Source organism: Microcaecilia unicolor, chromosome 5, assembly GCF_901765095.1.
Source record: "Microcaecilia unicolor chromosome 5, aMicUni1.1, whole genome shotgun sequence".
NCBI classification, from domain to species: Eukaryota; Metazoa; Chordata; class Amphibia; order Gymnophiona; family Siphonopidae; genus Microcaecilia; species Microcaecilia unicolor.
The window spans coordinates 326,206,851-326,351,029 of record NC_044035.1 but is presented as its reverse complement, the minus strand read 5'-3'; the positions used below and the strand labels follow the sequence as shown (position 1 = coordinate 326,351,029).

Sequence of the window (144,179 nt, the reverse complement as noted above, 5' to 3'; positions counted from 1 at the left end):
AATGTTGAGCACCTGATTCTCAAAGTGGACATATTCCAAACACTATAATGAAAATAAAAATGATCTTTTCTACCTTTGTTGTCTAGTTGTCCGATTCTGCTGCTATCTGTTCTCAGTGCAGGTCAGGAAGTCATCCTCCTTAAATATCTCCCTGGCAACCCAGCCACCCCCCCCCCCCCCCCCCAATGCTCTCCCAGCAGTAAGGTAAACAAATTAAACCATAAACCAATTTCTACAATTGGTTACACAAGGCTAGAGGTCTTTCACTGCAGCTCCTGCTGTGAGGATGGAGGTAAATCAACAATTTAAACCTCTCAGAGCACAGAAGGGGAGGCTTAGCCTGTCCAAGCCTCTTATACCGGGCGCCTATGATGGGAAGCTTTCAAATAAATTAAAAAGCTGTTCAATAAGTTTTAAAAAAATCTTTTGCCCTGCATCTTTTAAGGCACTGCCTATCCAACTGGAACAGCTTTTGACTTTTTACAGATGAACCACGGAGACCGGCCCCACCTGCTCTTTTTTGGTTGTCGCGCTATTTTCAGTGCTCGCTCAAAAAAACATTTGCACACAACAGGTCGCTCCTTAGAGAGAACACTGGTCTGAACCCACACAGGTGGTTTAATACAGAGGAGTACAACCTTTGGAAATAAAGTCTACAGGATAGGCATATCCAGGAGCCTTATATATATGTACATAGCCTGAAGCTCAAGAAAAATTTTCTCCGATTCGTTTTAAGTTGACTACATTGTAGCTTCATCGCATGCCCCCTAGTCCTAGTATTTTTGGAAAGCGTAAACAGACGCTTCATATCTACCTGTTCCACTCCACTCATTATTTTATAGACCTCTATCATATCTCCCCTCAGCCGCCTTTTCTCCAAGTTGAAGAACCCAAGCCACTTTAGCCTTTCCTCATAGGGAAGTCGTCCCATCCCCCTTATCATTTTCATCGCCCTTCTCTGCAAATTTTCTAATTCCACAATATCTTTTTTGAGATACGGCGACCAGAATTGAACACAATATTCGAAGTGCGGTCGCACCAAGGTGCGATACAAAGGCATTATAACATCCTCATTTTTGTTTTCCATTCCTTTCCTAATAATACTTAACATTCTATTTGCTTTCTTAGCCGCAGCAGCACACTGAGCAGAAGGTTTGAACATATCATCAACGACAACACCTAGATCCCTTTCTTGGTCTGTGACTCCTAACGTGGAACCTTGCATGACATAGCTATAATTCGGGTTCCTCTTTCCCACATGCATCACTTTGCACTTGCTCACATTAAACGTCATCTGCCATTTAGACGCCCAGTCTCCGAGTCTCATAAGGTCCTCTTGTAATTTTTCACAATCCTCCCGTGATTTAATGACTTTGAATAACTTTCCAGCTTATTTTCGAAGGAGATCGCTGGCCATCTTCCGACACAAATGGGGAGATGGCCGGCCATCTCCTGAAGCCGGCCAAATCGGTATAATCGAAAGCCGATTTTGGCTGGCTTCAACTGCGTTCTGTCATGGAGCCAGCAAAAGTTCAAGGGGGCATGTCAGCACGATAGCGAAGGCAGGACGGGGGCGTGCATTGAGATGACTGGCTTCGCCCGATAATGGAAAAAAGAATACCGGCCTTGACGAGCATTTCGCTGGCTTTACTTGGTCCCTTTTTTTTCAGGTCCAAGTCCCAAAAAAGTGCCCCAACTGACCAGATGACCACCGGAGGGAATCAGGGATCACCTCCCCTGACTCCCCCAGTGGTCACTAACCCCCTCCCACCCTCAAAAAAAGAACTTTAAAAACTTTTTTTGCCAGCCTCTATGCCAGCCTCAAATGTCATACTCAGGTCTATCGCAGCAATATACAGATCCCTGGAGCAGTTTTAGTGGGTGCAGTGGACTTCAAGCAGGCGGACCCAGGCCCATCCCCCCCTACCTGTTACACTTGTGGTGGAAAATGGGAGCCCTTCAAAATGCACCCGAAACCCACTGTACCCACATGTAGGTGCCCCCTTCACCCCTTAGGGCTATGATAGTGGTGTATAGTTGTGGGGAGTGGGTTTTGGGGGGCTCAGCACCCAAGGTAAGGGAGCTATGCACCTGGGAGCTATTTTAATTTTTTTTTTACTTTTTAGAAGTGCCCCCTAGGGTGCCCGGTTGGTGTCCTGGCATGTGAGGGGGACCAGTGTACTAGGAATCCTGGCCCTCCCACGACCAAATGCCTTGGATTTGGCCGGGTTTGAGATGGCCGGCTTCGGTTTCCATTAGGGGCAAAAACCGAGGCCGGCCATCTCAAACCCAGCCATCTCTGACATTTGGACGGTCCCAACCGTATTATCGAGAAAAAAGATAGCTGGCCATCTTTTTCGAAAATACAGTTGGCTCCGCCCCTTCGCGGTGCCATCCTCGGAGATGGCCGGCCATGGAGATGGCTGGCAACGTTCGAAAATGCCCCTCTTTGTGTCATCAGCAAATTTAATTACCTCACTAGTTACTCCCATCTCTAGGTCATTTATAAATATGTTAAAAAGTAGCAGTCCTAGCACAGACCCCTGGGGAACCCCACTATGAGTTTGGTAAGAGTAGCCTGAAAGAAAGAAACTGCATGTATGTTTTGTTTGTGGCCCGGGACTGGAGCTAGTAGATGGGTAAGACTGGGGTTACACTTACTTTGCCCACTGGCTGCTTCCTCAGATGAATTTACAATAGGTCTTATTCCTTGTGGTTGGCTCCACCAATGTTAACTTAGCCCCTCCCAATTTTTCCAGGTGTTCTGTCTGTGTTTCTTGTCTGTTTCATATAATAGATTTCAAGAAGCATACATTGTCTGTAAACTGTATTTACCTGATAAGTACATTAGCTACTGGGCGGTAGTTTGCTGGCAGGGTGGTGTCTAAGCCCATGCCCTTCAACAAAGGTGTTAGGACAATTTCACCCATATCTAGGGGAAAAGTGCCTAACTAAGAACTTATTCAGCCTGGCTATCAGTCATTGGACCACATTAAAGGTGCTTCCCTCCTTCTAGACCAGGGGGTCTCAACCCAGTCCTCTGGACACACTAAACCTGTGGAGTTTTCAGGATGCTTCCCCAGCTGCAGAGGCACCGAATTGATGATGAAGAGTTTGGTGATATATCTTTGTATTCTAATAAATGTCTGTATTCCTTTAGTACCTTTGTTTGTGTGCGTGTGGCTTCTTGCTTTTCCTCATTGGGACACAAATGGACCTAGTACATTCATTTACCTCTTCTCTAGCTGCTGATATCTAAGCGGATTTTGAAAAATGCATACGTAATTAATAGACCTTTGGTTGGACTCTCTTTGATCATTCTCATATCCTCAGAAGCCAGCCACTAGAAACTATTTCAGTCATATACATATTTATAACCCTTTGATTTTGACGCCCATCTCCTGGAAGATCTGTTGTCTCATTCAGACCATACTGGACTCCACCTTACATGGGTGGATGGGTGGTTTTTCTCATACCAACAAGGGTTCCTCTGGGCAAAGATAATGCAGGTCCTTAATTGATTACCATGCTCTGTTGCACAAGATGGTCTGCTGTCCTAGTCGATGCCCACCCAGAAACACAGCTCCCTTCAGTGACCCTTAGTGAACCACCAGGCTTGCTTACCTACTTGGTGGTGGTTTTCAACAAAGCACAAGGATGTCCTGACTTCCTTTACGCACCCCCCAACCGCCGGGAAAAAAAAATAATTTCCATCAGAGGGATGGCACCTATGGTCACACACACATGTATAAATATTTACTATTGCACAGTCACAATCACTCACAGGTGTGGTAATCTGCACCCAGATGCAGTAAAGATAATCCCCACACAGTACAAAATCTCCCTCCCCCCACTCTGCTCCTTAGACAGGCCCATAATACCAGTGATGTGGGATTTTTCAACATTTTCGGATCTCATCACCCAAACATAGAAAACTTCATTGCAAGTCCAAGTATCTTCAACTGACAGAAGCGAGCCCTTCTCACCAAAGGGGAAAGATGCCCTTAACCCCTTGGCCTATGCCTCTCACCCACCCACTTCTCCCCAAATGAATCTCCCAGTGACCATGATCACGCAGTGACAATATGGTCAGGACAAAACTTCCAGGTCATAGCCATTGCTCCTCTCTGCTCTGCATGCAGAAAAGCAGCAAGCAAATTGAATATTCTTAGAACCCACATGCTATATACTTAACAGACCCCTATTCAGGTTTATTGTGCTTCACTATAGCTATGACAAATCATACCAGCAGGCCCTGTGGTTCAATCAGTTGCAAAGATGTCAAGTTTCACTCATTAGGAGTGTGTCACACTCATTTGAAAGGTTTCTCACACTCTTTAAGCCCTATTTCTCACTCATCAGAGCTTCATAAGAGGCAAGCCTTAGAGAAGTAAACCAAGTGGTCCAACCATTAAGAAGAAATCTGAGCACACCTTCCTGCAAGCACATGTGCTCTGAAAACAATGTACATACTTTTAAGTACTAGGTGGAAGAAAATTTTCTGCTCAAAGAAATTACCCAAACTGCTCCCCACATTCAGAGGCTCAAAAGAAAAGTCTGTATCATTTAATGCTGCCTTGATTCATTTGCAAAGCAAAAGTGCACTTAAATAATTCTAGATTTATACCCTGGATGTACCATCTGAAAAATCTCACTCTTTGGCCTTTGTTCTGCTTTCTCTTCTGATAGGTTCAATCTACTCAGGAGATTAGCATGCACTTAACCAGAGTATAGAACATCACTGTGAAGACTCAGAACTCTTGAACCAAACTCTTCTTTAATGCAAAATCAAACAAAAGAAAATAACTTACAGTTGTAGATGTGCTGGACAAGAGTCTCTGCTTTGCAGAACTGAGAGTCTCTTCCTTACCAGCTCACCCTGTCTCTTACTGCAGAGATAAGCTGGGGTGGCTTTCAGCACTGAAGAGTGACTGCTGTAAATACTTTTAAATGGGTAAAAACCTGGTCATTTACAGTAGCTTGAAAGAGGGGGAGTATGCAACAGGGACAGCAAAGTCAGCTTACAGTCCTTAGAAAACCCTGCTGTAGTCATACTCTCAAAACCCCAAAAGGAGAGAAGAAAGGCAGGCTCCAGCCCATCCGTCCTCCTTTTTCTGGAGCCATATGGTAACCCTATACAGGGGCAAGACCAGCCAATAAGAAACATTCCACAAAGCACAGAGAACTGGAACATGTGCTCAGGAAACCCTATTACAGAGCACTGCAGGAAAACCAACATTTGTAGGGCTGAAAAGGGGCAGGGGCTGAAACTGTGGGGACTGGGGGCTGAAAAGGGAACAGGGAGAAGTGGCTGGGGCTGAAGCTTGGGACTAGTGGAAGAAAAGGACTGGGGCTGAAACTGAGGACTGGGGGTTGAAAAGGGGACAGGGAGAAGTGGCTGGGGGCTGAAGCTCAGGACTGGTGGGAGAAAAGGGCTGGGGCTGAAACTGGGGGCTGAAAAGGGGGGGGCATGTGGGAGATGTGGGCTGGTGCTAGAACTAGGGGCAGGTGGGATAATGGGGCTGGAACTGGGGTCCAAAAAGAGGGGGGCAGAAAGAGAGAGAGGGGACAGATCCTGGATGGAAGGGGGAGCGAGAGGGAGGGCAAACCCTGGATGGATGGATGGGAGAGGGAGGGCAAATGGTGGATTGAAGGGGCAGAGAGAAAGGGCAGACAGTGGATGGAAGGGATAGAAAGGGCAGACAGTGGATGGAAAGGGGAGAGAGAGAGAGGGCAGATGGTGGATGGAAGAGGCAGAGATAGAGGGCAGATGTGGACAGAAGGGGGAGAGAGAGAGGGGCGGCAGATGGTGGATGGAAGAGGCAGAGATAGAGGGCAGATGTGGATGGAAGGGACAGAGAGGATAGACAGTGGATGGACTGGGCAGGGAGAGAGGGCAGACATTGGATGGAGGGAACAGCAGAGAGGACAGACACTGGATGGCAGAGAGAGAGAGTGAAGACAGATGCTGGATGGAAGGAAGACAGTGAAAAGAAGATGAGGAAAGCAGAAACCAGAGATAACAAACTGTAAATAAAATATATATTTTATTTTTTTGCTTTAGGATAAAGTAGTATTGTAGCTGTGTTAATAAATGTTTATAAATAGAACATGTAAATAAGGTAATCTTTTTATTGGACTAATTTTGATACATTTTGACTAACTTTCAGAGAGCAAAACCCCCTTCCTCAGGTCAGGATAGGATACCGTAACAGCACTATACTGTATTGACCTGAGGAAGGAGGTTTGGCCTCTGAAAGCTAAATATATTGGTCCAATAAATGGTATTATTTTATTTTCTATATTTGTTTTATTTCTATTTGTTAATTTGTAAAGTGGTGATTGGTATTTCTTAGTTTTTTCAAATTTACTACTACTACTACTTATCACTTCTATAGCGCTACAAGGCATTCGCAGCACTGTACACCATACATGAAAAGACAGTCCCTGCTCAAAGAGCTCACAATCTAAATAGGACAAACAGACAGAACAACTAAGAGGTAAGGGAATTAAAGAGGAGGGGATAAAAGGGGTACAGGGCAAGTACCCCTTTTATCATCCAAATTTACATCTGCTGTCTTTATATTTTGCACAGTACTAGGGGACATTTTCTGTTTCTGTGGTGTTGCATTGTATGCAGTCTAGCATTTTGGGGGTTCAATTTAATTTTTGTCTAAATAGAAAGTTTATGATTACTTATTCTATAGTGGATTAGGGTGTATCTGTGTTTGTGAAAAAAAAAACATGGCTTTCAGTTGGCATTGACTATACAGAATTGATGATCTGCACTATTCTGTCTGGTTTAATTTCACAATAGGTGAATTGATGTTCTAGTGCTCACTGTAGTGTTTAAGATGCTTTCCTTTTCCTTGTGTGACTCGTAGAAATTACTGCTTATGGTATGGTAGAATTGCTTTATACGTCCTGAGTATTTTGAATTCTCGGTATGCCTAGTACTGGATTTTGGAGGAGGGTATTAAAAAATGACCAGCCTTGGGTGTCAGCTGCCCTAGGTACGCCACTGGCCCCCAGCCCCACACACATGCTTCACCACCTAACTACGAATCTCACTATCTTGACACAGTTTTACTTCATTCTCAGGTGCAGTGAGACACTGCCTTACCCTTTCCTTCTTATCCACAGTGGAGTTTTGCTTGGTCTTCCTTCATAGGCTGTCATCTCTTTGATGGGCATTGTTGGCCATTCTTTGCCAGGGCCTTGATCTCCTCCATGCAGCTTCATCCTACCACAGCACATTACACGGACTGAGAAGGGTTGAAGAACTCACTCCTCAACATAACTCCCCTTCACAACCCTCTCATCCTTCTTGTACATGGAGAAAGTGAGGTTACTTATCTGTAACAGGGGTTCTCCATGGACAGCAGGATAAGTCAGTCACACAAATCCACCCACCTCCCCTCTCAGAAGAACCTACCTATAGCTGGAGAATGGACTGGAGAGGAAATGGGAGGGAACAGGATTGGGAAGTGGTCTGCAAATGCTCAGAAGAACCTAGAAAAACGTTCTTCTGAGCTGTAGGAGAGCAAATCCATCCAGGGTGACATCAGATGACATCACCCCTCCCCCATGTATGGCTGACTTATCTTGCTGTCCATGGAGAACTCCTGTTACAAGTAAGTAACCTCACTTTCTCTATTCTATTCCAGGCTCATCCCTTCTGTTCCTCTTCCCTGGAGATTACCTGAAAGGAAGGAGCTGCAGCAAAACAACCAAATGGCTCAGGAGTCTGAAAAGAAATGGTGGAACTGAGTTCCAGGCTGTTCCCCCACAAATTAAGTCCTGAACTGTAAGCATTGCACAGAGCAAAGGAAACAGACTTCCACTTGGCTTCTCTAGCAGGATCAACAGACTGCCCGGACATGCCCAGTTTGCAATGTTAAGAGGTCTTAAAGGGACCACACCCAGTTTGTAGCCCTGCATAACCTTAGAATCTCTTATTAAGGGAGGTTACACAAAGCTAAAACCAGGACTTGCCAAAAAGTCTGCTTGCGTAACTTGGCAGCTCTGCTTTGGCCTCTTTCTCATGTCTGCTTTTGACTGGATTGTTGTGCTTTGAACCGCACAGTTCAACGTGTACGAGTTTAGACAGAAGTGAAGGGAGAGGATGCAGCCTGAGGTACTATTCTGCAGTGGCGTAGCCAGACCTGAGATTTTGGGTGGGCCCAGAGCTAATATGGGTGGGCACGCACTGTCAATATAAGTATGAGTAGTGTCTCTTGGGATCCTACAAAATAATGCCTTAGAATTCACTTGATGATGGATTTCTAAGTAGTCTGCCCAACAGCTGCCCTGCATCAGTATAACCACATACATAATGGAAAAATTGATATTTTTAAATATGATTACATTATCCCATTATCTTAAAATTGATAATACGTATGTCTACTACAACGGCAAACCTCTCAACACACATGGCAGGATCCTACAATATAATTACATAGGAAAAATATAATCAAATTCTGGTGGCACCTCAATAATAGCAATACAAAATTCCTTCACTGCCAGGTGCTTTGTGAAGTAACACTAAAGCCTTTCCGATGTTTTGGTGCCACCTCAGTAAGGCCAACACACAATCTCTCCACTGCAAAATGCTATACACAAACTTGTGCAAAAACACACTCATATCCTTACTAAACCATAACAGTGCTAATTCCAAGGACAGGATGACCTACAACCTTATGCTTGAAAAGGCAGAACTGTAATTACACTAGGCTCTAAAACACCAATACACTACCTCGTGAAAAACACATGACACAACAGACATGACACAAGGAACTAGAAATAAAAAAATAAGAAGGCAAAATACTGAACTGGAAAGTTAACTCAAGAAGTCAGACTCAGCATGCAGCAATACCAGAAAAATTGAAACTTACATGCAAAATATCACAGATGCACATTTCCAAAAGCTGACATATTCCAATTAATAAATTCTGAATAAAATACTTTTTTCTACCTTTGTTGTCTGATCATTTAGTTTTTCTATTCGCTTTGGTCCCAGTGTCTTCTGTTTTATGCAGTGTCTTCTTTCCATTTGATATTTTTCTCTCACCATGTCCACCATCCTCCTGTGTCCTTATGCGTCCTGTCTACCATCTGTAGCCCTGTCCCTATCCTTCCTCGAGCTTCAGTATCTGCCCTCAACGTGTTCCAAACCAGCCCTTAAACTCAGCAGTTTCCCTCCATCCATATCCAGCATTTCTCCTCACTCCCCTCCATCCATGTGCATCTACTTCCTCTGTCTTCCCTTCCTTCCATCCATGTCCATTATTTCTCCTCTCTCCCTTCCCCTCCATCCATGTGCATCTCCTTCCTTTGTCTTTCCTTCCCTCCATCCTTGTCCAACATTTCTCCTCTCTTCCCTGCCCTCCACTCCATCCATGTCCAGCATTTCTCCTCTCTTCCCTCCCCTCCATCCATGTGCACCTCCTTCCTGACTTCTCTCCCCTCCCTCCATCCATTCGTCCAGCAACTCTCCATTCTCCTCTGCCCTCTCCTCCATCCACCCATATCCAGCAAATGTCCTCTGTCCCCTGCCCCCTCCATTCATCCATCCATGTTCAGAAATTCTCCTCTCTTCCCTGACCTCCCCTCCATCCATCCATGCTCAGCAACTCTCCATTCTCCCCTGCCCTCTCCTCCATCCATCCATCTCCAACAAATTTCCTCTCTCCCCAGTGGCGTACCAAGGGGGGGGGCAGTGGGGGCGGTCCGCCCCGGGTGCATGCCGCTGGGGGGTGGTGCCGCGCGCCTGTCGGCTCGTCGTTTTCATGCTCCCTTTGCCCCGGAACAGGTTACTTCCTGTTCCGGGGCAGAGGGAGCATGAAAACGAAGAGCTGGCAGGTGTGCGGCACCCCCCCCCCCCCAGCGGCGTGCACCCGGGGGGGTTCTTTCGCTGGGGGGGGCGTCGCGCTGTTCCGGGGGGGCGCTGTACCCGGGGGGCGGGGCGCATCGGCGATCCGCCCCAGGTGTCAGCCCCCCTAGGAACGTCACTGTCTCTCCCCTTTCCGCTCCATCCATCCATGTCCAGCAATTCTCCTCCTTCCCCTGCCCCCCGCTCCATGCCCAGCAACTCTCCATTCTCCCCTGCCCTCTTCTCCATCCATCCATCTCCAGCAAATTTCCTCTCTCCCCTTTCCCCTCCATACATCCATGTCCAGCAATTCTCCTTCCCCTGCCCATCCTGTTTCTGTCCATCCCCTTCCCCCTTCTATCCAGTGTTCTATCCAGCATCTCTCGCCCTTCGCAGCATCTCCCAGCCATCTGTAAAGAACGGCAACGTGGATGCAGCAGCTCACAGGTTTGCTTGCTGTGTTTTAAGTGAACGGCAACGGCTGCATGGGAGAGTGGAAACAGTGATTTCAAATGTCTTCCTTACTTACAGTGCACGAGATAGGCTGGCTCACTTCCATTCCACTCCCGAAGTAGCAGCGACGAACGGGCGGGCAGGCGGCGGTAGTAAAAGCAACAAGGAGGCAGGTTCAACTCCGTCCTTCACTTCCCTGCTCTCTCAGCGTCCCGCCTGCCTGAAAGGAAATGACATCAGAGGAAGGCGGGACGCAGAGGGCAGGGAAGCGAAGGACAGAGTTGAACCTGCCTCCTTGTTGCTTTTACTACCGCAGTGCTGCCCACCCGTTCGTCGCTGCAACTTTGGGTAAAAGTCGCCATTTCAGTCGTCATTGTTTGGGGAGGCAATGCCCCCCTCGCCCCCCCAGTCTACACCCATGACGAGCTGCTGTGTTTGCTGGCAGCCAGCTGCCTGAATGCACGTGGCTGAGACGCCGCTAAACTAAAAGGCTGTGCGCTGCAGGCTAACCGGCGCTTAGAAGACTGGCTATGATTGGAGGATCAGGACAAACTGGGTGGGCCTGAGCCGAGATTGGGTGGGCCTGGACCCATCCAGGCCCACCCGTAGCTACGCCCCTGCTACTCTGCTGATGGTGTCCTCTTCCTCCTGGAGGCAAGAGGATGATTGAGGGGTAGAGGGTATGGGAGAGCTTGAGGTGAAGAGCTTATCTGGGAATGGGGAGAAATAAGGGAGAAATTGTCTAGAGATGGGGAAAGTAAGAAAGACATAGCCTGGCAAGGGCCATTTTGAATATCCTGTATTTGAGGAGGAGCATGTTGTAAGTGTGGTAAGAACCAGTACGTCTGGAACTAGTTGGTAAAATCAGTTAGCTCTGAGATAAAGAGTACCTAATGTATTTGATCCTGTGATTTTTAGATTCTTAGCGAGTCCAAAGAAACACAGCTGGAATATATAGTACCCGTCGAAGAAGCCGTTGGTGAAACGGAGATCTCCGTTGAGAGTCAGATAAGTGCTGGAGTTTCTTTGCATAATGGATCGCTGAAGTGAAAGTCAAACAGCTCATTGAAAAGAGAGTTGTTGATGTGACCACAGGAGTAACATTATAGTTAAAGGCAGTGTGTTAGTAGTACATGAATAATATTTCAAAATATGTATAAAAATATTTTGTGCATGTGTTGTAAGGGGAGTTTTTGAGGACCATGATTATAAGGGGGCCTATAAGCAAACTAACTCAATGGTATTTTAGCATTTAAAGTCATTGTGCTTGGCCATCTGAGGTCCTTTTCTCCCATACAGAATTGGGTTTTCAACTTGTTCCATACAAAGTGTGTGGTATTTGTATTATAGGGATGGAGCCATAGATTGTGACCCCGCCCTAAAGGTTGGCCCTGTATGAGTACCGGTACTTTTTTTTTTTCCTACAAAAAAAGCACTGGTTATTGTTCATTGCATGTTACTGAAGGATGTCATGTGTTAATTCCATTCAGAACTTTAAAAAGAAAAAAAAAAAAGACTATCATAGCAACAAACTGAAATTGAATAAATATTACTGTATTTATTTCCTATAAGTTGTGTCTCCAGCATATGAGTGGTTTTGCTCATGTATCTTTGCCCATCTTCTGTTGTGACCTTGCAAACACTGACCCCCTGATATTCAGCTGGCGGAGGTCAGTGGTTTTTTTTTTAACTCTGATCATCGCTGGCTAAATTATCATCCAATATTCAGTGCCGGGCCATGTCTGGGCACCAGCATTGATTGTTGGGGGATAATTTGGGGTGGACAGGTTGCCGAAACTTATGCAGGCCTGGCCGATATTCAGCCAGAGCCGCATAAGAGAGTCAACCTGGACACCTGGGGGCGGCAGGGGGGGGGGCTGCCCAGGGGGGCTGCCCAGGGGGTTGGGCCTACCTGGATGGCTGGAGGAGGGGGAAGGAAAAAGAGGGCCATTGTCAGGATGTGAGAGGGGGCTCGTTTTTTTTTTTTTTTAAACAAAGCAAAACCAAAGTAATGTGGGCCCTGGCCCAATATTCAGTGCCGGGACCCACATAGCTAGGTCGGGCAAAGTTAGGACAGCTTTTGAGTTGTCCTAAATTTGGCTGCTTAGCTATGCGGGTGCTGGCCCTGAATATTACCAGCACCCACATAACCTCAGGCTCTTCCCTAACACTGTACCGCCCCTGACCTGCCCCTTTTTAGACGGTAGTCAGAAGCGATATTTAGCGGCACTGCCCACTTTAGTGCCATTGAATATTGGGGGGGGGGGGGGGGGGGGTAGGTGGCAACAAGTGATTTAAGCAGACAGGTTTCTCCTACCTGCTTAAATCGCTTTGAATATCAGCCCCTGAGTCTCCAGGTGTGATATATAAAACTGGTGAGAAGCCATTAATAGGAAGGACTGAATTTACTTGTTGCTGCATATCACTTTCATTTACATGAGATTAGATTACATTATTTATTTATTTGTTACATTTGTATCCCACATTTTCCTACCTATTTGCAGGCTCAATGTGGCTTACATAGTACCGTGAAGGCAATTGCCTAGACCGGTAGAAACAAATACAGGTGATATAGTGGTTGAATAATGGTACAAGTGTTTTAGGTACAATGGGGATCGAGGGGAGGAAGGTAACATATTGTCCATTATGAGCTTTGGTTTTGCTGTGTTGCAGGCTTATTATGGCTTATTACCGGCATATAAAAGTTTAATGTAGGGTACAAAAACAAAAAAAAGAAGCCAAAGCTTACTCTGGGAATTACAATAAATATAGTAAAATCAAATTATAAAATTAAAAGTTTACACATTTCTGAAATAAAAAAAGTTTTCAATAATCTCTTAAAAAGAAGATGAGCATTAGTTAATTTTATAGAAACCGGAAGTGAATTCCATATTAAAGCTGCCTGATAGATCAAAGATGACTGAAACATTTTCAATAAGGTTTTTCCCCCGAACATTTGGGGAAACTGAGTGGGTCTTTTACTAAAGGTTAGCTCAAGTTATCAGCAGCAGTTCCCATATTATTCCTATGGGACCTGCTGCAGATAACTCGAGCTAATCTTTAGTAAAAGACCCCCCTGAGTAACATCTGGTTTCTAGTGAAATCTATTACTGTTTAATGGTTGAAAAAAAATCATGCCACAATGACAGGCAATTCCCCCTGGAAAAATATATAAATTACAGTGCATGACTTAATTTGCACTCATGCCTCTATCAAGAGCAAAGGGAGTTCTAAATAGAAAAACGAGATCGATTCATATTTGTTAACTTTAAAAATCACACGAACAGCCTCATTCTGCACTTTTTGCAACTTGTGAGAAACTAGTAATACATGCCCGTTTCTGGAGCAAATGAAACGGGTGCTAGCAAGGTTTTCGTCCCGAACCCCCCCACCCACCCACCGCCATTGCTCCACACCTCGTCAACGCACGCCACCTTCATCTCCTGAGCCGTGAAGCCACTGATGCCATTGCTCCGCCCTCGCTCTGTGATGCCATTGCTCCGCTCTCGACATCATCACGTTTGACGCGAGGGCAGGGCCCAGAGACAGTGATTTTGGTGGCTTCACCACCACGAACCCTTCAAACCCGAAGGAAGTGCCCGAAGGAAGTGACACTGACGTCCGTGTCCTCAGAACGTTGAGGGTGAGTTTTTATTATATAGGAAGGATTATGAATTTTCTCCAGCATTGCTCTGAGCAGGGTCTTGGAGGTTGACCCTAATTCCCAGAAACTCCTGCAGTGTTGGCCACTCTGCCATGCTTAAGCCGTGAATCCAGGACTATGACCCCAGGCTACAGGCAGAGGGTGCTCGATGCACTTAGCCCTCAATGCTGCAGCATTACTTCAAGATCTAATCTTATCTCACACTCCTTATATTTGGGTAATACTATTATCTTTACGTCTCCGTATCTCAAAAAAGATATAGTAGAATTGGAAAAGGTACAGCGAAGGGCGACGAAAATGATAGTGGGGATGGGACGACTTTCCTATGAAGAGAGGCTGAGAAGGCTAGGGCTTTTCAGCTTGGAGAAGAGACGGCTGAGGGGAGATATGATAGAAGTGTATAAAATAATGAGTGGAATGGATCGGGTGGATGTGAAGCGACTGTTCACGCTATCCAAAAATACTAGGACTAGAGGGCATGAGTTGAAGCTACAGTGTGGTAAATTTAAAACGAATCGGAGAAAATTTTTCTTCACCCAACGTGTAATTAGACTCTGGAATTCATTGCCGGAGAACGTGGTACGGGCGGTTAGCTTGACGGAGTTTAAAAAGGGGTTAGATAGATTCCTAAAGGACAAGTCCATAGACCGCTATTAAATGGACTTGGAAAAATTCCGCATTTTTAGGTATAACTTGTCTGGAATGTTTTTACGTTTGGGGAGCGTGCCAGGTGCCCTTGACCTGGATTGGCCACTGTCGGTGACAGGATGCTGGGCTAGATGGACCTTTGGTCTTTCTCAGTATGGCACTACTTATGTACTTATGTACTTATATATAATAAATATGCAATATGATCTGGTTCAACTAACCTGACTTTTGACTCATGCTACAAAAGTTCCCTCCTCTCTGTCTGAAATGCAAACATCATGATGGATTTGCATGTGATAAACTCATAGGAAAACGCTCCATTTCCTGTTTCTGCATGCATATTCCTTTGTGGGATTAGTGCGTTGGCTACATAGTGATTGTGAGAAACATACAGATAATGGCTTTCACATGGAAATATTTGCCACATAATAAATCACAATGATGCAGAAAGCAATAAATATGAGACTGACACGCTTGTGTAAATCACTATAAACAACACAAGTCAAGTTTGTAATTTCTGATTGTACTAGCAGGCTACAGAACAGGGATGATCAGAAAAAAAAATTGCAGTTAACGTCAGACTTTTTGTTTTGTTTTGTTTCAAGCTTTTTTTTTTTTTAATACATTTTTTAAAAACATGCATTAGAACGTTTTAACATGAAAATTGACTTTACATGCTATAATTGTAGGTTAATATATGCATTCAGTGTGCTAATATTGAAACTGATAGCAATCATAAGTCATTAAGGCAGTCTTTTACGTAGGTGCGCTGGTGTTTTTAGTGCACGCTAAAAATACGTACATGCTAAACGCTAAAGATGCCCATAGAAATACAATAGAAACTCTTAAATATAATCTCACCCTAATCACACACTGTGGGGACCATAGAAATACAATGGCATCTTTCGCATTTATGGTGCGCCTGTTTTTAGCACGCACTAAAAACTCCAGCACGCCTACATAAAAGACCCACTAGATCAAAAACAGTCTCTAACTGCAAAAGCCAGCGTTCTTTAACATCCAGTATCCAATGTAGAGAAACACAATGTACTTATCATCTTTCACACAGTTGCTGAAGCGCTGAAGTGTACAGAGACCACTCCAAGCTCCCCTATAGTTGAACGCCCAATATTGTGGGTTTAATTTCAAGTCTTTCATCACCCCTCTTCTTTCTTCTTCTTGTAGGAACAGGCCACAATCTTAGATTTTCCCTCTCCCTCACTTCTCCTCCTTAATCTCTTAGGTGGAAGATTAAGGTCCTGATAGGCCCCAGGGTTGAAAACTGACCACTTTTAACACTATATTTTCCTCTTTACTAGACTCTTTCTAGGAAAGAAAAAGCCTATACCCCTTCCTACACTCCTGTTTTTATACAACTGGATTTAGCTACCTGGATTCTAAATGGTGGAACTCGATCCCCAAGGACATAAGAAGCATTAACGAATACCTAATGTTCAGGAAAAGCCTAAAAACCTATCTCTTCAAGAAATTTTATGGCTAACTACTCATGATACAAATGTCAAACACTGGTTGTAATGTAATGATAATCACAAAAGAATGTAACATCTAATTGATAATTGTAAGCCACATTGAACTGAAACTTGTTTTTGGATAATGTGGGATACAAGAATCTCTATATATAAAAGACACCTCCAACGTTCTACATTTGTAGTTGCAAGATCGCATGAGTGTATGCCCCGCCCCCGCGTCACAACATGATGACGTTCAGGGTGGAGCAATGACACTCAACAAATCGGATTGCCATTGGGTAATCTCTGTTTCCACTCCCCAATGCAGCCGTCATTCCCATACACTCAAAACCAACCAACATCGGCGCTGGACCCCGTCCCCCCACCCACAGTCCCCCTCACCCACCCTCCCGCAGCTGCTCGCTCACCGTTCCAACGCCCTCCCTCTCCTCTCCAACTCCGGCCATGGTGCACGACGATTACTACACATGAGCAAGGAAGCCCATTGGTTAATCTCTGTTTCCACTCCCCAACACAGCCGTCATTCCCATACACTCAAAACCAAGCACACAGACGGGTTTTTTTTCTTCCGAGGAGCACACACGCACACACATTCACTCTCTCTCTCACACACAGTCACTCTCACATACACTCTCTCAAGCATACACACTCCAAGGAAAACCTTGCTAGCGCCCGTTTCATTTGTGTCTGAAATGGGCCTTTTTTACTATCATCATCATCAATATATATAAAAGGCGAGTGTCGTACTCACTCGCAAATGCGCAGTAGAGACCTCTGCCCCGCCCCCACATCAATACGTGATGACGGGGGGCGGAACAGACAGGGTCTGTACTGCGCATTTCTGAGGGAGGGACACCGCCGTCTAACGCTCCCCCCACCCGAGTCGCCGCCACCACCCACCTTCTACCCGGTCGGGCTCTCGCTCCAGTATTGAAACAGCGAGGGTCCGGGAACGCAGCACTGAGCTCTGCTGAGCTGCCGACATCGCCCTTCCTTCTTCTTCTCTGCCTCTGTCCCGCCCTCGACGACGTTACGTCACACGAGGGCAGGTTGGGGAAATAAACCACCTTGCCAGTTGAAATTTCAAAAAGTCTGCTTCCTTGGCTTCAGCCCTGAATATAGCAGTCGCATCATCACCATGAAAACCAAAATTCACACACAGGAAATTGGTTGTACTGGGTAATTTGGGTCAAATTAGCACATTCTAATTGTTTGAAAACATTAACCCCTTCGAATTCTGTTATTTTGCGTTGTATACATACGGGACATGTTTGTAATGGGAACTGATGGATTTTCATTCTTGGAAGGGGATGATTTTGTTTAATCAAGAATGTTCCTATACTTGAGTGTCAGACTAGTACTGTAACTTTCTTTTTACTCCTAAAATAGTCCAGACTCATCAGTACTCTTTGAAAACACTGATATGGGTATAACCGTTGCTTTATTGGTTAAATTTAACCAAGAGCTTCTAATTGCAGAATCACACTAATACCTGATATCTGATACTGCCACAGGTTCCTTCCCCTCCCCTCTTTTCCTTCTAATGCTGACCCACCCTTGGTTGATCTATTTCTGAACTTTAGCTGCAAAACCCCCATACCACTTCTCTTCCTAATGCTTGCTACAGGCTGCCACCATGCGGCTGCTTTGTTACTGGATAGGGATGAATGGAGGGGGCAGGGGACAGATGGGGATGGATGGGAGGGTAGGGCTCAGGGAGAGAGGGGAATTGCTGGATAGGGATGAATGGAGGGGGCAGGGGACAGATGGGCATGGATGGATATAGATGGATGGGAGGGTAGGGCTCAGGGAGAGAGGGGAATTTCTGGATAGGGATGAATGGAGGGGGCAGGGGATATAGAGCAAGAAATGAAGAAGAAAGGAGGAAAGTAAAGAAATAAATGGAAAGGAAGCTCTGGAAACGGAGTTAAGAGGACAGATAGCAGCAGAATCAGATACTGGGCCAGCATGATCAGAAAAAGAAAGTCACCAGATAACAAAGGTAGAAAAAAAATCATTTTATTTTCATTTTAGTGTTTGGAATATGTCCACTTTGAGAATTTACATCTGCTATCTTATTTTGCAATGTATAGCAATTTGTTAAGAATATTGCTGACAATTCCTGTCAGTGTGGCAAGTGGTGAGCGATCATTTTCACGGGGGGGGGGGGGGGGGGGGGGGGGCGCCAACTGATAGTCTGCAGGGGGGCGCCAGAGACCCTAGGCACGGCCCTGGCAATACAGTTCCTGTAATGTTTTAAAGTTACCTTTCAGGATTCTTACTGTAACCCTATGGGTTAAATTTTAAAAGATTACCTGGCTCCTTCTAGATCTGGTGTAGAGATAGTGAGCAGTGCAGTGAAACTGAGTGGTCTGTGTGCATGTGCTGAGTGTTCCGCATGCTGATAGAACTCTCAGGAGAGTGACAAAACGGCTCAGGCTGGCAGTTGGGATGGGGCTGTATTGATGAGAAGATGTTACTAGGAAAAGACTGGAAGAAAGTTTATGCTGGAGATCATCACCTGAAAGAAAAGGCTCCAAGAGAGAGAGAGAGAGAGAGAGAGAAAACAGAGAGAGCAGCTAAGTGACTGAGACTATTTTAAAAAGTGCACAAAAGAGAAAATAAGTGAACAATAAGTGAGAGATAACTAAGGAAAAAAAGAGTAGAGTTACATGTTGAGATCCATGAGGGTCTATGGAAATCTGAAAGACAGGAGAAAAGAAATGTTAAAGAATCTAGTGTTTTGTAAAATTGAATGTGCTTACATGATTTATGTACCTAATATTTATAGTTATCTGAAAATGCTCCCAATGTTTAAACCTGTAATTGAAATACATATGTTGAATGTGCAAGTTGGTAAAATTTAATTAACATTTAAATATAATTCAAATAATAAAAAAATATTTTCTTTTCATTGTTAAACTCCCTGGTTGGTGTTGAGTCATTTCAGGGAAACACTGTGACATATTTGGTACCATCATTGTAATACCTTGCTCTGCCACCAGGGGGTTTACATTACTATGCCACATTGAGCCTGCAAATAGGTGGGAAAATGTGGGATACAAATGCAATAAATAAAATAAATAAATAAATCACTAGTACAGTGTTCTGTTTTTGTAAAGTGTTGCCCCACAGGCGTGGCATCCTGGCTGGCAATGGCGTTTTTCATGTGATGTCTATGTAAGTTAAATCTTGTTTTTAGTATCTGGCTTGTTTCTCCAATATAGCTTAAAGCTACTGGAACCCTCACACAGAATGAAGCATAGGGTAGCTGGAACCCATACACCCAAGAAATCACAAAGCTGCTGGAACCCACACAGACAGGCAACGTAGCTGGAATGTTGTCTTAGGACCCACAAGAAGCAGAATGCAACAGGGCAGCTTCGATGTAAAAGCGCCAGAGCAGGTATCCAAAGCGGTTTAAATACTACTTCGGCATCTGATGTCATCAGGGCGCGCTGGACGCTGCAGGTCCTGCAATGGGTGGCTCCTCCTGCTGCGTGCCGGCAGTGTGATTTGGACCTGTAGTCATGGTAGGACCGTAACACGTACCCTTTAATAAAACAAGAAAAGGCAAGAAAAAATTATGGTAGTTTTGGCTGGCACAAGTAAACAAATTGGTACAAACTCTTTGCTAATGCTAGACACAGAGAAGCAACTAAACTTTTACTTGACCTCAGACTAAGCACTAAGATCCCAACATAGAAAAGCTGGTGTTAAGCCTTCAGGTTAGTTTACACTTCCTCTCATCCAGGTTTAATAGCTAAATCAGAGCTTCCCAAACTGTAGGTCGTGACCCTGAATGGGTTGCAAAATCTGTATTTGGGGTCAAGACCTGGGCAGAATGGGGAAAAAACTGTCATCAGCATATACCTCCCCACACACCAGTGCTAAAATTAAACCTGTGTCGGTTCTACAGAAGGTGGTGCTGGTGATGGTGGTGATGGTGGGGTGACGGCACTGTCAGCTGCAACACTGTATGAGGGTCAGGACTCAGAAGCAGCATGGATAGAAAGGCAGGCCTCTGGGGACTGGGGTCACTGTGCTTTTTATGGCTGCAATAATAGAGTATTGAATGATCATAAAAACTTTGATAAGCACTAAACCAAAGTCTGCATTACCATTTGATTTAAGTGAGCAAGTGCACTGATGTCTACACAATCCCTTGTGCAGTTTTCTGGTGCGCTAAACTCCTTTGAGTATAGGGTGGTTATAATTGCACAGAAAAGTGTGTGCAGAACCCACTTACCCCCAGATTCTCTATATGGTGACCAAGAGGGGCATTTTCGAAAGAAACGTCAAAGTTGGAATTTGGACGTCTTTGTAAAACGTCCAAATTCGGAGGCGGGAAGAAGCTCATTTTCGAAAAAAGATGGACGTCCATTTTTGGTTTCGAATATACCATGGCCGTCCTTGGATTTGGACGTCCCTAGATTTGGGCGTCTTTGATTTTCGGCAATTTTCAAAACCAAAGACGTCCAAGTCTAAAAAGTCCAAATGCAAGCCATTTGGATGAGGAGGAGCCAGCATTTCTAGTGCACTGGTCCCCCTGACATGCCAAGACACCAGCCGGGCACTGCAGTGGACTTCATAAATTGCTCCCAGGTACATAGCTCCCTTACCTTGTGTGCTGAGCCCCCCAAATCCCACTACCCCCAACTGTACACCACTACCATAGCCCTTGCGGGTGAAAGGGGGCACCTATATGTGGGTACAAAGGATTTCTGGTGGGTTTTGGAGGGCTTGCTGTTTCCTCCACAAATGTAACAGGTAGGGGGGGTTATGGGCCTGGGTCCACCTGTCTGAAGTGCACTGCACCTACTGCGAAACTACTCCAGGGACCTGCATGCACAGTCATGGACCTCAGTATGACATCTGAGGCTGGCATAGAGGCTGGCAAGTAATATTTTTAATCATGTTTTTTGAGGGTGGGAGGGGGTTAGTGACCACTGGGGGAGTAACGGGAGGTCATCCCCGATTTTGTGCCTTATTCATAATAAAAACAGGTCCAGGTGAAAACGTCCAAGTTTTAGTAATGGATGTCTTTGCTTTTTTCCATTATGGCTCAAAGACATCCAAGTCTTAGGAATGCTCAAGTCCCGCCTCCACCATGCTTCCGATACGTCCCCTTGAGATTTGGACGTCAATGCGACGGACTTCTGATAGAGACGTCCAAATCTCTGAGATATGGACGTCCAAGTGCCGATTTATGTTGAAAGATGGACGTCCATCTCTTTCGAAAATGAGCCTGTAAATTTGCATGCACTGACAATTTGCGTGTGCAAAGTAACTGAGCCAATCAGCGCCAATTAATTGGCTTTAATTGGAATTTACAATCTGCAAACAAACCTTTTCCGGAGATGGGAAGGCGGTAGAACTAGAGGACATGATTTGAGGTTGAAGGGGGGCAGACTCAGGAATAATGTCAGGAAGTATCTTTTCATGGACAGGGTGGTAGATACTTGGAATGCACTCCCGCGGGAGGTGGTGGAAATGAAAACGGTAATGGAGTTCATAAATGCCAGGGATAAACACAAAGGAACCCTGTTTAGAAGGAATGGATCCACAGAAGCGTAGCAGAGATTGGGTGGCAACATCAGTAATTGAGAAGCAAAGCCAGTGCTGGACAGACTTCTACAGTCTGTGCCCTGAAAATGGCATGGACAAATCAAGGACAGGTATACATATAAAGTATCACATACAATGAGTTTATCTTGTTGGGCAGACTGGATGGACCGTACAGGTCTTTATCTGCCGTCATCTACTATGTTTTTATTCTAGAACGATGTGTACAAAAATCCTATAACATGTAAATTCAAAAGGACACGGCTGAGGGCATTTCGGGTGTGTTCCCAGAATTTATACACATTGTTACAGAATATACTCAATCAGGCTTAAATTAGGCACTGGGTATGCGCTTAGCCAATCTATCTATATAAAAGGCAAGACCAACGTTCTATGAAGCCTCCAGCCGGAAGTGTGAAGCGCCAGAGATATCCGGTTTCCCCATGAGTGAAGGAAAACAGCACAGCACGAAATCTCACACAGTGAAGGACTCAGAGGGGGGAGGGGAGAGAGATGCCCTCACTCTCTCTGTAACAAAAACACAGAACAGCAGGAAACTTAACACTGAAGGACTGGACTCGGAGGGGGGAGGGAGAGAGGGCAGGGACACACACTCCCACATGCACACTCTGAAGAAAACCTTGCTAGCCCCCGTTTCATTTGCATCAGAAACGGGGCTTTTTTACTAGTATTCTATAAAGGGGTCCACTTTTACCTACAGAGAAGACTGACATTTTTCAAATAGCTCATTTATACAGGTAAATGGCTTTTTGGAAATTGTGCTCCTTATGGGTACATAAGTACATAAGTATTGTCACACTGGGAAAAGACCAAGGGTCCATCGAGCCCAGCATCCTGTCCACGGCAGCGGCCAATCCAGACCAAGGGCACCTGGCAAGCTGTTATATTATTTGATAGTAAGTATCACATATTTATTTGATTGGCATTTTTTATCATTTATATCTTTATTTATTTATTATTTTTTCATTTTGTAATTATTTTTTGAGCTCTCACTCTATCATTTATATACATTTGAGATAATTATGGTTTTTCTATATATTTGTTCCTCTTGTTACAGCCACTCTTATTTAAGAAAGATACAGACTAGGTAGGTGTCCTGAATTTTTGAGTTTGTTCATTTATTAATTTTTTGTTTATTGATTTACTTTTTTGATTTTCCAATGGTTTTATAACCCATTTTATGGACCATTTTTTATGATTGTGCCCTTCTTTTGCTGGTATTTTATTTTATAATATTAGTACAATATATATGGAATATATGTGTTGTTAATTTGTTGGTTGTTGATATATTTACATATTTTGTGTATATTTAAATGCATCTCTATATTATATTTTTGATTGACAGTTAATGTCTATTATTAGTTTACTTGTCTACTGTATATATTTTAATTTTTGAATCAAAAGGGACTCTCAATGTTTATAATTCATATTTATGTTTTATATTATAGTTCATATCGATGTTTTACATATGTTTTTTAGACATATTCACGATTCATGTCTATGTTTCACATGTATATTATAATTTATATTGATGTCTTATATATTTTAGATATACATATAAATATATATACTTTAAAGAATTTTCATGTTTTATAATTTGACATGTTTTATAATTTAATATGTTTATCTTTCATTATAGCCCCTGACGCAGCCCTATCGTTGGGCGAAACACGGCCTGTGTCAGGCATTTGTCTTATACACGGTATCTTCAATAAAGTTTTTTTGGATATTATACTGATCTGCTAGTTTGTTTTCCACAAAAGAACATAAGTACATAAGTAATGCCACACTGGGAAAAAACCAAGGGTCCATCGAGCCCAGCATCCTGTCCACGACAGCGGCCAATCCAGGCCAAGGGCACCTGGCAAACTTCCCAAACGTACAAACATTCTATACATGTTATTCCCGGAATTGTGGATTTTTCCCAAGTCCATTTAGTAGCGGTTTATGGACTTGTCCTTTAGGAAACCGTCTAACCCCTTTCTAAAATCTGCTAAGCTAACCGCCTTCACCACGTTCTCCAGCAACAAATTCCAGAGTTTAATTACGCGTTGGGTGAAGAAAGTTTTTCTCCGATTTGTTTTAAATTTACTACACTGTAGTTTCATCGCATGCCCCCTAGTCCTAGTATTTTTGGAAAGCGTGAACAGACGCTTCACATCCACCTGTTTATATACCTCTATCATGTCTCTTCTCAAGAAGTGCTTATTTTATGCGCAGTGGCATTAGGGGTTTGTATGCATGTTGTCTCTGGGTGTTGTTGTTTGTTTTGTTTTAGAAAAATTGCTTCAGGTTTAACTTTTGTCTGTCATCCCCCAGATTCTAGATATGGTGTCCAAAATTGGGCGCTGATTCAAGATTTGCACCCAGTTCAGTTGACTAAGGAGCTAACTGGCGCTAATCAGCAGGGCCGCCGAGAAACTGGGCTGGGACCGGGGCAAGGCCGCCCCCGGGCCGGGCCGCCTGCGTTGAAATCACAGCACCTCTCACCTCTGTGTGAAAGCGCTGCAGGCAGCAGGGCAGCAGATTGCTTCCCTTTTGCCCTCCTTCCCTCCCTGTGTCCCGCCCTCGTGGAAGTTATGTCAGACGAGGGCGGGACACAGGGAGGGAAGGAGGCCTGAAGGGAGGCGATCTGTTGCCTGCAGTGCTTTCACACGGAGGTGAGAAGCGCTGTGATTTCAATGCAGGGGGCCCGGCCCGGTGGCAGACGGTCAACGACGGAGGGCGGGTGTGACTGCGGCACCAGGCCTCCCTTGGAGACCCGGGCCCGGGGATCCTTGTCCCCCCTGCCCCCCCTCTCGGTGGCCTCGCTAATCAGCAGCAATTCGGAACTGGGCACACATTTTCCTACGTGCTATTCTTATAACAATTTGCGCTCAGATCCCATAGCGTGTGGGGTCTTGTAGAAATTTTTTGCAAGCTCTTTTTTTTTACCCTTCAGTGTATACAGTCTTAAAACATGATGATATTGTTCATATAGTTTAATTCCCCCTCCCACCCCCCAATCACAGACTTCTAAATCCTTTTTATGCATATTGCATACAAGCAGTGGTGCCTATTGAGGAGGCTCCATCCATCACACACACACACCCTGTCACCTTAAGAAGACCCATTTTTCCATGTTTTTCATACTCAGTCCCCGAACAGACATGTGCGAGTTTGCAAACAAAGGAATGAGAAACACAACTGTTTTGTCCCATAGTGGAAATTCAATAAATGGCACCCAAAGTTAGGTACTGATCTGCGCTAAGATAGTTTTCTGTAAAGTGCGCTCTGCGCAGAACAACCTGTATAGAATACTTGCTTAGTGCGCATTTCGTACCGAACTTTAGCTGCAAGCATTTATGTCGGCCCAAAGCTGGTGTAAATGCTCACATCCACTAATGGCAGTTAGGTGCACAAATGCAGGTATCCTACAACACTATAGTCTAAATTCTGGGAATGCCCTTGACCCACCCTTTCCCCACCCCCTTTGAAGTTGCGCACTATTGGGCCGATGCTCAAAACCTAACGCTGGCGTTAGAGGCGATTAGCGCTGGACTAGCACCAGCTTTAATGTGCCCCGAAGACTCTAGGCAGGAAACAACCTGTGCCTCAAAGATTAGCACAAATTGCATTTAAATGCAGGAAAACAGATGTAAATGAGGCCATTAGCTATTCCCTCCTAATGCTCAGAGGAACAGCCCTCAAAAGACCCTGCCCTAATGCTGAAAAGCTACCGCCAGCTCTGAGGTCGCATTGAGGGGTTAAAAGAGAAGATTTCTCATGATGTTCTTTTTGAAATCTGTCAGTTTTTATTTTATTTGAAAGAGGAAAGAAGCCCGTGCAAGCCTCTGAGTGCCGGTGGTCCAAAGGAGCCAACTTTTCAAAATGATTGGGGGTGCTGAATTTTTTTTTTTTACAGGTGGTGCATTCCCCCTCCCTCCCCCCCTCGTCCCCCCTCCCCCTCCCTCATCCCCCTCCACCTCTCTCCGAGTTCCAGGCTCCCCTCCCTCCCTTCGAGTTCCAGGCCCCCTTCCCTCCCCTCTCTCTCTCTTTTCCCTCCCCCTCCCTCCAAGTTCCAGGGTCCCTCACCTCCGAGTTTTAGGTTCCTGGGTCCCTCCCTCCGAGTTCCAGGGTCCCTCCCTCCGAGTTCAAAGGGCCCCTCCCTCCCAGTTCCACAGGGTCCCCCTCCTCCCTCCAAGTTCCACAGGGTCTCCTCCCTCCGAGTTCCACAGGGTCTTCCTCCGAGTTCCACAGGGTCCCCCCTCCCGCCGAGTTCCAGGGTCCCCCTCCCTCCGAGTTCCAGGGTCGTCGTCCCCTCCAAGTTCCAAGGTTGTCGTCCCCTCCCTTCGAGTTCCAGACCCTCTCCCTCCGAATTTGAAAAGTCATGTTGACTTACCTCATCGGGGTTATGGCGGCTGACAGCAGCGGTAAAAAGCGACCAGGCTCAGCGCTTACTTCAGTTTTCCCTTCTCTCTCTCTCAGCTCTGGTCCCGCCCTTGCGGAAACAGGAAATGAGGGCAGGACCAGAGCTGAGAGAGAGCGAAGGGAAAACTGAAGTAAGTGCCGAGCCTGCACGCTTTTTACCGCTGCTGCCGGCCGTCGTAATCCCGACGAGGTAAGTCAAGATGACTTTTAAAATTCGGAGGAAGGGGGCCTGGAACTCGAAGGGAGGGAGAGAGGAAGGGAGGGACGATGACCCTGGAACTCAGAGGGAGGGACGACGACCCTAGAACTTGGAGGGAGGGAACAAACTTCCAGTGGGTGAAATATTGAGGGTGCTCGAGCATCCACAGCACCCACGGAGTCGGTGCCTATGCCAGTGGTGAGGAACAAATGTGTGAGAGTCCAAGCAAAACCAAAAGTGGAAGCACACATTGGCTCCTGTTTTCTGCGCTTAAATAGCTTTTCAAGTGAAAAAAATTGAAAATCTTATATTTAAGGAGCAGAACAGCGCTGTTGTGCGCCTACACTTCAGGGTTCGAATGGGCATGTGCACAAGAGCTTTGCTTACCACAAGACTCTTGTGTTCATGTCAGTGGCGTTCCGTGGTTCACTTCCACCTGGGGCGGATAACTGCTGCGTGCACCCCCCCCCGGCTGCAGGGCAACATGGCACCCCCCCGGCGTGACCCCCTGACCCAGGCTACACGGCACCCCCCCCCAGTCCCAGTCCACAACTGTCTTACCAGCTCCATCGACTCTGCGCTGCTGTAAAAGAAGAAAATCGCCTCGTCGGCCCTTCCCTTACTCTCTCTGTCCCGCCCTCAAGGAAATAGGATGTTACATCAGAGGGCGGGACAGAGAGAGTAAGGGAAGGGCTGACGAGGCGATTTTCTTCTTTTACAGCAGCGCAGACGCGAGGCGCCGCACCACGCAGCTGCCAGGTGGATGGAGCTGGACTCGCCAGCAAAGCACCCCCCACCCATTGACACCCAGGGTGGACCGCCCCCACCGCCCCCCCCCCTTGGTACGCCACTGGTTCATGTGCCAGGCACATTCCTTCCCCTTGCACAGCTCACATCTAATTTCTATGCTGTTAATGTTGAGCATTGGGAAGTTATTTTTGTGTGCTGGCTTCACCTAATTGGCTAATTAGTTTACCCAAAGATCTGGGATCTGTGCCCAAATTTATGTGCCCAACATTGGGGCAACCTATGCAGAATCCGGGGGCACATATGCACTTCTCAAAGTTGTTATTAGTAAGTGCACCGTTCCACTCCTGATCGTTTGGTCAGATCCTCTGAGTCTTTTTACCCCTTGAATCACACCTCACTTTTTAAATTATAAATTTGCTGGGCTCAGGACCAGCCTTAGGAGGGTGTGGGATGAGTCAAATGCAGCGGGGCTTCCTCCCCCAAACTGACAGGTAATTATAGTGCAAGATATGGGGGGGGCTCCTTTAACAATGTGCAATCTAGAGCCACCGAGGGGGGGGGGGGGGATGACAAGATTACTCAACCTGGCCTGCAAGGGTGCCAGAAGGTTTTGCTCCCTCGATCTGTCTCCTGTGTGTCAGGACCCGGGTGATTGCCTTAACATGATAACCTGGGTCCTGGCACACAGGAGCAAGAGAGTAACAGACCAAGGGAACAGCAGACGCAGGAAGGTAAGGGGCAGGCAGGGTGTGGTGGTGGACTGTGTGTGGGGGTGGGGGGGTGGGGAGGTGGGCAGCAGTCCAAGTGGGGGGTGGGCGGCAGCTATGGTCTGAAAGGGGGGTGTTGCCCCCATTTGCCCATTCTACAGATGGCCCTGGTTGTGCTTCCTTATAAATCACTTTGGGGAGCATTTTGACTTTTCTGAATTCAAACAAGATTGGCCCAGGTTAAATAACTTTGATGACAAGTGACAAACTCCTCCGTGCTAGAAAATGTTTTCCAATAATTACATTGCTTGTAAGGTGCACTGATGTGTTAATATGTCTGGCTAGAATACCAATTGGAAAATTGGCATATGCAATACTGCCCCAGTTACAGTGCCACCAGGCTGAGTGGGCTCTCTTGCCAGCTGATTCTTCTGGCTGCCTGGTTTTGTTCTCTTTGCCTTCCCTACTGCTAGCGCCCCAGGCCCTCTTGCAGATATGATAGAGGCTGATCAGATCTGTCTGTGAGCTGGGGGGGGGGGGGGGGGTGAGGGAGGAGCGGATCATGGGATGACTTTTGGTTTCTAGTGGAACTCGTTTTCCCTCCCTGCTGTGTGACTGAGCAGCTCCCCCCGTCCTGTGCCTTTAAGAGGCTGACTTTGGTCATTATTATAAAGACAGGTAGAGCTGCTGCAGTCCACACACTGCCTTCATTCATTCCCAGAGCTGAGCTCCAACCGCATCATGACCGGGCAGCACTGCTGGGGATATGGAGAGGAGGACGGTAAGCGCCTTATTCTCTCTTCCTGGACCGCTGGGAAATATCACCCCCCCCCCCCCCCCCCCAGCACAACTGAAAGTTCTGCCCCAGTGGCTAGAGTCTCTAACAGGGCTTATGAACGGGAAACCTGGCTAGCAGCCAGCCTGCAGCACCTGGACTAAATGGGCTCTTCCAGCAATGCCATTAAGCCTCCACTTGTCACACACACGCACACGGGATTATAACTGGGGATGTTCTGGATGACAGAGGACACATCGTGTCGCGAATAGCAAGTCAAAGGTAGATGCATGCACCCTTTTACAGAAATCTAGCTCCTAAAGGAAAGAATCCACGTTTTGAAAGGATTTGTGTTTTGTCCTCTGCGGGGATGACAGACAGAAGGTAAATGTACTGAATTCCGATGAGGGCAGCGCAGGTAGTCTGCAATTGAAAATGTCACAACTGTCTGTCACCTTCATACCAAGGAGAACACAAAGGTATGGGGAGGGGAAATGGGACTTGATATACCGCCTTTCTGTGGGGTTTTTTTGCAACTACATTCAAAGCGGTTTACATATCTTCAGGTACTTATTTTGTGCAATGGAGGGTTAAGTGACTTGCCCAGAGTCACAAAGACCTCAGTTCCCCAGGATGTCCACTGCACTAACCACTAGGCTACTCCATGGAGAGCCATCGTTGCATTCCGCAGAAATTTTGATCGCTGGGGACTTCATCAGGCAGAGACCCAAACCATGTGGGAAGTTAGGTTAAAAATGTGTGGCTTTTTTCTCAGATGAGGAGGGGGGATAACTAGCGATTCCAAATGATTTAAATCAGTTTTATGGTTAATTGTTGTTTTAATTAAAATAACAAAACAAAAAAACAAAACAACGACAAAAAAGGTAATTGAATTAAAACTGTAGTGAGCAAGGGAGGGAACCAGCTGTCCAATACAGCTGTGAAGGAACACCTGGCTTAATGGGTGTTAGGGGCTGATGAGGCTAGGGGTTTGGATCCTCACAAACGGATCTCGCTATTTTGTTTACAGTGCAGCAGTCTTTCTCCAAAGAAGGGGGGAGGGGAGATCCTTCCTGCTCCACCACTCATAACCCTGGAAAGTGCTTTATTGGATAGGGGCATAGCCAGACCTCGATGGGGAAGGGGGGGGGGTAGAGCCCAAGGGGGGGGGGGGGGGGACATTTGGCCCACCACTACTGTCCTTCCCCACATCATGGTACCTTGGCTGGCTGGGTCCCCAACCCCCGCCATCTGAAGCACCTGTCCCCTGCTGCTCTCGCATTGCCTGCCCTGCTTTAATAAAACTGAGCTTGCAAAGGGCTGCATTCATCTGGATCCAGCACTCATTCCCTCCCAGAAGAGTCCTATACCCCTGGATCCAGCACTCATCCCCCCCCCCCTCCAGAGGGGTTGCATCCCCCTCGATCCAGGATTCACCCCCCCCCCCCAGAAGGGCTGCATCCTCCTGGTTCAAGCACTTATTCCCCCTAGAAGGGCTGCATCCCCCTGGATCCAGTACTCATTTCCCCTACAATGGCTGTATCCCCCTGGATTCAGCACTCATTCCTCCCTGGAAGGGCTGCATCCTCCTGGATCCAACCCTGATTCTCTTTAGAAGGGTTGCATCCTCCTGGTTTCAGCACTTATTCCCCCTAGAAGGGCTGCATCCCCCTGGATCCAGTACTCATTTCCCCTACAATGGCTGTATCCCCCTGGATTCAGCACTCATTCCCCCCTCCAGAGGGGTTGCATCCCCCTCGATCCAGGATTCACCCCCCCCCCCCCAGAAGGGCTGCATCCTCCTGGTTCAAGCACTCATTTCCTCCCCCAGAAGGGCTGCATCCCCCTGGATTCAGCACTCATTCCTCCCTGGAAGGGCTGCATCCTCCTGGATCCAACCCTGATTCTCTTTAGAAGGGTTGCATCCTCCTGGTTTCAGCACTTATTCCCCCTAGAAGGGCTACACCCATCTCAATCCAGCACTCATTCCCCCTAAAAGAGCTGCATCCTCTTTAATCCAACACTGATTCTCTTTAGAAGGGCTGCATCCACTGAGATCCAGCACTCATTCCCCCTCCCCCTGCCCCCCCCCCCCCCCCCCCCCCAGAATGACCCTATCATCCTGGATCCAGCACTGTTTTCTCTCAGAAGAGTTGCATCCACCTGGATCCAGCATTCATTCTCTTTATAAGGGCTGCATCCAACACTCATTTCCCTCACAAGGGCTGCATCCTGCACTGATACTGTTTAGAAGGGCTACAACCAACTGGATTCGGCACTCATTCCCCCCAAGAGGGATCTATTCCCTGGATCCAGCACTGTTTTCTCCCTGAAGGGCTGCATTCCCCTGGATTTAACCCCCCCCCCCCCCCCCCCCCAGAGGGACTGCATCCAGCACTCAGTCCCCTCTGAAGGGCTGTATCTACTTTAGGAGGGCTGAATCTATCCAGATCCATCACTCTTTTTCCTCCAAAGGGCTAGATCCACCTGTATTCAGCTGCAGCACCCAATCCCACAGAAAGAGCTGGAGGATCCATCCTGATCCTGCATTCAATACCACTAAATGCACTGGATCCACATGGAACAGCCTCCCACTTTAAGGTAGTACTGAGATAACTGGTGAGATCTGACTTTTAATTGGATTTTGTTCACACCTTTTTCAGTAGTAGCTCAAGGTGATTTATATTCAGGTACACTGTGTATTTCTCTGTCCCAGGAAGGCTCACAATCTAAGTTTGTACCTGAGGCAATGGAGGGTTAAGTGACTTGCCCAAGAGCACAAGGAGCAGCAGTGGGATTTGAACCGGCCACCTCGGGATTGCAAGAGCGGTGCTCTAACCACTAGGCCACTTGCAACTTTCCATGTAGAATCTCAAATAGTAGCAACAGAATCTCAAATAGTAGCAACATTCCATGTAGAATCTCAAATAGTTATTTATTTAGATTTTGCTCACACCTTTTTCAGTAGTAGCTCAAGGTGAGTTACATTCAGGTACTCTGGATATTTCTCCGTCCCAGGAGGGCTCCCAATCTAAGTTTGTACCTGAGGTAATGGAGGGTTAAGTGACTTGCCCAAGATCACAAAGAGCAGCAGTGGGAATTAGACTGGGCACTGTCTGGATGTCAAGACTTGGTGCTCTATCCACTAGGCCACTCCTCCACTCTACTCATCTCTGTCTGCTCTCTTTATACACTCACATGGATACATGCTAATACAATCCAAAATATAAATAAGGGATTCCATATTCAAAAAGCTAGAGGCCCTGCGGACCCTAACAAGCCTGCTTGATTGACTGAGTGTGGGATTGTGGAGACTTATCTAAAGGAATGGAAGGGGAGGGGGAGGTAGGGGCGGGGCAGGGGGATACGGGGAAGGAAGGGGATTAGCGAGTGGGAGAAACAGTTTAAGTAATGAAAATTGTAAGTTTGAATGACAATATGGGCGCACAGCCACCATCGGGGGGGGGGGGGGGGGGGTGCTGTGGCTGCTATATGTAAGAGTTTTCAATAATAAAAAAGATTTAAACATAAATAAGGGATTCCTGCTCTTGAGCATGAAACCGAAGAATAACAAAATAGTCTTGATTATATGTACCTAGTTATTTGTACAAAGGAGCAAACAACCGCAGAAGCCTCATATTACCCAATAATTGGTACATCAGGGACTTTTCAACTTCAATTATAGGTCTGCAAAAAAAAAAACCTGCATAATTTTTATTTTTAATCAATTCAACATCAATTTTTATACATTTTCCAGCATTCTTTTTTCATAAAACAGAGACCTTTTATTTTGCTTCCAAATTTCATCAGGGGCTCAGCTTTGTCAACAATCACAATCTCACAGGCCAGAGCCCTACCAGCGGGCTGACCTAAGAGGTACCTGGTTTGGGGCAGGGGCTCCAAGTGCCTCTCCGCCATCTTGCAGAGGTCTTTTCCTCCAATTTTCAAATAATCAGTTTTATACAATTGACTTTATTGCCCTTTATTGCCTTCAGACCGCTCAAAACACAGCAGCCAGACTTGTATTTGGTAAAATGCGATTCGAAAGCGCCAAACCCCTGCGGGAAAAGCTGCACTGGCTCCCAATCAGAGAGCGCATAGCTTTCAAAATCTGCACCCTGGTCCATAAAATTATCTATGGCGAAGCCCCAGGATACATGACTTACCTCATAGATCTCCCAACCAGAAATGCAGTCAGACCTACAAGAACTTACTTAAACCTCCATTACCCAAGTTGCAAAGGACTCAAATATAAATCACTTTATGCATCTAGCTTCTCCTACATAAGTACACAATTGTGGAATGCACTACCAAAAGCTGCGAAAACAACGTATGACCACCTTAATTTCCGGAAAGCATTAAAGACCCACCTGTTCGTAAAGGCATACCCTACGGACCCAACTTAAGGGCCTAAATCTCTACAGCACAACTTAAACAAACCTTATAATGTATACTATACAGCTCTCCTTCTCTACTATTCCTAACTGTTGTCTAGATCTATAAACCTTATAAGACTATAACATCGACCTGTATTTGTTTCTATACCGGAGCTGGCGAATGCCTTCACAGTACTATGTAAGCCACATTGAGCCTGCAAATAGGTGGGAAAATGTGGGATACAAATGCAACAAATAAATAAATAAATAAATAAAATTGCTCACTTGCATGCTAACACATACAGAAAAAAAAAAAGGTAAAATTAGCACAGGTTTGTGGACAGGCGCACATCAATCCATCAAGACCTCAGCCTTAGCCACTGATGGCTCCAATATCTTTTGTAAACATGGAGTTCTATCACTTCAAATTACCTCAGATGGGGTGGGGGTAGAGGATGCTAGGTATTATCTGTATGGTGAACTTCCCCTCCCTAATGTAGTTTTCAGGACCACAAAATAGACCTTTGTGATATAGTGTAAACAGAGCATGAATGAATACAATTTTGTTTTAAATTAAAGCTAATTTAATTTTGAATCCTTAGGATACATAGAACCTGGTCAATAACTGGGAGTGAAGCCTGCAGGACTGAGTGACCACTCACTCACAAGCTTTAAACCTGTGCTAATTCAACTTTTCTCTTTGCATCTGTAACTGACCTGAAATAAAGCAGGGAGCACAATGGTTAAAAGGATTCATGGGGGGGGGGGGGGGGGGGGGGGAATTCATAGTTATTACTACTACTACTACTATTTAGCATTTCTATAGCGCTACAAGGCATACGCAGCACTGTACAAACATAGAAGAAAGACAGTCCCTGCTCAAAGAACTTACAATCTAATAGACAAAAAAATAAATAAAGTAAGCAAATCAATAAATAAAGTAAGCAAATTTATTAGTAATATTTAAGTCACTGCTTAATAACTCAGTCCTCAGGGCAAACCCAACCAGGTTTTCAGATATCCACAATGAATATGTATGAAATAGACTTACATATCAAGAAGGCAGTCCATGCAAATCTATCTTGTAGATATCCCGAAAACATCATTGGCTGGCTGGGCTTCAGGGTCTAGATCGAGAACCACTGATTTAAGTTATTTCATCAAGCTGACAATGAAACTTGTATGATCTGGGATGGAAACAAACTTATGATGCAAAAACAGAAGAAACAAAACTTCGCAGGGATATAGACAGTAGAACAAACAGCGAAGTGGACTAAAAAAATGGATGACGCTCCAGGTAAAAAACTTTATTGATTGGTGAACACGACTTGACACAGCTGTGCTTCGGCCAGAGGGGCCTGCATCAGGAGTCTAATTACAAACAAGCATATAAAAAAAGTAAGTTTACAGACAAGCTTATAAAAAAAAAAATTAAAAACATGGATATCAAATAAATATAATTTTAAATGTCAACACAGTGTTTGGTATGAATTTGATTAAAAAGAGATAAGAGCTCAAATGAGAATACCAATTAAAAATACAAAATACAAATATAAATGCAAATAGCAATAAAGAAATGGCTCAAACATTTTAAAGATTAATATTATGTGCAGCATCATTGTTTGTTTTAAAGGGTACTAATTACAAACAAAATAAAAAAATTAATTAATAAATTAAAAAATGGACACTTCGCTGTTTGTTTTACTATGGAAACAAACTTAAACATTACATTTTTGATAAAATTTCACACTCTTCCTGTTGAAAAAAATAATAGCTTGTCATGGACTATCAGATTGTCGGTATAATAGTTTCATTTTAAAAGGGGGTCTTTTATTAAAGATTAGCTTGAGTTATTTGCAGCAGGGTCCAATTTATTCCTATGGGTCCTGCTGCAGATAACTCAAACTAATCTTTAGTAAAAGACCCCCTTATGGCCCTGTTGACTAAGTTGTGCTTTAGGCATGCTAGCATTGAGCATTGGTGCGTGATAATTTTTAGCATGCACTAAAAACGTTAACACACCTTAGTGAACAAGGCCATTACAGTGCTCTACTCTAATGTTTCTCCAGAACCACCAGACCGGGGTGGGCAACCACGGTCCTCAAGGGTCACAAATCAGTAGGGTTTTCAAGATTTCCACAATGAATAAGCATGAGTGCATACAATGGAAGTAGAACACTCAAATCAATCTCATGTATATTCATTGTAGAAATCTTGAAAACCCAACTGGGTTGTGGCCCTCAAGTTTTGTAGTTGACCATCCCTAATCCAGGTCATTCCTTTCTGGAGGCTCATAAAATGCAGATTAAATCAGGAATATGAAGCTTAAAATACACATTTCTCAATTTCTTGGTCATATCAACTTCCATGCTACCATGGTTCATTTTTACAATTTATTTATTTATTGCATTTGTATCCCACATTTTCCCACCTATTTGCGGGCTCAGTGTGGCTTACAATACATTGTAAATGATAGAAGTACAATTTGTTATAACTCAGTTATGGATTACATTGTGAGAGTTATGTGAAGACAAAGTCAAAGTATCGTTAGGGAATAGGACAAAGGAAGAGAACAATGGAACAGTGGAAGGAGACAATGGGAAACTGATAGGGTAATAGAACATTAGCAAGAGAACATTCAATGATGTTTTAAGAATCAGTCTGACTTTATTCTGGTCCCTTCCCTTCTTCTGAAATAAAATTCCCTTTCGCAGCCTGTTTCAAAGGTGCCTGGGAAGATGCATGCACAGGTTTGTCAGACGGCATACTCGGATTTCCTAACATCTAGCGAGGATGACTACAAAGGAGGAACTTCCGATAAGAGGGAAAACTTCACACACTTAAATCCCCTCAGGAAGGAGTTAGTCAGAAATACAAAAGATGTCCTACTAAGTGCTGATTCTTATGCTCTTCTTAGTCCTGTTATTTGAATCTACTTTCCATAAGCAAGATGAACTCATAGCACTCCCTTTTCTCTCTATTCAAAGGTCCGTCTGAGTGGCACAGGTCATTTTCTATCGCAGAAGGGGATCGCCAGTCTCCTATTGACATAGTACCTTCTCAGGCAACTTATAACCCCAGCTTGAAACCACTGGTGGTTTCCTATGAACTATGCACATCCCTTAGCATCTCCAACAATGGTCATTCTGTCATGGTGAACTTTGAAGACTATGATGACAAGACAGGTAAGGTAAATTTGCTGCAGAAGATTGGGGGAGAGGGGAGGGTTAAAGACAGGAGACTGTGCAAAATGTTTCAATATTCCACATTCTGCAATCATTGTAGTGCATGAAAGAGTTGCTTTGTAATAGCAGTTTCTGTTTTGGCATAGTGCTATGAACACCACCAAGAACTTCAGAGTGATAGGAGAAACAAACCTGTTGTCCCCAGTACAGATGAGGAACAATAACTCACTGAACTGTGCCTCTTCGAAGAGGGTCAGGGAAGCTGCGTAGGCGCCTACCCATGCCCAATGCATGCCAATTTGGAACTACCACCTTGCTACCGCGTGGCCTGGGTGGTAATTTCATTTTTTATGAGTGCCCATTATGCGTGCCAGACATTTTCTGGCATGCGGTGCTAACCGGGTGGTAATCGGCATGGTACACGTGCTGACACCCGTTTTCAGCCTACCAAAAAGTCCTCATTAGCATGCACTAAAAACACTGGTGTACCCTTGTAAAACACCCCCCACAGTTCCTAAAAGATACGTTGTGACGATGAACGTCTTTTTTTTACTAGAAACTTTTTCCCAACGGGTATGCAGATTAAAAACAAGATAAAAAAACAAAAAGCAGGGCGGAGAATCCTCAGCTTATAATATTCTCCTTAAAGATTTTGTGATTGTAATTGAAATTATTTACTATGTAAGCTGCATTGAGCCTGCAATGTGTGGGAAAGCACGGGGTACAAATGTAATAATAATAATAATAATAATAACAATAATAATAGGTGGAACAACTTCAGCCCTCCAATATACTATGCTGGGAAGCCAGTCCACTGCAGCAGTGGCATAAGTACCAGGGGGGGGGGGGGGGGGAGGAGGCTCCCCCAAAACTGATATGCTGTCTGCTGGTGGGGGTCCCTAAGCCCTGTTAGCAGAGGCCTTCCTCCACCTGATACTTGTTTTCCAGAGCTTCCGCAGTGCCTGCACTGCCCCCACTCCCCCGTGCATATGCTTGCTTTTAGAGAAATTGAGCATGCACGAAAGAGACTCACCTCCCCCCCACCAGTGTATGCATCAAAACTGGGCATGTGAAGGAGACAGGCCTCCCTCGCACATTTTCAATTTCACTAAAACCAACATGCACGGGGGGGGGGGGGGGGGGGGGGGGGGTGTGGGGAGGGAAGCAGGGCTGGCAGCACGATGACTCAGGAAAACAATTATCAGTTGGAAGAGGGCCACCGTTGGTGGGGTTGGGGGACCCTCACCAGCCCAGGTATGTGGGGTTGTGGTGGGGGCAGAGAACAGTGGGGAGGTGGGGTAAAATTTTGTTCTTCGCCAAAACCTGAGATCTGGCTTCGCACCTGCACTGCAGGTCCAGATGCTTTCCCCTGCTCTTTCAACGTGCTTTCTCTTTTTACCTCTCTCACTCCCACTCCTTTACCCCCAACTCCCGTTCAGATGTTCTTTCCGACCCCAGTGCACTTTCCCTCATTCTCCCTTCCCTCTATAGTTCTAGTGGTCTCTTATTTCACCTGTATCCTGGTGATTTCTTTCTCCTTGGACACTCCCTATACTCCTTATTCCCACCATCTATTTTTGACTCCGTTCCCCTTTCTCAGCTGCTTTTGTTGTTTTCACTTGAACATTGCCAGAAGCAGCAGAAGTCATTCATCACATGTTCCATGAAGAGACAACAAACAACTCTAGTTTACAGTACAATATTTGCAAGAAGACAGTAAGACAGTCACGGCCACGCTTGAATAAAAAATCACCTGCATGTAAAACAGTAACAGCAAATAGCATAGGAGAGCTCACCGACACAAACCATCTGTCCTTACCATGCTTTAAGGAACATTTCTCTCTTTTTTTTTTTTTTGTATTTTCACAACTTTTTATCACATGTAGAGCATAAGCCTATCTTCCATCCTCGTCAGGCAGGTTTTTAGAACTAACCTCAGAAACTATAGTAACCACTCTCCTTATTGATCGCCATTATTCTTTAAATGAGGGCCAGATTGTTGCTCTTGTCTCTTTGGATCTGTCTTATGTGTCAACATTTTTATTGATGACTCCACCTGGTAACACAACCATTAGAGTACATACACAACAAATTGTAAAGCTATCGTTCTTATGTACATTAATCTTAAGTTGCTATCATCAGTTTTTTGTTTTATAACAGTACCCTCTGGAACATTTCTCTTTAAAGGTGACCCTGATTCTGGTATAAGAATTATTTCTGTCTTGTGGCTGATTGGAAAGCAGGGAGATGCAACATTAATTTTTGTGATTTCAGTTTTGTACTCAATTTTGCTTTAACATTTTTAACTATGGTCTCCCATACAAAGTTCTGACATCAACTCTGCTTAACTGGGGACTGGTAGGGATGTTGGTTCATTTGCAATTTGTGCTTTTTCCTCACAAATTTACAGATTTTTTTCACACTTTAAAAAAAAAAATAAAATGTTTTTAACATATTAATATACTTAAGGGGGATTTATCAAGGTATGGTAAAAGATTGCCCTTTACCGCACCTTGATTTCCTGTGGGATTCAGCAACCTGTAGGATCCAGGTACTTCAGGTTGCTGAATCCAACCTTATAAGAATAATGCTGCTTGCGAGCCACCTCAGAAGCAGCATTATTCCCATGGTCTGGGAGCATCAGACTGCAAAGTAGTGGCCTAGTGCTCCCGTGTCGCACATCCCCTCCTACTGGCTACCTGTGAAATGGCATTGATGGTCTGGGGGGGGGGGGGGTCTTCAAGCAGGAGTGAGACCCAGTCGCTCCTGCCCAGTCCAGTTCCTTTCTGCAAATGGCACAACTACCACTAGGGGGTAATTGCACCATTTACAGGAAGGAGCCAGACTGGGCAGGAGCCACGGCCTGAAGACCCTGGGACTCCCCCCTTGACTCCCTGCACCCAATACCATTTCACAGGTAGCCACGGGAGGGGCTGAGATGTGCAAGGGGGGGGGATTTTTAGGCGAGGGAGGATGCAGGCAAGGCCGGGGGTGACCCTTTCCATGTGGCTTGGGAGTATTGGGCTGCGGCTTTGTGGCCCGATGCTCCCAGGTGGGAAAATAACCCCAGCAAAAAGCTGGGGTTATTTTACTGTGGTTTTTGGGCCCTAACACAACTTAGAGCACTGTTTATAGAATAGTGTTCAGTGCTCATTTTTTTGGGCACCCAAATTAAGGAGCCATTTACAGAATCTAGTTCCATATGTTTAAAAAAAGAAAACTTTCACATGTGATTCCTCAAGCTGGTATTTAACATTTCAAAGGTTTCATTATGACCCAGTCTTCTACACATCAGTAAGGATCATGATGATGGAATGCGCATATAAGTTTTTATTTCAGAGAACAGGTATGCAATTATGCCACCTAATATCTTTTTGGCTCTATGTCTGATTCATGCCAAATTTTCAGGACATATCAGGGGGTTTTATAAGGAACATGTCAGACCTGTGAGTTCTTGTACCAAGTAGAGCGCTGCCGAGCCCGGTACTCGGACCAGTTTCTGCTTGGCGGCCAGACAACGCTGGGTTTCACCTGTGCTGACCGCCATTCCCCAGAGGTTGAGCCCCAAGGTGCGGGCGGCCTGCAGGACTTACGAGATGGAGCAGGAAGCGGGGTGATGAATGTGACGGCCAGACAGGCAGCAGGCAAGAGAGTGATCCAGGTACAGGCAGAGTTAGTAGGCAGGCAGCAGACACGAGAGTAATCCAGGTACAGGCAAGGTCAGTAGGCAGGCAGCAGACACAAGAGTAATCCAGGTACAGGCAGAGTCAGCAATGAAGAACAAAGTAGAGGAGAGGCACACTACTGAGCAAGTAACACCTACCAATGTAGAAGCCGAAGCAAGGACTAAAGGGAGAGCTCAGCTGATAAAGTGCTGGTGTCTGACATCAGCAGGGAGAAGGGCAAAGCCATAGGACAAGAGCAGGGAAAGGAGGAACCGGAAGACCAGTAGGAGAGAAGCAAGGAAGCCAGGCAGAGGAAGAGTAGACCCAGGTGGGTGGAAGCAAAGCAATCAAGGAGCCTGGAATCCAGGCAGAGAGAGAGAGAGAGCAGAGCCAGGTGCATGGAAGCAAAGCAATCAAGGAGCCTGCAGCCAGAGAACTACGCACACATGGCTCAGGGCTGTGCCAGTCAAGTGTGCGTGTTGACAGGACCCTGCGCAGCCCGAGGACACCGCTTGCATTAAGGTAGGGGACATGACAGAACATGAGAGGAGTATTTTCTGGGTGAATCCACATTGCCAGGAATATGCATATGTAATGATACATCACTTAACATTTTGGTTTTGCCTCTGATCCACACCAGATTTTCAGGAGATGAAAGGCAGGTTTTTTTTTCATATAGGTATGCATATAAATTCCATTTTTTTTAAAGTTAATTTAGGGGAATAGTGTTTGTGTTGTAACATGTTTGCTGGTGTTCCCTTTTAGGAAAGAACAGATTCCCATTTAATCCTTCCATACGCAAGCAAAACTACCAGGAAATCATTTTGATACATTCTTACAACCACTTTTATAATGCAAAAAAATTCAAATTTTGTACTGATCAGGCCAGTGGAATGATATCCAGTCATATTTATTTGTGACTAGACATTTGAATGAAAGAATGCAAATGGACTGATACTTCCAGTATTAAGCACAAATTCACCCACCTGCCAACTGATGCGAGGTCAGCTGTATTATTTTGAGCCAGTCTATTTGTTAATTTTCCATTTAACACAGTAAATGTTGGCAGATAAAAGACTTGCACGGTCCATCAAGGTGGTCAGAGTTGAATCTGGCACTCTGCACAGGTTCCACTTCTTCGTGATTAAATACCTGCATAAAAACTTTATCTCCATCTCGCCCTGACAATTTTTGGGGCACAGATCGTAGAAGTCTGCCTGGCACTGGTCCTATTTCCCAACTACCGGCGTTGCCGTTAAAGCCCACTCCAGCCTCGTCCTGGTCTGTTTTGCCATTTGCAGGACCCAGACTGTAGAAGTCTGTCCAGCATTGGTCTTACTTCCCAACCTCTGAAGCTGCTGTCAAAGCTCACTCCAGTTATGAGGTCTTTTAAGGGTGTCCTAGTCACCTGTTCTTTTTCTATTTAGCATATGCTGTGAATGAGCAGAGATCCTCTCTGTACTGAGTGCTCTGTTTCAGTGGCGTTCCTAGGGCGGCTGACACCTGGGGCGGATCGGCGATGCGCCCCACCCCCGGGTGCAGCGCCCCCCCCCCCCCCGGCGAAGCGACACCCCCCCGGGTGCATTTTTACCTGCTGGGGGGTGCCACGCGCCTGTCGGCGTCGCTCGTTCCATGCTCCCTCTGCCCCGGAACAGGAAGTAACCTGTTCCGGGGCAGAGGGAGCACGGAACGAGCGGCGCCGACAGGCACGTGGCACCCTCCCAGTGGCGTGCACCCGGGGCGGACCGCACCCACCGCCCCCCCCCCCAGGAACGCCACTGCTCTGTTTTCCTAGGTGTTGGTAGTACCCTACCCCAGGTTTTCCATCTTGAGGAAAGTGACAGGATTTCTCCTTGAGGTATTGTATCGCCCGTGAAGCAGCCTGGCAGGGCAAAACACAGCCGTGTCAGGCACCCTTTTAATCAAATTTTACAATAAACGTCGTTCATCTCTCACCGTGTCTACTTCTGCAATTTCCGTTGTCCTGACTAGCGGATCACTTGTCCACTTGTTTCCCAGACCGTTTTTCTATTTAGGACAGGATAACTGGAATGTTTTCCAATGAACCAGATGTGGGTCCCATTCCTACAGGTGACCTGAAAACAGCCAACCGCTACCATGTAATAGATATTTGCATGGTATTTATTTGTGTGTGTGTGTGTGTGTGTGTGTGTGGGGGGGGGTTACTTCTTTTTCATAGGCGTAGTTTGACTGTTTCATTTGGGGGGGCAAAGAATGGGCGGAGCATATTAGCATATCATTTGCATATATACATATGCAAATGAATATGCTAATATGGAGGAAGGGAATTAAATTTACAGGCAAAATATCACAGATGCACATTTCAAAAAGCTGACACATTTCAATTAATAAATTATGAATAAAATACTTTTATTTACCTTTGTTGTCTGATCATTTAGTTTTTCTATTCGCTTTGATCCCAGTGTCTTCTTTCCAGTAGGCTTCCCTCTGCTCCCCACCCTCCCAGTCCCATCCATCTCTTGCTCCTTCCCTCTGCACACCATCCCTCCGTCCCATCCATCTTCTGCTCCTTCCCTCTGCTGTGCCTGACCTCTCCCAATCCCATCCATCTCCTGGTCCATCCCTCTGCTCCCCACCCCTCGCAGTCCCATCCATCTCTTGCTCCTTCCCTCTGCTTCCCACCCCTCCCAGTCCCATTCATCTCCTGCTCCTTCCCTCTGCTTCCCACCCCTCCCAGTCCCATCCATCTCCTGCTCCTTCCCTCTGCTTCCCACCCCTCCCAGTCCCATTCATCTCCTGCTCCTTCCCTCTGCTTCCCACCCCTCCCAGTCCCATCCATCTCCTGCTCCTTCCCTCTGCTTCCCACCCCTCCCAGTCCCATCCATCTCTTGCTCCTTCCCTCTGCTTCCCACCCCTCCCAGTCCCATTCATCTCCTGCTCCTTCCCTCTGCTTCCCACCCCTCCCAGTCCCATTCATCTCCTGCTCCTTCCCTCTGCTTCCCACCCCTCCCAGTCCCATCCATCTTCCCTCTGCTCCCCCCCCCCGAGGTCCAAGATGGTGACTCCGTTTACCCCCTCTCTTCCTCCCTCCCTCCCTCCGGTGCAGGCAACAGTCTTCAGCTTTTTCAGCGTTCCTGGCAGCGGTAGCGATGTACACGCTGCCTTCGGTCTGCCCCGGAAGCCTTCTCTTCAAGTTCCTGTTCCCACCTATGCGGGAACAGGAACTTGAAGAGAATGCTTCGGGGCAGAGCTAAAGGCAGCGTGTACAACGCTACCGCTGCCAGGAACGCTGGAAAAGACTGCTGCCTGCGCCGGAGGGAGGGGGGAAGAGAGAGGGGTAGACGGACACGCTCCTCTCCATCCGCTTGGCTTCCCTGCCCTCTCTGTCTGCGTCCTGCCCGAAAGGAAATGACGTCAGAGGAAGGTGGGACGCAGATAGAGAGGGCAGGGAAGCCAAGCGGACGTAGAGGAGCGCGTGCCTGCATGTGTTTTTTTTTTTTTTTTAAACTAATGGCGCGGCGGCGCCTCGCGTCGTTTGGGGGGCATTGCCCCCCCTCGCCCCCCCCAGTCTACGCCTATGTTCTTTTTTTATTTAAGTACTTGCTGTTATCTAATATAATAATTTGCTATGTGAACGTTCTAAAGTGTCTCACTGGGATCGTAACCACCTGCTGACGTCACTGGCCAGCAGTAGAACCCTGCTTGCCTGACGTCAGCAGGGGGTTACGATCCCAGTGAGAGACGCGTGTTGAAGAACAGCGGGAGCGGGCAGAGATGTCCCTATGTGCACGTCGCCCCCCCCCCTCCAAAATCGCCAACCCCCCTCTGCTACTCTCCCCTCCCCCCCTCTTACCGGGGTCCCAGCGGCAGCAGTGAAGAGCCTCACGAGTCTGCTGCCTTCCCTTCTGTTCGCTCTCAGCCCTGATTCTGGTCCCGCCCTTGCGGAAACAGGAAATGAGGGCAGGACCAGAGTCAGAGCTGAGAGCGAAGAGAAGGGAAGGCAGCAGACTTACGAGGCTCTTCACTGCTGCCAACGGGACCCCGGTAAGAGGGGGGGGGGGGAGAGGAGGGTAGCAGAGGGGGATTGGCGATTTTGGAGGGGGGGGCGACGTGCACATAGGGGGATGGGTGGGGCCAGTGTCGGGGAGGGGAGGGCTGCGGGTGGAGGCATCACAAGGACGTGTCTGCGAGACAGAGAGGAGGGGGGACTGGAACTGGGGGGAGGGACAGAGGGAGGGAGGGCATGGAAATCGGAAGGGAAGAAAGGGGGCCGTGGGACTTGGAGGGGACAGAAGGAGAGAGTGAGGGAGGGAGAGAGGAATAATCTTGCTAGCGCCCGTTTCATTTCATACTGAAACGGGCCTTTTTTACTAGTTTAACATATTCTTTCAAAAGCCATCCTAGGGTTATTTTCATATCCTGTGGGGTTACCAATGAACAGAAGTGATCCCCAGTTAAGGGGTGGGGGCAGTGGGAGGGGAGTTTGGGTTTTTGTTGTAATGAGTTGGCATGGATGGGAGGAGTATGTTTTGTAAACAAAATGAAAACAACGCGTACAACTGTTTTTACTTTATGAATTGGTTTGAATTTGTTTATATGGTAAACTGTCCAAACCTTTTTTATTTATTTATTTATTTGTAGCATTTGTATCCCACATTTCCCCACCAATTTGCAGGCTCAATGTGGCTTACATTTGACGTAATGGCGCTTGCCATTTCCGGGTAACAGAATTACAAGTGGTATTGCGTTCAGGTGCCTACATACCAGTTGCCACAGGATTCCTACGGGAATGTAGTTAAAACCTCTGGCAAATGCCAGAATGAGGTTTGGAATTCCCAGAGAGGCAGCCGGAACACCAGACTGAGGCTTGGAACAGTCATTGGTTGAATAGTGAATACAGCCCAAAAAACTGCTGGAGGCTGTTGGAGTTGGGAGGAAATGGATTTATTTACTGCCTTTTTGAAGGAATTCACTCAAGGCAGTGTACAGTACTGCTATGTTAATGGCTTTTACCACATTCTCTGGCAATGAATTCCCGAGCTTAATTATATGTTGAGTGAAGAAATATATATATATATATTTTTATGTACTACTTAGTAACTTAATTGCATGCTCTGTAGTTTTTGTACTTTTGGAAACAGTAAACAAGTGATTCATGTCTATCTGTTCCACTCTACTCGTGATTTTATAGACCTCTTTTATGTCTCCCCTCTTCTGTTTCTTCTTGAAGCTGAAAAGCCCTTATCTTTTTAGCCTTTCTGTATAGAGGAGTTATTCCATCCACTTTATCATTTTGGTCACCTTTCTTTGCACCTTTTCTAATTCCGCTATATATTATTTGAGATGTGGTGACCAGAATTGCATGCAATATTTGAGATATGGTCAGACCATGGAGTAATATAGAAGCATTATGATATTCTCCATTCCTTTCCTAATAGTTCCTAACATTGTATTTGCTTTTCTTAGTTGCTGCTGCTTACTGGGCAGAGAATTTCAATAATGACACCTAGATCTTTTTCCTAATGCAGAACCTTGTATCATGTAGCTTTAGTTTGGGTTGTACTTCCCTACGTGCATTACTTTGCACTTGCTCACATTAAAGTTCATTTGCCATTTGGACATCAGGCTCCTAGTATCATAAAATCTTCTTTTAATTTCTCATATTGTTTTGTGATTTAACAAATATCTTTGTCTTCAGCAAATTTGATTACCTCACTCATTTATAAATCACCTAGAAACAGGAATAGCTACAGCACAGACAGCTGGGGAACCCCACTATTCACCCATTTCCATTTAGGATATTGACCATTTAACCCTACCTGCTGATTTGTTTGAATCAGTTCTCAATCTACAGTAGGACATTGCCTCCTATCCCATGGCTTTTAAAATTCCTAAGGAGTCTCTCCAGAGGTACTTTGTCAAATGCTTTCTGAAAATACAGATACAGTCAGGGGTGTGCTGGTAAATTTTTAACAACAGGCTTTTTCTCCGGACATAGCCAGCTCTGCAGTTGGAAGGGCCAGGGGTGGCCGGGGGGAGGGGGGGGGGGAGCAACACTTGCCTCTCTCTCCTCCCTCCCTTCGTGCAGGCATGCTGGGCATACCTTTGCTGGCAGCCAATAAATGGACTGCCATCACTTCCAATGTCTTGCTCTGAGCAGCATGCTGAAACTTCTCACACATGCTGGAGAAGTCCCAGCCTGCTGTTCAGAGCTGGAAACAAGGAGTGGGGAGCAGCAGCAGTCTATTTACTTGGCTAGCAGGGCTCAGCATCCCCACCAGCAAAGTAAAAGAGAATTCAGCAGGGGGCCCAAGCCCACATTTTGGGAGCCAGTTGTTAAAGTAGCCATGGAGGGCCCTACTTTAACAACCGGCTCCCAAAATTCTTAAAAACTTAACAACCGGCTCTTGCGAGCCTGTGAGAGCCTGCTCCAGCACACCACTGGTATATGAACTGTCTTGCTTTTATCTGAATATTTATTCTCATCTTCCAAAAATATAGCAAATTGGTGAGGCAAGATTTCCCTTTGATAAATCCATGTTGGCTTTGTCCCATTTAAACCACGCCTATGAATATGTTCAGTAATTTTGTTCTTTAATAGTCTCTACCATTTTGCCTGGAACTGACATCACTCATTGGTTTATGTTGGCCACCCTCTAATCTTCAGATACCAAGACCTATTATTAGTAATTGTAACCTGTTGGTACTCTGGGGTATATTTTTTTATTTTATTTTAGTTACATTTGTACCCCGCGCTTTCCCACTCATGGCAGGCTCAATGCGGCTTACATGGGGCAATGGAGGGTTAAGTGACTTGCCCAGAGTCACAAGGAGCTGCCTGTGCCTGAAGTGGGAATCAAACTCAGTTCCTCAGGACCAGAGTCCACCACCCTAACCACTAGGCCACTGTATATACTATCCAATCCAGGTGCTACTCTTTAGTTTGTTAATTTGCTGTATTACATTTTCCAGGTTAAAAGAGATTTGATTCAGTTTCTCTAACACATTTCTGGCATGGGTATCTCCCTATCATCTTTTTTGAAGATGAAGCAAAGAATTAATTTAGTCTCTCCGCTGTGGCCTTGTCCTCCGAGAGTGCTCCTTTAACCCCTTGATCATCTAATGGTCCAATTTATTCGCTTAATAGCTTTCTGCTTCAAATGCACCTTTAAAAAAAGTTGTTTTTTAATTGTGTATTTTTGCTTCTAAGGTGAGCTTCTTTTCAAATTCTTTCTTTGACTTCCTTATCAGTGCTTTGCATCAAATGTGCCTTTATCATTTGCTGTTTCCTATTTTCATTTTCCATTTTCTGAAGGATGTTCTTTTGGCTCCTTCACTTCATTTTTTTAACCATGCAAGCTGCCAATTGGCCTTCCTTCTGTTGTTTTAAAATATGTGGAATATATTTGGTCTGTGCTTCAAGGATGCAAACTTTTAACCTTTGCAGCTGCTTCTTTTAGCTTTTTTTTTTAAACCATGTTTTCATTCTATTGTAGTGTCTTTTTTGAAAGTTAAATGCTATCTTAGCAGATCACTTCCTGTCATACCAAGGTGATGTTCTTTCAGATGAACAAGGTGATGAACCAAGGTGGTGTTCTTTCAGTTAATAAACAGCTTGAGAATCTGAAGGTGGACAAAGCTATGGGGCCAGATGGGATACATCCCAGGATACTGAGGAAGCTCAGAGAGGTCCTGGCGGGACCTCTTAAAGATTTGTTTAATAGATCTTTAGAGACGGGAGAGGTACCACGAGATTGGAGATGAGCGGATGTGGTCCCTCTCCAAAAAAGTGGAGACGGGGAAGAAGTTGGAAACTACAGACTGGTAAGTCTCACGTCGGTGGTAGGAAAAATAATGGAGTCACTGCTGAAAGAAAGGATAATTAACTTTCTAGAAGCCAATGGGTTACAGGACCTGAGGCAACATGGCTTTACCAAAGGAAAATCCTGCCAAACAAATCTTATTGACTTCTTTGACTGGGTGACCAAAGAACTGGATAAAGGATGTGCGCTACATGTAATCTACTTGGACTTCAGCAAAGCCTTTGATACGGTCCCCCACAGAAGACTCGTGAATAAGCTGAAATGGTTGAACTTAGGACCAAAAGTGGTAAACTGGATAGGAAACTGGTTGACCGACAGGTGGCACAGAGTGGAGGTAAATGGAATCCGCTTGGAGGAAAGGAAGGTGAGCAGTGGAGTTCCTCAGGGGTCGGTGCTGGGGCCTATTCTGTTTAATATATTTGTGGGAGATATTGATGAAGGATTGGAAGGAAAGGTTTGCCTTTTTGTGGATGACACGAAAATAGCCAATAGAGTAGATACCCTGGAGGGAGCAGAAACGATGAGAAGGGAACTCCGAATGTTAGAAGAATGGTCGAGGGTCTAGCAGTTAGAATTTAATTCCCAAAGACTCCAGAATGTTAAATTGTATCAAAACGTGACTTTTTATTACATCAACTAGTAAAAAAGGCCCGTTTCGGTAACAAATGAAACGGGCGCTAGCAAGGTAATTAGTTTCTGCCATTAATGTTTTGAATTGTATTATTTTCTGTATTGTTTTTCCATATTTTCATATATGTTTTTTGTTGTAGTATTGTGTAACATAATTTTGAAAGCTCCTTTAAGCAGTTTTGAAGCTGCGTGCCTAGTCAAAGGGGGGGCAGGGGGGTCTGTTGGTGTGTGAGAGAGAAAGAGATGTTGAATTTCACTGTTACACTGTATGTTTTGAGGGGTTTGGGGTACGGAGTATGTGTCTGTTTGTGAGAAACAGAGTTGCTGTCTGTGCATCACAGTGTGTGTATGTTGTTGTGGGGGGTGTTGAGTTTGGTTGTGTGTATGTGTGTTAGTGAGAGATCCTGATTTTTCCTATTAGATGTTGTGTATTATTTGGTGGGGAGGGGGGTGGGAGTCTGTGCGTGTCAGTGGTTGACAAACATTTATGTATATGTAGTGCTTTTTTTGTAGAAAAAAAGGTGCCGGTACTCATTATGAGCGGGGTCACCACATAAAGCTCCACCCCTACGATAGCCAAACCCACATTAGCCACACCCCTTATACCAGCCATGGCGCACATAAACAAACATCACTGAAAATATTATACTAGTATAGAAGAAAAAAATAATGTGATTTTTTTTCATCATAAATCATTTCTGTAAGCTGTTACAGCTCCAGTATACCCAGTGCAAAATAAGACAGCAGATGTAAATTCTCAAATTAGACATATTTCAAACGCTAAAATGAAAATAAAATGATTTTTTCTACCTTTGTTGTCTGGAGACTTGGTTTTTCTATCCATATTGGTCCCAGTCTCTGATTCTGCTGCTCTCTATTTGTTCCCTTAACTCCATTTCCAGAGCTTCCTTTCCATTTATTTCTTTGCTTTCCTTCTTTCTTCTTCATTTTTTGCCATACATCCATAAGTAAAAGCTGGGTCCTTCTCCATGGAATTGACTGGAGGAGGTATAACGTGGATCCAGCTTTTGCCTATTTTCCCCATCCATGTGCAGTTTTTCTCCTCTCTTCACTTTCCCTCATCTCCATCCATGTGCATTTTCTTTTTTCTTTCCTACCCTCCATCCATGTCCAGTACTTCTCCTCTCTCCTTCCCTCCATCCATGTCCAGCACTTCTCCTCTCTTCCCTCCCCTGTATCCATATAAAGCAATAATTCTCTCTCCCCTCTTCTCCATCCAAGTCCAGCATTTCTCCTCTCTCTCCGCCAACCCCTCCATCCATCCATGACCAGCAATTCTCCTCTATCTCCTGCTCTCCTCTCCATCCATTTCCAGCATTTCTCCTCTTCCCTGCCCTCCCATCCATGTGCATCTCCTTCCTCTCTTTCCTTCCCTCCCCTCCATCCATGTCCAGCATGTCTCCTCTCTCCCCTTCCCTCCCCTCTCATCCATGTCCAATGATTCTCCTCTCTTCCCTGTCCTCCTCTCCCCTCCATGTCCAGTGATTCTTTTCTGCCCCCTGTCCTCCTCGGCCATCCATGTCCAGCGATTCTTCTCTGTTCCCTGTCCTCCCCTGCCATCCATGTCCAGCGATTCTTCTCTGCCCCGTCCTCCCCAGCCATCCATGTCCAGCGATTCTTCTCTGCCCCCTTCGCTACCCTGCTGAAATGCCCCTTTGAAGTTTGGCCGGCTCCGTGACAGAACACAGTTGGCGCCGGCCAAAATCGGCTTTCGATTATACTGATTTGGCCGGTTTCAGGAGATCGACGGCCATCTCCAGATTTGTGTCAGAAGATGGCCGGCGATCTCTTTCAAAAATAAGCTGGACAGTATGCACCCTGGGCGGACCACCCCCACCGCCCCGCCATTGCTACGCCACTGCTCATTTCAATGTGATCTGACATCGAATCTATTTAAACGCCACACATTCAGATGGAAAGCTAATGACTGAGATTATTTTCCCAATCTTTATTAACACCAAAAGTTAATTATAATGCCGATGAGGCAGTGTAGACTGGTGCTCAAGGGAACTGGCAGATCCAGAATTACAGATACAAGAATATCAGAGGTAGCGGGACCAAGAAACGAATTAATCTGGGGAGAAGCGTGGCAGGAATAAGGTGCCTCACCTCTCACCCTAATGGCAACCCCGCAATAACCTCGAAAAACCCTTCTTATCATAAAGGACACTCCAGTATTACACGGGCATAGCATAGACCAGACTTTAAAGTTTATAAAACTGTTTCCACCACGAGGAACTTTTACATTTCCTTCCAAATTTCAAAACCTGTCCAGTTAGAGAACATGGTTAGTCTTCTAAGGTGGAGCACGTTTACCTCTGTGTTTTCACATACTCACCCTCACTTTCCCTGAATCAAAATAACTAGAAACTAATGGGTCTCTGAGGTTTTATTTTAAAGGGAAATCTGGTGGACCCCCTTAATCTGCCCTGAAGGCAGTTTCTCCTTGTTCCCTGTCCGGTACCTGCTAAAAGTACCGGACTGGGACCAATCTAGGAGACAGAGGGGCTCGTTTCCTCAAATGTTTATGAAAAATCACAGGACACTGATCATGATCCTCTCTTTAGGGGGGGTTAAGGTAACCCGCACCCCCACACCTGTCTGCGCCTTTAAGGAACCCAGGACGAGGAACACGCGAAACTAATCAGGCAAAGAAAACCAGGGCAAAGGTTTGCACTGGGACCGCGTGGAATAACGAGTTTCACTTGTACCCATAAGTAGAGGAGTGTGGTAGCCGTGTTAGTCCACTCTTAAGGTTATCAATAGAAATCAAACAAAATAAAACATGGAAAAGAAAATAAGATGATACCTTTTTTATTGGACATAACTTAATACATTTCTTGATTAGCTTTCGAAGGTTGCCCTTCTTCGTCAGATCGGACGACGTACCCATAAAAACCATCGAGGAAGGCTTCAGGAAGGAAGCCCCTCTGAAAATCAGCTAAAGCTCGCGCAACGTCCAGAAAGGCTGGAGAAAGGGGGCGATCACTGGGCTATTCCCGAGCAGATTTGGAGGTCGTACTAGCAGCGTGGGTCCGGGTAAAATGAGGACTGGCTGGCGAGAGGTCATACGAGGTCACTGAAGAACAGAAGTGGCGAGTGTGACAGGGAAAGAGGGAAACTTTATTTTTGTTTCTAGATTTTACCTTTGCACAGCAGGGCTGCCAGGAGAAACAGTGAACCCGCAGTGAGCGAGGCAGCGGTGAACTGGCAGGCGGCGCTAGTAAAAGCAGCAAGCAGGCAGGCTTGATTCCGTCCTTCGCTTTCCTGCCCTCTCAGCATCCCGCCCACCCTCGCAGAAAGGAAATGACATCAGAGGAAGGCGGGACGCAGAGAGGGCAGGAAAGCGAAGGATGGAATCGAGCCTGCTTCTTACTGTTTTTACTAGCGCCGCTTGCCAGTTCACCGCTGCGATTTTGGTAAATACTTAAAGGGGGCAGAACAGAACATCGGGGAGCTGCTGGACCTAAAAAAAAGTGCCGGTACGCTGTACCGGTGCGTACCAGCATAAAAAAAGCACTGTGTATATGGTGTTTTTGTGATTGGAGGGAGTGTGTGTTTGGAAGCTCCTTTAAGCAGTTTATAACCTGCCTGTTAAGTCATTAATATGCCTCTGTTCTGGAGAGCTGTGTTTGGTAATTATAACTGTATTTGTGTTTGTCAGAATTCCTGCTTCTGGTGAAGGCAGCGGTTTATATTTTTTTGGGGTGAGAGGGTTTGAAGCTCCTTTTATTTATTGCATTTGTATCCCACATTTTCCCACCTCTTTGCAGGTTCAACTTGGGAACCTGCTTGCCAAGTCAGTAATATGCCTTGGTTCTTCTCAGGATTCTAGCTTTTGAGGAAGGCTGCAGGTTTTTTTTTTTTGGGGGGGGGGGGGGGGGAGGGGAGGGGTGTGTGTAGCTCCTGTAAGGTCTTGGGAACCTGCCTTCCAAGTTGCTAATATGCCAGTGTTCTGGTGAGCTGTGTTTGCAAATTTTAACTGCATGTGTATTTGTCAGCATGCCTTGTCCGTACCTGTTAAAGCAGAGTAAAGGATTTATTTTAAGAGAACATGGAGGGGGTTTACATTATGAGCATAGCAGGCTCTGCTGTATTGCAGATCTGATTGTGAGAAGGGCTGCAAAACCCAACCTCTTCTGCCAAATTCTCATTTAATGATTTAATTTAAATTTCTTATATACTGCCTGCAAGCCCTTGCCTTGGAGTACATTCAGGTACCATAGGTATTTCTCCCTTCTTAGAGGCCTCACGATCTGAAGCGGAGATGCTCAAAGGTGCTTGCAATGGTTAATTTAGACTGGTGTTAGCCAGTTCTTCTGATATTACCTGGGTAATTTCATTGTCCACTTTTTGTGAAGACGGTTCTATAGTTTTCCTTTTACCTGGTTTATTCATTGCCATGATTATTAGAAGCTCAAATCCAGTAACAAAACAAGTACTGTAGCTAAATAAGAGATGGTATTGGATTCATATATTGATTCACCTCTGATGCTCTAGCTTTAAGTCACCGTTCACTGTAGCGCTCGCTAGTGCCCCCCCCCCCCCAATTTTGAAGGAAACCCTTCTTCAGATCAAATTTCTAATCTGAAGAAGGGTTACCTTCAAAAGCTCATAAAAATGTATTTAATCCAATAAAAAAAAGGCATCATCTTATTTTCTCTCTTTGTTTTGTTTTATTTCTATGTATTATTATTTTTACACTTTTTTAAACTCTTTTTTTAGTTTAAACTTTTTATTTTAACAAACAGAGGTGCCAAAATACAAATACAATAAAATATAAGCCCCCCTCCTCACCCTCGGTCTAACAAATAAAATACATAATCCCTTTTACCAAAGGTGTTCTAAATGCTTTTCAGACATTGTAGATATGCCTAATTATCAATTTCTGTAATCCACCTTGAACTTTTATTATATTGAGTGGATAATAAGTTTTGTATAAAAAAATAAAGAAAAAAGACATTTTTGAACACACGTGAGAATGAATGAGCAAAGTCTTGAATGTGAGAGCTTCTGAAATCCTAGCTTCCAGTGTGTTCTATAGGCTAGGGGATATTGTTTGCAGGAAAGAAGGAATCATTCAGAGGGAAACAGATAGGACTGTCTCCTAGTATCAGTGCTATAGGGTTACTCAGGTTGAAAGCCATGAATAGATAATCATATGCGTCATAAGTTCTAGTGAAAGGTTAAATATACATTCTCTCAAAGCTGACCTCAGCAGCAAACATTGTAATGAATGCTTGTGCTCAGGATAGCTATGCTTTTTTATTTTTAATCATGTTAGAGCTCAATTCACCTCAAATCTTTCTGACCCACGCTGGCAAATATCTGGAAAAAATCCAAATAATTACTGTTGTAAAAGCAGATATTTGCAAGATATTCTGTCAACTAACTAAGGGGCCTTTTTGAAAGGGCACTAAGCCCTTAACCACAGGGTTAACATGTGAAAATAGGCTATCACAAAATACATTAAAGCATTTTTATTTATTTAAAAAACTTATATGCCACCTATAACTAGGTGGCTTCCATAAAAACACTCATAATCAATAAAGCAACAACAACAACAAAAACCCAATTAAAAGAAAATTACATCATTTATTTATTTATTTATTTATGCATTCTTGTATCCCACTATTATCCAAAAACAAGTTTCAGTTCAAAGTGGCTTACAATTTAGTTAGGTGAAGTTACAGTAGTGTATTACAGTTATAAAGTGGTACGGTTCCATTTTTTATTTAACTATAGAATTTTTGATTTTGTTTTTAATCTAGCATGAAGTAACATGTCCATGTACAGTTACAAAAAACACACAATCACAAAAGTTTTCTGAACTGCTTAAAATTAGAGCAGTGACAAAGCTGGCCAGGTAACTCATTCCATAAGGAAATTCCAGCTGGAACAAACCGTGAAGCTCATATATCAGCATGACGCAGTCACATCATTGCATCAGTGGAGAGACACGTGGAGGGGCATAATCAAATGGGACGCCCAAGTTTTCCTGAGGGCATCCTTGCAGGACGTCCCCGCGAAGGGGCGGGGAAACCCGTATTATCAAAACAAGATGGGCGGCCATCTTTCGTTTCGATAATACGCCCAAATCTCCACATTTAGGCCGACCTTAGAGATGGTCATCCCTGATTTTCGGCGATAATAGAACCCGAGGACGTCCATCTCAGAAACGACCAAATCCAAGCCCTTTGGTCATGGGAGGAGCCAGCATTCGTAGTGCACTGGTCCCCCTGACATGCCAGGACACCAACCGGGCACCCTAGGGGGCACTGCAGTAGACTTCAGAAAAAGTTCCCAGGTGCATAGCTCCCTTACCTTGGGTGCCGAGCCCCCCAAAACCCATTCCCCACAACTGTACACCACTACCATAGCCCTTAGGGATGAAGGGGGTCACTTAGATGTGGGTACAGTGGGTTTGTGGTGGGTTTTGGAGGGCTCACATTTACCACCACAAGTTTAACAGTAGGGGGGATGGACCTGGGTCCGCCTGCCTGAAGTGCACTCCTGTGTTTTCCAGGTAGCGCGTTAGGATTACCATGCATTAACTGGATAATGCGGGGATAATGAGAGCACTTAGCGCCATATTAGTTGTTTTTTGCAGGTGCCAAAGGGCTCCTAACTATTTATACACAAAAATAAATAAAGTATTCTCCAGTGCCTGAAAAAAAGATTCTGGAACTCAGAAGGAGGAGGAGGTGCTGTTACCGCAGCTGTTCAACTTGTGCCCTCTGCTCTGCCAATTGACACTGAATCACTTAGGGCCTCTTTTACTAAACTGCGCTAGCGATTCCCAGTGTGGTAATGCCGATAAAGCTCATTCACTTTGAATGGGCTTCGTCGGCATTACTGCGGGAATTGCTAGTGCGGTTTGGTAAAAGAAGCCCTTAAATTCATAGGTGCCACTGTATTTACCCTGGGCACATTTGACTCCTGACTGTATTGATTTCTGCTCCAGGCTGGCGTGAGTCGAGGTTCGTCTATTGCTGCAGCTTTGGCAGCTCCCATTTATTCTTCTTGATGCAAGTTTGATATTTCTTACTTTTGGAAAACTAACTGAAGCAAATCTTCCGTTATCACATAATGCCTAAATTAGAAAAACAAAAGGGGCTCTTTTATTAAAGGTGGTAGGTTTTCACAATCACCACATATTAACAAAATTAACAGGGGGGTAGTGCAAAGCCTATGAGGTAAATGCAGGGGGTGTGCCCAGTGCACAGGGTAGAGTGTTGTTGTGCAAGTACTGTGTTATGAACCTGGGCTAATTAGCATAGAGAGTCCACACTATCAACCCATGCATGTAACTAGCCCAGGCGTTACACACAAGGTACCTATGGCATAGCTACCCGTTCCCAGCTATTCCGATCGATCAAACCCAAATCCTCTCCCCCCCCCCTCCCCATGATCTGATCCTCTGATGCTCCCTGAATCAGACCTCTTCCACTTAGTTTAGCTTTTCCCACTTTTTACCAACCCAACTCTCCTAGGACTGCCACTCCGGACCCCTCCCAATCATGTCCAGGACTTACTCAAGAGATAAGATCTGGTGGTTCAGTGGCTAGAAGCGAGAGTGGCCCCTCTCCTGTCCTGCTCTATGTACTGCCAGGTTCAAAATGGCATCACTGACCTTTAGTGGTAGTCTCATGGTATACTGTTGGGCGTCAAGCCTTCCAATAAGGGCAATGCCATTTTGTGAAACAAACAAAAAATTATTATGTTTGCAATTTGATGGCAAATCAAGCAAATTAAACACGTACAGAAATAGAGATAAGGAGGCAAAACACACGCACACAACACAAAAATTACTCGGTAAATAGCTTCCTAAAGTCCACAAATAGGGGTGGAGAGTAGGCATGCCCAGTGCTAATTGGTTAGCACAGATGCATTGCCACATGCTAACCGATTTGTGCATGGTTAGCACAGGAGCCTTTACCACCTACTAAATAGATGATGGTGTGCTAATGGCCATGCACTAATTGGAAAATTAGTGCATGACCATTAATGGGGGAAATAGGAAATATTTCCCACACACTAGTGGCCTAAGTGTGTGGGAAAGCGCAGCTTCGTAAAAAGCCCCCAAGTCTCAAATTATTGACATATAATTTTACCCTTGACCCTTTTCTCCACTGGGTTTTACAGGTAATATCTACAAGTTAATAGTGCTGATATTGTCAGCATAGAAAATTGCAAAGTCAATGATACAATCTACCAAAAAGGAATTCAGAGATGAGTCTCATTTGTCTATGGAACCAAGATTTGCTGGCTGATCCAGTACTACATGCTGCCATATGGAAGGTCCCTAGCTCAGTCCCTGAGTTAGGTCTTCCATTCTCCCGGTTGCCTGGGACTGGATATCCTGTGAAGTCAATGTTCACAGCCCCAGAACAGGGAAAGAAGTCATGGTTATTGCTTAATGGTGAGATTTAATAGCTGGAATCAGAACCCCGATTATAGTGTCCTGCATGGTTCTTGGCTCAGGACTGTTACTGCAGTGACCAGTATACAGGGAGGGATATATACAGGGCCAACCCTACCATTAGGTGGACTAGTGTAGCAGAATTTGGGAGGTGATGGTACAACTGCTGGACCTTTGAGAGCTTGAATTAGCTCAGCTTGCTGTATACTGCCCCTTCAACAAGGTTTATGTTGCAAAGGGCCAAATGCAGTAGGCTTTGAGTGAGAACTGGTGCCCCAAGGCCCAGTGCCATGCTGGATTTTCTTTTTATGTGGCCTCAGGTGAAGGATGGAAGGGTGGCAGCAGCAGGGGCAGTAAAAGGTAAGAGGAAGGAGATGTTGGACATGGCAGTGGAGAGGACAGGAGAGATGCTGGACATTTGTTGGGGGAAGAGAAGGGGTGATGCTGTACACTTTAGGGGAGGGGGTCTATGGAAGGGAAAAGGAGATGTTGAACTCCTGAAGGGGGGTGGGGAGAGTTAGAGAATGGAAGGAGAGATGCTGGACTATTGGGGGGTAGTAAAAGGGGAAATGTAGGACATGGGGGAGGTAATAAGCAAGGGAAGGTGAGATGCTGCACACAGGGGCGCAAAAGGTGATATGGGGAGGGAGGTGCATGGTTAAAGATACATCCAGATTGTCTGATACTTTTGGGACTTGAGTAGCTGGGAATGAATGTTCCAATTTAACTGGAAGTGGAAAGGAATGAGCAGAAACTGGTGGCTTAATTGATGTACAGAGCAGTGATTGCCAAGCTCTGTCTTGGAAGCCACCAAATCATCGGATTTTCAGGATCTCTCTAATGAATATACATGAGGAATATTTGCATTTGCTGAGCCTCCAGAAAATGCAAATATATGGTATATATACGTTACAGGTGTCCTAAAAATCAGATAGGTGAGGTGAGCCACTGGGATCCACTGCTCAGTAGAATATGTCCCTTTCTATACAAAATCATGCTGGTTTCTACAAACACCTGCATTTTGGTGAATGGAAGACAAAAGGGCTGTATCTTGCAGCAAGCATGTTGCCAGGTAAGAAACACGCAACAATCTTTACTTACCAAGTTCTAAAATGAGATGAAAATTAAAATTTAACACATCCTTTTGCAGTGATCAGTGGGGGTCCACTGGAAAGTCCCTACAGACTTAAGCAGTTTCATTTCCACTGGGGCACAAAGTCGAACCAGGGATCAGAGCACACAGTCAATGGAAAGTCATTCCCTTGTGAGGTGAGAACATTTCTTTCCTCATGTAGTCCCACTGTTGATTCATTTTCAGTTTTTGATACTTAATCACTACCTCCCTGGCATATAACCCATGTAAAGGAATCACAGATCTCTAAAGGTTATGCTCCTGGGGAGGAAATGTTTCATGGAAAACACTGGCCATGCTGACAATATACGAGGTTCATTTTCTACAGGGTGCCAAAAATTAAGTACAGGGATGTTGTGTGCTAAGTGAATATTCCATAATGGCAACTAGGCAAGCAATTGCCATTACAGAAATTTATATACCAACATTTAGGTGCAGCCATCTACGTGAATGGCTGGTATAAATGTCTGACTAATTGTTGCAGTCGAACATGTAACTGTTGGTATTCTCTAAACTAAGGGACCCTTTTACAAAGGTGCAGAGGCACCTACGCACCTGCAGTGCGTGTCAAATTGGCACTACCACCCGGCTACTGTGTGCCCCGGGCGGTAATTCCAAAACACGCGGTAGAAAATGTTTTCTATTTTCTACTGCGGGGTGCTAACCCGGAGGTAATCGGCAGTTGGCTTGCACTGGACGCTTACTGCTCAGTTAGCATGTGAGACCTTACCGCTAACATATCATAATGACCCAGCACCTGAACTTCAGTACATTACTGTTTCTAATTGTTATTTCATTACCGATCTTGTCATACCTAACATTTTGTTCCACTATGTTACTCTTATTCGTGTGTTATTATTAATTGTATTTCTATTCAGCCCTGGCAATAGCCAGGACAGAACATTGTAAGCCACATTGAGCCTGCAAATAGGTGGGAAAATGTGGGATACAAATGCAATAAATAAATAAATAAAGTCAATGGGTGACAGTAAGGTCTCAGGCTGAACATGGAAATGCACTGGTTTCCATTTTGCCGCACGTCCATTTTCTGGCACATTAAAAAAAAATCGCTTTTTTTCCAGGCGCACTGAGGAAATAGACCAATGCGTGTCCAAGACACGTGACTACACCAGTGCAGGCCACTTTTGGGCACGCCTTAGTAAAAGGGCCCCTTAGTACCTAACTTCTGGGCATGCTCCTGACCTTCCCATTCCCCTCTCACATCCACATCCCCCTCGCAGTGATGCAATATAGAATTTATGCGCTAAGGTTAAAGAATACCAACAGTGCAGTGCAGTTATGTTTGTAACTGATAATTAGTACCAACAACAATAATTGGTTGTTTGTGCCAATTAGCAGCTAATTTTTCAATTAAGTTGCATGTTTAACTGGAGGTATTCTATAAGGGGTCCTTTTACCAAGCTGCGGTAAAAAGGGTCCTGCGGTGGCGGCAGGGGCTGTTTTTGCTGCAAACCAGGGCCCTTTATACCGCAGTGGGTGAAAAGCTCCTAAAAACGACATGGCCATGCGGTAAGATTATTTTTACCGCGTGGCAATGCAGGGAGGGGAGGGAGCACTTACCACCACCCATTGAGCTGGTGGTAAAGGATCCCATGGTAAACCAGTGGTAATGTGCTGCCCAATTACTGCCAGGTTAGCGCCGTGCTAGAAATTACGGAATTATTTCCTGTAGCGCCGGAAATGGCTCGCGCTTGAGGTGAAACTACCACCTGTGGCCTTGTTGGGCCCTTGGTAGTTCCAGGTTTCTGTACGGCAACCCTTTAGTAAAAGGTCTCCTAAATGAGGGGTGTATGTCTTCTCGTGCACACAATAGTAAAGAGATGCCAAGCCTCAGGGCTCCTTTTACTAAGCAGCGGTAAGCCCAACAGTGGGGCGTAGCCACGGGTGGGCCTGGGTGGGCTGGGGCCCACCCACTTTGGCCTCAGGCCCACCCAGCAACGGTGCATACTCCAGGCCTTCTTTCCCTCGGGCCCTCCCTCCTCTTCGGGCAGCGCCGCAGTCTACCTGAACAGGAAAGCTGCACGGCACCGGGTCGTCCTTGCGCTATGCTGCTGCCCTCCGCTCCGTTGTCATCATCTTTCTGGCACAGAGTTCTTCTGCTGCTTATCTGCAGCGGATCCGCGCGCTGCCAGGGCTGTATGCTGCTGCGACTGCTTCCTCTGCGCTGGCCCCGCCTTCCGCCTCTTCAAGAAGGCGGGGCCAGCGCAGAGGAAGCAGTCGCAGTGTAGGGGGGGGGGGCAGCAGCAGCATACAGCACTGGCAGCGCGCAGATCCGCTGCAGATAAGCAGCAGAAGAACTCTGTGCCAGAAAGATGATGACTGGAGCGGAGGGCAGCAGGGTAGCAGCAGGACGACCCGGTGCCGTGCAGCTTTCCTGTACAGGTAGACTGCGGCGCTGCCCGAAGAGGAGGGAGGGCCCGAGGGAAAGAAGGCCTGCAGCCAGCATGTCAGTGAGTGGTGGCTGGGGAAAGGGAGGGAAAAAAAACCTGCAGCATGCTGGCGGGTGGTAGGTTTGTTGTGTGTGTGCGTGTGTGTGTGCTGGTGGGGGGGGGGGGGGGGGTCAGGGAGAGACAGGAGCACTGTTGGGATGAGGGAGTGAGACAGGTAGGGGGAGGGACGGAGAGATGCTGCAAGGGAAAAGAGAGGGAGAATGGTTGGATATGGGTGGGATGGGGAGAGTGAGGGAAAGAGCATGAGAGAAAAAAATGTGTTGGACATGAAAGTGGAAGGGAGGGAGAGATGAGAGGGGAAATGTTGAACATGGCATTGAGGTGAGGGAAAGGAAGGATGGAGAGATGGTTGGGGGGGGGGGGGGGAGATGTTAAACCAGGGGCTCAAGGCAGGGAGAGGGAGAAAAGTTGGACATGAAGAAGGTGGAGAAGAGGAGAGGAAAGGAGAGATGCACAAGCAGGGGAGGGGAGAAAGAGGGAAGATGGATCCAGGGAGAGAAGATAGACAATGGATGGTAGGGAAGAGAAAGGGAAAATGCTGGACAATGGGGGAGGGGAGAGAGATGGAACAGGAAGATGCTGGTGGTGGGAGGTAAAAGATATAGGGAAATAGGCTATGAGGGTGAGGAGGGTAGAAAGAGGGAACAGATGCTTGGCTGGGAGGGGGGGGGGAGAGAGAAAATTTTGTGCCCACCCACATTGTGCTCAGGCCCACCCAAAATTGGCTGTCTGGCTATGCCACTGCTTCCCACCCCTAGTGCGCTGTCATTTCCAGTGCTACAAAAGTGTATTTCTTTTTGTAGCGCTAGAGTGTACCCTGTGGTAACTGGGCAGTGCCGCGTGCTGACCGGTTACCGTCGGGTTCACGCAGGAGCCCTTACTGCCACCTCAATGGGTGGCGGTAAGGGCTTCTCCCAGAAATAGCCGCATGGCAAGTGCTTTACTTGCCGCACACCATTTCCTGTAGGAAAGCAAGATTTCCCTTTTACCTGCTGCAGTAAAAGGGGGCCTCGGCGTGTGTGTGAAAAACACACACTGACGCCAGCACAGGCCCCCTTTTGACAAAGCTTGGTAAAAGGGGCCCTCAGTTATTTGGAGTGCATCATGCTCTCTCAAGCTCACTCTTTCACTCATTAAAGCCTCTGTACCAGTGCACTGGTCCTGATCACTACTTTCATGAGCAGCAAACCTACGAAGAAAAAAAGTCAAGTGGCCTAATCAGTAGGAAGAAATCCCTTTTCCCTGCACCTTCAAGTATATGTGCTGGCTTGTATTTGGTCGTTTCTGAGATGGACGTCCTTGGTTTCGAAAATTGCTGAAAATCAGAAATGACCATGTCTAGGGACGTCCATCTCTAAGGACGACCAGATTTAAGGATTTGGACATCCCTGACGGTATTTTCGAAAAGAAAGATGGACGTTCATCTTGTTTCGAAAATACGGTTTTCCCCACCCCTGGATCGGGACGTTTTGCAAGGACATCCAAATCGAAACGTGGACATCCCTTTCGAAAAAGCCCCTCTACTTCTCCCATAGGAACATATGGGCAACTCTAGCATTTAGCACGTGCTAAAAATGCTAGTGCGGCTTAGTAAACAGGGCCCTTAGTTTCAAACTTTAGAGCCACAACCCTTTGAATATGTGCCTCTGTCTAAATCCAGACTTGTCATCTATTTTAATTCTGATTTCCTTGTGCAGCTCCATTTAGTACACTGGAATGCTAAAAAATACTCCTCATTTGAAGAAGCTGCAGATGCGCCAGACGGCTTGGCAGTAATTGGGATTTTTTTGGATGTGAGTATGCAATTGATATGCTTCCTTTTTAAAAAAAAATTGAAATGCAAATATCTGTTAGATACAGAGTCAGAAAATATTTCAGAAAAGCAGAATAGAATTTAAATTTCTATAAAGAGAAGGAGGGATGAAGAATGAAGAATAGGAGGAGTGGGTCAGTGTATACGCCACTGTGCCAGACTCAGGGGCGTAGCCAGAGCTCGCTGGGAGGGAGGGCCAGAGCCCGAGGTGGGGGGGGGGCACTGTTTAGCCGCCCCCCCAAGCCGCTGCCACCGCATTGGACCCACCTGCCGATGACCCCCTTGAACCCCCTCCTGCCACCAACCCTCCCCCGCCGTCGCTGCCCGCCCCGCCGCCGCATCAGATACCTCAGATACCTCATTTGCGGCAGCCGAAGAGAGTCTTCTTCAGTTCAGCGCCAGAGTAGTGCCTTCGTTCAACGAAGTTCCTGCTGTGATCAGCTGGTTCTGACGCCTTACGTCCTGCACAATGCAGGACATAAGGCGTCAGAACCAGCTGATCACAGCAGGAACTTCGTTGAATGAAGGCACTACTCTGGTGCTGAACTGAAGAGGACTCTCTTTGGCTGCAGCAAACGAGGTATCTGATGCGGCGGTGGTGCGGGCAGCGACGGCAGGGGAGGGTTGGTGGCGGGAGGGGGGTTGAAGGGGATCGTCAGCAGGGGGGCCAGGGCCAAATCTATGGAGGCCCATGTCCCCTCAGGCCCCACGTAGCTACGCCACTGGTGCCAGTACAGAAGTGGAAGCCAGAAGATATAGGGCCCTGTTTACTAAGCCGCGCTAGAGGTGCGTTAATGCTTTTAGCGCGCGCTGACCATTAGCATGCGCTAACTGTGTAGGTGCCCACGATATTCCTATGGGTGCCTACACAGTTAGCACGTGCTAATTTCGTGCACGCGCTAAAAATGCTAGTGCACCTTAGTAAACAGGGCTTATAGGGAGCTGAGATCTCAGGGTGTCAAAAGTCCAGAACTACCAAGTTACCCAGTTCCAGGAGGGAGACTCTTTGGTCAGTCTTGGCTTTGAACTTACATCCCAAAGTAGTGTGGTATTTGTAGTCCCTTTAAAATTAGTGCTACTCTTAATACACTGTAATTATGTCAGAAATCCAGATGAAACAAAACTATTCAAAGGTGTCAAAGCACATGTGGACTGTGAAAAATTGCAGGAAGACCTTAGGAAACTTGAAGACTGGGCATCCAAATGGCAGATGAAATTTAATGTGGACAAATGCAAAGTGATGTACACTGGGAAGAATAATCAGAATCATAATTACCTAATTCTAGGGTCCACCTTAGGAGTCAGCACTCAAGAAAAAGATCTAGGTGTCTTTGTAGACAATACGCTGAAATCTTCTGCCCAGTGTGCGGCGGCGGCCAAAAAAGCAAACGGGATTCCAAGCATTATTAGGAAGGGAATTCAAAATAAGACCAAGAATATTACAATGTCTGTGTATCGCTCCGTGGTGCGACTTCACCTTGAATATTGTGTTAAATTCTAGTTGCCATATCTCAAAAAAATGGAATTAGAAAAGGTTCAAAGAAGAGCAACCAAAATGATAAAGGGGATGAAACTCTTCCTGTATGACGAAAGGCTAAAAAGGATAGGGCTCATCAGCTTGGAAAAGAGATGGATGGGGGAGGAGGGGTATGATTGAGGTCTATAAAATCCTGAGTGGTGTAGAACAGGTAGAAGTGAATCGATTTTTCACTCTTTCAAAAAGTACAAAGACCAGGGGACACTCAATGAACTTACATGGAAATACTTTTAAAACAAATAGGAGGAAATATTTTTTCACTCAAAGAATAGTTAAGCTCTGGAACTCTTTGCCGGAGGATGTGGTAACAGCGGTTAGCGTATCTGGGTTTAAAAAAAGGTTTGGACAAGTTCTTGGAGGAAAAGTCCATAGTCTATTATTGAGATGGACATGGGGGAAAGCAAGGAAATTTGTCAGGGATCATCAAATAACCCATAAAGAAAAAGAAAGTACAGGCTGTAGTCCACAAATGAGGGGGGGGGGGGGGGGGGGGGTGAACAATACACAATACCTGAGAGGAGGTAATAAGGAAATTAAATCAGGAAAACTACTACACAGCACCTACATATTTGGAATCCTAGCATCAAAAAGGAACGAAGCTGTGAAGGTTCAAAGAAATGAAAAGTAGTACACATTTACATGGAAACCTTAACTGAAGTCTAGCCCACAAAGTCAATGCGTCCTTGTCTCCTGTGTCCACCTGGAAACATCAGGAAATATACGAATCTTATCTCCCAAAAAAGTAACTGAGGTGGTTTAATGTACAAATAGTCTATGTAAAGTCTCCTTATCTTGAAGAAATACAATAGAGACCAGGAGAGTGGCTGGAAAATCTACTTCCTCCTGAGAACGCTCCAAAAGTGCTGTAACATTCAAGCTATCTGAAGATAATTCTGCTGCTACTGGGCCTTCAACTTCCCTTCCAATGCTGATGAAACCAGCAAAAAATAAAGCTTCTATATAGGTGGAAATCCTGCTTCAGGACACTTGAAAACCTCCTTTAGAAATTTGTAAAAAGTATCTCGAGGGGAGCTGAGCTTAACAGAGGGAAAGTTCAAGAGTCTTAAATTCAAAGTTCTAGCTCCATTTTCCAGGTTTTCCAAGTTATAATGAACTATATTAGCCCCTTGCAGCAATTTAGATTCCATCTCCCTTATTTGGGATATAGAAACTTCCACCCAGTGGCGTTCCTAGGGCGGCTGACACCTGGGGCGGATCGCCGATGCGCCCCCCCCCCCGGCGAAGCGACACCTCCTTCCCCCCCCCTGGTGAAACGACACCTCCCCCAGCGAAACCACACACTCCCGGGTGCATTTTTACCTGCTGGGGGGGGGGGGGGGCGCCTGTCAGCTTCGCTCGTTCCATGCTCCCTCTGCCCTGGAACAGGAAGTAACCTGTTCCGGGGCAGAGGGAGCACAAAACGAGCGGAGCAGACAGGCGCGTGGCACCCCCCCCCCCAGCGGCATGCACCCGGGGCGGACCGCCCCCACCGCCCCCCCCCTAGGAACGCCACTGCTTCCACCACCTTAAGCTGATTTTCCTGGTGAGTCAGATGAGACTGGACAGTTTCAATCACTGAGGCATTAGACAGTGAGGGGCCCTTTTACTAAGGCATGCCGAAAAGTGGCCTGTGCTGCTGTAGGCATGTGTTTTGGACATGTGCAGGTCCATTTTTCAGCGCATCTGGAAAAAAGTCCTTTTTTTTGTGGCCAAAAATGGACATACAGCAAAGTTAACACCAATGCATGTCCATTTTTGGCCTGAGACCTTACTGCCACCCATTGACTTAGCGGTAAGGTCTCACATGCTAACCAGGCGGTAAGCATCAGCGCGTGTAAACTGCTGATTACCACCAGGTAAGCGCCACATGGTTAGTAAATAGAAAATATTTTCTACCATGTGTTTTGGACACACGTCAAAAATGGAATTACTGCCCAGGGCACAAGGTAGCTGGGCGGTAGGTCCAATTTGATGCACACTGGACGTGTATAGGTGCCTAAGCACCTTAGTAAAAGGGCCCTTGAGGTTGGTGACAAAAGTTACACAAACCTTGTGTAGGGACTCCATAGTTATCCAGATGGACTCCAGAGTTATCTTCGTAGGACTAACCAGCAGCTGTAGAGCAGCACTGGGGTCAGGCAGGCTCAACTCCAACTCCCCACCAGCCATACCAGATGAAAAATCTTCCCCAGGTAAATTCAATGCAGCAGCTTCCAAAGTACCTGGGAGACCCAGTTTTCCAGGAGACCCCTCCCCTGGGAATGAAGCAATGATAGGAGCTTGCCCCTCCAAAACCACTTCAGAGACCCCAACTTCCGACACTCTGGTGGCTGCTCCTCCCGGCATACACTTCACACCCAAAGCCTCTAGAGGGCTACGCAGGCTAAGCGAAAGCTCGCCTTTCGAACCGGGACTCCTCTCCATTCTGGCAGCAGAAACGCCCAATGGTGCTGTTGAAGTCGCATATGAAGTCATGCTGGCTTGTCGAAGGACTGGAGTTGAAGGGACTATGGAAGATACACTCCTGATCTTCCCCTTTCTCTTTGGTATTCAGTGGTATTGATGAAAAACTGCTTAGGACTCCACAGCACAGCAAAATGTGGCTACCTAGATTGCCATCTTGGACATGCCTCCCTTGCCCATTTTGGCTCTTTCTGGTTAAATTTTGATCAAAACATCTCTTGCAAACCAGTTTGATTAGAAATAGAAAATGCAGTACTGATTTTCATTCCTATGCAACTTATATTAACTACAGACTTAATTCTCCTTTCGATGGATAATAAAACAATACTAGATACACATTTTGCTCTTTTAGAATCTGACAAACATCTAAAAATCCTCTTAATATCTCTATATGGAACAATCCAAAATTTAAAATAGATCAGTTCAGCATATCTTCAAAATCTTTGTCACATTTGAAGCATTAATCCATCAATTTAATCTTCCTACGGGGCCCTTTTAGCAAACAGCAGTAAAAAGTGGTCTTAGGGGCCCTTTTACAAAGTAGCGTTAGAGCTACCACTGCTTAGTCATGTGCCAAATCGAGACTACCACCGGGCTCCCACAGGAGCCCGGTGGTAGTTCCCACCCCCAGCACTGGGGCTTACCTGGCGGTAATGGCTGCTCGAGTATCACCGGGTTAGTGCAGGAGCCCTTACTGTCACCTAAATAGGTGGCGGTAAGGGGTCCCCCAGAAATGGCCGCGCCAATCCCTGTGATTAGCACAAGGCCATTTATTTTTGGGGGCCAAAAACAACCTTTTATCTGCTGTGGTAAAAGGGGGCCTCGGAGTGTGGCAAATCTATGCACCGATGCCACCGCAGGCCCCCTTTTACCACAGCTTGGTTAAAGGGGTCCTTAGTGTGCCCTTATATGGGCCATTTCCATGAGATAAGGCCATTTTTACCACTGGGGTAAAATGGCTGTCTTCTGTTTTTCATATTAATGGCCATGCGTTAATTTTCCCATTGATGTGTAGCCATGAGCATGTGAGCCCCCACCGCCACCTATTTTGTAGGCAGTAAGGACTCATGCACTATATTTATGCTAATCGGTTAGTGCAAGGCAATGCCCACGCACTAAGGGGTCCTTTTATGAAGCTGCAGCAAAAGGGGGTCTGCGCTGGCGTCGGTGCATGTTTTTGATGCGCATCAAGGCCCCCCTCCCCACACTCACCTGGCGGTACCAGGCAGCATGCGGCACTTCCCGACTACCACTGGGTACACACCGCTGCTACAAAAATGGAAATATTTTTACAGCACCAGAAATGGCCTGTGCTGTGGGGAGAGAACTACTGCCGGGTTGCTGCAGTAGCCTGGTGGTACTTCCCTTTTAGCGAGCAGTAAGCCTGCGTTGGGCTTACCACTGCTTCGTAAAAGGGCCCCCTAACTGATTAGTGCAGAACATGCCCACTGTACGCCTTCAGACCCGGCCCCAGTGGTAAAAAAATAAATTTTATTTTTTAGTGCACGGGTAGCATGTGGACATGTCAAAATTACTATGGGAACCTCAGCATGCCCCATTGTAAGCCATTTTGTTTTGCTGTGGAAAGCCTCTCTGTTCAAGAAGGCTTACCTTCCAGACTCAACCTAACTTACTTCTTCTTTGTTACAGCAAAATTCATGGACTCTATTATCTTTAATTATCTTGCATCTCTGTTGTTTTATATGTTGCATATTCGATTACTATCTTATTTTACTAACTGTAGCCTGCACTACGGTATTGTGTAAGCCACATTGAGCCTACAACTAGTGGGAAAATGTGGGGTATACATGTGTTAAATAAATAAATAAATGTGTTCCTGCTTACCGCAGCTTTGAAAAAAAGGGCCCTAAGTTTTCTTACTTTAACTGATAGAACTCTCTTTTATAGTAACCAGTCTAAAACAAATGTGTAAAACAACTCTAGCTACAAAGTCTTATATAGAAGGGAAAATAATCTCATCTTTTCTATAAAACTTTAGATAGATCTATTTTCTCAGCAAACGTGGGCATTACTAAGGCTTGGGAAAAAGATCTAAAGATTTCAATTGATAACATTGATTGGCCACATTTTTGGACTAAAATTAATAGATGTGCAAGGCGTATTTTCAAAGCACTTAAGACTTACAAAGTTTCATAGTAGCCTACTGAACTTTGTAAGTCTAAGTGCTTTGAAAATGTGACCCCTACTCTGTGAGTCTGACTCAGTCTTTACTCCTCATGTTTCACTGTGCCTTCTGGACTCCATTAAAAAAAATGGAAAACAGTTATTGCTGATTCCAACAAATGTTGGCATTCTCTACGTCTAGAGGGCACTTTAACACATATGCTGTTTGAATGTCTTGCAATTCACAAATTCTGGGAAGAAATCTGGCAAGTCATACAAACAATTCTTAACATTACAGTTATACCTACTCCTGCTAATATATTTTTAAGATCCTCTTTCTCAACTTTGAGATTATCCACCATGCATCAAATTCAATATAATATTCTAATTGGCCTTATCATTCAAATGATTTTAGGTATTTGTAAAAATGCTTGCAATCTATATTCTACATTCTGGTTGCACTTCATCTGTCAAACTTTCAAATTTGAACGATAATTAGCTCAAAAACCAAACAGATATTAAAAAAATTAAAGATATATAGAAACCAGTAGAGCTCCATTTGGCTCAATCTAATTCTCATTGACCTTACGTTTTATCTTACTTCATTGTATGTTGATTTTATAGCAAAATAATTTTTTCACTTTGTTTTCCCAATATCCATCATACTACAGTTAGGTTTTATTTTTTTTAAATGCTTCCGTCACTCTAAACATATTTAAATTCTATTTAATTTATGCCTTTGTTCTGTGACTTCCATCTTTGTTGTATTGTTAATTATATTTTATTATATTTTCTAAAAGTTAATACAAAAGTTTGAACTCAAAGAAAAGCAAGGCTACATTAGATAATTAATTTGGGATGGTTTCTAATTGTTCTCATACCTAACACTAACATTGTCGGCTTTTGTCTCACCTAGAATGTAAACCGTACTGAACCCTGGAATGAGGATATTAGCGGTATACAAGAATTGATTTGATTAATGGTATAGGTTTCAGAACCTCTGTATTTCAGGTTTGTTGATGAATGCAGGTGCTTTAAAAGCAATAAAACTATAAGGAGTGAGTCATCGAGGCTCATTTTCAAAGCACATAGACTTACAAAGTTACATAGGTTACTATCAGTGACTAGGAAAATGGCTGGACTGATATTCAGCACATGCTCAGTTGCAAATCATTCCAGTGTTAACAGTTTTTAAAACAATGTTCTGTTCCAGACTGGACATCAGCACACCGGCATGAATAGACTAACAGATGCCTTGTACATGGTGAAATTCAAAGTAAGTTGCCATATATTTCAATTTCTTCACTGCTTTCTGCTTTTTGCTATTTCAAAAGGTTTCACTGCATTGTAATGGAAGTGAATTTCAAAGATTGTTTTTCATCTCTGTCTTGACCGACCAGTGCACTCGGGGTCTGTATTGTTGATTAGAAGTAATTCTGTTTAAAAATGGTTGTTTAACTTTGATTGTGCAGAAATAAGTTGGAATGCAGAAGATAAGACACAGCTCTAACTAATTGGGTATATGAAGGGGAGGATGACGCTTGCTTCCCGGCTCCAGCCTGGCCACCTGGAGTTGGGGAGCATGTGACCACATGACCACGTTCCCACAGTATGACTTGTTTCCCTAAACAGAGAAGCATTCTATAACTTTCCTCAGCTCTGAACATGAGTTCTGAGCCTAATAAAAAGGGGAGTTTCTTGCAGTGAAATCGGGAGCTCATCTGTAATGTACGTACTGCGCAGAGGATCTGTTCCTGGTCTAAAAAGCTCCTGGCTTTCACTGTAATGGGCCCCCCCAACTGATGATAAGAGCCTGGATGATGTAAGGACCAGTGATGATTGATGATGTAATAATTGTTTATAGATAGGCATTGTTTCTTTTCAGTTATAGGTATTGTTTCTTTTCAGTTATATAGTTAATCATTGTGTTTATATAGCTAATCATTGTATATATCTTAATCATTGTAGAATTTAGCTCCTCTAATAAAGGTTTTATTTATCTAATACGAATCCAAAAGAATCCACAGTAATTACTGAGTAGTCTGTGTCAGTGAGACAGGCTGTAAATTCACAGCAGTACATGCATGCATTCATAACCTGTTTGTGTGATGATAAGTTCATAACTAACTTTACTTGTCCTTTGCAAAAGAGCAGGCCACTGTCACAAAGAATTTATTGGTTTGGGACCAGGGTCAGGACTTACAAACTCTGGGAAGCCTTAGGCAGTTTTGTCACACAAGTTACTCTTCACACAGTCAGTAAGGAGCGTAGCCAGACCTCGAGGTAGGAGGGGGCCAGAGCCTAAGGTGGGGGGGCACATTTTGGTCAACACCCCACAGCCACCCCCTTGCCATCCCCCCTCGACCGCCCACTGCCGCTGCTGTATATCTTGGCTGGTTGGGGTCCCCAAACCCCGCCAGCTAAAGCACTGCCGAAAATACCTTGGCTGGTGGGGGTCCTTTCATGCTCCTTTCACTAAAAGGAGCGTGCCCGATGTGAGGGGAAGAGAGAGCAGGGCAGGGAATGTGGCGGTGCCACCACACACCAGTGCTGGACGAAGTCTTTAGCTGGCGGGGGGGGGGGGGGGGGGAGGGGGGGTTGGGGAACTCCGCCAGATACCAGGAGCCCAGAGCAAATTTGGGGGGGGACCCAGGCCCCCGTGGCCCCACTTAGCTACGCCACTGAGGTAGATCACTCTTGATTTGGTGCTCTAAACCAACAAATTTACTTTAAAGTCACTTTAGTCCAGGGGTTCTCAACCCAGTCCTCGGGACACACCAAGCCAGTTTGGTTTTCAAGATATCCACAATGAATATGCATGAGACTGATTTGCATATAATGGAGACAGTGCATGCAGATCTGTCTCTTGGTTTATGGTTTGGTTTCTAGTTTGTTTCATTTGATATACTGCCTTTTGCAAGTGTACGCCAAAGTATACATAAAACTGACATTAAAAGAAAAGAACGCCTTATGCATATTCATTGTGGATATCCTGAAAACCTGACTAGCTGGGTGTGTCCTGAGGACTGGGTTGAGTATCTGTGGTTTAGGCAAATAACTGGGACAATAAGAGTAGCAGAGGCAGTATTCAAATAGTATTTACAAAATCTCTTTATCTCTTTTGCACCTCTCTCTTTGGTAAGATACTTCTACATTCTCTCCTTAACTTTCTTCACTTAGGTTGTGGTGAGTAGTATAAGTAGTTTCAAAGAAGATTACCACTTATAGGGGCCTTTTTACTAAGCTGCGGTAGGCTCTATGTCGGGGTGTAGCCAGACTTTGGCGGGAGGGGGGTCCAGAGCCCGAGGTGAGGGGGCACATTTTAGCCCCCCCCCCCCGGCGCCGCCGACCCCCCCAGCCATTATCGACCCCCCTGCCGCCGCCGCCAACTTTGATGACCCCTGCTGATGACCCTCTCGACCCCCCTTCCAGCCGCCAACCCTCACCCGCCGTCGCCATGGGCTACCTTTGCTGGCGGAGGAGCCCGATCCCCGCCAGCCGAGGAGGTCCTCTTCTTCCTGCGAAGGCTTCGTTCTGTTCAGACTCAGAGAAACTGAATGAAGCTTGGCTGATCCGCAAGGCTTTGTTCTGTTTCTGTGAGTCTGACGTCCTGCACGTACAACATGCAGGACATCAGAAACAGAACAGAGTCTTCGCAGGAAGAAGAGGACCTCCTCGGCTGGCGGGGATTGGGGTCCCCTGCCAGCAAAGGTAGCCCATGGTGACGATGGGGGAGGGTTGGCGGTGGGAGGGGGGTTGAGAGGGTCATCAGCAGGGGGGTCCAGGGCCAAATCTACAGGGGCCCAGGCCCCCCTGGCCCCAAGTAGCTACGCCACTGCTCTACGTTCGTGCAGCATGCGCCCAAATGAGACTACTGCCAGGCCAGCATGCCCTCCTGGTAGTAATTTCAGATTTGGCGCGCGGCCATAATGTGTGGATGATTTGTTTATTTCCTCCTACACACACCGGTTCCGGTGGTAATCGGCACATGGTGTACACCGACCAGTCTCCGGGTGTGTAGTGCATGAACCTTTACTGCTAGATCAATGGGTGGCATTAAGGGCTCAGGCTGGTTTTGGGGGCATGCTGGTTTCATTTTTATCTCAGGCCCTTTTCCTGTCCCATTAAAAAAAAAAAAAGACATTTTTTGTAGATGCGGTAAAAACTGGCCTGGCGTGTGCCCAATACATGCGCCTACACTACCACAGGCCACTTTTTACCGCATACTCTTTGTTAGAAGTGTAACCCTTAAGGGATTAAATAAAATGGTTTTTAAAAAATTATTTTACCTGGGGCGCTGATTTGGGGTTGAGCGGTGGGGTGCAAGCGTTGGGAGGTGAAAGCATCGGCAGCGTCGGTAGCAGAAGTGGCATTGGAGAGCCGCTGTGTGAGAGGCAGGACCAGAGCGGTGCAGCGGGTCTGGTGGCGGTGCAGGGGCTGAGGATCTTCTCGGGCTGCCTCGCATTTTAAAGGAGCTGGCGCCTGAGGGAAGCTGCTGGGAGCTTTTGTTTTTTTTGTGGCTCCTGGTGGTGGAGGATTGAGGGCGGCAGTCACGACGTCGGCGCAACAGCGGCTGTAGCGGGGCCAAATCGAGCAGCTGTGAGGCTCCGGTGGTAGAATTGGGGGAAGCCCTGTCCTGCGTGTGTGGGCGTCTGACGTCATCAGTGACGTCAGGGATGGCCGCACGTGCAGGATCAAGAAATCCTGGGGCCTGGAGGAACCGTTCAATTTTATTCAGCAGAGCCAGTTCCAAAGTAAGAAGAGACGGCAGGGGACCAGAGGGAGAGAGGAGAAGTGCTCCGGTGCACTCTCCTGCTGTTTTTTTTGTCTTATTTTGTGTCGGATGGGCCAGAGAAATGTGGGTGCTATGCACCCGCCCGGAGCAGAAGCGGGAGGTCTTGAAGCAGCACAAACAAGATGCCGGCTCGTGGCAGAGCCGTGCAATGGACGCGTGTTCAAGAATAAAAGAAGATATTAGTGAAATAAAAAAAATAAGGTATGAAAATAAGCTTCTTTTGTGTTGTATTGAAGAAATGTATGTTTTTAAAATATTTAAAGTATTCTAAGACTACAAGTGCTTATATGGCAGCTGGGGGGGGGGGGGGGGGGGGGGGGATCCAGCAGTAACGGACCTGTTAACAATATGTGGGAATTGTGAATTTTTACCAGGCTTGTCGAGCCGATATTTTGTTGAATGGGCAAAACGGGGGATTTCCAGTCTGGCACACCTGGCGGGTGGAGATGGGCAGCCCCTCACGGAAGAGGAATTAATGGGAAAGGTAGGTGACTCCTGGGGTAATAGATTTGCTATAAGGCAAGTGCGACACTAGGTCAATTCTCTACCAGGAAACCCTCTGAAAACTCAGCTGGGGGATAAAGTACGGGATTTCTTTTACTGTCTAGGTGAGGGCGAACTCACAATATCCTGGCTCCATAAAACAGTATCAGGATGGCGGCCCCCCCAGGGATTATAGTCTGTTGAAAAGGGCTTGGGAAAAGGAATTGGGATTTGTAGTAACATCATGGGATATCACTAAATCGATAGCACGTATACCCCTGTTAGTATCAGGTGCTCGCTTGAGAGAATGTGCCTATCGCTGTATTCACAGGGGATATGTAACTACAGCTCAATTAGCACATGTGGGAGGGGATCGCAATCCAGATTGTCTCAAATGTGGAAAGAACCCTGGTACATCCTGCAATACTAAATATTTAACTGCTAGCATTCTTCCACTACTCATGATGTATTGTAAGCCACTTTGAGCCTGCAAAGAGGTGGGATAAGGTGGGATACAAATGCAAGAAATAAATAAATAAATACATTGCTGCATATGTTTTGGAGCTGCCCAACCTTGAAAAGGTTTTGAACGCAGGTCCGAGGCTTTTGGCAGGAGCGGCTGGAGCTTCGGATTCCGGGGGCAGCTGAACAACTGCTCTTAGATACCCCGGGGTCATTTAGAGGTCAGAATCGATTTGAAACTTTACTGCTTCGTAAGATGAGTTTATTGGCCAGGAAATGCATCTTACAATATTGGACGGTCAAGGATCCTCCAGCATACTGGCATTGGAGAAACCAGTTACATCAGCTGGTATCCTGGGAGGCTGGAGAATCCAGGTTCTCAAAGAAAAAGAGAGTCACATTTTTGGCTATTTGGGGCCCTTATCTGCGAAGTCTAAGCCACAGAGGTCGCAGTTTACTTTTAAATGCAGGGTGAACTCCACAGGCTATTACTGAATAATTTCTCCAGGTCTGGGGGGGGGGGGGGGGGGGGGGTAGAAGAGGGGTATGGGGGAGGGTGGGGGCAGGATAGGTACAACCGATGGAAAATCATAAAAATGTTCAAATATAAAATTCTACAATGTTGTATGTTAGCAACTTGTTGTATAGTTACATCACGGTTTGATGTATGTTATATGCAGAGGCCTGTATGACATTGTTTATGCTGCTGCAGTACCATTAAAAATCGTTTAAACATAAAAAACAAAGTATTCTAAGACTACATTTTTGTGTCATTTGAATTGACTTGGTGCAGGGGCTCGTGGCTCTCGGCTCGAGACCAAGAGTGACATATTAAGTGTTCTAAACTGTTGTTGATTTAGTCAGTTGGTTGGGTATTGAGTTACTGGAAGGACGTATGTGAGAGAGTCCGTCCAGAAAAGTTTAAAAATTGCTTAAAAATTAGGCTCTTCATAAAGTAATGTTTAGCCCCTGTACTTCAGATACAATATTCCTTAAAAATTTCTTTTTTGTATTTCCCTCTTTATTAAGTCTTGGATCCAGTATTGTGGACTTGAGTGCAATTATATTTCTTCTCCTTTTTGTTTTTAGGATTACTTCATGAGTGTTTATGTTATTATTATAAGCACTTTTCTGTACAAGTGATATTGCTTGGATTTAAGTTGTTAAAATTTCATAAGTAAAAAAAAATTGAATAAGTTTTATGTAGTACATTGCCATACTTATCTGATAAAAGTTTAGTTGTAGAAAATTTCATAATTATCTTGTTTCACTGCAAATCGATATCTGTAAAGAACAATAAATGTTAAATCTTACTAACTCATTTTCATCTCTGAATTTAAATTTTTTAGAACATTTCCTACTCTATTTAGGAATAGAGGTACGGGGATAGTTTAATACTTTTGCATCTTATTTCTCGTTTTAGTTTAAACTCATCTGAGGTAATTCTATTGGGTACAATAGGGTGAGTTTGAACTCTTGAGAATGAGGTCACAGAAGTGCTAAGAGACTCACAGGGGGATGATCAAAGGCAAACACGGGCGCTGGGGGTCATTAACGCAGGACTAGCACCCGCATTTGCCTGCGCCCCAGGATCAGGGCTGGCGAGAGCGTGTAACAACAAGCTCGCCAGCACTGAATGCTAATAGTATGCAAATGCATGCTATACAAAAACATTAGTATTCCTCTCCAATGCTCAGCGGGCAGCACACCAAACAAGGGCACTGCTCCCATGGCAAACCCTATGCCAGCTCGGAGCTGGAGTTAGGTTTTGCCAAGGCATTGGGGAGGAATAGGGAGACCCTGTCCAGCATGCATTTGAATGCTTGCGGTCCTCCACCCCATGACACAATGGGGCTGGAGGTCCAGTGGACCTCCAGAGCCTCCTCAACACCCCTGTCACAAGGGGCTGGATCCCTCAACCTCCCCACACACATGAACCCCCTTTAGCTGCACTCTTCGACCATAGCCTGGTGGTCTAGTGCACCCCACACCCTCCCTCATACCTGAAAGCTCGTCGGCACTCAGGATTGTGCATTAGCAAATGTGGGCACTAGTCCGGTGCTAATGGCCTCTAGCACCAGCATTTGCTTCTGAGCATTGGGGCCTAAAGGAATTACACGCTAAGGTTATAGAGTTACGACTAAGGGCAGTTATGTGCATACTGCAAATTAGTGCCAATTAGCACAAATTAATGCCAATTAGCACCTAATTTAACAATTAAGTACATGTGTACCTGCACATTATTCTATAATCTAGGCACGCAGGTACTCACAAAGCTGAGTCTGTTAGGCAGAACAAGCATCTGCATCTGTATTAGGTCCGTTTTGGATCCCAATGAATAAAAGCCAGTAAACACACTCGCTTACACAAACAAAGGTACTAAAGACAGACATTTATTAGTAGCTTAAAAATACATCACCAAACTTTTCAACATCATCTCAGTATTCATCAGCTGGGATAGCCCCTCTTCAGCGAAACCTCAGAGAAAATTTGGGAACTGCATCACGCTCTTTCAGCAGAGGGCTTAAGCGGATAAGGGGCCTCTCCCCTACTTTTATAGTCTTTAACAAACAAATGACTTCATTGTTAGCCGACCTTGACTCATCCCTTTGTCTATTCCTTTTGCACATATAGTCTCCAACTGTTCTTAACCATTTGCAAGTAGCATTTCCTCTTCTTGCAAGCTGCACAAACTTGCACCATACATGAAGGGTCAGCTAAAATGCAGGCTCTCCACTGAGGCTGACCACTCCAGGCCCATTACAGCATCCTGCCGCTACTTTTCACAACAATGAGTTCTTACCTGTGAACGTTTTCACAGGATTGTACTTGAGCCTCATGTTCACAGGTTAGAACCCATTGTTGTGAAAAGTAGCTACAGGATGCAGATGAGTTCCTGACCTCATCTGCATCACATTTCTAAATTTTGCAAGCAGTTTTTTGCATGTTGTTACAGCCAGAAAATGTGTACATTCCCAGCCATGGGATCATGTGAAAAATGTTAGAAACAGGCACCATTTCACTTGATTGTTGTGGGAAAAAATGGGCCCTCATGGCCCAAATTGGAGACCCTTTGGAATCCAAAGGTGACCTCTGATCCCTGGTATTTCACTGTACCCTATCTCCCAGGGGGTCTTCAAGACCCTAGTGGTCTTGCAAAACCCTGCCTCCCCCATCCCAAATTGAAGAATAAATGTTACAGAAACTCATTCTTCCCCCCCCCCCCCCCCAATTTAAGCCCTATCCTTTGAAACACACAGAAGCTGAGGACCAGTCCCTCTTCCACTATTCCCACTACCCAAGGACCATAAGTACATAAGTAATGCCATACTGGGAAAAGACCAAGGGTCCATCGAGCCCAGCATCCTGTCCTCGACAGCGGCCAATCCAGGCCAAGGGCACCTGGCAAGCTTCCCAAATGTACAAAGACTCATTCAAGAGATGTGGGGAGCACTGGGGATAGGAGCAATCCCTGCTTATTCTCCCTTGCTGGCTGCTGCTATCAAAATGGTTTGACATGACCTCTAGTGGTAATCTTGTGGTACTGCCATTTGGAGTTAGACTGCCAGTTAGGAAAGCCTGACATATAGTATTAAGTACTGTAGTGGGAAGCTAGGAACCAGGTGCTGCCATTTTGACAGCAGCAACTGCTGGGACAGGAGGTAGTGGGGATTACTCCTGCTCCTAATAGACCTTGAACACCTTGGGTGAATGGGGGTCCTAGGATAGTGGGAACAGAGGTTAGCTTTCAGCTTTTGGGTGTCTTAAGGGGTCAGACTTAAATGGGAGAAGGGCCTTGTAACTTTTATTATCCAGTTCAGGGCTGGATCTGGGTTCTAGGGGGCTTCCGATTCAAGCCTTGAGGGCCTTTCAATCCAGCCACTACCAAGTGAAATGGGGCCTTTTCTCCCCATCCTTACACTTTGAAAAACAACTACAAATCTAAAGCTATAGTTATTTATTTTGTGATAACGTGCTAGCAAAGCATTTGTTTGTGGACTTGTTTTGCTTATTTTTGGCATTAATGAATTGCTTTGCATGAATTTGCCTTGTAGCAACTCATGAATGCCAAATTTCATATAAATATTTGTGCACAGTAAACCTTATGCAGACATTTATTTCTGCTAAGTGTACTTTTTTGAAATGACTTTGCAAATATACACTTTGAATAAAAAATAATGGAAAATTCATGAAACTTTGCACTTCTGCATACTTCCAGGCATTTTCCCTTGTTTTTCACAGAAAGTGAATTTTTGTGATGCCACTTCATATTTTTGCACATGAACAGATCCATGTGGCTGGTTGGTGATGGTGGGTCACTGTCTGGAAAGGCCACAAAGACTTGGGCAGCTAGATGTCTGGGTAACATTGTGCTGGAGTTGACTCTTTGGATTATTGTAGGACTATGACTGGAAATAGGAAAGGAGGGGTGCTAAGCATGAACTAAAAAAGTAGTCCTGTATACTCAGCTACCCCTTCCTTTCATATCCAGTCCTGTATAATCTCCCACCTTCCCTTCATTTGCCTTGACTTCTAGCAAACTTTTCTTGATCCACTCCAGTTTGGCTTTTACCCTCCTCATTTCATTGAGATGGTCCTTTCCACTTGTCAGAACTTCTAATGACCTCTTCTTGGCCAAAGCCAAAGGCCATCACCGAGTCCTTATCCTTCTCAACCCCTCTGTAGCCTTTATTACTGCTGTAGTTCATCACTTAAAACACCCTGTTTCTCACATGATTTCTATGGCTCAGCTTTCTTTATTCTCTTCTCACCTATTCCATTATACTTCCATTGTTTCCCATTCTTTGTCCATCTGTCCTCAGTGTTTGTTGGCTAGATTAAAGCAGGGATGGTCTCTTCTATGTGTTTGTTCAGTGCGGTGTACACATTGTAGAGCTATATGTCTGTCTCATAGTGGTAGTAGTAAAGTGAGGGCAGACAATAAAAATTGATAAGGAGTGATATGCCACTGCAATCATATTCTATGGCTAGAAGCTGAAATGCATCATTGGCAATAAGGATAGAAATAACTGGGCAGATTGGATGAACCAGTTGGTCTTTTTTTGTAGTCACCTATTATACTGAACCTGTGAATCATTAAAATCTGACTTGTAATTGTATTTTAGGGAACTAAAGCCCAGTTTGACAACTTTAATCCCAAATGCCTCCTGCCCTCTAAACAAGATTATTGGACATATCCTGGCTCCCTGACGACACCTCCTCTGAATGAAAGTGTTCTATGGATAGTGCTGAAAGACCCCATTTATATTTCCGAAAAGCAGGTAAAATAGTGTCCTATAATTTCCTTACTGTCAATGTTCCTGTCATGATTCTACCTCATTAATTTATACAGAAACATGGGCTGTATTATTCCAACTCTTCCCTACTACTTATACTAACCCTCAGCACCTCTGGTGCTTACCCCAACCCTCCCTTGTCATTCACATCGACTCTCACTCAGTCATACAAATACAGACTGTCCTATCCCAACTCCAATTTCACCTCCTACATTCACTCATGTGTGCACATTGACTGTTTTATCTCGTTCCTTCCCTGCCATTCACAGCTCCACCCATGAGTACACACAGACTGACCTATTCTTACCATTTCTGCCATTCATCCTTCCCTTGTTGCCCACATCATTACCCCCTTATATTTACAAAGACATATCTCCCTCCATCCCATTCATTCATAGACACAACTGTCCTATTTAAACTCGTCTCTATCACTTGTACCTCCCTCTCTCAACCCCTCCGCTCCCATGTATTTACAGACATAGGAACTATTCTAATATTTCAACACTCCATCACTTCCATATCTCATAGCCTTAAGACATTTAAAGACATACCTTCTTACATCCCTGAGTGTGCATGGTCGGAGAGGATACTGTTCAACACTAGCACTCCTCTGCTGCCCTCACATCCCCACTTCCTCCATACTCATGCACTCACACATCCAAATGGCTTGTCCTCCCCTAGCCCTCTCTTGTCATCCCCCCATCTCCATGTACTTTGACTAGGGGCCAGCAGGGGCTTTAGGCATATGCTGTTGGTGAGAACAAGTGTGCTGGGGTTGAGCCTGAACAAGATGGCGAGAAGAAGTGGCATACCTACGTCTCTGTGAGTAGTAGGCACCCCGGAACAGAAACAGCAAACAGGAGAAGCCTCTACAATGAATCCACACAGCACAAGAGGAGTAAATGCTGACCACATACCAAACCAACTCAGGAGATGGTGCTGAGAAATGCTTTATTGGTTGTACAAAGGACCCGACACGGTCTGTGTTTCGACGCAACAAGGCGCCTTCCTTAGGGGTCACAAATGGTATTCTAAAAAACATATAAATGTATCATATATATATGACATGAATATAAAAACATATTATATTTGAACAATCAAATAATAAAAGTGTACAAAAGTAAAAAAATTATAGAGTATACATCTTAAAACTAAAACGCTTATCCTATATAATAAAACGCACCTCCAACGTTCTGAAGCTGGCAGCGTGGACAAAAACCTTGAAGCATTCGTGCTCCTCAATCCATCTCCTGACATGATGACGTCTCGAAACTCCGGTTGCGTCAACAATGACTGTGCCCAATCACAGCACAGCAGCGCGAGACAGTCACCTAGAACGCCGCAGGATGCTACTTGCCAGCTCGAACAACACAGAGAACAGGTCTCCTCTCCTCCTCTCTCCCCGCAGCCTGGCTCGGCTCAGCTACCGTGCACAGGGAGGGGAGAGTTCAGGGCGTTGCCGCTCCCTTGGATACCGAGACAGCGAGAGGGAGAGGGGGCGGCTGTTGCAGATGCAAGTTACGCCCTTCATGTCGAGATCTGCGGCTGCAGTCTGACTTTCACTTCCTGGAGCAGCGGTCATAAACCCTCCTTGGTTACACTAACCCGTTTAGTTTAGGGGTGCACTGCCTTTGCCGCCTTTTCTCGGATGTAGTCGGATCACACACTCAGCAACAAACAGCTCAGCAACGCTCACCCCCCCTCCAAGTCACCCGCCACTCCCTCACAGCTCGCAGAACCCCGCCAACCCACCTGCCTCCCAAACTTTAAAACACACAAATCAAGCTGCTGCAAGCAACAGCTGAGCGTTTCCATTCCGCCATCCCTCCTTGCACGCGCATAATGAACAAGAACACGGAACAGGGAGGGAAGGAGGGAAAACATCCGAGACTACACAAAAAAAACAATGAGCACACCTCAAACATTATCACACACAATGAAACGTGCACAGGCTCTACAGGCTGAATGAAGAGCACTGCCCAAATATTCATCCCCTGACAAAGAGAAGCCCATTTAACTTTTATTTTAACAATCTTCCTTTCTGCCTGGATTACATGCAGGTCGCATAGCCTTTCAGACTAACCAGTCACTGTCAATCTCACACACACACATGCACGACATGGATACACGGACAAACACTCTCTCTATGTGTATCACACACTCAATCACTCATATCCCCTCCCCACTATGACCCCCCTACAAGCCCACCACTACCACTTCCCTATAAAGAAGCATCAACGCTGCCACACTCTCTGTGTCACAGACACACACTGATGCAGGATCAAAGTTCCCCCCCCCCCCCCAACTCCCACCCCCTGTCAATCTCACACACACAGATGCAGGACATCAATACATGGACACTCACTGTCTCTCAAAGCACCCCGCAAATCCATGAAAGTTCACACCCTCCCACCTCACCAGACAGGGCCCCCCCTCAAACATTGATATACTGTACACACAATTTCAAACACACACACACACACACACACACACACACACAGACACTCGCCCATGCCCTCCAACTCCCACACTCTCTCATTTTCAAACATACACACCATCTCTTTCTGTGACACACACACACACACACACTCTCTCTGCCACACACACAGTGATGCAGGGTCACAGTTCACACACATTCAGTCTCTCACACATACTCACTCTCTCTCTCCCTCCCTCACACATCCTCTATCACAACAGTTGCCTCAAAATAAAAAAAAACACCAACCACAAACTGATGCACAACATGGAGAGATGGCCACTCACTCTCTCCTCCACCACACACTTGGAGGAAAACCTTGCTAGCGCCCGTTTCATTGTGCTCAGAAACGGGCCTTTTTTACTAGTATCTATATTAATAAATCCCACCTTGAACGTTCTGAAGCTCACTCCAAGGCAGAGAAGCTCACTCCAAGGCAGAGAAGCACAAAAATCCTGTAGTCTTCATAGGCTAGGATCAGTCACCCTCACTCATAGACCCGCCCTCAGCCGCGCCCCATCTGTACATAAAACGCTACCTCAACATTCTGAAGACAACCTGCTGAAGCCATCTGCAAAATCCCTAAACAGTTTGTAAGTTCATGGTGGTGAAGCCATCCAACTCACCATGTCTCTCTGCCCCGCCCTTGAGGGCGGAACACAGAGAGTAAAGGGATCCATAAAGGTACCCCTACCAACTGACAACCCCCTCCAACAAACAACGACCCAGGCAGGGGGAATGTTTCCGTACTCCTCCCCCTGCCTAGGAATCGCTACAGACTGCTGGCAAACTCCCCAACCACACGACCACAAAAGCCACCCGCAACCCCCCCCCCACACACACACACATACACACACATACACACACACACACACACACACACACACACACATATACACACAGAAACACACACACACACAGAAACACACACACACATAAACAGAAACACACACACACATAAACACACACAGAAACACACACACACAGAAACACACACACGCACACACACGCAAACACGCAAACACACAAACGCACACACACACACACATAAACACACACAAACACACAAACAAATGCAAACACACGCACAAACACACACAAACGCACACACACAAACGCACACACACAAACAAACGCACAAACACAAACACACACACACACCCACACACAGAAACATACAAACACACACACACACACACACACACACAGAAACACAAACAAACACACGCACACAAACACATACACACACATAAACACACACACAAATGCAAACACACACACAAACACAAATACACACACACACAAACAAACAAACGCAAACACACACAAAACACACACACACACAAACGCAAACACAAACGCAAACACACACACAAGCGCAAACACACACACAAACGCAAACACACACACAAACACAAACACACACAAAGGCAAACACACACACAAATGCACACACACACCAAAACACACACACAAAAAACACACACACACACACACACACACACACAAACACACACAAACACACACACACACACAAACAAACACACACACACAAACAACACACACACACATACAAACAGCCTCGACGGTGCACCTCTAAGTGCCCCCCCCGCCGCATCGCCACAACAACCCGTGCAACGGGGCATCAGAAAGCCCCTACCCCCCTTCCCTCCTCGCCGCATCACCCAACCTCTCCCCCGCCGCTTCACCAAGCCCCTCCCCCCCCACATCGACCGCCTCGCCACCCGCGACCGCTAATACAAACTCTGTCCGGCGGCTGCTGCTGCTTCTATTCAGCAGCAGCAGCCCGTACATAAAGAAAACAAACAAACAAAAAAACAACCTCCTAAAACGCACCTCCATGGAGAACCAACTGGCAACCCCCTCCAACAAACAACAACCCAGGCAGGGGGAGTGTTTCCGTACTCCTCCCCCTGCCTAGGAATCGCTACAGACTGCTGGCAAACTCCCCAACCACACGACCACAAAAGCCACCCGCAACCCCCCCCCCCACACATACACACACACACACACACACACACACACACACACACATACACACACACACACACAGAAACACACACACACAGAAAAGCACCCAAAGAAAGCCCCTTGTCCCCCCCCTTCGTGCATCACCCGACCCCCCCAAGTGGCACATCACCAAGCCCCTCCCTCCTCATCAACCCCCTCACCACCCGCAACCGCTAATACAAACTGTGTCCAGCGGCTGCTGCTTCTGCTATTCAGCAGCAGCAGCCCATACATAAAGAAAACCAAAAAAAAAAATCCTCCTAAAACGCACCTCCGTTGAGAAGCATCTCACATTGGCTGACGTCTCTGCAGCCGCTCCTCCTCTCCCCTCAACGTCAGTGCCCCTGCCGGAAGACCCCGGAGAAACGCCAAGACGTCAGAGGGGAGAGAAGGAGCGCATGCTGAGACTTCAGCCAATGTGAGATTCTTCTCAACGGAGGTGCGTTTTAGGAGGATTTTTTTTTTTGGTTTTCTTTATGTATGGGCTGCTGCTGCTGAATAGCAGAAGCAGCAGCCGCCGGACACAGTTTGTATTAGCGGTTGCGGGTGGTGAGGGGGTTGATGAGGAGGGAGGGGCTTGGTGATGTGCCACGTGGGGGGGTCGGGTGATGCACGAAGGGGGGGGACAAGGGGCTTTCTTTGGGTGCTGTGCCGGCTGGGGGGGGGAAGGGGGGTCTCGCTGGACATGGGTGGCTGGAAGGAAGCAGGGGGGAGGGGAGGGTCGCTGCACATGGGTGGCTGCAGGGGGGGCAGGGAACAGGGAGATAGGGATGGGGCTCCACACACCACATGGGTGCCTGCAAGGGGGACAAGGGATACAGGACGGACACTGCAGGGCGGGCAGGGGGACAGAAGGGTTGGGGGTCATCAGGGGGGACAGGTGGGTCGATGGACATGGCTGGCCACAGGGGAGGAACAGGGAAAAAGGAGAGGAGTGTCCTCAGACATGGGTGGCTGCACAGGAGAGGAGGGTCGCTGGACATAGGTAGCTGCAGGGGGGACAGGGGAGAGAGGAGGGACGCTGCACATGCGTGCCTGCAGGGGGATAGGAGGGATGCTGAGGGGGGGGGGGCCTGAGACCACATGGGTGGCTGCAGGGGGAACAGGGGAGACAGGAAGGACGCAGCAGGGGGAGAGGAGGGTTGATGGGCATGGGTGGCTGCAGGGGGATGCTGGACATGGGTGGCTGCAGGGGGAACACGGGGAGAGGAGGGTCGCTGCACGTCTGGCTGCAAGGGGGCAGTGGAGAGGGAGGGGGTGAGGGGGTTCCTCACACCACACACGCAGTCACTCATTCTCTGTTTGCCACATACACTCTCACTCACACACTCACTGTCTTTGTCCCTCTCTCTCACACAGTGTCACACAGAAACACAAACACTGTCTCTCACACTCTCTCTCTCTCGCACAAACACATACACTCTGTCTCTCTCTCTCTCTCTCTCACATTCTCTCTCTGACACACATGCTCCATCTCTCACACAAGCTCTTTCTGAAACATACACTCCAAGGAAAACCTTGCTAGCGCCCGTTTCATTTCTAACAGAAACGGGCCTTTTTTACTAGTTTTAAATAAAACACAGGTACTTAAACAAAAGCAGTAAAGCTTGTTATAAGCTCTGGCCGGGCAATGCGACACTGCATTACCCAATTGTGAAAATTAATGACCTGCTTGTCCTCAGAGAATCGATAACACTGAGTGCAAATTTTTAGAATGCCCCTCGCATGGCCATGCCCCCCTTTTGTGTTGTGCGCTATGGGATTTGGGCGCCAATGTTATAGAATAGCACACAGCCAGATATGCACTGAAATCCTAATTGGTGCCAATTAATGTTAATAATTGTGTCCAATTGTTGCTGCTAATTAGCTTGTTCACCAATTAATTTGTGTGCGCATCTCGAAATCATGCCCAAATTTTGGTGCGCAGATTTGGGTGACTTTTATGGAATCCAGGGTATAATGTGCAACAATTTTAATTGTGTTAGTATTTCATCAGTTTAGTTTATATCTTTTGATTGCTTTGAATTATGAACACACTAATGCAAAATAGTATGTTTAAGAGTATTTGTGTGTTTTTGCAGATGTTGAAATTCCGAAAGACCCTGTTTTATACCAGTGAGGAGGAGGATGGAAGGATTCATATGGTGAACAACTTTCGACCCCCTCAGCCTCTTAAAGGAAGAACAGTCCAAGCTTCCTTTAAGTCCTAACAGAGTAAATAGGCAGCCAAAGTGCTTTCAACCCAGCATCAACTCTATAGGTGTTTGTACTGAGTACCTAAGCAGCCATTCTTGAATGAACAGTCAACTGTTGACCTTTCTCGAACAATTTGTCGAGAAGTCCCATTTTAATTATTTACCAATATCGGGCAAAGAACAGAATGTCATGGGCTATTACTACACTTCGTGTGCTTTAAAAAGTTTTACTGATATGAAATGTATTTAGAGAATTTTTTTATTCTGAAACTGAAAAAGCTTTGCAGGTATCCATCTAGAATGCAAAGTAGCATAAAAGGAAGGATTGAAGAAGCTACTCAAAGTAGCCCTTGGTTTAAGAAAAATTTCGAATTTTTTCTCAACAAGGTTGAATTTATTACATATTCACCCCTGGGCTCATAAGAATGATAGATGTTTACCTGTACACTGGAGCTCCGGGGCATTATAATAGGAGTTTAGAAGGGTCAGTCAGACAAATGAAGGGTCAGTCAGGGTTCTAATGAAATTATTGTGATCATTTAGAATTTTACAGATGAGTTATGTTTCATTTTGTCACTGCTAAGAAAATGCAGTGATAGGTGAGTAATATGTATCTTAATAATGATGATGATAATTAATAAAGTAAAAGCATCTTTAGAGACTCGCTAATCAATCTATGAAGGCCTTTGACTGTTCAATTATCTATTATGTAAAAAAACAATATGATGGCTTAAATATGTGACCATAAGATCTAATTATGAATCAATTGAGCAGCTGGATTAAAAAACATAATTAAAAATATAAGTGTGACTCTGGCCTAGCGTAGGTTCTAGAATGTTCTGCAGTTTCTTAACAGGCATAGTGAAACCAAGTGCTTTTTTGATACAAATTCAGGACTTATAAAATTTGGGGGGAGAAAGTTAAGTAGATTCGGTGAATCAAAATAATTATGCCCTATGTTAAGCCACTGATTAAGGGCCCTGCTCAAAATTAGTAAAGCAATTTAACCCATTTTATATGGCTTTTGATATTGGCCCCCAGTTGGAATCACATAATTTGTTTTCAGCTTCATCATAGTATGCATAGCCCTCATTATGCATTTCCTTTCCTGACCTCACCAACATCTGGAACTGTGCAGAAGAAGCCATCCGTGCCTACTCATGCTATATTGTCAGCCTGAATAAAAGGCAAATAGCAGAAAATCACTGGCCTATACTTTATTTGTCACTAGTAAAAAAGGCCCGTTTCTGGATCAAATGAAACGGGCGCTAGCAAGGTTATCCTCCCCAACACCCTCTCCCTCCCTACCCACCGGTTCGTCGTTCTGAAGCCACTGACGCCATAGGTCCGCACCTCGTGAACGCACCTTCATCAGCTTCTTGGTTGTGAAGCCACTGACGCCATTGCCCCGCCCTCGATGCGTGACGCCATTGCTCTGCCCTCAACGTTATCATGTTTGACGCGAGGGCGGGGCCCAGCGACATGGTGCTTTCGGTGGCTTCACCACCACGAACCCTTCATTACGGAAGTGACGTCAGTGTCCTCAGAATGTTGAGGTTGAGTTTTATATACAGAAGTGACGTCCGTGTCCTCAGAACGTTGAGGGTGAGTTTTATTATATTAGATACTGTCTTATTTAAATATAATCAAAAGCACTTACACGAGCCAACTCAATAGAATTTCAATGGAGAATAAAGGAAACTTGTAGGAATTATAGAAACTGTTCATTCCTCATGGAAAACTGTTAAAATTGGAAGGACAAAAATTTTGTTTGATAAAGGCTAAAAATCTATTGTTATTGTATGGAACTCACTTTGAGCTTGGATATGGAAAGGGCAATCATCAAATGTAAAATCCAAATTCATACAGGAATTGGGGGAAGGCTCACATGCATGCTATATTATCTCATGTCCTTCGTAAACTTTGGAATCCTTTTACTAAGGTGGCTAGTAAGTGGCCAGCACTGCAGTTAGTGCATGGATTTGCCGTGTGCTCTGGCCATATTCTAGTGCAGCTGAAAAATGGCCACGGCTGGCTTTTATTTAAATTGAACTAAAACGCAATAGTAGGGTGTGGAAACCTTAGTTCGCCAGAAAATTAAAAAAGAGAGAATTTCCACTAACCAAAAAAATGACCACTTACAGGCAGGAAAAAGGCCTCAAAGAGCTCCTAAATCTATCGGAGCTATAATAGATCTTTATGCTCTTCATCATTGGCCAAAAAAACCTTCAAATATTGCTAACAACTTCCTCTCAGTTACATATTAAAGATTTTATTCTTGAAAATTAATGCGCTTACAATATTCTTAATATATTGCACTCAGCATGAATATCGACACTTATCTTTAAAGTCAGTGCTGGTCTGGGGATCTCTTTGCCACATAGAGTGCCCTTGCTGCACTATCTTCTCCCTCTAGTCCCGAGCCGACAATGGTCAGTGTTTCGCGCTGCTGCTTCAGGCAGGGGTGTAGCCAGACTTCGGTGGGAGGGGGTCCAGAGCCCAAGGTGAGGGGGCACATTTTAGCCCCCCCCCCCGGCGCCACCGACCCCCCGCCATTGCCAACCCCCCCATTGCCAACCCGCCGCCACTTTTCACAACCTCCCACCCTCTCGACCCCCCCCCGCGAACCCTCCCCCGCCGTCACCTACCTTCAGTTTTGCTGGCGGGGGACCCCAATCCCTGCCAGCCGACGTCCTCTTCGTCCTGCAGTCAAAAAAGTCTTCGTTCTGTTGCATTGTATGTGCAGGATGTCAGACTCAGAGAACAGAACGAGCTTCGTTCTGTTCTCTGATTCTGACGTCCTGCACGTACAATGTGCAGGACGTCAGCATGCAACAGAACGAAGACTTTTTTGATTCCAGGACAAAGAGGACGTTGACTGGCGGGGATTGGGGTCCCCCGCCAGCAAAACCGAAGGTAGGCGGGGGGGGGGGGGTCGAGAGGGTCATCAGGAGGGGGGTCCAGGAGGAAATCTATGGGGGCCCAGGCCCCCTCAGGCCCCACGTAGCTACGCCACTGGCTTCAGGGTCTCGGTCCTGATCTGCTGACAAATCAAAAACACATGCCAGTACAGAAAAAGTATCTCTAGACATATTCATTCACAAGTATATAAGTGCCAACATTAACAGTACTTGGAGCAGCTGCAACTCCTCTTTACAGGGTTTCCCTCAACATCTGATCAAGCGCACTGGATCTGCATGATATAGCTATTGTGACGTCAGACGCCGTCTAAAAATCTGCCAATAGGCGACTCAGAAAAAATATATGTGCCTATCGGGAGCTGGGCATTTTCAGCGACACTATCAGGTTAAGTGCTGCTGAAAATGCCTGGTTTAGCCCTAGACTGGCAATTTACGTTTAAATCTTTTTACTGACTGGAAGCCCAATACAACAAGCATAAACTTCATAAGGAACACAATACTAGTACAAAAAAACCATCCAACATTCCCACAGTCGTCAATGAATTTTTGTTTTGTCTCTATATCCTCTAATTTATAATTCCACAATTTCAATGATGACAAATCAAATATTACAGCAATGCCATGACTACTACGACCACCATACAACGAAATGACCAAAGGAAAATATTGTCAATCCACTTTTAGCAATTTCCTCCCCCCACCCCCCCCCTTCCCTCTCTCACCAAGTAGGTAGAGGTAAATAATAATAATTAAAAAAAATATATAAAACCTTTCCTTCCTCCCCCCCCCCCCCCTCTCCTCCCAGGGCAGAGCACCGAGGTCCAGGTCCCCCAAATCCAGCAATCATAAGCGGTTTAAAATAAAGCTTCGTGCCTTGGGAGATAAAGAAAAAAATATATGGTTCCCAAACTGCCAAGAAGTCCTTCTGGCGTCTAGAGGATACACTCACTCTCCCAGAGCATATGTTGATGTAGTAAGTTGCACCAGCCCCAAAAAGAAGGGGACTCAGACGAGGTCCATACCTTGAGAACTGCTATCCTGTCCAGGAGCGTCACCTTAAGGAAAAATTTCCTAGACAGGCAATTTAAAAGGCAAGGAGCCTCTCCTGGCTGCTTAAATCATTTCAAATATCAGGTATATAGGTATATATATTTTTTTTGTGAAAGTTTCATATCATAGTATAAAAAGTGGATCAAAGATGATTTATTGGACTGCCTGTGAGAATTGAATGTGCTACTGGGCTTTTATTCCCAATAAAAAAAAAATCTTCTGAAGTAATGTTTAACTGGGAGTAAATTTATTTTGTACTGTTATTATAGAAAATAAGCACATAAATGCTAATTCCACCTCTGCTCAGCCTGCTCACTGTTCTGGGAATGGCTATGCTTATAGGGAGTAATTTTAGAGTCATTTTAATGTGTAAACAGTCTATTATAAAGTTCTGAGCAGTGTAGTACAAGCATTGACATAATGCCATGCACTTTGCCATAGGTGTGTACAGGGGAGGAGTTTGGGCAGAGAACAGGCGCAGTTCACAAATATACACATGGGTATAAAATATGCCAGTTATACACACATGCTTAAAAAATCTTGGCATGGGCATTTATACCTACTCTTGAGTTTTTTTGGAAGGGACAGAAATGCATTGATGCTGTAGCATGACAGGGAGGAATCATACTTGCATATGTCCAGACAGGACTTAACAAGGATCTGGGTTTTCTAGCCCATTATAAACCATAAAATTGTATTTCTCTGTTTATAACCCTCCTCTCACCTACCCACACCCATCCTGTTAGACTATCAATGAAATGCTTTGATGTCCCCATGCATACCTCCTACCCTGTCAGACTGTCAAAGAAATGCTTGGATGTTTCACTTATATATACTATCTGCTACCACATTTGCTTATTTCCGATCTGACGAAGAAGGGCAACCTTCGAAAGCTAATCAAGAAATGTATTAAGTTATGTCCAATAAAAAAGGTATCATCTTATTTTCTTTTCCATGTTTTATTTTGCTTGATTTCTATTGATGTCCAAAATACAGAATTTCAGCAGTGTGAGTGCACCACCTAGTGCTCTGCTAGCATTACAACTTCAGATAAAGTTAAGACACATGACAGACGCTTCTATTTTCTTTTCTTAAATAAATCTTGCAAAGCATCATAACATATTGTTTCCATTCCTTTCCTAATAATTCCTAACATTCTATTTGCATGCTTAGCTGCTGCTGCACACTGAGCAGAGTTTCAACATATCATCAACAAAGACACCTAGATCCTTTTCCTGGGTGGCATCTCCTAATGTGGAATCTTGCATCATGTAGCTATGGTTTGGGCTCCTCTTTCCCACATGCATCACTTCTGCCATTTGGATGCCCAGTCTCCCAGTCTCATAAGGTCTTCTTGCAAATTTTCACAACCCTCTTGCAATTTAACAACTTTGAATAACTTTGTGTCATTAGCAAATTTAATTACCGCACTAGTTCTTTCCATCTCTAGATCATTTATAAATATGTTAAAAAGCGGCGGTCCCAGCACAGACCTCTGGGGAAGCCCATTATCTACCCAGGGAAAGAAAACCAGCTCTTCCATGAGGGAAAAACAGATGCCTAGAAAGGGTGGAAAGTCCAAAGAAAACAAGTCACAAGATGACCAAACATTTTTGAAGGTTTATTCTCCAAGGTAAAAACAGGATGCACTGATTCATATACAGTTAGCTTATTTATGGCCCGCTAATACCAAAAATTAGTTCATAGCAGATTACAACAAAGATACTAGATTAAGGGCCCTGTTTACTAAGCTGCGTTATAGGTGCGTTAGCGTTTTTAACGCGCATTAACCATGTACACGTGTTAACTGTGTACATGCCTACAATACCCCTATAGGCGCCTACACGGTTAGTGCGCGCGCTAATTGTAGGGTGTTAAAAATGCTAACGCACCTTACTACACAGGGCCCTAAGAAAGAATCTAGGATGTAACAGTAAATAATCATAGCATAACAGTATACATCCTATATAATAATTCTCACCTCCAACGTTCTGTGCCTGGGACCGTGGCTCCCTAGGCTGGAGGTGGTCTGCTAGGCAGACACGCACTGACGTCACTGATGTCATGACAGCTGATTCCAAGGGAAGGGGAGGAGTAGGGAAACAGGCGCAGCGTGTTTCCCTACTCCTCCCCCTGCCTCAGAATCAGCTGTCACCCCCCTGCGCTACGGCCCCCTTGACCCCCCCTCCGTGAACCTGTCGCCCCCCCCCGGACTGCCGAAAACCACCCCCCGCCACCGTTGTGTACTACCTGTGCTGACAGGGGACCCAAACCCCCGACAGCCGAAGTGTTGTTGTGCCCTTCGCGTTCCTTCCTCATCTTCTCTGGAAGTTCCTCTGCGTGCGTCTGACTGCATGCGTCTGACGTCAGACGCACGCAGAGGGCAGAGGAACTTCCAGAGAAGATGAGGAAGGAACGCGAAGGGCACAACACTTCGGCTGTCGGGGGTTTGGGTCCCCCGTCAGCTCAGGTAGTACACAACGGTGGCGGGGGCGGTTTTCGGCAATCCGGGGGGGGGGGGGGCGACGGGTTCGCAGAGGGGGGGGGGGTCGAGGGGACCGTAGTGCAGGGGGGTGACACAAAAAGGAACGCACAAAAAGGTGCTCAAACTGACCAGATGACCACCGGAGAGAATCAGGTATGACCTCCCCTTACTCCCCCAGTGGTCACTAACCCCCTCCCACCCTCAAAAAAAATCTTTAAAAATATTTTGTGCCAGCCTCAAATGTCATACTCAGGTCCATTACAGCAGTATGCAGGTCCCTGGAGCAGTTTTTAGTGGGTGCAGTGCACGTCAGGCAGGTGAACCCAGGCCTATCCCCCCTACCTGTTACACTTGTGTGGTAAATGTGAGCCCAACAAAACCCACCTGAAACCCACAACTGTACACCACTACCATAGCCCTTACAGATGAAGGGGGGCACCTAGATGTGGGTACAGTGGGTTTCTGGTGGGTTTTGGAGGGCTCACATTTACCACCACACGTGTAACAGGTAGGGGGGGTGGGCCTGGGTCCGCCTGCCTGAAATGCCCTGCACCCACTAAAACTGCTCCAGGGACCTGCATACTGCTGTGATGTAAAGTCGTCCAAGTGCTCGTCAGGGACGCCCTTTTTTTCCATTATGGGTCGAGGACGTCCATGTGTTAGGCACGCCAAAGTCCCGCCTTCGCAATGCCTCCAACATGCCCCCATGAACTTTGGTCGTCCCTGCGACGGAAAGTATTTGGGGACGGCCAAAATCGGCTTTCGATTATACCGATTTGTGTCGAAAGATGGGCGTCGTTCTCTTTCGAAAATGAGCCTGATAGCTTCCTCCATTAACCCTAAGAGCTTCTTAAAAAGTTCTCTAGGTGACAACAAAGGCACACACGGAAAATTCAACACTCAAAAATTCAATGTTCTCAACTTATTTTCTATGATCTCAAATCTATTATGTTGTGCTGAAATATCACATTTGTTAGAGTTCCCATCACAGTCACCTTCTCACTTGTTTCTCTCTTCTGAGCTCCCTGAACTGGTATAATGCCTTCCAAGGTATTAACATGATCTTCTAATCTCTCCAGAAGTTTCACACTATTTACTCTTTGGACAGGTATAGAGGCAAGGCAAGCTAAGAGATATTCTGGTTCTTATGAAACGAGTCGCCACTGAGCTCTAACATAGACTTAAAAAAATCTTTTCTACATATAAGTCTTGTAATGAAAGTATTGGATGTTGGGCTCTTCTAGGACCTTGTGTTGTTTAATTTGCCCCCGTCTGTGTGCTAAGATGTCTTTAAGTGTGTCCTCTTGAAGTTGATACACCTAACACATGCACATTTTTGTCTCAGTGTTTCAGTTCAGTTTGGCATTTTGCTATTAGAATGGACACTAGAGGCTTGTTCAGTCTTATCAGGCGCTCTATTTTAATTTATTTCATTAATCTATTACTTAGAACATAAGAATAGCCATACTAAGACCAATAGTTCATCTAGCCCAGTAACCTCTTTCTAGCAGTGGTCAATTTATACTTATTTATTGCTACATTTGTACCCCATATTTTCCAGTCAGGTTGTTGGTACAATGTGGCTTGCAGTTTAATACAGTTTGACATGTACCATTTTCGGTAGGAGTTTGCTTGTGTCATTCATTCAACTCCATTTAGTGCTCGGGTTTCGTGGTATGTTGTAGTTGTTGGTTAGTTAGTCTGTGTGTGATTTTTGAAGAAAGACTGTCTAAATAAATGGGCTTTCAAGTGTTTTTGGAAAGTTATGTAATTGGTCGTGCATTTTAGGACTTTCGGTATCGTGTTCCAAATTTTGAGACAGAGGTATATGAAGCTGGTTGAGTATGCAGATTTGTATTTTAGGCCCTGGACTCTAGGGAAGTGTAGGGTGAGGTAAGTGTTTGTGCCTTCGATTGCGATGCGCACAGGTAGGTCTATTAGGTTTGTCATGTATTCCAGTGTGAGGCCAAAGATAATCCTGTGAGTCAGTGTGCAAATCATGAAGGTTATACATGCCTTGATGGGTAGCCTGTGAAGCTTGAGCAGCTGGGCTCTTGTGCTTTTGAATCGGTTTATAGCGAATATTAGATGAGTCGCTGCTTTTTATGCTGTTTGCAGCTCCTTTAGTAGTTGTTTCCTGCATCCGGCATAGATTCCATTGTAGTAATCTGCATGGGCGAGGCCCATGGATTGGACTAGTGTGTGGAATATGTCTTTCGGGAAGTAATATTTTATGCATTTCAATTTCCACATGGTTTGGAACATTTTCTTTGTTGTGGTTGAGATTTAGTTGTCGAAAGATAGGTTACGGTCCATGGTGACTCCTAGGATTTTTAGGTTGTCAGATATTAGTAGGAATGTGCCCGTGGTGTCGATATTTGGGTAGCGTTCGGTATTGTGTTGTGATGTGAGAATCAGGCAGTGTGCTTTTTCTTTGTTCAGTCTGAGCTTCAACGATGATGCTCAGGATTCCATTATATTTATGCCATCCGCTATCCTAGATGCAATTTCTGTCAGGACGTTTTGGAACAGGATGTAGATGGACACGTCATCAGCGTATATGAGGGGGTTAAAGTCCTTGTTTGGATAGTGTTCGGGCCAAGGGGGCCATCATTAAGTTGAATAGCATTGGTGAAAGCGGTGAGCCCTGGGTGACCCCATATTCCGCTCTCCATGGGGGGGGGGGGGGGGGGCGGAGAGGGATGGTTGTCTTGATTCGATAGAATCTTGTAGTCAAGAAGCCTAGTAGCCAGTTGAGTATCTTCCCTCCAATGCCAATTTTATCAAGGATTCTTTTTAGGATTTGATGGTCGACCATGTCAAATATGCTCGACATGTCGAATTGTAGAAGTATGTTTTTCCATTTGCAATTTCCATTTTGAGGTTGGCCAGTATTGTAATCAATACTGTTTCGGTGCTGTGATAGGGTCTGAAGCCTGATTAGGAGTCATGTAGTATAAAAAATGTGTTTATGTACTTGGTTAATTGGGTGGCCACTATTCCTTCCATTATTTTAGTCGTTATAGGTGTGGATGCGACTGGCCTGTAGTTTGACATGTCACTTACGTTTTTCTTGGTGTCTTTTGGGATTGGTATAAGCAGTATGTTTGCTTTTGTCTGTGGGAAACGGCTTTCTTGAAACATACAGTTCAGATGAGAGGTAGCTGGTCAATGAATCGGTCTGGGACTACTTTTAGTGTGTAGTTAGGGCATGTGTCTAGCATGCAGTAAGCAGAGGAGAATTTCATTAATGCTTGCGTTACTGACAGAATCCCAAATAGTAGCAAAATTCATGCTACTGATCCCAGGGACAGGAGTGGCTTTTTCTATGTCTATCTCAATAGCAGACTTTTCCTCCAGAAAATGTTATAATTGCATGCTTTTTTAGTCACTCCTTCCAGTCCAGTTGGAATCTGCCCCATATCACTCATTGCTATTTTCCTATTTCTGACTTGTGTGTGTGTGTGGGGGGGGGGGGGGGGGGGGGTGAAAGAGACAAACTGTGGGAACCATAGCCTTTCATTCAAGGTCACCAGGGTCTTCTCCTACCCCCACCCACATTGATTCAATGTCCCCCTTCCTTCCTTGTCCAGCTATTGCTGGAACACAGTCTTCTAAATTGCACTATAGCCAAGACCCTTACCTAGGATCAGTTATTGCTGTCTCTGGCGCTCTCCTCATCTCCTGTTAACCTAATTTAGGTGACATACAGCAAGAATAAGCCAAAAACACAGGTTATAAACAATTGCAGCAATAAAAATATTCAAATAAAAGTATAGATATGGCATAGTATGCTTCTTACAGAGCTTCCAAGGGAGACATTTTGGCCCATCCTGGATTTCTGCCACCCTCATCCTGGTGCATTATGGGACCTGCAGCGCTAATTTCAATGGACAGAATCATGGACTACAAATACTTCACTGCTTTGGCATGTAAGTTGAAAACCAGGCCCAGCCAAAAAGTTTCCCTCCTGGAATGGGTAACTTGGCAGCTCTGTACTTAAACTGTCAACACAATATGCAATAAAACAAAGCTAAAGGATATGGCTGAAGTACAGATGTATGGGATGGGGGGAGGGCACAGAGCAAGCTGGAAATGTATCGTGGGAAGCAGGTGAGCAAGTATCCCACAAGGGGTGAGGGGTATGTGCCGGGGTGGAAGAGGCAGAGGAAGATGGAAACGTGTGGAAGAAAAGTGGGAATGGGGGAAAAAGAGCTGAGGTATGATTTGGTGGTAGGGGGGAGGTGTTGAAAGAGAACTGGAGATGTGAGCCTGGGGTGGGGGGAAGAGTTTGGGGACAAAGAGAAAATTAATTCTTGCTGGGAGTTAGGAAAAGAGAACTGGGAGAAAGGAGGGGAGGCAGACTAGGCTGAGAAGTCGTAACTGTGGACGGACGAGATAACAGGGGAGCAGAGAAAGACCAGCATGGCCCATCTAGAATGTCACACGACAGAAAGAGGGTCAACGTACACAGCACAAACCACAGAAAAAGAGAACAAAGGGCTATCAAGACTAGGATAAAAAAATCCTTTATTGGGGTTTTTTTGTTTGGCGCCATTGTGAAGATGCCAACGTGCAGCATGATGTGTTTGAGAGTTTGGTTTCCAATTGATCGTGTTGATGTATTTCATTCTGAATTTTAAAGTTCTGCTTTTGATTGACCTCTGATGCAAGAAACATGGCTCATGCTGGGTCTCATAATAAAGGATCTTTTATCCCACTCTTGATGGCCCTTTGTGCTGTTTTTCTGCCATCTAGAATGTCAATAAGGTGGCTAGAATGCAACAGCCATTTCATGCAGGTTATCCTCCTCCTTTGTTTATACGGAGATGCCCACCCTGGAGAAAGAGTAGATAAGGCTAGGGAGGGGTGGGGGATCAAGCTAAGTAAGCAGCTCAAGCTAAGTTGGATGGCGAGAGAGAAAGTGTGGGAGGTGCAACCTGTGGAGAGTGAGATTGCTGGGGAGGATCAAGGTTGAGGCTGGAAAAAGGTGTGGGGTGTGGGGGGCTCAGACATTATGATTGCATAATTCTGCACAAAAAAATTAGAAAGTATATAAAATTTTGCTGAATGTTCAAATATTGTGCACAGAATTTAACTTTGTTTTAGTAGTTTATTTCTTTAGGAATATGGAACTTGCCTGATTCTCTCCATACTACATTGATTCATCCACACCTCCAGGGCCAGCCTATAGTAGGCAAGACTGTGCATCAGACTGGTCACTGCATCTCAAAAAAGATATAGTGGAATTAGAAAAGGTGCAGAGAAGGGTGATGAAAATGATAAAGGGGATGGGACAACTTCCCTATGAGGAAAGGCTAAAGCGGCTAGGGCTCTTCAGCTTGGAGAAAAGGCAGCTGAGGGGAGATATAATAGAGGTCTATAAAATAACGAGTGGAGTTGAACGGGTAGATGTGAAGCGTTTGTTCACGCTTTCCAAAAATACTAGGACTAGGGGGCATGTGATGAATCTACAATGTAGTAAATTTAAAATGAATCAGAGAAAATTTTTCTTCACTCAACATGTAATTAAATTCTGGAATTTGTTGCCAGAGAATGTGGTAAAGGCGGTTAGCTTAGCAGGGTTTTAAAAAGGTTTGGACAGCTTCCTAAAGGAAAAGTCCATAGACCGTTATTAAGTGGACTTGGGGAAAATCCACTATTTCTGGGATAAGCTGTATAAAATGTTTTGTACATTTTTGGGATCTTGCCAGGTATCTGTGACCGGGATTGGTCACTGTTGGAAAGAAGAAGTGGTACTGGTAGGGATCACGATCGTGGAGACTAATCATTAAAATCTCAGAGATCTGAAAAATGGGAACATTATGAAGCAGGAATGGATGCTGGCAGACTCCTATCCAAAGAAAACAACATCTGCAACCCATAGCCATCCAACCGACAGGAGAAGACAGTAAACTAGAGACCAGTGAGTCCATGACTTTTTTTTTTTTTCCAATTTGTTTTCGACCTCCTCCTACCACGTCGCGCACCTTTTTTTTCCCCAGAAAATGACAGTCAGTCAGCAAGGAAGGAGTTAATAAGAAGGCGTGCGAAACCGGACGTTCCCCGTTTTTAACAGGATGTGACGTTTCTGATGCGCATGCGCAGATCAAGGCTACTACGCACGCTCACACTCGGCGGGTCCTCCTTCCCCTTACAGCTGTAGTAAGACGGTAGGAGGGTGGGAGCAGCGGTTAGTCGTCCGTGTAAGGTTTTACACACACAGAACCCAGACGACGACAAGAGCGGACTCATTTGCTTAGAAACGTGCTGCTCACTTGGCGACGCTGCTCCGCTAATTTCGTACGTATCCGTGCGCGTGCGGTATCACTTCTGCTCAGCAGCAGCTGCTTTACACAGCCCAGTGCCAGTGGAGAGTGGCAGGAAGCTGATCAGGTCAGGGGCGCTTCCATGTATCGTGCATAGGTTTGGTTGCTTTTCTGTAGTTGGTTCATTTTTATGGTGTATACTCGCTTCTTAGTCCTGGCAGGGCTGACCCAAAGTTATGTAATGTCCTAGGTAAGCCTTGAGTTATGCACCCTCCCTTCCTCCTCCTCCCAGACGTGCCCTCGTAGTCCAGCGTCTGCTCTTCTCTCCCACCCCTACCTCTTCCTTTTTTCCCTTTTCTTGTTGCCATCATTCTATTACCGCACTCTAAAATGTATACTAGGCCATTGGCTACTTGTGTGAATTATAAACTTATTTTATTTATTTAATTGCATTTGTATCCCACATTTTCCCACCTATTTGCAGGCTCAATGTGGCTTATATAGTTTTGTTAACATTGTCATTTCAGGATATCAGGTACAATTAGTAATGTGTAGCGATTAAGTAAGGGAAGGGAGTGATTAGGGTAGTTATAGAAGGTGGGCGTTCATAATTGGGTTGGTGAGGTGGCTCAGTGAGGCTATAGGTTCTCATTGTAGGCCTTGTTGAAGAAAAATGTCTTCAGAGATTTTCGAAAGATAGTTGCTTCGTTGATTGCTTTTAAGTCTGTAGGTAATGCATTCCATAACTTACAATCATCTGGCCACCCACTCTTCTACAAGCTTCTGGTCAGAAGTAATGGGGTGGAACTACGGAAAGGCCTGTTGCTCTACTCTTCTGTCGCCCCACCTCCACTGAAAGCTTCCACGCTAGGCGGATGTCAGGGACTCACTGCAAACTTGCTAGAGCAGAGCTGTCTTGACATTGAGGAGTACAGAGACATGCAGGATTTTCTCCTGAACTTAGGGTGGGGGAGAAGGAGGAAGGGGTGAGTCTGCTAGCCCTCTAGGGCTAGCACCATGGTTAATGCTTGTTGGAAAGCTCTTTAACAAAACTGGTTCTTTTTCTATCCTGTTTACATTTTATATTATTAATGTTATTGGTTCCCTATTCTTGTACATTTAAGTTTAGATAAGTGCAAGATCTGAAATTGAAGTGTAAAGAGAGAGCATGCAACTGCTCAGGTCCCCGTTACTTTTCAGAATTGTACTTTAAAATGCCATACAGTAGTCATTCAGTTAACAAAAGCATTAAAATTTATTGTCCTTGAAAGGAGAATGTGATGGATGTTGCATAAAGTTTGGTATGAGCAGTGCATTGTTTTAAAGGTTTACGCCGCTCTAGGTATACTTGATGAGATTTGTGCCGTATTCATGTACAAGAATGTGATTGTATGCCTTGAACTTTATAAAGGGACTTTGGCTGTTAAATTTTTAGCCTGCATTTGAGTTTACTGGTTAAAAGCAGTGTGATATTTCAGAGATAAATTTCACTTATAGGTAACACTAATATAATACTGTACTACTATGACAAAATTGAATCTACAAGGTATTTTAGGGAATATACAGCCAGGAGATTGCTGGCTGCTTGTTTTGTTAATTGGCTTGTTAAAAGTGCAGATTTAGCAAGTTTTTGAAGGGGAAATGAATTTTGATATCTCTGCCATATGCAATCTGTGTATTTTCATTTTAGCAGGAAAGAAGAGTCTTGTGGGGAAGGTAGCAATGGGCAACACAGCCTTGTTTCCTGACAAGGATGCTAAGGAATCCATGTTTTGCTTGGAATGGAAAAGATATCTAAGAACAGGAAGATAGTTATTACCGTGTAATACTGATATAATTTTCACTTTTTTGTGTGTTTGTGTGCGCGTGTTTGGGGTGGGGGTGAGGAGTTATTTGGTAAATTTTCCCTTGCAAAGCTACCTGGGAATTTTCTCACTGTTATATATTCCTTTCCAACTTTTCTGTCTAGTCACTGCAGCAACAGCCCCCAGCCTCCCCCCCCCCAGTCCTCCCAGAACATGCACCAGGGTTCCTTCCAAGAACCCTGAAATCAGAGGCCCTAAATCCAGCTTCTGGTGTCTTCATTATGCATTGGTTATAATGTTTCTGTCTTCCTCGAGCTATGAATGCTGCGCACAGGAGCAGAGGATCTGACATGGAAATGTAAACCAGGTTGTCCACATGGAAGTGTGCAGTTTTTTTTTTTAGGTAGAAAAAAGTAAAGTGATTTTACTGCACCCAGGAAAGCATAGTTTTGCTTGCCTGATTTCCTTAGAATGTGTTCCTTTTTCCTTACCTCACTTTAGTCATCAAATTTCTTTAGTTGGGTTTTCCTAGTACTTATGCAACTTGGCAAACAGCCATCAGTATTAGGAAATATTCTATCATATGATATTGCATTGCAGTGGGGTTAGTCCTTCATCTGACATGCCTTTTATAAGTATACCTTACAGAAGCCTTTTGATTTTCGGGGTGCTTTTACAAGTGTATAAAGTCTGAAGGAGGCCCCCTGTTGCTTGCAGGTAATACAGAAAGGTAACAAGGGCCGACACCAAGGGATAGTGGTTCCCTGAGCCAACTTGCTTTGGCGGTGCCCCTCCCCCAAATGCATCACTTCTGGTGCTCCTCCCTTCCCTCCCCCCATCACAGGTTCAGCATCTTTCCCACCCCCACACACTGGTCCAGTCTCTCTCACCCTCTCCTTTGTCATCCTTGCAGGTCCGGTACAGCTCCCTCCTTCCAAGGGGCTGGCCAAAGATAGCCTGTCATACTACTGCTGCTGTCACCGGCGACCAGTGTAAACTTCACAGTACCGCTGGGGAGTGAGAGAGGTGAGAGAGCAGTGCTGGACCCATGGGGAAGGGGAGAGACTGGATTGGAAGGGGGGGGGGGGGGGGAAGAAAAGGCTTAACTTGTAGACCAGATGAAGTCAGAGGCATGGTGTGTTGGCATCCTAAACTGCCTGTGCCCTGGGTTAAGCCAGGTTTGAAGCTAGCGCTACAACAGCACAGAAATTGTTGCACTTTATTTAGGGGCTCTTTTACTAAAGTTTAGCATGTGCTCACGGACATTAGCATGCACTAAGTAAGAAGCTCATTATATACCTATGGGCTTCTTAGAATTTAGCGTGTGCTAATTCTGTTAGTGCATGCTGCTAAGCTTTAGTAAAAGGGCCCCTTGGTGAAGTGATCAAATTGCGGATGACCCAACATTAGACTTGTTTTGGTTGTCATTTCACATTAAACCTTGTGATGTGGTCATGACCAGGAAAAAATGGCCTTAATTTACAAGTGAAATGATGAATTTGCCGATGACACAAAATTATTCAAAGTTGTTAAATCGCATGCATCTAAGCAGACAGATTCCAATGTGGATAAGCGCAAAATGATACATATAGTGAACAACCCACCCCCACCCAAGCCATAGCCGCTAGGCTTCACATCAGGAGTCACTGCCTAGGAGTGTTGCCAAAAAACTCTGAAGAAAAATCCAAAGCCATCATTTTATAAGTAGATGGTCAGCTGGTCTTAAATTTTAAATTGAGGATTATTAGAGTTGGAAGGATGAGGAGAAAGAAAATGGTGTATAGGAAATCTGCCTTGATTATGTCACTGGGCACTAAATCTTTTTTTTTTTTTTAAAGTATGATTAGTGAGTAGACTGAGAACAGGAACATTCTGGGGAATACTGATCTTATCCGAGGAATTTACTTAGTGCTTCAGACTGTGCAGATGTTTTGGCATAAGCTTGTAATAGACAAAATCTCCTGCACTATGATTTTTTGCAATGCTCTTATCTACATTATATCCATTTCTTACCCAACTTACCCCCCCCTTTTTTTTTCACAAAGGTAATGCCGACACAGCCTATTCAAAGTGAACGGGCTGTGTCTGCATTGCCACACAGCTTTTCTAAAAGGAGGGGGCATTAGAGAAAAAAAGAATTATTCATATGTATCATACATATATGATGAAATAATTATTAGGTGTGCTACATCATTTTCCAACCCTGTCCTAGAGGTATGTCTTACCACATTGGTTTTCAGGAGGACCAAAATTAATATGAGTAAGCTATGACTGTGTATATTCAAGAACTATTCACTGTATGTATCCTGAAAACCAGACTTATTTTATTTTAGTTTGAAAAATGTATAATCTGCCTTAGTGATGGGAATCCATACAAAATAACAGATGAAATGAATGACATTGTAAAATAACATAACACAATCTGGTGAGCTGTTCGAAAAGGACTGGATTGGGAAACACTTTTCAGTTTTTGAGAGGGAGGAGCAGTTATTTTTGCTCTATTGTTTGTATTTTGTGTTTTTTTTTTGGGGGGGGGGAGGAGGAGGGGAATAAGAGAAATAGATTTTTTTTTCCTGTTTACTTGCCTCATCCTCTTCGTCTCCTTTTTTTTTTTTTTTCCTTCTGTCTCCAGCCTCATTCTTTACTTTTACCTTCCTTCATTCTTTCTCTCTCACGTCTCCCTGTAGTTTTTGGGGTTCTTTTTAGCCTGCAGCCACCTCTGTTCCCAGTGGCACCACTTTGAGCCCATGGCCTGCCTTTATGTACCAAGCCCACAGACCACCTTTCGTGCCTCTACTGGTAGTGTAGTCTATCCATGGTCTGCCTCTGTTGATGCAAGAAACTTCACTTTTGGCTGCTTGTTCTGCTGGCCTCCTAGACACAGTTTTAACATCCTTGTGTTGTAATTTGGTTTCTGTATGGCACAGCTGTCAGTCTGCTATACTCTAGGGATGTCCAGTGGGTCATTATTGAATCTCCTGAATGTGTCCACAATGCTGCCTCACCTTCTAGCTTAGTTTAGGTTCCTCTTTTCATGTACTTAACTGTTTGTGGCAGGGACCGGTGCTGGATGGGCGCTTCAGCTGGCTCAGTCACTTACCTCCATGGTGGACTTTGCTACTAGTTGCCATCCCTGTCGCTCTGCTGCTGCTTTCTGCAAGCTAATGAAAGCTTACTGTTGCTGTCGAGGCTGTTGTCCTGTCACCAGTGGTGCAGTTAGCAGCATCAGCACAGTTCCACACCTTGCTCTGGCCACAAATTAGTGAAAGTGATGTAGCAGGGACTGGACCCTGTTGTGCTGCACTACCCTTTGCATGAAATATTCATCACTGCTGGCCCATCCATTTCTGCAAATGGTGACAAGTTCCCCAGTCGCTGTAAATTAAATAATTCTGACCTGGGAGGAAGAGGGGAGTAGAGAGCGCCAAGGGTGGTGACATTGAGGGCGGTGGTATATGTTGAGTGCTTGCCTGAGGTTGCAGGAGATGGGGATACGTAATGGTGCTAGTTGTGAGAAGGCTATTTTAAGTATGCTGACCTAGTGGAATGGGGACTCTGGGGATGCTGGCCTGGAGGAGGAGATGGAAAAGATGACACCAAGGGTGCTGGCCTGAGGGAAGGGAGGTGAGAAAAGGAGGTGGGGGGGGGGGGTGCTAGCCTACACAAAGGGAGCAGGAAAAGGGGACACTAGAGGGTGGGAGATGGAAATAGGTATTGTGCAGATCTTGGAATAGATTACGAAGCACGCATGAGTTAAGTGTGTCTTTTTTTTTTCTGCATATTTGTGTCTAGTTTTGTTGTTACTTATTCTGTATTTGAGGGTTTGTGTTCTGCATAGATTCTGTAAATGGTGCCGAAACAAAATGCTAAGCACTATTGTATAAACAGTGCTCTGAGTTGGGTGCCTTTTATAGAATAGTGCTTAGAACCGGGATTCGTACCCAATTTTGGGCGTGAGGACTTAACATCAATTGAAACATGTTGTAAATCCTCAAGCCTAAATTAAGCACAGATCTTAGAACCGGGATTCGTACCCAATTTTGGACGTGAGGACTTACATCAATTGAAACATATTGTAAATCCTCAAGCCTAAATTAAGCACAGATCTATCATATTCTATAATACTGTGCGTAAAATTCTCTGAATGCCTTTGATCGCCCATGCCCCTCCCATACACCCTTTTCGGATCCGTGTGGAAACTTTTTGTGCACATCTTTATAGAATCCTGGCTAGGAAGATTAGAGTGTAAATTCTAAATGCCGATTAGTGCCAATAATTGTTAGCATGCACCCAAATTTTTATGCACAGTTTAGAGCGCCATATATAGAATTTGGGGGAGTATAGCATATAGTTTCTGTGCTGGGATCTTTAATATTTTGGTGTATTTATATATTTTGGATTTTGCTCACACCTTTTTCAGTTTTATTTTCCCAATAAGAGATGTATGTATATGATTGGTGAATAGTGGACACAGGAGTGGAAGAAGCCAACCACGATCTTCAAGATGATCAGAGCAGTAATTTATTGATCCAAAGATGACAAACTAAACCCGACACGGGTCGTGTTTCAGCACCCAAGCCTTCGTCAGGGGTTTTGTTAAGCCAATGGAATATGCATAAGAATGAGTATGAAACAAATCAACTTATATTGGAGCTCACTCATGCTTGACCACTAAAAATACACAAAAAGCCTCACCTTTTCAATCACTGGCTTTAAAAAAAAAACCTTCATTATTTTAATTCAGATATCTTCTCCTTTTATAAATTTTTATCTTGTATGGTTTTTGCATTTTCATAAAATATATATGTTAAGTGAAATAGGCATAGAAAATTTAAAACATGATTAGTAAACGAATGGGAGCATGAAATCTGGAAAAATAAATGTAAACTAGTAGAGAGAGAAATAAAAACAGAAGTACGTCCAGATGCTGCAAGAGAGAGAAAAGACTATAAATTGTCAATGGCCAAAGAAAAAAAGCCATGAACTTAACATAGTTACTTTCAGACAGAAGTTAAGAGGGCAGTGAATTCCATAGGACCAGGGCCATATAGCAAAAAGATGATTGGCGTGCAAGTTTAGAATCTGGGGCAGTTTTGTGTCATTTAGAGAGAGGAACTAATATCTGGAGGGTAGGGGACTGAAATGGTTTCTACATCTAGACGCAGAAAGAATTCATGAGAATAAATTTCCATGTGCTAGAGCCAAAGAATCCCTAAGCAGCTTTTCCCTTTGCACTTCTTTTTGTCTGTAGGTCCACACACTAGATTGCATGGCAATTCTGTGGCATATGCTTTATGGAATAAAAGCTCATAAGTAATTTAGCTGCTATAGATAGCAATAGCTATATGCTTTGCAGAAAGACATTACACATTCCATAGCCTACCCTGGAGAAGAAAAACAGAAGGGGATTTTCACATGCATGTTGGGCTTTATAGCCTGCATTTCCTGGAAGCCGAAGGAGCCGCTTCACTCACTTGGGCTGATGCTCAAAACCAAACGCGGGTGCTAGAGGCGATTAGCAGCAGACTAGCATTCTGCGCTCACTAATGTTGGCGCTCAGAGGCTCTAATATGGGAGACAACGTGTGCGCAAAGAGCGCAAATAGCATGCTAATGCAGTTAAACAGATGTTAATGAGGTCATTTCCTATTCCCTCCCAATGCTCAGAGCACAGCGCACAAAACAAAGCCACATTACCACTGGAAAAAAAATAATACCATATCAGAGCAGGTGTTAGGGTGTTTAAAGAGAGAATTTCTCATGATTCTTTCTTTAAAATCTACTGTTTTTTAAAAATATTATTTGGAAGGAGAATTATGCCCCTAAAGTGCTGATAGCGAGAGACAAATGTGCTTGAGTCAGAGCAAACCCAAAAGTGAAAGCACACATTGGCTCCTATTTCCTGCATTTAAATATAAGCCTTCCAAGTAAAAATAAAATAAAATAAAATTGAAAAGCTTATATTTAAAGGCACAGGAAACAGATGCCAGTGTGTGCTTCAGTTTTGGGTTTGCCAGGCACCTGCACACAGGAGCTGAGCTTACTGTTTTATCCTTCTGGGCATGCACCAAGCACCTTCCCCTACCCTTGCATTCCCTTTTACATAATTTGAATACCATTTCCTTTCCTTGTTATCCTAGAAGGGAGGGGAGTGACTGGGCAAGTCACTTAACCCTCCGTTGCCCCAGCTACAAAATAATGTGTAAACTGCTTTGATTGTAACCATAGAAAGGTGGCATATTAAATCACATCTCCTTTCCCCTTTCCTTAGAGTGCCTTGCGGAGGAGGGAAAGGAGAGAAACTGTGTGTGTGTAGGGGGGGAGGTTTGGGGGCGAATGTTTGTTTTATGTACAGCAGCAATCAGATAGTCTTGATGTATGTTGCCCCAGTAGTAAATTATACTAGACGGCAGAACGTTTTTTTTTTTTTAATACATGAGGTTTTAAGCTTGAAAATTCATGGCTTTATTTCTGTGAACTAATGGAACCCATTTTCTTTCTTGTAGGTTTACGTCTTCTGTGCAAGTGAAGGAGCAGCCAATAACGAATCAGTGTTTTGAATTCTTACAATGTCAAGTACTGTTTCTTGTCAGATTTTAAGCTCTGCAAGACGTGGTTTTTTTATACTGCAAGTGAGGAGATGTTGGTACTCCAGATATATTACAGTTCAAAACAAGGCAAAATGGAAAAGGAGGTTTTCCAGGACACCATTTACACAAGGTCTGCTGGAGTATGCGGGCACAGAAAATATTCTCCCTAGAAAAACATTTTTTAGACACATCTCTACAGAGGAAGATTTCCATTTTCAGTTGGCCCCATCACATATAAACGATATCTTGAGGGCTAATGAGCAATGCTACAAAATTCAAGAATTTGATGGAAGGAATGCCAGTTCAGTTTTGAAATTTGAAAGTAATCAGCTAGCAGCAAATGCACCAAATGAAGACCGTCGAAGTGCAGCTACGTGTTTACAGACCAAAGGATTGCTCTTTGGTATCTTTGATGGCCATGCAGGACATACCTGTGCACAGTCACTAAGCGAAAGGCTCTTCTATTACATTGCCGTTTCTCTAATGTCTCAGCAAATGTTAGAAGAGCTTGAGTTTGCTATGGAACATATGAAACCTGTTCCACCAGTTCTGCAGTGGCACAAACACCAAAATGATTACACCTATAGAGAAGTAGCTTCACTCTATGTAGACCACCTCAGAGTTTATTGGCAGGAACTTATAGAGCTTGACAACGAAGTGGGACTGAGCGTGGAGGATGCTCTGACTTATTCATTCAAGAGACTAGATTCCGATATCTCGCTTGAAGGGCAAGTCCCCATGAAAAACGACTTGGTTAGAAATCTTGCCCTTCAGGTTGCGTTCTCAGGGGCAACTGCTTGTGTCGCCCACATTGACAACGTTCACTTACATGTAGCCAATGCTGGGGACTGCAGAGCAATCTTAGGGGTTCAGGATAAAGATGGAACATGGTCTTCCCTCCCTCTCACTCAAGACCACAATTCCCTTAATGAAATGGAACTTTTAAGGTTACGGCAAGAGCACCCCAAATCGGAAGAGCAAACTGTAGTAATGGATAATAGACTTCTGGGAATTTTGATGCCTGTTAGAGCATTTGGAGACGTCCGCTTCAAATGGAGTAAGGAGCTGCAACAAAGTGTCTTGGAAAATGCTTGTGATGTTGAGGCTTTGAATATTTATCAGTATGCCCCTCAGAATTACCATACACCTCCATATTTAACTGCTGAGCCTGAGATAAGGTATCATAGGTTACGGCCTCAAGATAAATTTCTTGTTATTGCCTCTGATGGGTTATGGGATATGTTGGATAATGAAGAAGTCATTAGACTTTTGGCAGAACACCTTTCAGGGGTTAATTTAGAGGTGCCGGAACCAGAACTGACTAATGAGAGGCGAAGCCTAGGCTACATGCAGAATCTGCTGCTCAAGAGAAGGGCAAGAGGGGTGCAGTCCTACGACCAGAATGGAGCCACCCATCTGATAAGGCATGCTGTGGGCAATAATGAATATGGTGTAATAGAACAAGAGAAACTTTCTGCGATGTTGAGTTTGCCCGATGACTTGGCGAGAATGTACAGAGATGACATCACGATCACCGTGGTTTACTTTAATTCTAGTAACATTGAAATGTATGGTAAAGAAAAGTAATGGCTGGTGAGTTGTTGGATATCTGGCAAAAGTCAACTTCCAGGTCAAGTACCAGAGTGTTCAGCAACTGTATGAATATGGAATTAAAATCTTCCCTTTTAAACAATAGTCAACAGCACTGGGGAGCTTGCCCTTAGTTTCCTGTGAGTAGAATAATATACTGCAAATGCCATTCAGCTGCTCAAATATTGAGCAGAAATTGGCCAATTTAATTTATTGGAGTGATCAGTATTCAAATTGCATTGTGGTAGCAGTATTGGAAGAGTGGTACTGTGAAGACACTTCTTCCATCTTTTATAACTTGCTGATACCAGAAGATGGGGCAATGTATCAAATGCTCCCAGGAAAAACCGAGTTAATGTTGCACTAGCATTTTACCTACTCAGAATACTAATCTGTTTTTATTGATTAGAGGCGAGCAGGGTGGTTCTTATTTATTTATTGTTTTTGGCATGGGAGGGAATATTTGATACTTGTTCCCCAGTATTTGATTGCAGTGCTGCTGTATGGAGCTCTGCTTAAGCTGTAGATCATAGATGATGGACAGATCAATGTAGCATGTGACACTCAGGGCCAGATGCACTAAACGAGACATTAACGAGCAAATAGTAAACCCTGGCATGCAGTAAAGACTTTTTTCCAACGACGGTAGCAGCTAACCAAAACGGAATGCAGATGAGCAAATTGTGCAGAAACCTTATTGTGAATAGATGCACTAATTTTTTCCGATTGCCTTAATGCTGGAAAATCTAACGAGAGGTCTGTACCTCTCGTTGGGGCTGCGTGGGATTGAAAAACTGCTACAAAAGTAACAAAAACAAAAAATCGGGGCAAAAAAAAGTCAAAGTGCTCGTCGGGGATGCCCTGCATCAAAAAAGACGTCCATTTTGGCCGACTCCCCCCCCCCCCCCCCCCCCCCCCCCCGAAGACACTGCGCCGCTCACCCCCTCCAATGCGGCAGTGCAGTTGAGGACACCCATCAAAAAAAAAAAAAGGTCCATTTTGGCCGTCATTCCCCCCCCCCCCCCCCCCCCCCCGAAGACACTGCGCCACTTACCCCTTCCGATGCGGCTCAGTGCAGTTGAGGACGGCCATAAAAAACATCCATTTTGGCCGTCATTCCCCCCCCCCCCCCCAAAGACGCCGCGCCGCTCACCCCCTCCGATGTGGCTCAGTGCAGTTGATGCGCTGTGATTGGCTCAGATACTTCCAGGTCTCAGCTGAGTGAAGCACAGCTAAAAATGACGTTTTTATTATTGCGAGGGCGGGGGGGGGGGGGAATGATGGCCAAAATGGACGGGTTTTTTTGATAGGCGTCCTCAACTGAACTGAGCGCATCGGAGGGGGGTGAGCGGTGCGGTGTCTTCAGGGGTGGGGGTGACGGCCAAAATGGTGGGCATCCTCAATTGCACTGCTGCATCGGAGGGGGTGAGCGGCGTCTTCGGGCGGCACAGGGAGGCGTATTTGGCATGCGCAGAGCAGTCAGCATAACGCTTGGCTGCTCTGTGCATTCTCGACCGGCCGATTGGCCGAGTGTTTAATGATGGAATAGAAAATGCAAGTGAGCTACGAGCAGCTCATTTGCATTCCTATTCCTTGATTCATGCCCGTTCCTTACCGATTTGCTAAGGGAATCCGTAAGGGAAGGGTTCTAAAGATTGTTTAGTGCGTCTAGGCCTCAGCTAGAAAAAGTACCGTAAAATTAGGAAAGCATGAAGTGGTTACTGCCCAAGGCTCAGGTGTGCATGCAGCTTGTTCTGCATTCACAGTGAAAAGAAAACCTTGGTTAATGATCAGTATGGAGCAGAAATGCAGAGCAAAGGGCCATTGAAATATCCTGAAGTTCAATGGAATGAAATAGTTAATTAAGCAGTGAGCTACAGCAGACACCAAAGGCTAGATTAAAGGGTTAATGCTACCCTGTTAACCATATGCTAAATACTTCTGGTAAATTGCATGCCTTCAATCTAGCCATTAAAGGGAACCCAGACAAGAATAGGAGGAGCAGGTGTGGCCTGAGAGCACAGAAGGACTGGGAATACAAGTTAATGTGCAGGTGGCTGTCTGCTGAGCTTTGTTTACATTTAAAAGTGAAATGTACCTTTTTGGCAGGGAGAGATTATATTTAAAGCACTTGGTTATAAATAGGCCTGGTCATGCCTTGGTTGACACTGTAAATTTAACAGCCTTAATGCTACGTCAGTTTACAGATAACCTACAAGAGGAAGTAGAGATCTTTTAAAAAATGCCTTTTTTAAGTGAATTACAGTGGCTCACAGGATGTTGTGTTGAAGGGGAAAAATACACAGTGTGCACTTTAAATTAGTTTACATTCTGTCTTTACAGATTTTACTGTAGTAGAGTAGTTTAATCAGCTTTTTTTGTTATATATAAATTCCAGGATATAAAGGTTAACATTCTTTTGTATTGGAATATATCATTTTAACACCAACAGATTATTAAAAAATAGAAAGAAATGGTAGCCAAGGAGAATTTAAATTAGTGTTAGAAATGAGAAATTTAAGGTTGGAACTTTAGGAGAAATGCCTTTGTTTCTGGGGTGGAGTGGAATTGTTTCAGTGTGTCTCTTGAACTGTTAGGAAGAACCCGTCCATGAAGGGTGCAGGAGAGAGATTGTGATCAATCTTTGGTTGGAAATTTAAAAAAAAAAAAAAAAGTGAAACATTCCTTTTAATGTTTAAGTACAGGCCTCGACTAGTAAACACTGTCCAGGTCTTAAGCAAGAGCAGACATTGCAAGTGCACTCAGCAAAGCTCAATTGAGGAGGAAGCAGTTTTTGATAACAGAAAGAAGAAAAAAAAAGTTTTTCCACTTGTTAAGGAGGGTGAGGTCAATGTACTTGCTAAAACTTTCCTTCCTGCTTGACTTTTTGATCCATGAGTTTCCAGAGTCAGAACATTGGCCTTGTCTGGTGGACTGCTTTAAAAAGAACACAGAGAGAGAGAGATGGGTGGGTGGGTGTGAGAAGAGAACAGACACAGGGAGGGATGAGAAAATGGGCAGAGATACACAGGAGACAGGAAGGAAGGGAAAAGAAGAGTAGCGAGACAGCTTTAAGGTGTTCAGCTTTTGAGAACACATCCATTTGTGCCAATACAACCAGCTTGAGGGTCAGCAGTTTCTGACTACATGACATTGATCATGAAGGACTTTGAACAGGCTGGCCGTCCTGGCAAAGTCAAATAATAATCAGAAGTGTGGTGTCGGTGGAAGGCCCCTGCCACAACGTCTAGTGCTGCCCACTCCTTCCTCCCCCCCACACTCATAGAGTGCTCCCTGCTGCACCTGCCAGGAGTATGCCTGGAGCAAGGTCGATCCTTGTCCTGCAGTACGTCATCTGCATTGGGGTCCTAGGTGATGGTGCATGTTGTGGGTGAGGGTAATGATGGTGGGAGGAACAGCATATTTATGCCATTTGATATACGGCCATATGGAGAAGGGGGCCCTATCTCATTGTAAAATCGTTTGCACAATAGTAGCGCATATTCTGGCAAAAAAATTAGAGGGAACATGGGTGAAGGAGGACTTACAGACACAAGGAAGGTAAAGAGAAGAGCAGACATATACATGGAAAAAGGTCACAAAGGCAAATGTCTTTTTTTTTTTTTTTTTTGTGAGAAAAAATTGCTAGATCAAAACGTCAATAAAATAACAGGCCCTGGTCCTTGATTTGCATAAGATGGAATAAGTATGAGGAGGCAAGCAGCATGGGACTGAGTGGCTTGCTTGGGACTGACGAGAGAGAGCCCATGGAGTAGGTAGCAGCTGAAAGAGAAATTTTGTGGTTGGGACAAGGAGATGACCAGTGCCAGATAAGGGTTTGCGTGAGAAGGAGATGGAATGAGTAACTCTGTATTAGATCCTTGAGGTGGGGAAGCTGTACTTATTACGTGTTTTAGGACTTGAGCACTGGGAGGGCTGGTCTGCTTTTCAGTCCTTTACAGTCTTTGGGAACAAGGAATGCTTTGTGTCTCTGCCAGGTTTGTAAGACTGCCTTTTGAGGAGCAGATAAAATTGGAACAAAGTGGCTAAAGATTTTCTTTTTCATTATATTTTTATTCCTTTCACACACGAAGTTAGCCACATTTTTGTCAAAGTGATCCCGATGCCATTGAACTTCTGATGACTGCCCCGTAGTATCGCCACAGAAGTGGATGTACATTTGATTATATGACTTGCAGTGAAAAGAGATTTCTGCTGTTTTTTTTTTTTTTTTTCTTTTTTAAAGATGTTTCTTTTTTGGAGTGGGATTATTTTAATGTTTGTAATGTTTGGTTGTATGCAGAGAGCTGTAGGAGTAGGGCAGGCAACTGCTTCAGGTCTGGTTCAATGGAGGATATTTTTCCTGGGAGACAGAATGGGACAGGATACTTGAATAAAATTTCTGAAGAAAAACGTGTCTAAAGAATGTAAAAGTCAGATGCTACTAACAGATAATATGAATGGAATTATCTGTTTGCATTATAATTTCTATTGAGATTAAGGCCTGATGTTAGCAGAACAGGCTCTTTGTCTAACCATTTAATGGAGAAGAATTATGATCATGTTAAAATGACTTTCAGTTGGTATGAAAATAAAAATCTTCTGAATGAATATTTTTCTTGTCAGTCTGTAGCTACTTATAATGCCTAACGGTTAGAGCAATGGGCTGAGAACCAGGGAAGCCATTGTTCGAATCCTGCTTCTGTCACTGCCACTCCCTTTTATCTCTCATTGCCTCAGGTAGCGACTTAAATTATAAGCTCTTTGGTGAAGGGACCTATTGCACTAGTGAATATGTCCAGGATACAGTGCTGCATAAGTCCAGTAGTGATATCAAAATACATATAGTGATATCAAATTTAAGCTAGTTTTTTTTCCACATTGGATATCCAAAGGGACAAGAGTTTGCTACTTATTTCAGGCATTCCAGAGTGGCCCTTTTATAGGTTGGGAATGACGTGCCATGAATGGACGTCAGAGCTTCTTATCATATAGTTTATTCTGCTTAATCTCTGATTCCAATCCAGACCGAATTTCAGATCAACCCAGGTCTAAATAACAAGATTTGCCCTATAAATCTGACTCAGTCTTTATCAGTTTTGGTTTGCTATTTTCTTCAGTTTTAATGTTCCTGTAGAAAACACTCCAGTGGGACACATGATGGTGGTCACGCAAAGGGCCTGAACTGGCCTAGATTTTAAAGTTGTGAGCACCAGCTGTTGACTCAACTGTAACTACTGATCCTTAATGTCTCATAAGCATTTATAATTCAAATATATATATTTTTTTAAATGCATACGCTTATTCATATTGAAAGTAGAGGAGTGTGGTAGCCGTGTTAGTCCACTCTTAAGGTTATCAATAGAAATCAAACAAAATAAAACATGGAAAAGAAAATAAGATGATATCTTTTTTTATTGGACATAACTTAATACATTTCTTGATTAGCTTTCGAAGGTTGCCCTTCGTCAGATCGGAAATAAGCAAATGTGCTAGCTGACAGTGTATATAAGTGAAAACATTCAAGCATTACTATGACAGTCTGACAGGGTGGGAGGATGGGGGTGGGTAGGAAGTATGCATGGGGACATCAAAGCATATCATTGATATTCTAACAGGATGGGTGTGGATAGGTGAGGGGAGGGTGATCAACAGAGACATACAGCTTTATGGTTTATAATGGGCTAGGAACCCCAGATCCTTGTTAAGCCCTTTCTGTTGGGTGTTAAAATATTCAGTCATTCTGACTTCAAAGGTCTTACATTCTTGTATGGTTTTAAAGTTACCTTTCAGGATTCTCACTGTGAAGTCACTGGTACAGTGTCCTGGTCCTGTAAAATGCTGACCAACAGGTGTGGGAACCCTACTGGCACCAGTATTGAAAGGAAATCTTTTGTTGATTCACTCCATGGTTGCATTGGTTTTATTTTATTCTATTTAATTTATAACCTTCCTAACAAGTTCATGTTCAAGGTGGGAAATATTATGCACATTCAGACTAAAGCGACAGGCTGCTACATTAAAACAATCATCCTCCTTATTTCTCTGTCAAGTGATACAAATTCTTACATCATCCCTGAGAAGGGATGAGCAAGCTGATGTTGAAGTTTTTAAGGGCTTACACTAGAAAGTACAAAGAGTAATAGCTAAAGAAGGTTTGTACAGGGGTGTGGGGTTAATTGGACATAGGGAAAGGGCACATTTCTAAAATTTAGCTAGAAAGGTGTCTTTGGTAGTGATGCTAGAACCACAAACTTGGTCTGGTGTTCAGATGATACAGTTTGAACAGGTAACCCTGCTTTCCACCATTCTTACGTTGGCTGTTCTTGTTCGTTTGTTCAAATTTTTGATATACCAACTGGGCTGATGTACAGATTACAGCAGTGTACATAAAACAACAAAATAAAGAGAAGAACTCCAGTTTAAAATAGGAAAGGACCAGATATACTAAGGTAAACAAAACACACAACGTTATATTACGGGTAATTGGGAAACACACTACGGTGCTCAGAGCAACAATGTCCCCTCGTAAGCCAAGGCACATAAATGTGTCTTCAGCAAGGTTTTAAATTTTGCAAAGGTCTCTTCAGAGCGTATAAGTTGGGGAAAAAGTCATTCCACGGTCTGGGAGCTAGGTAGAAAAAGGCTGGTTGTCGAGTGGATTCATAATGAACTTTCTTAAGGGTTGGAAGCACCAAACAACGAGACAATGGATTTGAGAGCACAGGTTGGGTGTATATGGAATAGTTATGGATGATAGAGAAGATGATGGGCCACGTTCTACAGCAGGGGTCCATGGAGCTAATTTTTTCTGGGTTGAGAGCGTTTTCCTACCCATGGCTGAATCTGGTTTGCAGACAAAGTTTTTACTTGAGTGCAGCAGCCACTAAGGCTGGGAGTGTCCCCGGGCTCCAACAGCCTATGCAGTTTGAAGTGTTTGAAGAAGCTGTTTCTACAGTCTGCATGAGACTGCTGTTTATGCTTACTCCTAGGGGCTGATGCTCGGAAGTCATCAATAGCAGCGTGCATTTATAGCCGCAACTGAACTTGCTGACCGAGGAATAGTGATTGATGCTGAAAGGAATTTGCATGCGAATGAGATGTGCGGAAAGTCTGCATGAAGTTCAGTAGGGAGAGCACCTAGCACATGCGCAGAACAGTCTCAGTAAATGTTGATGTTCTGCGCATGCCCAGGCCAGAAGAATGGGAGGCAGGGGGTGAGGGGCAAATGAGTACATTAGATGTTCTCCATTATACAGGAAAAAAGATGGAAAAAATTTTAAAAAATACACAAAACAAAAACGGAACCTGACTTGAATGGTAACTGCTCTTTGGACCCTGCTGTAAAAGTGGGCGTCATGCGTACATTCATGGACGATTCTTGTTGGTTATTTTTTTTTCTTTGGTTGTCTTTTTATTGTTTTCTTGGTTTTTTTTTTTTTTTAAATTGTATTTTGTGTTTGGCAACTAGAACACTTTTCTTTTTTTTTTTTTGAGGTTACATTATCGTTCCATGTGGAACACATGCATATGATACACACACATGAAAAATGTGATATAATTAAATCATGCAGACCACCGAGAAGCTGCCCTTTCACATGCAACGCCACCTCAGACCTGCTGGAAAATTTTGAACGCTGGTAGGCGCTCTCTTCTGTGCATTGCATGGAAAGGTCTGTGCATCTCACGGAATGCTCATTTTAATACTAATGAGCTCATTTGAATAAAAGCAGTACCAAAACTCTTTGAGCATTAGGTGCACAATAGCATACTTGTAAAACCATCTGAAACGGTCAAAACGGAAGGTTACAAGCCCAGTAAACTTGGGAGTGTCCTTCCACCCTTTTTTGCTTTTCCTTGCAGCAATCTAAAATCCAGCCACAAGATGTCACTGTTTCCTTGCAGCAATCTAAAATCCAGCCACAAGAAGGAAAGAGGAAAGGCTGTAGAATGATGTCTAAAGCAGAGGATGGCAGATCAGAGGTCTGCTGAGCTAAGGGTATGCCCACCCACATTCACCTTTTGGAGGGCTGCCTCTTGTTTACAATTCCTTTCTTATTTTGTGGAGGTTTTTATGTTCTCCAATTTTTTTCTGCGAGGCAGGGGTCAGAGTATGTGCAGAGATAAATCCATTTTGTTAGTGACTTATAAAATGTTTTATTGACAGATTAAATGGTGTGTAACAATTGTACTTTATTTGCTCAGAAAATGCTTTCTGCCTTTTAGACAGAGATTCCAATGTATTGTAATACTTGAGAACTGGGGGCTTGGGCCTTTGTTGTAGCCATTGCTTTATGGGTTTGGCCATATGATTTGCTCGTGTGATTTAAAAAAAAATAATAGATTAAAGAAAAGAAAAATAACTGGGAGCTGCTGGGCCTACCATAACTGATACGATAGGACCTTGGTAGGAGAAATGTTTAGATGGAGAAGAGTAACAATCTACTCATGAAGATATAACAGCAGGTTGTGTAGGACTTGAAGCACAGAATGCAGAGGGACAGTTAAGTGTTTGAAAGCTAAAAATTGTAGTTGTAATGCTGGGATTTTTAACCTCTTTTCAAGTGATAGCACACCAGCCTTTTTCAGTGCCCCTTTCCTACCTCCCACTCCCCCTTGTTAATTTTGTCACAATTGTGGGACTGTGAGGTTAACACGCTTTGAGTACAGGATATGAACTTAGAAGCTTATCTTCCTCATGTAATACCAAAATGTACTTTTTTTTTTTTTTTTTACCATATATGCATGCACCTAAATGTAATACCATCTGAAATTCAGTACCGGAAATGGTGAGTGCCATCACGGCATAATGTAAGCCACATTGAGGCTGCAAATAGGTGGGAAAATGTGGGATTCAAATGCTACAAATAAAATAAAATAATAATTAGCATGTGCTTGATTTGTTTTTTAGCCACATACCCATGTAAAAACAAATAGGGGGTGTTGCATGCAATCATATATGCAGTGTGGCACAGAATCAGTTCAGCAGCTGCTGCAGGAAATGTGGAGTTTTTATAATCAATTTCCTCAGAGCTTCTGCTGTACCACTTCTGTCTACCACTTCGAGAGCTGCAGGCTAAAAGCCAAGTTCTATCATTAGCATTAACTGTTGAGAAGTATTCTCATTTAATTGTTGTTGTTTTCAGGACCATGATTAGAATAACTCAAATTCATTTTGCATCTCCTGAGTAAGTATGTAAACAGGCTTTGTTCCTTATTTTTCAGTGAGTGAAGGTGTTAGGCTCAATGTGTGACCTGTATTTGATCTTATTCTTTGGAAAGCTTACACGTAGAATTGAGCTAACACGTCCTTATGAGTTGTGGAAGCAGATTTTACAAATTGAAACATCCAGGTCAGGACATTTCACGTTCCACTAGTATTTTAGAACAGGATTTGCCAGCATAGAGATGTTTAGAAGTATATAAGAAATGGATGTTTATGCACCTGTTATGGGTGGTAGAAGCATCTGTTTTAGAACCATAAATGTACAGAATATCAGTGGATCAAAATGGGCACATAATGGCCATGTTGTTAAATGCCAACATAACACATTTATGTGATTAGCTATTTTAGAAACAGAAACATTTACTTTTCTAACTGTCATAGAGTTTGATATCCATTGCCAATTTCACATGGGGGGGGGGGGGGGGGGGGGGGAATGGGGGTAAGGGGCTGACCTCATCTAGTCCCCTCCTGTTGAAGTGCTAGTCACCAAGCACTTTTCTGAAACCTACATATCCCGGGTAGCAGGTATAAATCCCCACATTGATCTTTGTGGACATAGATGTGCATTTCCCTTCTGAAATGGGGAATACACATTTTATTTTTTAGGCCTGTGCAAAACACACACAGACCACATTCCCTTGCCATATGCAAGTTTTTGAGTTTTAGATGTGATCGTATCCTGGCTTTGTAAACTTGGGATTCCAATGTTTATACAATATAAACCTATAAATGCTGGTTTATGCATGCCTAAAGTGTAAATACTGCTTCTTAAATAAGCACCTAAAATAGCACTTTAAATCAATGCTTTTACTGGCTTATACAATCATAGGCCATTCTCCCAAGACCTATAGGGCTATATGTTGAATCATGTCTTAAACATCTGTGAAAAAGATGGCAGTTTTGACATCTATCTGTGAGTTCAAATTATTATTTCTTTTATATTCATATCTTCATTAGTTTTTAGGAACTGAAGTTAAAATACCAGAAAAAGCAGCAGAACTTGAAGCAGAAAGTGCTAGTGTAGCTGCAGTTCATTTCATTGATTTTGAGAGAATTGCAACCATATTCTGCTTTTTACATAGTATTGTACAGTCTATACTTGGAGGCTTGGGCAGATGTTCAAGTAGCTGGGAAAAACATTTCATATTCACAATAGGGGCTTGTCCCCCTGTGGATGATACCTTCTGGGTCTGTTAAATTAAAGAGTGTGGTTAAATTGGTTAAAGTTGTACCAGAGCTGGTGGTGGGAGGCGGGGCTGGTGGTTGGGAGGCGGGGATAGTGCTGGGCAGACTTATATGGTCTGTACCAGAGCCGGTGGTTGGGAGGTGGGACTGGTGGTTGGGAGGCGGGGATAGTGCTGGGCAGACTTATACGGTCTGTACCAGAGCCGGTGGTTGGGAGGTGGGGCTGGTGGTTGGGAGGCGGGGATAGTGCTGGGCAGACTTATACGGTCTGTGCCAGAGCCGGTGGTTGGGAGGCGGGGATAGTGCTGGGCAGACTTATAAGGTCTGTGCCCTGAAGAGGACAGGTACAAATCAAGGTAGGGTATACACAAAAAGTAGCACATATGAGTTTATCTTGTTGGGCAGACTAGATGGACTGTGCAGGTCTTTTTCTGCCGTCATCTACTATGTTACTATGTATATTTTATTCACATCTGAACTTTCCTGTAGAAAAAGTCCCACCTGTTTAAAATTGTGCGTATGTATGCTAAAGTACATAATCATTTCATTTAGGGGATTGGATGGCTTAGGGGAATGCTCACAGCATTAGATCTGCTAGTTCAGATTCCAGCAAAGGTAGTCATATGAAGTGAGTCTATTTCCAGGGACCCTAGCAGAAGAAATGCCCCAATGGTGGCTTTTTTTTTTTTAAAGATTTCTGTGCACGTGAAAATTCTATTGTATACCTATATGATAAAGATATGCTGAAAGAAATTTGCTTCAGGCTACAGTCACAGGCAGTCATTTGTGAACATTTATACAAATTGTTAGGAGACCCTATTTTCACGTCCAAGTGACTCCCTTATAGAGGTATCTTCATTGTTAGGCCTGATTGAATTTTGATGACATACCTAAGGAACATCAGAGATTCAAAATTAGTATATTTACCTTTGGGCTAGCAGAGGTAAAAGGATGTGACAAAGAAGATGTTTTTCAGCTCTGACAAAAGGTGTGCTGTATGATGCAGGAGACTTACAGGTAGATGAGCAGAAGCCCCATGCTGTTCCAAATAGCGCTCTAAAAAATAGAGCTGGAACAGCGCAGGGTTGTACCGCCTCTATGATCAGAGCTAATAGCATGCAAATTGTGAGAACCCTCCAGGGGAGCTTGAGGCGGGAGTTGAGGGAAACGGTAGAAGGGCCCTACACCCTCTGGGGAATCTTCACTACAGGTCCCAGAAGTTCCTGAAAGGCAGGGATTGACTGATGCTGAAAGAGGGAAGGGGGACTCCAACTCCCAGAGATCCTGGCAGGGAGAAAGGCTTGCTGGGAAGGGGAGGAAAGGGGACTATAACTCCCAGAGATCTCGGAGGTGGGGGAGAGGCTTTTGGTGAAGGAGGGAAAAGAGGACTGGAAGGCTCCAGGTGTAGAGGAGGTGGATGATGATTGGCTAATGGATACTAATCAGGCGGAGGGGAGTCAGCTGGTAGAACCTGGAGGGGAGGATTTTATGGAGTGGCTGCCTGACAGTAGGGGAGGAGGGAGCTGTGGTGAACTTATGGACACTTCAGCTCTAGCCCGAACGCCAAGAGGAGGTAAATTGCAAGCTGTGGCAGCTGCCCTTTTTCCCCAACTCAAAGGCCCTTGGAAGAGCATGTGGGAATGGCTCAGAGCAGTACGGGGGGGGGGGGGGAGAAGAAATAAGGGAATGTGGGGACTGATGTCATGTTGAAACTGTGAAGGACTGAATGTTTGAGTTCTGAACACACCTGAAGATAAACCTCCTCAGGAGGGACTGGTGCAACTTACCGTTTCTTTTTTTGGTTTTTCTTTATATTGAAGCTATTGTGAACCTGTGCATGTGTGAACTTTTGTGTTTTGGGACACCAATAAATCTTCTTATACCCTGGAAAGTGCAAGCATGAAGATACAATGTTGTGTTTGAGGGAGCTCCAGGACAAGGCTGGAGGAGTCTCTCTCTTTCTCTCCACGTGTGAGCTGGAGTGTGGTAGATTCTCTCTCTCTCTCTCCCCCCCCCCCACCCCGTGTGAGCTGAAGTGTGGTGAATCTGTGTTTTCTGGAGGAGATGAGCTAAGAAGGAGCAGCCTGGGCCTACTATTGAAAGGGGGACCCGGTGACAAAATTTAAGCACGTTATCTCTGATCATGGGGTAAAAGTGAAGGAGGATTGTGTCTCCATACCTTTGCAGTGGAGAAGGGAGTAGCACACTCAAAAACTCCCTTATATGGTTAGGAAGGCGTGCCCAGTGCATCCCATGATGCACTGGGCAGGGCTGGATGGTGCCAATTGCAGCGCTGAAGAGGAGGGAATATGCTACTCCCTCCACCATAAAGGCATGAGAGGAGAGGGGGCTGCTAGACCACCAAGGTGGGAGGCTTTGGGCTTGTGGCCCGCTGTGTGACTAGGACCTTATTTTTTGGGGTGTGAGGAAGGTTAGGGGGTCTGGAGGTCCACCAGATCGGCCCCCTCCATGCCCCTGTGTTGGGGGGGGGGGGGGTTGTCCAGCCCCTGTGTTATTGGCTTGGGGTGGGGGGATGGGTTCCAGCCCTGTTGGGGGGTGGGAGAGGCTCTGAGCTGGCGTAGGGTTTGTTGCAGGAGTAGCGCCAGTGTTTGGCGTGCTGCCTGCTGAGCATTTGGGAGGAATAGGTAACGTGCTGTTTAGCATGCATTTGAATGCTCATTGTGTTCAGAGTGCGTTGTTGCTCGTTGGCTCTGATCATCAGGCGGAAGCAAATGCAGGCACTACTAGTACGGCGCTATTGGTCTCCCACACCTGCGTTTGCTTCTGATCATCAGCCCATTAGCATGTGCCCAGATGCTCAAAACGCCAGTGCTGTTCAAAACGGAGAAATACCGTCCAATCAGCACATCTGAGCAGCTCCCTCATGCTCAACACTAATGATACACAAATTTAAGTGCGGTCGTAACGTTGAGTGTGAACGACAACTGCAGGAGTGCATGCCCAGACAAAGCCCTGAACGGTCAAAACCTCAAGCTCTTGCTAATTGTTCCACACCTTTGCTGATGGGTGGTATTTTTGAAGGCGGAGATTAAAGAACAGTACAGAGCAAAATTGCTTCTGGAGGTTATGAGAGACCAGATTTTTATTTTGCTTCACATACAGCAGACCCCTTCTCTGGCAGCATCTCACTTTTCCCCACTATGCCAAACTGAGCGTATTGGTTTGTGCATTCCTACAGAGGTCAGCTACTTGGAAATGCACCGGAGCCACAGGCAAGTCGAATGGCATTTCTGCAGCTTTATTTATTCCTTATGCTGAATGTGGGTGGTGAACAGTTCTTGCTGCAGAGCTGCATGGCAGTGGAGTTGTGTGTGGTCTGGCATAAGCTTGAGCCAGCATGCTGCTGTGGTGTGACTTCAGCTATAAAAACTCATGAAACACCGGAGAAAGCTCTGTTTAGAGCTTTGCAGGAAAATGATCCTGTAAGCATCTTTTTGCATTTTAGAAGACTGTAGGGTCCATTTTGGAAGTACAAACTAACATTACTGTCCCTGCCACAGTAGGATGACATGGAGATATGGCCGTAAGCTTTTCTCAGGGAAAATGAAGCAGGATGCCCTCCACATCAACCTACAGGTCACTTGGGTGTACAGCATTTATGCTGCAGTGTTTTGGAATTGTGCAGGAGATTCACATTGAATATTTAAAGACTTGTAAAAAAAAAAAGCCCATTTCTCATGGAAATGAAACGGGCGCTAGCAAGGTTTTCCTCGGAGTGTGTATGTTTGAGAGAGCATGTGTGAGAGTGACTGTGAGAGAGAGAGAGTGAATGTGCGAGTGTGTGTGCATGTGACAGAGAGAGAGTGAGACTGGGTGCGAGTGTGTCTGTGAGAGAGAGAATGTGTGTGTGTGTGAGAATGAGACTGTGTGCCAGGGGCCCCTGCTCCCCTCCCTCCCAGTTCCAGGGTCATCCCCTCCCTCCGAGTTCCAGGGTTGTCCCCCTCCCTCCCTCTCTGTGAGTTTCAGGGTCCCCCCTCCCTCCCAGTTCCAGGGTCATCATCCCTCCCTTCCAGTTCCAGGCCCCCTCCCTCTGAATTTTAAAAGTCATCTTGACTTACCCAGTCGGGGTTATGGCGGCCAGCAGCAGCGGTAAAAGGCGTGCAGGCTCGGCCCTTCTCTCTCAGCTCTGGTCCCGCCCATGCGGAAACAGGAAATGAGTGTGGGACCAGAGCTGAGAGAGAAGGGCCGAGCCTGCACGCCTTTTACCGCTGCTGCCAGCCGCCATAACCCCGAGTGGGTAAGTAAAGGTCAGTGTTGCTGGGCTGGTGAACTCGGAGGGGACTGCCGAACTGAGAGGGGGTGGCGGGGGGCTTGGAAGGGGGATCAATGTTGCAACTGGGAGGGGGTGGCGGAGGGCTTAGAGGGGGGGGTCAGCATTGCTGGGCTGCTGAATTTGGAGGGGACTGCCGAACTGGGAGGGGATGGTGGAGGGCTTGGAGGGGGGGGGGGTGTCAGCGTTGCTGGGGGGTGTTGTGTCAGGCGCTGTGTGAGAGAGTGAGTGAGTATGTGTGAGAGAGTGAATGAGTATGCAGCCTTCCCTCCAAGGGCGGGGTAGTGAGAGAGAGTGCGATTACGAACCCAGGAACATTACACGGCTTCGCTGCCACGGAGTCAGCTTCAGAACGTTGGAAGTGCGAATTATTATATTAGATATACTTTTGCATTGTATAATCATCAGCATTGTTAGCTTTTGCAGACATTGAGTCTATTTTAAGGTTTCCATTTGTGTCACTGTAACTGAATAAGTTATTGATTCGACGTAAGCCTCCAAATTTCATTCATCAGCATTAATACAATGCTTTTTCTTGATTCTACTTGTCCCCCCTTTTTTTTCCATTTTATTTCAAGACTCATGAATGATAAATGATTCCAAAGTGTTCTTTTCCCCTTGCATCAGCATCATCTCCCTCTGAGGGGTTTTTGACTTGGCTTCATTTGAGTTTATTTCAGAGCTTGCTTAGACTTCGGAATTTTAGAACTGTCTACGTCTTAAAGGTCTGTATAATTAGAACAGCGGAGTCACTTTCAGAAGTCTAGCTTACTGCAGATCAAAATGATTGTATTTATGGATGTTGTCTTTCCCTCAAGATAGCAAGAGACAAGGTTGTCATGAGACACAATCCCAGCAGAAGTCAGCATTCCTTGTCCTATCTGTCCACTATGTCAAGGTGACTCCTGGATGTTCTCATAAGAAAATTACATTATGATCTTTCTCCACCAGTAATACTTTAATACAACTGTGTGTGTGTGTTGGGGGGGGGGGGGGGGGTGATGAAATAAAATATCTTCATTGTCTTTGGTTGTACTGTTTTTCATTTTCATCTCAAATCTTTGGCCACTTTTTGTTATGGTCATTTCTCCAGGCCTTAAACATTGCCTTTCCCGATCCCCGTCTTCAGTTAATTCTGCTTTCATTCTTTTCTTGGATATAATTGATGCCTTCTGGCAGCTTTGATAAGTGTCTGCGCAGCAGTGTCCCAGTTTTCTTGGCCAGTGTAGTAGAAATGGCTTAACATCCTGCATTCTCCAGTCAGTTCAGAAATTAAGTGCAAATCAAAATTAGAAACTGTCATTGCTTTGTGGACTTAATTTTGATATTCTGAGAATTTGGGACAAGTTTACTTAAAATGTGTGAAGCAGCATGTGAATTGGCATGCACTAGCAGTTAGCACATGAGTGTGTGAGAGCTGTGTATAGCATGTCACTGGGTGAGAATGAGCATGGACTGTGCAGGTTTGTTATTGCATGCTGTCACATGCAGTTACCATGGGGTGCACTTTCCACCTCCAGGTGCTGCTACAAAGGAGAGAGCTGGCCAGTGGTATAGAGAGTGCTCAGAACTGATCCTGCCTGTGCTGATGAGATTAATGCATGTGATGGATGGGGCAGGTGCAGGAGGAGGGAGGATTTGATTTGAAATGCTGGTAAACTAGGGCTTATAAACCAAACAAGGGGTGGAAGCCACCAAAACCACAAGTCCAAAGATGATAAATTCTGAGGACATGTAATTTATTGTTTCAAATTATCAATAAACGCTACATGGGTTGTGTTTTGGCACAGTAGCCTTCTTCACGGGTCTGTATGGAACCAGTACATACGCAGCTGTAGCAATGACCACACACCTCTGTTTACGATGTGTCCATTGTGATCGGATTGCTTTACGATTAAGCATCCTGTATCTGTTTTATAACAAAGGTGTGTGCTTATTGATACAGCTGTGTCTGTACTGGTTCCATACAGGACCCCTGTCTTGCCTCACCAATCTGCTACTTCTTTATTCATACCTTCAAAAACAAAACATTTTCATGACGATGAGCCTGTTGCTACAAGTACCATTTTGGATACCAATATGTAAGCAAAAATGTGCACCCGTGCCACAATCCCTCCAGTGCCCATCTCTCACCCCTCTGCCCTGCCTGCCTCTACAACCATCTCCCCTACTACCTTTTCCCACACCCACCTGTGAGCCCCCTCCAACTCCATTCCTGCCCCAACCAAGCCCCTCTCTCTTCCTCTGCCCTGCTGCCTGTCAATCCCCACACATGTGCAATCTGTCTCTGTGCCTGCAAGTGAGGTAGCAACTGTGAGTAAGCTGTTGTCAGCACCTGTGTGTCAGTCTGAATGCTAGTGGGTGTTGTTGGCCATGAGCTGCCAGAACAGTAGGGCTGTGGAGGCCAAATGCTGTAGGACATATTTTATAAGACCAGGACTGTGTGTGTATATGTCAAGTAAAATCAACATATCTGCACTCCCTAGCAAAGACAAAAATAGAATAAATGTAGAGGAGATAGATGTACCATAGCAGTATTTTGTTAGATTCAATTGTGCAAATCCTGATGGTCATAAAGAAGAGCCAAAGCTGGTCCAAATTGGTAAACGCATGCAGGCCTGGCCCACACTCATGTAGGATTTGTTGGTGATGAGGCCTACTGGCCATGGAAGCTGGCGGTGTAGCACCTCCAGGGAAAGATGTATAGCTGGGCTCAGACAGTGGCAATATATGTGCAGCGCTAGCCATACAGGGCTAGATTTGATATCGCACCTTGATTTCCGTGTGGAAATCAAAGCGTATTCTATAAAGTACACTCTAATTTAGGCATACTTTATAGAATGTGCTGAATGCTGCTCTTTGTGACTAAATTCAGTTGTGGTCATTATGCTAATTAAAACCTGATGCCTAAATTAGGCATGGAGTGGATGTATGCTACAACAGCTCGCATAGGTATTAGAAATGCCCACGTCCTGCCCATTCCACTCCCATAACCATGCCCATTTTTCAGCTATGCGACTTAGAATTTACACGCACTACATTACAGAATATGCTTAGCAAGGAGTGCGTGTAAATTCTAATTAATGCTAATTAGAACTGATTAGCTTGTTAACTGATTATGTTATTCACATTGTTATGGAATATGTATAGAAATGGAGGCGTGATATCTGGCCCTGTCACATTTAAGATGGAGGCCAGGAGGGAATGCAGTCTCTCAGTGCAGGAAAGTGATCTGGCACTCCTGGTGCTACACAATGAAGAGTGCCTCTTTAGGGAGGGCAGCAGCAAGAAGGGCCTGGAAAGAGATCCAGCAGCCCCTGGCAAGATAAGGACCTGTGCTGCCAGTAATCCCCCACACCTCTGTGAAAGCCACACAGCTACAAAATGTTGAAAACACGTCATACCACTGTGGCAAGATGGGAAGTACACATTCACACTGTGCATGTACAGCTACCATATCCATAGTGATACCCATGGCTGCAATGCAAACCTGATGATAGAGCTTATCTGGCCCAGCTCTAGACAGTCAGCCAGCCAGCCAGCCAGCCCACAATATACAGGCTACTGTGCCACACCCCCCCAGACCCAATCAGTAACAATGGCATAACAACAGATGACAGCTTGATGTGAGGGATGTCTGTCATATGGGTGTAAATATCACCCCCACACCCCATGTATTGCCAAAAGTGTGTCGCTCATGGGCTGCATGCCACTGCAGCAGGGAGCATCATCCCATAATGCACACAGCCCTGGCTCACCTAGTTCCTAACCACTCTATGGATTTGTGGAATGTCTCAGCAGTTGGTCTGACCCCTGTACAGAAGATCCTAAAACTGCTAGGCTGGTGTTGCACAGACGTCTTCAGCTGCACTGGAATAAAGCCTGTGCCATCTTCCTATCATAAATACATAAGTATTGCCATACTGGGACAGACTGAAGGCCCATCAAGCCCAGCATCCTGTTTCCAACAGTGGCCAATCCAGGCCACAAGTACCTGGCAAGATCCCAAAACAGTACACTACATTTTATGCTGCTTATTCTAGAAATAAGCAGTGGATTTTCTCCAAGTCCATTTTAATAATGGTCTAAGGACTTTTCCTTTAGGAAGCCATCCAAACCTGTTTTAAACCCTGCTAAGCTAACAGGTTTTTACTTCATTCTCTGGCAACGAATTCCAGAGTTTAATTACACGTTGAGTGAAGAAATATTTTCTCCAATTTGTTTTAAATTTACTACTTTTTAGCTTCATTGTGTGCCCCCCTAGTATTTTTGGAAAGAGTAAACAAGTGATTTACGTCTACCTGTTCCACTCCACTCGTTATTTTATAGATCTCTATCATATCTCCCCTCGGCAGTCTTTTCTCCAAGCTGAAGAGCCCTAGTTGCTTTAGCCTTTCCTCATTGGTATCACCAAAGATGTTGAGGTGCTCAAGAGCCTTTAAGAGCTATCCAGTTAACCAAACATTACCACATGCCAAATTATATCTACTATGTGGCATACACATGATCAGAAGCCAGCCCACATGCACCTACTTCACTAGGCGGTTGTGCATTACAAATGGGCATGACATATACTGAGCAGACTCTGGGTATGTTGTAAGGCACATGGAATGGTGGGATGGGGAGATGAGATGAATGATGCACATGAGCCCCATTTATAACTTATTCTCTACAGCATTTGGAATTGTACTGTGACTGTCAGAAGTGCATGATTGGCCTCCCCCACCAGCGCTTGGGGACATAGGCAGCCAGATCTCAGAGATCACTGATGTGACCGATGAATTAGCATATCCCAAAACAAAACAAAAACATTATTCTTCCAATTGGAGTCAATTTTGGTATCTCTAAACCTGCTATGCTAATTTATGTAGGCACTAAGATTTCAAAACAATTACCGATGCCGTATGCAATATAACTTACCCCTCGGGCACAATGAGGGAGTTCAGCACTAGAGGCTGACTGCATTTTGGTTTTGGTTTTGGCAGTGAAACTGACCTGAAATCCAGGTTGGGATATCTCAAAACTGTAGCCCTGTCCCCTGCTACTGCAGGCAAGCCTTCCCTCCCCTACCCTGACAGAAAACAAGTCCCTTTCCTTCTGGATCACCCATCAATCCACCCTCCGACTCGCTCCTGCTCAGGCCATTCCCAATTTCATAATGGTGGTTGTGACCTCCCACGACATTCTTGTGGCCATCATTTGGAATGGGGAGTGGCCTGAGCAGGAGCAAGTTGCTGATGGTCAGGTCATTCCCAATTCCAAAATGGTGGCCACAACCTCTAGCGGCAGCCTCTCCAGCCATTTTTTCACCGCAGTGAACAGGAGCAGAAATAACTTGGGATGTTCCTGTCCTGAAGACACCACTAGACTACCAAGGCCTTTACAAAGGTAGGCCTTGAGAGAGGCTACTTGGGTGGGGGGGGGTGAAGAGGGAAGAGTGATGGGTGGCTCAGGAAGATGGGGGAATGTGTTTTCTGTCATGGGGGTGGGGGAAGCTAGCCTGCAGCAGTAGTAGCAGCAGCAGTGTGTGTGTGTGTGGGGGGGGGGGGGGGGGGGGGGACGACAATTTCGGTTCTGGTTCCACCTGAAACTGAGCTGCGGATTTCGACTGCAAGTTCGGTTTTCAGTCGGAACCAAAACCACTGGTTTAGGTCAGTATCTATTCAACACTCACTTATACCCCAGCCTCTATTCAGCACCCACTTATACCCACACAGCTGCTTCCTATGCTGACAGCAAATGCATTACAGGAGGTACCTGTGAGTGGGCAGAGATGAGGCATGGGAAGGTAGAAGGCTGGGTTATTAGAACCAGTGTTGCATTCTGTTAACGTGTTCATGAAATGTGTCATGCACCCTTTCCCAAAGACTGAGTTGCTTTTTCCCACAGCTGTGATGAATGTTGAGGAGGAGGAGAAAGAAGAACAGAAAAAGAGCTCTTCAACATCAGACCTGGAAAAGGAAGAGGAGGACTGAGAGAGCATCCCAGAAGGGGTTACAGAGGGGCACCACAGATGACTTGGACTCCATCTACTACTGGAGCCTTTGGAGGAGGATGAGAAGGGGGAGGTGGGGACTAGGGGGTGGGGAGTTCTTTGGGCCCAATACTGCTACTAGGGCCCATCCCACCACCACCAGGGGAGCCTGGGGGACATCAGCTGCAGGGGATGGACACAAGGCATCCTGTGCCAGGTTTGGTCCTGCAGCTACTGCTGCCCTCTTAGCTCCTGGAGCTGGCTGTCCCATGTCCAGAGGCCAGTGGTGCTGACCATGAGGCTCCAGAGCTAGGGTGGCTGAGGGAAGTTTAGCAGCAGTTTGAGTCCCTCAAAGTTTACTGGCTTGAGAGATTTCAATTACACGAATATTAACTGGTTAAATGTCACCTCATGGAGTGCTAGGGAGGTAAAATTCCTAGACATAATAAATGACTTCTTGGAGCAACCGGTTCAGGAACTGACAAGAGGGGGAGCTATTTTAATAGAATGCAGGACTTAGTACAAGAGGTAACGGTGCTGGGTCTGCGTGGGAAACGGCAATTATAACATGATCAAATATGACTTAATAACTGGAGTGCAGTCGGGAAATCAGTAGCAGCATTTAATTTTCAAAAAGGTAACTGATAAAATGAGGAAAATGGTTGGGCTCACCTGCAAAGGTTAGGATGTTAAATTAGGTATGGCTGTTTAAAAATACTATTTTGGAAGCCCAGACCAGATGTATTCCACGTATTAATAAAGGTGGAAAGATGAGCAAACTACAGCCAGCATGGTTAAAGGGAGAAGTGAAAGAGGCTATTAGAGCCAAAAGAACATCTTTCAGAATATGGAAAAAAAAGGTCAGAATGACAAAATCAAGAAGCAACATAAGTAAAGGCAAGTTAGATGCAAAGCATTGATAAAGAAGGTCAAAAGAGTATATGAAGAGAAACTTGCCTTGGAGACACAATCTCATAGCAATAACTTTTTTAGGTATATCTGTGGAACCGTTAGATCATTAAGGAGTAAAAGGGGCACTCAGGGGGGGCAGGGCCATAGCAGAGAGGCTGAATGAATCCTTTGTTGCCTCGGTCTTCACTGAAGAAGATGTAAGAGATCTCCTGTACCAGAGATGGTTTTCAAGGGTGATGATATAGAGGAGCTGAAAGAGATCTTGGTGAACCTGGAAGATGTGTTAAGCCAAATTGATGAATTAAAGAGTAGTAAATCACTTGGATTGGTTGGTATACTCCCCAGGGTGCTGAAAGAACTCCAATATGAAATTGCATATCTGCTGTTAGTGATCTGTAACTTGTCATTAAAATTGGCCATAGTACCTGAAGGTTGGAGGGTGGTCAATGTGGAGCCTATTTTTAAAAAGGGATCCAGGGGTGATATGGGAAATTACAGACTAGTAAACCTGATGTCCATGCCAGACAAAATAGTGGAAATTTTGTAAAGAATAAAATCACTGAACACATAGACAAACATGACTTAATGGGATAGAGTCAACATGAGTTCAACCAAGGGAAGTCTTTCCTCACCAATTTACTTCATTTGTTTGAATGAGTGAATAAACATGTGGTTAAAAGTGAGCTGGTTGATGCAGTATATCTAGATTTTCAGAAAGCGTTTGACAAAGTGCCTCATGAGAGACTCCTGAGAAAATTAAAAACCCACGGGATAGGAGATAATGGTCTGTTGTGGATCAGGAATTGGTTGACGGACAGAAAATGGAGGGTAGGGTTAAATAGCCAATTCTCTCAGTGGAAAAGGGTAAATAGTGGAGTGTGCCAGGGATCTGCACCGGGACTAGTGCTATTTAACATATTTATTAGTGATCTGGAAATGCGAATGACAAGTGAGGTGATTAAATTTGCACACAAAGCCATTCAAAGTTGTTAAAACACATGCGGGTTGTGAAAAATTGCAGGAGGACCTTTGGAAGTCATGTATCCCTGAGTATGCCAGGATGTATGAGTCATGGCAGGATCCAGGGAAGCATGGGTAGGCATCAGTGATCACCCCCTGTGTGTTGCACACTACTTGTATATTGAGAGATTGGAAAGCCTTTCTGTTGCAGTAGGTGGGCTCTCAGTTTGGGGGGCCTGAGGGCCACATGGATGCAGTGAATAACACTGAGGTCAGAGGGGAAATGGGCTATATCATAAGAACTGGGTCATTGTGTACTCTCTGCTGTTGAATCTGGGGGAGTGGTGTGTGGGAGGAGGACTGTGAGGAATTGTATAATGCACTGGGAGATGTTTGACTGGCTGAGGCCTGTAGTGGCTGCCAGGATAGTCTGGAAACTGCTAGTGTGGAGGAACGCTAGTGCAGAGGTAACTTTGAGGTGCACGGCCACAGATAGGCCCCTGTGAGTGATGGTGTGAAGGAGGGCTCCAACTTGGCAGAGATGGTGAATGGCTGTCTTGTCGAAGCAAGCACATCCTATCCACACCTCAGTGAAGTCTCGAAATGTGTCCTAGGCCTATATATCTTGTGGTAAGAACATGGCCTGTTGACTTTCCTCTTCTCTTGGTGTGCCTTATGCAGCATGGCCTCTCCAGCCCTAATGCTCTTGTGACTCATGGCCAACAACTCCCACCACCAGCACTCAGACTGATGCACAGTGTAGCAGCACAGACACTGGTGTTGACATTGACAACAGGTCACTACTCACAGTAACTACCTCACTTGCACACACATAGAGACACAGATTGCACATAGGGCAAGGGATTGATAGCAGGGCAAATCAGACAGTGAGAGACTCATAAGTACATAAGTAGTGCCATACTGGGAAAGACCAAAGGTCCATCTAGCCCAGCATCCTGTCACCGACAGTGGCCAATCCAGGTCAAGGGCACCTGGCACGCTCCCCAAACGTAAAAACATTCCAGACAAGTTATACCTAAAAATGCGGAATTTTTCCAAGTCCATTTAATAGCGGTCTATGGACTTGTCCTTTAGGAATCTATCTAACCCCTTTTAAACTCCGTCAAGCTAACCGCCCGTACCACGTTCTCCGGCAACGAATTCCAGAGTCTAATTACACGTTGGGTGAAGAAAATTTTCTCCGATTCGTTTTAAATTTACCACACTGTAGCTTCAACTCATGCCCTCTAGTCCTAGTATTTTTGGATAGCGTGAACAGTCGCTTCACATCCACCCGATCCATTCCACTCATTATTTTATACACTTCTATCATATCTCCCCTCAGCCGTCTCTTCTCCAAGCTGAAAAGCCCTAGCCTTCTCAGCCTCTCTTCATAGGAAAGTCGTCCCATCCCCACTATCATTTTCGTCGCCCTTCGCTGTACCTTTTCCAGTTGGGGCAGTAGCAGGAATGGATGTAGAGGGAGCTCACACGTGGGTATGGGAAGGAGTAGTAGGAGAGAAGGGTGAGAGATGGGCACCAGAGGGATTGTGGCATGGGTGGGAATAATAGGGGTGAAAACCAAACTGATCTGGGTGGAGAGACGGAAAACGGGCTTACAGACTCTCACATCAGCTCTTCTCCAATCAGCACCAACGCAGACGTTCACAAAGAGATGCTGCAGTGGCACGTATTTGCTCTTTATAGGTGGTGTAATTCCTGACATTTGCCAAGCGTTCCCTGCACGGTGACATGCTACTTAGGTTTGTCCCCTAAATGACCCCAACATGCCTCCATTTTTGATGTGTTTGCTGCATCCATGTTTTTCTCCTGTCCTAAAATTGTGCTTTATATGTTTTGGGGATTTAGAAATGGATGTACTGGGATATCCATGTTTAAAGAATAATTCTAACATTACCACCACAGTGTATCAGGATTTTTAGAAAGCATTTGACAAGTACCTCACGAGAGCCATGGGATAGGAGGCAATGGCCTATTGTGGATTGAGAACTGGTTAAAAGATAGAAACAGAGAGTAGGATCAAATGATCAGTATCGTCAATTGAGAGGAGACTAATGGGCTTCCCAGGGATCTCTGATGGAGCCGCTGCTTTTTAACATATTTATAAATAACCTGGACTAACAAGTGAGGAAATCACATTTCCTAATCATGCAAATGTATTCAAAGTTGTTAACCCACAAAACGACTGTGAGAAATTGCAAGAAGACCTTACTAGACTGGGAGATGACATTTAATGTGATAAAGTACAAACTCAAAGTGTTGCACATAGAGAACAGTAACCTAAACTATAGATACATGATGCACAGTTCCACATTAGGAATCACCACCCAGGAAAAGGATCTAGGTGTCAGCGCTGAGGATATGCTGAAATCCTGTGCACAGTGTGCGGTAGTGGCAAAGAAAGCAAATAGAATGTTAGAACTCATTAGATACGGAATGGAGATAAAATAGAGAATATAATAATGCCTCTAAATTGCTCCATCGTGCGACCACTCCTCAAATATTGTGGTCGCTACATCTCAAAAAAGATATAGCTGAATTAAAGAAGAGCAACCAAAATGATAAAGGGGATGGGACAACTTCCCTATGAGGAATGATTAGAGACTAGGGCTCTTCAGCTTGAAAAAGAGATGGCTGAGGAGAGATATGATAGAGGTCTGTTAAATAATGAGTAGGGTGAAATTGGTAGACACAACTTGCTTGTTTTCTCTTTCCAAGAGAGGTGGCACACAGCAAAGATCCCAAGTAGTACATTTAAAACAAAATAAGAAAATATATTTCTTCACTCAACATATAATGAAGCTCTGGAATTTGTTGCCAAAGACTGTGGTAAAAGCCAGAAGCATAGCAGGTTTAAAAAAAGTTCTTGGAAAAAAACATTTTCTTGGAAGAAAAGTCCATAAACCATTATTGAAGCGGACTTGGAGAAATCCACAGCTTATTCCCGGAATATGCTGCATGAAATCTACTCTTTTTCTGATTCTGCCAGGTATTTGTGACCTTGATTGGTCACTGTTGGAAGCAGAATGCTGGCCTTGAATGGACCTTCAGTCTCTTCCAACATAGCCATGCTTATATACTTATGTAGGTACAAATTATCAACAAATAAATGACAAAAACCATAACAGGTACAATACTTGTAGATGATAACGTTCTACTGGGTCAATTATTACATCTGTGACTTAATGAAAGGGGGCTAACCTTCAAAACTAATCACAGAGAAATTAAGGGGCCCTTTTACTAAAGTGTGGCAAGCTGGCGCTACTGCTGAGCTACTGCAGGAGCCTGGCGGTAGTGCCTGTCCCCACCACATGCCATTTCTGGTGCTTCAATAATATTTAAACTTTTTACTGATGAGGGATTACCTGACGGTAACTGGGTAGTGCTGTGTGCTGCCCAGTTACCGCCTAGTTAGCACAGGAGCCCTTACCACCTCCTAAATGGGTGGTAGTAAGGGCTCACCCAGGAAATGACAATGCAGGAAGTGGTTAACTTACTAGGTGGCCATTTCCTTTTTTTTAAAGGCCTTTTACCTGCTGAAAAGAGGGCCTTGGTGCGCAGAAAACCAGCACGCTGATGCCATTGCCATTGACTCCCAAATCTACCTTTCTACCCCTGATATCTCACCTTGCATCCAAACCAAAGTTTCAGCGTGCTTGTCTGACATTGCTGCCTGGATGTCTCAATGCCACCTGAAATTAAACATGACCAAAACCGAGCTTCTCATTTTTCCCCCCAAACCCACCTCCCCACTACCCCCCCCCCCCCCGTTTTCTATTTCTGTTGATGGCTCTCTCATTCTCCTTGTCTCCTCAGCTCGAAACCTTGGGGTCATCTTTGACTCTTCTCTTTCCTTCTCTGCTCATATCCAGCAGATCACCAAGACCTGTCGTTTCTTTCTTTACAACATTCGTAAAATTCACCCCTTTCTTTCTGAGCACTCTACCAAAACCCTTATCCACACCCTTGTCACCTCTCGTTTAGACTACTGCAATCTGCTTCTTGATGGCCTCCCACTTAGTCACCTCTCCCCTCTCCAATTGGTTCAAAACTCTGCTGCCCGTCTCGTCTTCCGCCAGGGTCGCTTTACTCATACTACCCCTCTCCTCAAGTCGCTTCACTGGCTCCCTATCCGTTTTCGCATCCTGTTCAAACTTCTTCTACTAACCTATAAATGTACTCACTCTGCTGCTCCCCAGTATCTCTCCACACTCGTCCTTCCCTACATCCCTTCCCGTGCACTCCGCTCCATGGATAAATCCTTCTTATCTGTTCCCTTCTCCACTACTGCCAACTCCAGACTTCGCGCCTTCTGTCTCGCTGCACCCTACGCCTGAAATAAACTTCCTGAGCCCCTACGTCTTGCCCCATCCTTGGCCACCTTTAAATCTAGACTGAAAGCCCAACTCTTTAACATTGCTTTTGACTCGTAACCACTTGTAACCACTCGCCTCCACCTACCCTCCTCTCCTCCTTCCTGTACACATTAATTGATTTGATTTGCTTACTTTATTTTTTGTCTATTAGATTGTAAGCTCTTTGAGCAGGGACTGTCTTTCTTCTATGTTTGTGCAGCGCTGTGTACGCCTTGTAGCGCTATAGAAATGCTAAATAGTAGTAGTAGTAGTAGGGTCCAATAATGAACTCTCACATAACTTGTTTGTTGACCCTTATTTCTGTGTATTACTGAGGGCTAATGGAGGAGCTACACTCCCTTCTATTAACATTCAATATCAGAGAAAAGAGAGATTTGGGTGAAAACAGTCAAGAAAGTTGATATTTTTAACAGTCGTGTGAAGCATTGTTGCTTTACTCAGGTCTTTAAAAAAAAAAAAGGAACGAAAATAAATTATGGTTTTGGAAGCGTAATCACTTCACTGCTTACCTCATCCTCTGTTGTTATCTGCTGAATAGGTCTGATTGTTCAAGCATCCACTTAGCAGCAGTCAGAGTTCAATTAACAGCCTTCAAGCATAGAAAATGCTTCTCGTTCACAAGAATAGTTTTTTTTCCCCCTTTTCTTGAAGAATATATACCATGCTGACAGTATATCCTTTTTAGGAGTATTGCAAATAGTCTATACTGAATTAATCTGATAAATGCATCAAACAAAATTGTAAGTAATATATACTCTGAGAGATGGCATAAAAATTAACTGCTTTTATAATTCGTTACTTCTTGGTAGGTAGGGGTCCTTTTACTAAGCTATGGTAAGCAGTAACCGCGTGCTTCCCACGTGCCAAAATACAATACCATGGAGCCTGCTCTGACACCCAGGGGTAGTTCTAGCATTTGTGTATGCTTTCCCAGCGATAAAAAAATACGTTGTATTTTTTAGCATTCGGGGCTTGTTTGGGTGCAGAAAGTAGGTGTGCCCAGCGCTAATTGGTTAGCGCAGCTACATTGATGCATGCCAACCGATTAGCACATGAGCCCTTTCCACCTATTAAATAAGTGTCAGTAAGTCTGAAGTCACTTCACCGGCTCCCTATACGTTTCCGTATACAGTTCAAGCTCCTCTTATTAACCTATAAGTGCATTCACTCTGCTGCCCCTCACTACCTCTCCACTCTCATCTCTTCCTACACTCCTTCCCAGGAACTCCGTTCACTAGGCAAATCTCTCCTAATTGCACCCTTCTCCTCCATCGCTAACTCCAGACTCCGTTCCTTTTATCTCGCCGCACCTTATGCCTGGAATAGACTTCCTGAGCCATTATGTCAAGCTCCATCCCTGGCCGCCTTCAAATCCGGGCTAAAGGCCTACCTGTTTGATGCTGCTTTTAATTCCTAACTTGTCACCTGCTCGTAACCTTATCTTGTCCTCCTCTCTTCAATAGTCCCTTTTCCCTATGTGTCCTATCTGTCTGTCCTACCCTTATCTCTTATTTGTCCTGTCTGTCTGTCCTGATTAGATTGTAAGCTCTTTTGAGCAGGGACTGTCTTTTCTTCATGTTCAATTGTGAAGCGCTGTGTACGACTGGTAGCGTTATAGAAATGATTTGTAGTAGTAGTAGTAAGTGCTCACATGCTAATGGCCAATAACCACATGCTAACTGGGAATTAATGGAAAAAATGGAAATGTGGCCATTTTACAGCCGCGCTAAAAGTGTCCTCAGCGTGAGGACATCATAGTGCATAGCCTCTTTTAGTGCAGCTTGGTAAAAGGGCCCTATAGCTTGCTATGTTTGTGTGTGTTTCATTCTATCAGGGCATATGCACCTGCCTTCTTAGGATGTTGAATGATTGGTTATTAGTATTTATTTACTGCCTGTCTGAAGAAATTTACCCAAGGTGGTATACAGCCAGAATAATCCAGATATAGGCAATAGACAATAGCAGTAAAAGTATCCACAGAACAGTACACATTATGGCATAGTAGACTACATAGTAGATGACAGTAGATAAAGACTTGTACGGTCCATCCAGTCTGTCCAACAAGATAAACTCATAGTATAAGGTATGATATGCAGTGGCGTAGGAAGGGGGGGGGGGCGGGAGGGGCGGTCCGCCCCGGGTGCATGCGCTCGGGGGTGCCGGCCCCGCTGGTTCCCTGCTCTCTCTGCCCCGAAACAGGTTACTTCCTGTTCCGGGGCAGAGAGAGCAGGGAACCAGCGGGGGCCGACGCAGCTCCGAGTGACGTGCACTCGGGGCGGATCGGCCCTCCCACAGGTAAGAATGAGGTCCGGGGGGGGGGGTTGCGCTCCGAGGGGGGTGCGCCGCAGAAGGGGGGGGTCGCGCTGTGCTGCACCCGGGGGGGGGGGGGGGGGCGCAGCGGCGACCCGCCCCGGGTGCCATTAGCCCTCACTATGGCACTGACGATATGCATACTTGATTTGTCCTTGCCATTTTCAGGGCACAGACTGTAGAAGTCTGCCCAGCACTGGCTTCACTTCCTAATTATTGGTGTTTTCATCTAATCATTGGTGTTTTCATCTAATCACCGCTAAGTTTGTTTGGTTGCATTCCTTCTATACAGGATTCCTTTGTGTTATCCCACACATTTTTGAATTCTGTTCCCATATTCATCTTCACCACCTCCCGCAGGAGGGCATTCCAGGTATCTACCACCCTCTCCGTGAAAAAGTCCTTCCTGACATTATTCCTGAGTCGCCCCTCCCACAACCTCAATTCATGCCCTTTAATTCTACCACCTTCCCGTCTCTGGAAAAGGTTTGTCTCCTCATACATTTTGCAACACAAACCCCATATCATTTTGGTCACTTTTCTCTGAACCACTTCAAGCCTTTTTACTTCCTTAGCAAGATACGGCCGCTAAAACTGAACACAATATTCCAAGTGGGACCTCACCAATGACTTGTACAGGGGCATCAACACTTCCTTTCTTCTGCTAGTTATACCCCTGTCTCTGCAGCCTAGCATCCTTCTGGCCATGGCCACCACCTTGTCGCATTGTTCCGTCACCTTAAGATCCTCGGACACCATCACCCCAAGGTCCTTCTCCTGAACTGTGCTTATCAATCTCTCTCCTCCTAGCTGGCACAACTCCATTGAATTTCTGCACCTCAAGGGCATCACTCTGCACTTCTTAGCATTAAATTTTAACTAAACTATATGAAGAAACCTATAAGCTTGTATATACTATTAAAAAAAATCTTTTTTTAAAATTTTTATGTGTAGTGCTCAGATCAAGTGCATTATTCAGTATAGGATCCATCTCCTCTATAATACACTTCTCCTGCCTTCATTGCACTGAGTCTAACCCTGCCTGCCGTAATGCTGGCCTGAAAAGTCTATGCTCAATGTACTCTACTAATTTTAGATGTACATAAAACATCAACCATAAATCATCAAATCTTTCACTTATCTACAGGAGAGGTGCTTGTCTTGTCTTATAGCCAATCAGTGCTTCTCTGGAGAAGGATCCAAAAACAATGAAAACGTGACCATACACTCCCAATGTGATGTATTTTTCAACTTTGTTCAAAATCTTGGTTCTCTACATGGTGTCCATGTTTCGCCCATTAAGGCATCCTCAGGAGAACTTTAACTGAAAACAAAACAAATTGCATCTAAACTGGTCCATTATGCTTCTCTCAACTTTACTGTGTGTCGATACCCCAGAGAAATATATTGTGATAAAATTTAACTGCCAGACTATATCTCAAGAAAGATATAGTAGAATTGGAAAAGGTGCAGCGAAGGGCGACTAAAATGATAGTGGGGATGGGACGACTTCCCTATGAAGAAAGACTAAGGAGGCTAGGGCTTTTCAGCTTGGAGAAGAGACGGCTGAGGGGAGACATGATAGAGGTATATAAAATAATGAGTGGAGTGGAACAGGTGGATGTGAAGCGTCTGTTCACGCTTTCCAAAAATACTAGGACTAGGGGGCATGCGATTAAACTACAGTGTAGTAAATTTAAAACAAATCGGAGAACATTTTTCTTCACCCAACGTGTAATTAAACTCTGGAATTCATTGCTGGAAAATGTGGTGAAGGCGGTTAGCTTAGCAGAGTTTAAAAAGGGGTTGGACGGTTTCCTAAAGGACAAGTCCATAAACCGCTACTAAACGGACTTGGAAAAAATCCAAAATCCCAGGAATAACATGTATAGAATGTTTGTACGTTGGAAAGCTTGCCAGGTGCCCTTGGCCTGGATTGGCCGCTGTCGTGGACAAGATGCTGGGCTCGATGGACCCTTGGTCTTTTCCCAGTATGGCATTACTTATGTACTTATATATTCTTCTAATTTTTGGAGATCTCTTCTCATGGTTTCTACTCCCTCCGGGGTATCCACTCTACTTGCTATCTTCGTGTCATTCACAAAAAGGCAAAAATTTCCCTCTAACCTTTCAGCAATGTATCTCACAAATATATTAAACAGAATCGGCCCCAGTATCGACCCCTCACCTTCCTTTCCTCTGAGTGGATTCCATTTACCACCACCCTCTGCCACCTGTTGGTCAACCAGTTTCCAATCCAGTTCACCACTTTCAGGCTTATTTTCAAAAGAGAAGGGCGCTCATCTTTCGACACAAATCGGGAGATTGGTGTCCTTCTCCCAGGGTAGCCCAAATCGGCATAATGAAAAGCCGATTTTGGGTGTCCTCAACTGCTTTCTGTTGAGGGGATGACCAAAGTTCACGGGGGTGTGTCGGAAACTTAGCGAAGGTGGGACTGGGGTGTGCCTAACACATGGGCATCCTTGACCGATAATGGAAAAAAGAAGGGCGTCCCTGAAGAGCACTTGGGTGACTTTACTTGGTCCATTTCTTTTACAACTAAGCCTCAAAAATGTGCCCAAACTGACCAGATGACCACCGAAGGGAATTGGGGATGACCTCCCCTTACTCCCCCAGTGGTCACCAATCCCCTCCCACCCTAAAAAAAACTTTTTAAATATTTTTTGCCAGCCTCTATGCCAGCCTCAAATGTCATACCCAGCTCCATCACAGCAGTATGCAGGTCCCTGGAGCAGTTTTAGTGGGTGCAGTGCACTTCAGGCAGGAGGACCCAGGCCCATCCCTCTCCCTACCTGTTACACTTGTAGTGGTAAATGTGAGCCCTTCAAAACCCACCAGAAACCCACTGTACCCACATGTAGGTGCCCCCCTTCACCCGTAGGGCTATGGTAGTGGTGTACAGTTGTGGGGAGTGGGTTTTGGGGGGCTCAGCACTCAAGGTAAGGGAGCTATGCACCTGGGAGCAATTTATGAAGTCCACTGCAGTGCCCCCTAGGGTGCCCGCTTGGTGTCCTGGCATGTCAGGGGGACCAGTGCACTAGAAATGGCTCTTCCCACGACCAAAGGGCTTGCATTTGGTTGTTTCTGAGATGGGCGTCCTTGGTTTCCATTATCACAGAAAATCAGAAACGACCAAGTCTAGAGACGACCATTTCTAAGGACGACCTAAATTTCAAGATTTAGGCGTCCCCGACCGTATTATCGAAACGAAAGATGGACATCCATCTTTTTTGATAATACGGGGTTCCCCGCCCCTCCATCGGGATGTTTTGCGAGGACATCATCAAAACTTGGGCATCCCTTTCGATTATGCCCTTCCACGGGTCCTACAGCACTGAATTTAATGGGTAGAATTGAGAGTACAAATTCCACACAATTTTGGGATGTAAGTTTAAAATCAGGGCTGGTCAAAAAGTATCCTTCTAGAAACTAGGTAACTTGGCAACTCTGTAAGACTCATTTCAAATGCTTGAATCTTTCTTTGGAAATCCTTCTTTCCTCTTTCCTTCTGGGCTCCTACAGATTTCTGGTGCCAATTGGATAGCTCTCTTTTATTCACTGTCCACACTGCAGGATTCTTTAGGAATTCTATTTCACTAAAGAAGACCAGCCCAAGGGTATCTGACATCCTAAGTGAACTTTCAACTTTATGCCCCTCCTACTGTGGGGCAGCTCGAGGCCCTCTCCCTACCCCATTCACAGCCAGCCTCTTTCTCCTTCCCTTCCCTACCCCTCTGTAGTCCAGCATCTCCCTTTCTCTTCCCTTCCCCAAAGATGTACATACATATATATACCTCTCTCTTTCCCTACTCCCCCTCTCATGGTGTCCAGCTGTCAGACTTGTGAGTTCTTGTACCAAGTAGAGCGCTGCTGAGCCCTGTACTCAGACCAGGTTCTGCTTGGCGGCTGGAAACCCCGGGTTTCACCTGCGCTGACCGCCATTCCCCAGAGGTTGAGCCCCTAGGTGCGGGGTGATGAATGTATTGGCCAGGCAGGCAGCAGGTCAAGAGAGTAATCCAGGTACAAGTGGCAGTCAGTAGGCAGGCGGCAGGCAAGAGAGTAATCCAGGTACGGCGAAAGTTAGCAGGCAGGCGGCAGGCAAGAGAGTAATCCAGGTACAGGCAAAAGTCAGCAGGCAGAGCAAGGGAAGGAGGAACAGGAAGACCAATAGGAGAGAAGCAAGGGAAGCCAGGCAGAGGAAAAACAGACCCAGGTGAGTAGAAGCAAAGCAATCAAGGAGCCTGGAAGCCAGACAGAGAGAGAGAGAGAGAGAGAGCAGAAACAGGTGCATGGAAGCAAAGCAATTAAGGAGCCTGCAACCACCGCTCTCTGAACAAACCCAGAGAGGACCAGACACACATGGCTCAGGCAGTGCCAGTCAAGTGTGCGTGTCGACGGGACACCGCGCAGCCTGAGGACGCCGCTTGCGTTGAGGTAGGGGACATGACACCAGCACAGCATCTCCCTTACTCTATCCCTAGTGGGGTCCAGCATTTTTCCTTCCCGCCTCTTCACCCCAAGGTGTTCAGCAGCTTCTCTTCCCTTTCGTACCCCCTCCAGGGTGGCACCAACATAGCAGTCAGTGCACCTATAGAATACATCTTGGCTGGCGCAGGGCCTTGAGCATGGATCCCCCCCTCTCCAAAAAGTTTGGAGATGGTGGGCCTTGAGCATACATGGGCACTCAAGACCCTACACTGGCCATTGACTACTGTGGTGCTGTTGCCCCACAAATTGTGCTGCCCTAGTGGTCAGGCCAGCTCCTGGATACTAGGAACATCCTCCATAGGACACGAGATACAGGAAGTAGGCTTCCATCTTCTTAGAGAGATTTATAACGTTGTTGAAAATGGAAAATGTTTTTTTTTTTTAATTAACATAATGTTGTGTATAACACCTGTGACAGAAACCTGAAGATGTATCTCTTTTCTCAAATTCAAGCTTCTTAAGTTAATATTGAAAATATAAAAAGACAACTTTTATGGAGGGGGGGGGGGGGGATATAATCAATTTTAACTGTATATATCACTGCCTTTTTCGCAAAAAAGGTGTCAGTATTCACATGCAGGGTCATCCAAAAGGGGCAAGGGGAGAATGGAGGGACCTGTCCCCTCAATTGTATGCCCATGAAAGGCAACCTTGTAAATAATACACCCTTAGAACACACTGCTTGTTTGGAAAAGAGAACAGGCCAGACTGTTACAAATATCAACACAGAAATTACAAGCTCAGAAAATACCACTCTTTGGTCACATAATATGGATGAAGTCTTCACAAATAAATGGCCACATATTAGAAACACAAGGGTGCAGACAAAAACCTGAACTACAAACCCCAAGAATCTGGATTCTGCCTGCTATATAAAACTGGAGAAATAGATTTAGAACTGCATTTCCTCCCGTAATATGCAAAATATAAAGATATTAGAGAGACTGCACATTCATATTCCCAAACATGGCATATTCCAATCAGTAAACCAAAAGTTAAAAAAAAATATATTTTATCTTTATTGTTTGGACAGCTCACCAGCTGTGTCTCCCACATTTTGCAGGGTCTGAGCTATTGTGTGCTGGCTGCATCATAGTAACATAACATAGTAACATAGTAGATGACGGCAGAAAAAGACCTGCACGGTCCATCCAGTCTGCCCAACAAGATAAACTCATATGTGCTTACTTTCTGTGTATACCTTACCTTGATTTGTTTCTGTCATTTTCAGGGCACAGACTGTAGAAGTCTGCCCAGCACTACCCCCGCCTCCCAACAACCTGCCCCGCCTCCCACCACCGGCTCTGCCACCCAATCTCGGCTAAGATTCTGAAGATCCATTCCTTCTGATGTACCTCCACAGTGTCCTGTGGGGATTGACACTGCTTCCCCCATGGGGGTGGGGGGTGGGGTGTACTCTCTGTGCAGTTGAGGTGCGCAGAGCCTGCTCTCCATTGATACTAGGGACCATGGGTCAGTTTAAACTGGCATCGGAAAAGGTGTCATGACTCAGGACCACTGGGTACTCCCAAGAAAAAAAAGAACCCTGGTGTAAACAACCTGGCTGGCCTTAGCTGAGCCAAAACTCAAAGCCTGTCCTGACATGACATTTGGAAAGTACAATGAATGTGCATGAGATAGATTCGCATATGAGGGAGATACATTTTATCTCATACATAGTCAGTGTGGATATCCTGAAAAAATGACTGGCCGGGTGAGAACCTCTGCCCTAAATCCATAGTTTGGCCAGAAAATGGAGTGGAGGAGTGG

General features: G+C 45.1%; 2 protein-coding genes across 6 annotated transcripts; both read left to right on the top strand.

Moving 5' to 3' along the window:
* Positions 1-28,438: 28,438 nt before the first annotated feature.
* On the top strand, positions 28,439-87,373 carry CA7 (carbonic anhydrase 7). Its single transcript, XM_030204471.1, has 7 exons — positions 28,439-28,559; positions 35,917-36,114; positions 57,808-57,926; positions 61,958-62,053; positions 69,411-69,473; positions 79,064-79,219; positions 85,823-87,373. Exons 1-7 carry the CDS (start codon positions 28,520-28,522, stop codon positions 85,949-85,951), a joined length of 801 nt encoding a protein of 266 aa, XP_030060331.1. The 5' UTR covers positions 28,439-28,519; the 3' UTR covers positions 85,952-87,373.
* An 11,140-nt stretch (positions 87,374-98,513) lies between these two features.
* On the top strand, positions 98,514-129,264 carry PDP2 (pyruvate dehyrogenase phosphatase catalytic subunit 2). 5 transcript variants are annotated; one of them, XM_030204467.1, is made up of 3 exons: positions 98,514-98,788; positions 106,972-108,648; positions 129,237-129,264. In XM_030204467.1, exon 2 carries the CDS (start codon positions 107,035-107,037, stop codon positions 108,640-108,642), a length of 1,608 nt encoding a protein of 535 aa, XP_030060327.1. In that variant the 5' UTR covers positions 98,514-98,788; positions 106,972-107,034; the 3' UTR covers positions 108,643-108,648; positions 129,237-129,264. The 5 variants fall into 5 exon arrangements, with proteins under 5 accessions (XP_030060327.1, XP_030060328.1, XP_030060326.1 ...); XM_030204468.1 differs by lacking the exon at positions 129,237-129,264 and having other exon boundaries at positions 98,514-98,695; positions 106,972-109,537; XM_030204466.1 differs by lacking the exon at positions 129,237-129,264 and having other exon boundaries at positions 106,972-109,537.
* The last annotated feature ends 14,915 nt before the right edge of the window (positions 129,265-144,179 follow it).

Excerpts from the sequence above, each read along its gene's own strand:
- CA7 (XM_030204471.1), top strand. The coding sequence starts at position 28,520 with ATGACCGGGCAGCACTGCTGGGGATATGGAGAGGAGGACG. Across the intron at positions 57,927-61,957 it reads GAAAGTCATTCCCTTGTGAG|CTCCATTTAGTACACTGGAA; the intron begins GTGAGAACATTT and ends TTCCTTGTGCAG. Across the intron at positions 79,220-85,822 it reads TTTATATTTCCGAAAAGCAG|ATGTTGAAATTCCGAAAGAC; the intron begins GTAAAATAGTGT and ends GTGTTTTTGCAG.
- PDP2 (XM_030204467.1), top strand. The coding sequence starts at position 107,035 with ATGTCAAGTACTGTTTCTTGTCAGATTTTAAGCTCTGCAAGACGTGGT.